Consider the following 144179-nt stretch of genomic DNA (forward strand, 5'->3'; position numbering starts at 1 on the left):
AAACAAATGCAACTGATAATTGCCCCACTAAATTTACAGCTCTGTAACAGTAATTGCTTCTATTAGAGCTTTTCACAGCAACTACGCCAAACATCTTTCAAGGACCACATATTCAGGCCCAATCACAAGGCATTATATATGAACAAGCAAGCATGGACAAAAGAATAGTCTACCACGATTCTTAGATCCCTACTCTTGCTCCACGTGTCATGAGAACCAACAGCCTGATGTGAGTGAGACCTATTATTTCCCAAGCATTCTGGCATCATAAATAATGCCTAAAGCACAAATCCAAGCAACCATCAAACCTAAATATATGACATGAAAGAATGCCATCACGTTCAGAAACAGAAACAAGAATGAAATACCCACTAGTTTATATTTTTCACTCACACGCACAAAATGATCTTGGGCAATCACTTTAACTACAGCTGCTAAAACCAAATTGTTAATTTGCACTGTAATAGCCTTTTTCTGATGAAGGTAACATTGATATGAACAGAAAGATATCAAAACCGTGTATCTTCTTTACAACAAAGTCAACTAGACAACGTAAATGGTGCCCTATTTGTCTTTTATTTTGCCAAGGAATTACCCAACAAGCATCCTTCCACATCCCACATTTCCTTCACTTGATAACAGTCATCATAATGGCTAACTAAGAAAATGTTCAGTTAAAACATGTATCTAGCTACTATCGCATGCCAACTATATTAAGTTGGAACAAAAAGAAACTTTTTCCAAAATTTTACCCTCATTGTGAGTTCCTTGTCCTCTTGGCAGTGAACAGTTGACGAAGGAAAGCAAACTTCCCCTTTGTTCGAGCAGATAACTCAGTCATGGTTCCATTACTTGTTTCTGCTGTCTCGCTGGTGTCAGATTCAGGTATGGATGGTGAAGGTGGTGTGAGTGTGAAGAGAATTGCATTCAGCATACGGATTATCTGGCTGAAGCTGGGCCTCATGTTAGGGTCCTCAACCCAACATGATTGTATGATAAATGCCAGATCAGGGGATATATCCTCTGGAACGCTAGGTCGCTCTTGCTGCACACTCATATGACATCAACCTAGTTAGTTATCTGTTCATTTAAACATTTATCATGCATAGCAAATCAAAGCATTAAAGACTTGCACCTTTACTTAAAAAAAAAAAAAAGACTTGCACCTTAAAAGCAGCAGCATAAGCTGCCTGCAAATTGGACATGCCTTCAAATGGCATGCGATTGGTCAACAATTCCCATAAGACAATTCCAAAGCTGTAGACATCAACCTTGTTATTGTAATGCTTTTTCTCTCCCTGACGCAATGTCACTGTGCTATACAACTACAATGACAGATTGACAGTAAAAGAGTGATAATATGCAAGTAGAATGGTGTACAAAAGTTAATCTACCCATAGAATTACTTTTTGTTACATGAATGGATCATAACCATGACGCCGTGATGACAAAAAGTTCAGCAAGGAGGAGGATGAGTAGAGTATGATGAGAGGGAATTTCACCAACTGCAGAATATAAATGTCCTACTTTATTGTAATTTATTAGTTGCCATCCAAAACTAAAACAGGCTAGAAAGTGGTTCAAGAGTAATTTATGTATATTAATCCAGTCAGCTACTAAATATGACTTTAATAAATGATCAAGGAATACATTAATTTACAAGGTAAAAATATGCCAAACTCATTTGAGCAAAAATCAATAAATCACTGCAGACTAATAAATGAATTACCAATAGATGGATTCCCCTGCAACCTCTTAAGAAAACTGCAGAGATCACAAATAGTTTAAATAGAGTAGGGTTATTCTGTATGCAGCTAAGGTTTCGCCATTAACTATTCAACCAAAAAAAATCCAAATATATATAAACATCTCTGCATACAAATGTCTATCAATATAGAGTAAGTACATCAGAGAAAATGATAAATTTTCCCCTCCTAATTAAAACTTGATGATTTTCATAAACTTACATCATTCAGTAATCTGGTAATCTAGATATTTGAAACTATATTTAAACCTGATGATTTTCATAAACAATAGACTTATTGCCTCCAAAGAACATTAATGACTTACAGAGGGGAGAGGATATTCACCAGTTGACAAGAAATTGGAAAGTAACTTAAATGTTGTAACTAACAAGAAGAGAAAAAAAAAAAGCTTCAATCTTCATTGTAAATAGGATTGTTTGTCCATTCCGCTAAAACAAACTAGCACAAACCTCAGGGGCCATCCAGCGATAAGTCCCAGTCTCTGCAGTCATCATCTCTGTCACAGATTCTTCCCTTGCAAGACCAAAATCTGCAAGTTTAACAGACCTCTGGTTTGCTGTCAGCAACAAGTTATCTGCATTGATAAATTTCCATACAAATTTGCACTTAGTCAAAGTAATCAAGAACTAGATGCTAAACTAGAACAATGGTATTACATCAAACAGGGAACTACAACCCACAATTTCAATGGCACAGATTCAATCAGATACAAGCATCAGCCACTGCAACTCCAGTCGCAAAGTGAGTGCATTTAAAAGCATAGGACAGTTGTGTAATGCATATTCAGGTTCCAATATAAAATTGGGGATAGTATTGATTGAATGTAACATAGAAAACAGTCGCAAATAAAGAGACCAATGCAGCTGCAAATAATTCAAAAAAAAAATTATCTAAACCCACTAGTGCACAGCACAGAGAGAAAGAATTTGGACTTAAAGGAAAAGGGACAAACCGCATCCTAGTTAATATATAAATTTCAGTTTCTGCACAGTTACTAAATAATTTGACAGCTGTGAAGACTTCATGCAAACATGCCCAAGAGACAGAGAAACCGGATTAGAGCACGAAACCATCTCTAAGTGAAAAGATGATTATAAACCAGAATGAAATATCCACATTCCAGATGCTGCTATGAAAGGTATCATTGCGCCCTTTGAATTATTCCAAGCAAGCCTATCCAATTACTAAAAAATTCTTCTATAAAATAGCATTCTCTTATAACTGCTGAAGGATGCTCAAGAAGTACCAGGCTTTAGATCTCTATGTATAATCCCATTGGCATGCAGACATTCCATGGCTCGAGCAATGTCAAGCGCAAAATTCAAAGCCACATGAAAGTCTAAAACTTTCGGACGGATGCTAATTAAATATTTGCGGAGGGACATTCCTGGTAATAGCTCAGTTACTATTGCCATCAGCGGGTCCTTACAAGCTCCAAAGAACTGCCAAGGCAACAAATTCCCTATTGCAGGTGAGAAACAGATAAACCATAGATTCCCTCGATGAAACAGTCGATATTAAAAGCATCAAAGAAAATACTACTGCATACTGCATTTCACGTTTTGAACAGTCACCTTGACAAGATTCTCGTGTTTTACTCGAGACATCATGTTAACCTCACGAGCAAAACGACTCTCAAGTGCAGTTCTTTCCTCCACAGTACTCCCGCGGTGAAGAACTTTAATAGCAACGATCCGATCACCATACCTGGAAAAATATTAGACTCACCCCTATGTAACTAGGACAGCAGCCTTAGTGAACAAACACAATTTTACAATTTATCCCCATCACATGGTTTCACTTAAAACCTTTACAAATTAAAATACTATCTCCATCATTCTTTTTTCTACAACAGAATAAATAAATCATCTGTACAAAAAATCTTCAAGAAATAGTGATACTTAGAAAGGAAAAACAATGTTCTTCATATATTGACTTCTCCTGTTACATCCACACAAGCATCAAAAATGTATTTTCTAATAAAAAAAATTTAAATTTGTTAGTTTGGGGTATAATTAACTACAAAAGCTCGGATTACAATAAGAAGATTAAGAAAAAAAATCCCCACCACTAAAATACTATGGCTCCTTTTGTTTGGCGTCTGACAAAATAATTATGAGTAAATTAGAACTATTGTTATTACAGAGGTGTTTGAGACTGACCTTCCTTCGTAAACTTTGCCATGAGCTCCTTCGCCGATTTTGGAGCCGATAAATAACAATTTCGGGTCAATGAGCAAATTTTGATCGATGGTCAACTCTTGAGCAGCCGTTACCGACCCATTTGAAACGACGACGCTTCTTGTTTCTTCCTCGCTGCAACTCATAGTTGCAACTTTTGCTACCTTTGTTTTCCTTTTTTGGTTTCTAAATTATTCCCGAATTCCTCATTTCATCAATCAAATTAAAATTTTGCATTATCTTAAAAATCAAAGGCTTCTTTCAATTTCCACATCACCTTCAAACCACCGAACCCAAATAATCCTTCCGATTCCTCTTTCCCCTCCCAAACCAACCATCCAATTAAGCTCTTTGAATTCCGGCAACGGATTTTACTGTCTTTTACTTCGTTTCTTTTCTTTGTTTGAAACCTTGTTGAAATTTCGCTTGAGCTCCAAGCCTATTGGAAGATAATAACAAGAATATAATAAAGAAATGAAACCCTAACAAAGGAGAAGAAGATGAGACAAAAGCGACTTACAGTCCACGCAAAAAAAAAAAAAAAGACTGGTAATCACATGGAGCTCAAGCTTTCACTTAAAACAGAGAAGTTTCAATTCATCAAAGGAAGAATAATTTTAGAAAAATAAATCTAAAAAAAAAAAAAGAGAGTGAAGAGATTCAGTTTGAGGTTTGTTTGTCTATCTAGCTAAGTTAGAAGCTCCTCCGATGATGGAGATGATATTCCGAGAAATTTTTTTGTGTCTGTTCCGACGAGGGTTTTGATGAACCACCTTTTTCCCTTAAAAAAGAAAAATAATTTAATACTATAGTAATAGAAATGGGGGAAAAAGCAGAGGAGTAGTGTTTGGAGAGGAGTGAAGGGCCAATGAGAGAAGAGCACGTGGATAGCACAGGACTTTTTATTAGAGGTCATAGCATCAGCGATTTGGACATGGTTGGTCCAGGATGCCTCTGATGGGGCTCTCGTACGGAGATAATCTCTCTCTCTCTCTCTCTCTACTCGGGTCGGCTCGGCTCGGTTCTGTTCGACGGCCGCAATCGGCTGGGTTCTAATCTAAAGCGTTTCCCTCTCCTTTTTCTCATTTTGGCTCGTGCATAAATTTTTCATTTAAAAAATTGTAGTGGTAAACCAACTTCTTGGGAATAAAACGGCCCTGCTACAACAAAAGTCACATACAGTTAGCAGTATTTTCTTTTTCTTACACAAAGATACTCACACAAATGTTGCGTACTTCAATTCTTTTACCTATTTCTTTTACCTGAAAGCGACGCACTTTAACTGATATTTATATATATGTCTACGCTAATGAAATATATAAATAATTTTGTTATTTAAATAATTACTAAAATAAGAACAACAAATAAAAAATATATAATTATGTTAAAAAATGGAAAATAGATTCAAAGTAGGCACAGAAGTGGATTTAGAAACATGAATTGCAACCCTTCTTTCAAGAAAATTTAAATAACTAATATAACTTTAGTATTATATATTTTTTATTTTATATTTTTTTGTCAATTTTTCAATTGAGTTGTAACATCAAACTCAATAACCATTCTATGTATAAGATAGACTTAGATTAAAAATTTATATATATTATAATGTTATTTTCTCAATTTCTTTTAATGACTCAAAATAATCTTCTTTTTTCTGTTTTAATATCTATACTCTTTTTTTATTATATTCCAAGACTATTTTTATCAAAATTTTTACTTTTTTGAGTATACCAACTTTAAAAAAACATTTTAAAATTTTGATATAAAAATTTGCTAAAATAAAAATTTTTCTTTCTTAATCTTTCTTAATCTTCATGAAAATAAAATAAGAATGAAAATTTCAACACGAATATAGTATGTATAAATGAAAAAGAAAATTATCCACAATAATAGTCACAAAATCACAGTTGTTATTTTCATTTAATAAATCATAGCATAGTAAAAAAAAATGTTAGTTGTATATCTTTTATAATATAGAAACATCGTTACCTTATTATGGTGTATACGAACTTATCATAAATTATAAACATAAAATATTATATTATATGTCTTTTATGTCTAAAAAAATATCATTTACTTGCTTTTTTTCTCATACTTTTAGACGTTTACACAATTTGTGAACATTATCGGTAAATCTCAAATTTATATGTTTGTGAATAAAAAATCAGAGAAAATGAAAATATGAAATCAAAGAATTTCTATTAAATGTATACTTATCCTTTGCTTATTTTGATAGTCCCTTTTTTCTTTTGTTGTTGGAAGATGAAAGATTCGTTTTTTAAAGGAAAATAAAAAGACGGGACTACCATTGAAAGTTATCATCCAATTGTTACATTTTTTTAAATTAGTGACAACGGATTTCAAATCTTATTTTTGTATTTGTAACTTTTATAATACAGAAAGGAAATTAAATATTAAATATAAATACATTCATAATTTGTAAAAAGTAATAAAAATTATTTATAAAACAACATTCATATATATATATAGATAATTTTTATTGCTTATGAATATTAACTCAAACAACATTTTTATTGCTTATAATTTTTATTGCACTCATCATAAGTGTACGTATTTAAATAACAATATCTTCCTCCAAATAAAAAAAAAGTTTTATTTGTAAGTTTATATGTTGTAGACAATCGCGCCATTTAAAACAAATTTACGAAAGTTTTCTACTGCTGCTACATATGATATTAAATAATTTTATTGGAAGATCCAAAATCTTAGTTTAGAGGAAATATCTACTTTTTTTTGTAATTTTAAAACTTGTACACTTTTTTCATCGAAAACGTTGACAAATTTATTCCGCTTAAAAATATGAAAGCACTTTGGAGGCTTGAAGGGGGATGCAAGGCTCCTACCACGAAGCCATGGGACACGTACGTGGGGGAGAGGTTCGCCTACACTGTGGTTGTGGGGTCTGTCTGACATCTCCATCAAAAATTGTGGGAAAAGGTAGACCCCACACTTCTCTCTCAGCAATCCGCCATCTGATTAGAGACAAGGTGGCCATGGCTCTGACACTCTCATCTCTTCTTTCGTGTGAACCACCTGCTTACATGTCACACTGCGGGCTCCACCTTAACTTGTTTTCAAGTTGTGAAACACGTGCAAAAAATACAAATATCCTATTTTCCTTAATTTCTACAATTCACGCGAGAAAAACGTGAACATGATTTTCAAATGAGCCGAAGAAAATTAGAAAACAAAAGGATAATGAAAATCTATATTAACAGTAAAGTTCTTAATAAGTTAGTATAGTTAATGAATTGTTAATAAAATTATTTATATTTTAGAATAAGATGAAAATATCAAATATAAGATTAAAGATGTCAAAAAAATATAAGAATTAAAAATATTTATGTCCTTTATTCTTACCGTTTGCGTTTTCCAACTTTATGCACATTGTTTTTTTTTCTTTACTTTTTTCTCTTAATTTGTCCCCTTTTTTTTACATTTAAAAAGAAAAATTCTTTCTCCACTTTTCCAAAAGCTTTCCTTTTGTAATATGGTCCCTTATTTTCTTCCCTTTGCTTCTTTGTTTTTTCTTCTTTCAAGCAATGTCGACAATACATACGACCAAGGGAGATCTGTACCACTGAAATAATGCCAACAAGGCCAGCTTTAGTACATTCATGCCGACAAGGCCAGATCTAGCTTGATTTATGGCCAGATTTATGTTTTATCTCGGCCTTGTTATAAGCTTCAACTTTGATCAAACCGGACATGGATATGTCAACGAGTCATTCAACTCTTGCAAGACATTCTATATATTTATCAAACTCTAAAAACCATGACCAAATCTATGCCGGTAAAACTAAATCTAATTCAATAATAGATCATAATCAAGTCAAATCTATGTATGTCAAAGTCGAATACAATCTTAAAATTTAACCTTAATATGAAAATTAAATGTTTATTTAAAATTTAATATTTATCATTCTTTTATTTTTACATTTAACATATTATTTTATTCAAGTTAAAATGTAATTTTTTTGAATTTATTAATTTTAAAAAAGTTAATTACAAAAGTTAGCAATACAATTAATAAAGTTGATAATTTTTATGTGAAGATAGTTCCTAACAAATACAAATTTAATTTTTTTTATTTTAATAATGATAATTTATTAAATTTTATAATCAATTTTCTTAAATATATAAAAAAATTACATCTTAAGTTGAATAAAATAATAAATTGAACCATAAAATGATAATTTAACAAATAGTAGATTCTAAAATGAACATTCTGACTAAACATGAAATATCCAATAAAACTAATATGATGTAATCAGTGATTACAAACACCAAGTATTTTCATTATTTTTCTTTGCCAATAATACATTTGAACTAATTCTCCCAGATATTTATGTAGTGTGGGAAGGAGAGAGGCTGCAGGCGATGGCTCCTATCTAGCTTTGAAATTTGAAAGTTGATTCATTGGAGGGGAGGCCTCTGACTTCTGACCTTAAAACAGAGCAAAAGAAGAACAAACAAACAAAAAAAACTAAAGGTTTTGAGTGGAGCGTTAATGGTTATCACCTTGGTAGGCGTGCCCAGTTTCCTTAGCTCGGCTTCCGAGCTTCTTCAAGCGGCTCAATTGCTTTGGCAATTAATATATACAAGAAAATCATATTGTCTCCTGTCTCCTCCCCAGAGTCTAAATAGTTATGCATAAAAGGAGAAAGTCTGAAAAAAATATTAAATATGCATCTATTAAAGGAGAAAGCCTAAAAAATAAAAATTTAAATATGTACGTATAAAATGGAAAGCTAATGAGTGTCTACTAATACTTCACACACCAACCAAAATTTATATTAGTAAAAAGAAATTATAATAATTATTTTGTTTTTCTTTAATTTGATGAAATATTGTATTAATTTAATAAATATATATCAAGTGCCTCTGTTAGTGAATCAGATCGTCAATATTTGTGTTATGATCATGATATGTAAATTTTTATTTTTAAGTTTAAGCATCGTTCAATAAATTGGGTTCAAAACTTTTTTTAATAAAAAATATTATTTTTAAAATTTTTTGTGCATAATTTTGTAACATAAACTAATTTTTTAAAATAAATATTACTAACATCGTTTTCTCTCTATTGATAATATAAATAAACTCAATAATAGAAATTGCTATCTTGTTTATCTATTTCCAAATATGTTTTGTTTGATATTATCTTTTAATTTTAAAATTTTAATATGTTTATTAAATATTAGTATTAAGAATCTTGATTCTCTGTATATATATAAAAAAAAGAGAACTTAATATTTGACAAAAGATACATAATTCTGCATCTGGTAGCTTCCTAATTAGGATAAGGTATTCTATAATATTCTCAACATCCAAATTTCTTACATTATTATATATTGTTTCATATTTTATTCGAATCTACTTTATAATCCAACCTTATAGCTTATATGGTTGAAACATAACAAATTAGAGAAGACAGTATTTGAATCTGGTACCTTAAAAGTATTTTTTGTAAGAAACTATAAAGTGCATATCAGCTTTTAATTTACATGTGAGATCATCATTTTATTTTTATTTTATAAATGTTACATATATGTATATAAAATAAATAAAGAGCAAAGATAAACTCATCAAATCTTTGTAGTTGAAAATTAGCTTTCGTTTCATCTGTTACGTGGCAACCGACGAAGGGCTGGATGGTTCCAATGATGGGTCCCTTGACGACTACAAAAAAAGAAGAAAAGGGCCCATGTTAAGGAGCAAAGGTTCTGATAATTTCGTGACACGTGCTGAGACAATAAGGCAGCTGGAATAGTGGAAGGATAAGGTTGTTAATATATCTGGTTGATTGCTTCCTTCCCTAAGTTCCAATGTCCGAACCAACCGGTTAAACACATGGAAAAGGATCCGGTTAGAAGGCGTCGGAGATGGCTGGGCCGGGGCGGTGGAGGACATGTCGGCAAGGACCTTTGAATTCGATGTGACCATCTCAGCTGACAAAAACGTGAGCAGAGAGTGTGGTAGTTGTTGGTAGGCTCCGATCAGTCAAAGCACAAAAAGTATTTTCTTTTAGTGTCTTAAAACGGGGCATTGTGGGTCGCAAAATCATTTGGTCCTTGGAGGATATTGTTGGGTGTTTCATCTCATCATCCTTCATGCTCGTACTCTTTTGTTATTATTGGTCAAGTTTTGCCTTTATACTTTGTATAATATTTATATTCATTCTTTTTTTTTTTAATTTAAACGAGGAATGGAGGATCAAAAAGAAAAATGTTAATCCAATAAAACTATAAAATTTAAAAATAGTAGGAAATTTGGTCATTAAATTACAATTTTTTTTATTTTTCTTTCAAGCAAAGTAAAATTTAAAAAATAAATTCAAGGTTATTTTAGGGTTAAAAAAACAAAAACCAAAAAACAAGAAAAGGGTTATGTGCCCCTCGTCTCCTTTTTTTTTAAAAAAATTGTTTTTATGTTTTTTGAACTTTTACTTTGTTTTAAAATTTTTAAAAATCTTTTTATATTTAATAAAATTAATTACATAATTGATATTATAATTATATTCAAAATGTTAAATCTGATAATTATAATTTAGACATATACAATTAAGTATTTCAACTTTATTTTTATTTAACATATTAAACATTTTCTTAATTTTGTTCAGAAGGAAGTTTGACGTTTCAACTTACCAAACTACGTCAGGTATCATATATCACTTTATTGTCATGAAATTAACTGGATATATAATATTCAAGTACTTAATTATTTACTTTTAAATTAGGTTTTTTAATAATGTTAAACATTGTGACGAATGGATGACATGAAATAATGAAAATTTGAGTATCACATAGAACATTTTTTAGTACTTATATTACATTAGATTTTTTTTTCATCTTGAAGGGCCAAATGTGACATTATTCTAAATGTCAAAAAAGAACCAAAATGGATTTAATTATCAATTAGTTTCAAATATATCAAAATTTCCCTTAATTCCTATGATTAAGATTTGAAAATCACTAGAACCCTACTCAAACTTGAGGTGATTGAAACCCGAAGGCAACAACCTTACTTGACGTGGTGCCATCTTATAAGCATAATTTGGGAAAAAATAATATGTTTAATAATTAATTAATTTACTAATTATTATAAATATATTTAATGGGATAAATGTCGTATTTCTAATTTATTTGTAAAGTTTAAAAATTTATCATTCTAACATTTTTTAAATATAAAAACCTAAATTATTGTATTATTATTATTTTTAATATGTAAGTAGCTTTTCTCAAGGATGAACACGTGGGGGCTGCTTTCAAGTCACCCTACATGGTAGAAAGGAAGAGGAGAAGCGAGAGCCAGTTACACGGGTTGGTTTCGAGTTCCATCATCTAATCTCTCTGCTCTTCTCTTTCTTGAATGTGACTTTTGCAGAAACTTCAATGTTTGCAGCTGTGAAACCAAACCGAAGGTTGCTTGTTTTCTCTGTTTCTACTAGAAAATCCAGTCCTCTTTCTTCACTTTTGGAGCATCAAGCAGATCCAATAGGTCTCTGATAAAAAAAATTAAATAACTACATTTTTCTTGAAAATCCATTTTCCTTACCTTTTTTTTTTATTCAATTCCCAATCAGTTGCAGGCTTGCATTCTGGGTTTTCTTCTCAGATGTCTGTCAAACTACGAGGTAAGAATATCTTTTTTTTTTCAAAAATTTAACTGACGAAGTGGAGACTTAACAGTATTATTTTTAATGTGTTTACAATTTAGACAAGATATTCCAGATCCAGAATATTGAGGTTTTGGTCAGTTTTATGTTTAGTGAACTTTTGGGTCAATAAAGCAATTAAATAGCGGAGTTAGAATTGCTTGAGTTTGTTGTAGTATTCAGAATATTTAGCTGTTTTTTATTTTTATTTTTGATTTTTTCCCCTTTGCCTGGATGAATTTAGTTCAGTACTTACCCAAACAGACGAGTAAACTATTGAATTTGGTTCAGTTTGTAATGGAAAAAGAGATCGTGATATAACTTGATCAAAGGAAACTTTCAAGTTTCCTATTAAAGGAATCTGTACTCAGTTATTGTCATTGGTTGCCAACGAAGAAGGTCTGCTGTTTTGTCTTGTTTCATCTGATGAAGATGGACAAGTTGTGATTTCTTTAGCTTTGGTGTTGCTTGATTTGTGGTTGATGCATTATACCTTCTCAACATTAAAACTAAGGAACTTCTATTTATGTGCTTGGCTACGGATACTTCAAACTAGTCTGGCAAGATGCAATTTTGGGAATGTGGCTTCTGGCGTATGTGGATTCATAGATCTTTTAAAAGTTGGGACTAACAGGATTAGGTTTATTAATGAATCCATTGTTAAATAAGATATATAAATGCTGGTATCAAACAAGAGGATTGTATTGATCCCGATTTTTTATATCACTAACTGAAAGTTGAAATAGCCAAAAAGTTGATTTAAAATTTATATAGTGGTACAAGTGACTAATTGGTAACTACAAGCACCAAAATTCTGATTGAAGTAAGCTTTTTAGGTTGAGATTGACCGAATAGCTATTAGAGATTGAGTGGGCATGCTGTTTACAATAATTCAGTTAGATAAGCAATGTTTAGAATGTAGCACTCAACCTTTTTAGCTCTTTTGTGTTCAGTTTCTTTCCGAAGGTGCTTGTACTTTGTTTAGAATATTGACAATCAAGTGCCTCACATAGATAAACTTTCAGATTTTGTGCTTTCTCTCTCTCTCTCTCTCTCATATAAATGGTAGAATTCCCTAAAACAAAGATGTAGTGTTACACATATAATGAAACTAAGTAGTACAGGTGCATCTCTTTCTTAAGATATAAGAAAGCAGAACCATGATCCCTGAATTACCTTTTATCTAAATTGGAACACATGGTATTAAGTAAAAACTCAAGCAGTCCACAAAAGTCTGGTTAGTAAATAAAATAGAAGTATGATTTTAGCTGTCGTTTTCATTGTTTATTGAGAATTTTTACATTCAACTTGTCTGTATTGGCTTAAGTATTTTTCATCTAGCAATCTTGGATGCAATTGTTCTCCTTCTTATGAAATGGCCACCGATCAATGTTGTTAATTCTGCTCACAGGAAGTTGCCATTCATAGTTTAATTTTTATTTTCCCATTTTTATCACCTGATTCCTTTGATCTTAATAACTTATCTACCACTTCAACCACCCAATCCATATCTCTAGGTTAACACTTAATAGCAATTAACTATTTTACATTATGAAATTTTAATCTTTTGTCATTTGGGTACTGGATTTTCAAGCTTTTATTTACTGCAGTATTTGTTGGAGAGGCAGATGTTGGTTATCCAATCCTGGAGGGTTCTTGATAAGTTTCTGCTTGGTAATTCATTGAAAATTTGAAGAACTTCTTGATAGATGTATGGGTGCATAAGAGGCAGCGTAGTTTAGTTGCAGCCTCTTATGGGCCTATAAAAATCAGGTGAGCTTTGAAAATCAGTAAACATTCTTTGGGTCAACGAAAGTAAAAATTCATACTCCAGTAAGAAGCCTCAAAGAATTACCACATTTAAATTGGCATGGCTCTTGCTGTTTGTCTTCTTTTCTGGTTTTTGTGCTTTGTTGTTGAGTTGGAGAAATTGTATAGAATTGTTCTGAACTTTAGCACTTCCAAACATGCATTACAACGCATTTGGTTAAGATTTGAGAGTGAAGAAATTGAGTTGTCATGCTAAACTCCTTGTATGGTTGCACCCATCTCAATGATGTAACTAACCTCAACCACTTATGTGTAGTTGGTGTATGCATTTTTGCAGAAAGCTAGGAGTAGTCTTTCTAATTTGGTATTGTAGGAATCTACACCAATTAGCTTTTATAAAGCTAGATTGAGATCCTGAGCTACAAAAGCTATTCCTTGCGCTTACAATATTTAAATTTGGATTTCTAAATCAAAGGAAGATTGCTTCTTATACAATCACATTAGTACTTGTTGCTTTTTCTTTTTGGGTATGATAGAGATATTCATCTGCGAGCAGGAGTTTATGTTGTGGATTTCAATTGCCAAATTAATTAATAATTGTGCTTTGTGCCCCTTTATGCATGCAATTATGAAAGCTGCATGATACTTGAGACTGCAGCACAGGTGGGTTGAGAATTAGTTCTTACTATTATTCATTAACTAATATATACAAAAGTTTGAGCCTGTTAGTGTTGTCAAAGTCTTTCAATTTTTTTTGGGTGGCCAATTCTTGACTTATATTATTTAAGTTTACATTTTACAATGTCACATTGTTTTTAATCTCATCTTATTAATTCCATATTACTTTTTTTTTTCAAATTGAAATTGATTATCCCTTTTTAGTTTATAGAGTTATTCTTGATTCATTTTGTTTGAGCCTGTTAGTGTTGTCAAAGTTTTCATTTTTTCTGGTGGCCCATTCTTGAGCTTATATCATTTTTCTTTTTGAGGGTTTTTTTTGTACCAATGTCGCATTGTTTTCAATCTCATCTTCTTAATTCCATGTTACTTTTTTTATTTTCAAATGGGGATTTATTATCACTTTTTAGTTTATTGATTTTATCCTTGATTTATTTTAGTGTGCTTTTAATCTTAAGAGATTAAAATATCAAGCATAAGACTTGATGTTTTGCCAATGTTTCCTACACCATCAAGTTTAAAACATAAGAAAAATCACTCAAGTGAACATTATAAATAACATTACAACTGAACAAAATAATGGAAATTTTGATTGAAAATTATGAATTGCCCCCCTACTAATGTATCAACTAATGTGAAAAGTGTTTATTGATCAAATTTTCACAGTTACTCTTTTTTACTTCTTTTGGGCCGATAAGTTTTTGGTTTTGCTGCTCTCTCTCTCATTGAGGTCTGTGGATTGTTTTTGAGTAGTGTCGTACTCCTTTTTAGTTTCTATACTTGATCCTCAATCAATTCACTATCTGCTTATCTGTTTTTTCCCTGCTGTTTTACTTTCATAACTATTTATATATAAAATTGAAAAAAAAAAATTTTGCCTGCTGTGACCGAGAGGCATTTTAGCTTGTGTCTTACCATCTACAAACACAGATTGATCTTGTATATTAACCAGCACAGTTCTTACCCTGGTTGCTCCTCATATAAAGTAATTTGTCCAAGGTCTATAAAAGGAAAGAAAAAATGGGAAATCTCTGATCCAATAGCTTTATGAACTTGCTGGCTGGGTGTCACAGTCCACATTAACCTTGTGAGGTATTGTTTACTTTGGTCTGCTGGTCTCATGGTTTTATCCCACAAAAGGCATTTCACCAGTTGAAGGTGGTGCGAACTCTTAAATATCCAGTATCACTCTAGTACATAGCTAATGTGAGATTCATGGCTCCCCTGGAAAATCTTCTCTTTGATGTGGGATTTATGGCTCTACCTATCGGGAGTATAGCTCTTCGATGTGAGATTTACATGGTTCCATGCTAAGACGGTGACACTGGGTGTAGTGCACAAAACAGAATTTTGTCCTACATCAGATTATTAACTTTAGTTGCTTTATATGTGCCACTACTTGCTATATTAACCGGGTTGGAAATCTTAAATCTTTCTCCATCTTGGTTCAACAAAATACCTCCTTCAGTCTCTTTCCTGGCATAGGGCATTAGTAGTTGTTTCATTGCTGCTGACTCATTCCTCCTGTTATTTCATGATATTTCTGTTTTAACACTGTCAATCTGCTTGCTTTTGTCTATATTTTTGGAAGATATATTCTTCTAACTGTATGTTGGCCGGCTTTCTTGAATTCGGCACGTTGCATCTTTTAATCCCCTTGTTGGCGATTAGCATGGCGAAATTTTCTGTTAGTGCTGTGCTTATCAGGATGGGTTACTAACTTACTGTAGTGATCAAGACTTAAACAAGGTAATTGTTTCCTTTTTCACATTGTTATTAATACTAAACCCTACGCCCTTTCCCCGGTTTTCTTTGGTAATTTTGCTACTTGTTTATAATATTGAGTGCAATGATGACTGGATTTCTGAGTCAGGTGCTGTTGTGCAAATTAGAAGATAACATATCTTTTATAACATAAAAGAAGGCTTAACGATCCTATATGAGGGCTTAGTGAATCATTTATTTATTTATTTTGGATAATAAAATCAGTAAAATAATTTAAGGATTTATGACATAGAAATTTAGCATTTGTTTTAGTTTTAAGCCGTCAGTGCTCTGCAAATTCTCAATAAAAGGATATCTTCTACTGATTTAAATAATCTTGTCTACCCAAAAAATTCTGTTAAAAAGCTTTGTCACCAATTTTGTATTTGAAAGTCAATGATCTGTGGTAAGTAGGCTGGTTTCTAAATCATCGTTGCCTCCTGCAGCTAGAGTCAGCTCATCAGCCCGCTTAGCCTGGTGCTTCCAATCTGTTCGAATCAATGTGTACACCATCATGCACACACATGACATCTGTGCTGCTAGAAGCCCAAGCCATAGGCCCTCAAAGCCGAAATTGAGTTTGAATGTTGTGAAAATTGCAACAGGCAATCCAATAAGGTAAAACGAACATAAATTTATGCGGACACCATCTTTTGGACGTGCAGTCCCCGTTAAGACGCCACAAGCTGCTGTTTGTGGAGAGTTGCCGACTTCACATAACCCCAAAATTGGAAGCACGGTTGAGATCAAATCAAGAATTTGTGGCTCATCCCGTAAACAACTTTCCCCACCACGATCTCAGGACTGTCATGAAAACAAAGGCTGAGAGGCCGAAAGCAAGGCCATGAGGAGGCCAATTATCGCAGTCCGATGGGCACAGGATGGACGACCAGCACCCAAAGCCTGACTAACTCTTGTTGAAATGCTGGCGCTTATCGAGAATGGAAAATTATATAATAAGCCTGTCGTTTTGGATGAGGATGCCCATTGCTGCAACGCTAGCCTTTGGGTTGCTGAGTAAGCCACAAAGGAACAGCATGATCTCATACCACCACCACTCCAAGCACACTGAAAGGAGGCTAGGCAGTGCTAGTGCTAGCAGTGGCCGCCAACCTTGAAAGATTGAGAGAATTGTAACCCCATGCCAAGGTTTTAAAGGAGCTTCTGACATGACCATATATATTATCAAACCCAGGTTAAGATTGAATGTATTACAAGCAAGAGCTAATGCAATGCCTTTTACCCCTAACTGAAAATATATTGCGAAAATGTAGTTGATCAAGGGTGCAGGAGGACTGCGCATATGGCAGCAATTGTGAGAGGGGTGCTTATGCCCTGGGCTCTCAGAAAAGTCCTCATGGGATGGAGAGAGACTGAGCTATCAGTTCCGGAATGAAGGCAGCCAATGTAACTTTGGCGACTTTTGTGGCTTCTGGATCCTGACCTAAGCGTAGAAAGATGGGTTCCACATTTAACCAAAGGATGGCGATGGGGATGGAAATAAGCAGCAGGAGAGAAAGTGCTCTATGGAAGGTTTGGCTGAGGACTGAATATCTCCTGGCTCCATAGGCTTGACCACAGATGGGATCCATCCCAATGGACAGGCCCTTGATGACTGAGAGCCTGTAATGTCCCGAACCCCATTGCAAGTGACCCTCCGGCTAGCTCTTCTTTGCCAAGATGGCTCAGGAAAAGCATGGAAATAACTGATCTGGAGTGTATCAGCAGTGTCGTCATTATTATCGGGCCTGCAAGCTTTCCAAGTGACAGCACTTCCTCTCCCACTGCATGGAATTCACGTTCACTCATTGGCTTGCTTTTCACAAACTCTATGATGTTCATGTGCATAATTCTCCTAAGCTTCCTTTCAAGCCCCCCCCCCCCACCCCCCTTTTCTTTTTTTTTTTCCTTCTTTGTTTTTAAATTTCACATGGCCAGCTGGGGGAAGGGAGGGAAAGAAAAAGGAAATGAAAAGAAAAAAAATAAAAAAAACCAACTTAAACTTTTGCCTTGTTATTAAAGTGCAAGTGGCCAAAAGTGAAGTGAAAATGAAGTTTTATTATTATACTAGGTATTCTATACAACAAAATTTCAGTACATCACCTTTACTGAAAAGTGAAGTCTTTTAGAAAAAGGATAAATTCCCTAAGATAATTTTATACTGTCATTAGTGGGTTTCACTACATCTTATTTTAATATTAAATTCTCAAAATAAAATTACTCGTACGAATAAAAAGTTGATCTTTTATATTCTTAAAATAATTAAGCTACGAAATTCGACCCCGTGAAACAAGCTATAGGCTGCATACCTCTGGGAAAGAACAAAGAAATGCTTGCGGTGCCAAATTTAGTGTTATTCACAAAGAGAATAATTATGAGAAGAATTACCACTCTCAATCTCAAATTATGCCACCTTTATGTATGTGGAATTGGGAATTAATTGTGGATCCTACGATCTATTCAGCAGCCCAAACGTAAATCAAGATATATTTTTCTAAAAACAGAAAAACACAGTTTAGTGACAATAAATCAATAAATTTGAAGAAAACAAAGTAAGTGGTGGTTTTGAAATGAATTAAAGTAGGAATGTTTAACTAAGTCTAGTGGTTGTTACCTTTTTCTTAAGATGGAATCCTTCTCACCTTAGACCTTCTGATGTGTGTATCAAAGAGAGGAAAAAAAGAAAAAGAAAGGAATACTTGCGAAGCTGTTCTTGTCACTTTCACAGTCCACTTAACATTCAAAAGCCGAAAGACAACCTCCTGAGTATGCTGTTATATATATGCATTGTACGTAAATGGTTTCTATAAACAGGCAAAGCATCTCTTTCATAAGAAACCCAAATAAGGAATTCAAATAGCGTTGGTTTATTCCCAAGAAAAAAAAAAAGCAGAAGTAGAAAGGAAACAACTCAATCTTTCCCTAAGAAGAGAAATAGTAAGAAAACAAGTCCCAGATTTTACTTGACAAAAAGTTTATTTTGGCAACACCAACAACCAATATGTATCCAATGGAATGAGAAAGTGGGAAATGATTCATCTGAAGAAAAGGACACCACATTCCTTCTCCCACTGATAATCTGACTATAAACTCATTTTTGTGCAAGAGGGCTTTTGGGGAGACAGTAACATTAGAGTGATGAACAAAGAAAGAAAAAAACTGAGAGGAAAGGGGGGAAAGGCTTGCCTGGTTCAAAGGCTCTCTTGTCTCGTTCAGTGGTAGCCATCTGAGAAGTTGACTGACTTGAATCTTTCGTAAAAACCCATGAATGAATTTATCCTCAGCACTTCTTGTTCTCATTGTTTCCTCATTGTAGTTCCTGGAATGCAAATGCGGATCACCATTTGCACTACTACTACTTCCTCGAGATTCAATATCACTTGCAGGGCACATGTTTTTTATCGGATAGAGTTTGCCCAAAACAAAACCTACAAATCCTCAAAGACAACCCCCAAAATAATTATTAAGAAACAACTCCAAAACAACAACCGAAAACGTGAAGAAATACACAGAGTTTTGCATATCCAAGTGGCATTTATGTATATATGTATGTATATATATATATATATGTATATTCATTTATTTATATTCAATGGCAGAAATACTTGTTTCACTTCGTGCTGCAATCAGGTATAATAATAATAATGATAAAAAGAAGAAGATGGACAGTAACCTTGATTTTCCCAGAGGCTGAGCGCCGTCCACTGCTCTGCTGTTGTTGGAGTTTGTTCCTGGGTTATGGACAGTTGATATACTGCAGAAAAGAAGCACGACAAATACTAATTAATCCTCCACCTTTAACCTCAATTATATATACATTCTTCCAACTGATCGAGTTGAATGTTGTGTCCACCTCTTTTTTTGCTTGAACCACGACCCACAACTCTAGTTTTATTGTCTTATGCAATGTCAATCAGCTTGTGGAAAAGGAATGATTAAATTAATGAACATAACAAAGTGATTGCTGAAAGTAGGACAATTCTTTTTCTTTCCCCTTCTTTCTTTCCTTGGGTCAATAAAATATACTATAGGCAATTAATAATTTCTTTAACACGTATTTATATATAGGAATAATAACCATAAAATTTGAACTTAATTACATCATTAGTCCATGCTTTTTTTTTTACTATATTTCATTTTCATTTGTCATTTTTAAATTTCGATATTTTCCATTCTTAGCCTTTTGATATTATTCTAAATCCATATATTCATCCGTATATTTTCAGAATACTTTCATAGACATTGATGTAATGTATTTCGTTCAATTTCTAACTGCATATAGATAGATATATAGATATGGATTAATTTGAAATAAATTAAAAAAATAATAAATTAAAAAATTAAAAATTTTCAGTTATGAGTAAAAATGAAACATTAATTGGAAAAACATTTCGATTAATAATGGTGCAATTTACTCGAAAAATTTGGTCTGATAATAAAAAGTAGATTGCACCAACTTTAGTTAAGAGAATGAGCTGCTTATTCAGAAAAAAAGAAAGAAGGAAAAGCTTTTCCATTGCGATTTGATCAGTCCTTTGAAGTTAAGTAAAGGAGCTGAATCTTGCCCATGTTCCATTGTCTTGAGTAAACTTGAGAAACTGGACATTGCTTGGAAACCGTTGTTAATTTATCGAGTCGATCTGTCAGAGAGTAACACAGGCTTATATCAGACTTATTATTAGACTATACAATGAACTCTTCTGTGCTTCCCTTATTCTTTTATATGCGAGTTAGCTTTACATGGCTGAGGCCAAGGCGCGTGTTACAACAAGTGTTGCTCTTCATTTCTGGCTGGTAGAGAAAGTGTATAACTTTTAAATAAAAAAAAGATCAGCCCGTACAATTGTTTGTAGTCTCTGACTAACTGAGCACAATATATATATAATTTATGTTCTCCTGTAGGAAAACTTATTGACTCTTCATGGGAATAATTAATTAGAAATTAAAGCATAATGTAGGTGATGCATGTTTATTGGGTCACATTTTTTCATATATTGGAAAGAAGGGAGTAAGTAAGCTGTTGTTATTGGTGTTAAAATAGGAAACCTCTAATTAATGCACTCATTCATGCATGGACGCATTCTAGCTCCTCCACTTGCAAAACACAATTTGCATTCTTGTATTTATTTTGACAACAAAAGACTGAGGTTACCCGTCAAGATTGCGGCCTTGTACATGATTTTTTAGATTTTGATTAACTTTGAGAAAATTGTTATATTAATAAATACTTTTTTATTTTAAAAATATTAATACTGTTCAAGGATACAAGGTGCATTTTTATTACGTAAGAAGGGGCCAGTACAGAAAAATATAGAAATATTTTTTAATATTTAAATAATAAATATAATTTAAATGATCGTATCAAATTTAAGTTTAAGGTTTAGAGAAGTCAACTGAGATCTTATCTAGTTCATATACACTAGTGCAATAGACATATATTTCCTAATTATTTGTTTCTATTTGATTTCTTTTAATTAAGCTCATTTGTCTTAATTTGATTGATATTTTTTAAATGTAGTATGTAAAAGTACAAGTAAAAAATAATAGCTATTCAATTTCAATAATTGGTTTTTTCAGTAACCCTAGTTAAGTTCACATAGGCATCCAACTATTAAAATATGTAACTCTAACTAGGACGTCTCAAGTTTAAATAACTTAAAAGGTGGGGAGTGTAATTTGTACATAATAGATGACAGAAATTGAGATAGATTATCATTATATGACCTAACATGTAGTAAAGCTTTTACATATAGCGCTAAAAAGCAACCCTTTATTAATATATTATACACACACTTGAAGAACAATTCACATATTTAAATATATGGACTATATATATATATATACATATTTATAAGGTCAAAAAGTGAGGTTTTTAGTTCTTTATTTGTCTCAAACTAATTAAAAAAAAAATTCTTTGGACTATATGGGCAGTAGGAGTATACCACCAAAGTAACTTATAAATGTATCATCTTCTTGAATATTATGAAGTTTGTAGTGGCTAGTGGCTTTAGGTTGGTTTTGATATCATATGGTACCATCATTGCCTATCAATGGAAAGGTGTTACCTAATAAAATTACTTAGTACAATTTTGTACGCAATGAGTGACGTATTACGCATAACATCAATATAAAAGTAATTAGGTCTTTAGGGAATAATTCAATTAGTATAAGAAGAGAAATAAGTATGAAGAAAGTGGAGTGGGGACTCAACTCCGTGGCAATTTGACGCATGTCTTGGGGGATGTTTCATATTCAATTCTTACTTGGAAGGAAGCTGTCGTTGCCTTTGGGGCTTCACGACATACTATTGGTGTCAAACGAGGAAACATGCACACGTACACGCACGTTAATTCATCTTTTCACGAAATTCTTGAACCAAACGCAGTGCGGTGGTGGCCTCCTTTTCAGTATCTCCCCCTCCTACTTTCATCAGAAATAATTTTAACAAACTATTGACAATGGTGTCTAGTGATATAATTCCATCTATTCTAATAATCAATCCTTGTGCTTGACATGATATTCTATTTTATTACTGTATTATCTAATTGTGTGTATATAAAAAAAATAGAGAGACATCTATCACTCACCCAATTAAAATAAAAAACAGAAGGAAATTAAGAAAGAAAGAGAAGAACCCTAAATAATCACGCATATGTACTTGTAACATCAAGTGGTTATTACTCGAAATTGTAGAGTTAAAAAGCTCCATGCGAATCAGTTGGAAATATATACATGCGTATGTCTTTGTAGATTAGTGAAGTTCACTTCAGTGTAGTAGGGTTCTCAAATGACAAGTGTATTTGGAAGCAACAGATAACGAAATAATAAAAAGCATCTCAAATTATGTGAGTCATATGTGTTTATGAGTGTTGGCTTCCTTTCTTCTCGAGTTTTGGCCCGGAGAGGAAGTCATTTCTGCTTTCCCCTGTATAATAGCCAGTTTGCACATTTCAAGTAATACGTTCTGTTTCGACAGTTAAAATATGGGAAATGTACGTGTTCATAAATTGAAACTACAAAGAATACAGGTGGAGTTTATTTTTATTTAGAGGATCTTAACTTATTTACAAATCTCATCTTTATTTCTTTAATGTTTATATTTAAAATCTTTAAACTGGAATCTCAAGTTTCTACTTAATTGACGGGGGTATCCCCCTATATAAGTTATGATTTTTCATATTTAAACATCCTTAAGAATTGGGAACACAGATATAGCTTGAACAAGGGTTAAAATCCAAGGTGCATGCAATATTAGAAACTGAAAGAAAGGATATTCCCTGCTAGAACTTTTAGTATGTGCAAGAGACCACGTGAACACACGTCGACAAGAAGCTCAACTATTGTCTTATCAAACCATGTTATTGAGGTATGTGACACGATTTTTTATTTTTTTTCTTGGGTTTTCTTCATTTGATTATATATATATATATATATTTGTAGATTTTGGCTATATCATTTTTATTTCTACCAACTACTTTTGGAAGTGCTGGAATTTCATTAGTGTACTTGGAAACAGTTCAATATGGGAAAAGCAAAAAAGATGCTTGCTTGCATTTCAATAAGGGAACAAATTAAAGGTTAAGGGTTAAGACATCCATAGATTCGAATAATGAGACAGTCCTCCGTCTACAAGGACAGGCTGACTCTGTGTTAGGTACTCCACGTAATCACAAACAAAACCTAACCCTTCAGTTTTTAGGTACTTCCAAAGGCTTTCTAAGCAAGTCCACATGCTATGCACCTATCGTCACCTTAGTTTCTCTCGTTACATCGACGATAATCATAGGAATGACTGACATAGTACTCTTGAAAAATTTTTTGGAAACATAATTTTTTGAAAAATTTGTATACAAAATTAATTATGTGATTTTTTAAAAATATATATGTGTATGCACACGCATAAATACATAAAAAATAATTAAAAAGGAGAATTGTGATTGATTTATTTTTACTTTTTATATTTTATTTTGGAAGTTGATTATTATTGTATGCAATGTAACATAAAAAGTGATTGAAAATTTTACTAATAAGTTTTCTTAGATGTAGTTTGTATGTTTTTATTACTTGTATTATGCTTTTTATAAGTAAAAAACAAAAAAACAAAACGTGCGTTTATTTTTATAAAACTAAATTAATATCGTTAAAGAATCTAAACAATAAAATTGTACTACATGATTTTAATTTTCGATAAAATAGTCACCGTAACAAAGCAAGGGGGTAGGCATTAGTTAGGGCTATTCACAGAAACCCCACTAAGTAATCAGGGTCTAGAGCACTTTTCATACTAATTGCTGGCATTTATGAATGTTGGGACGTCAGCTACATCTTTAGTAATTTGTTTAATGTTTTTTTTTGTAGTGAGTTATGTTAAATTTTAATTTTAAATTTTAGTAATTTGTTAATTTCTTTTATAATAAATTATGTTGGTTTCCACAATACATCTATATTTGTTAATTTTTAATATAGGCATTGGTTAAGTGATATATATAGAAAAAATTTAATAATTAAAATACTATTCCTGTTTGAATTTATGAGAATAGTGTGCTAATTTTTTTTTTTACAAAAAAGCTAGTAACAAAGAGCATGTAATGAATGCAAAAAAAAAAAACATAATCTGAATCTAATTAGTACCACAGATAAAAAAAAAGCTTTTAATTAAGATAAATGACTTAGTTGCATTTAATTTTAAAACCAAATGTATAGCTAAAACAAGTACTTAAAGAATACATTTAATATCTCCTTCAAACACATGATTTACAGCTTATGGATCAACAAAGAACTCAAGAGTTAAGATTTATGTTTTATAGATTTTGGGAAAAAATACAAAAAAAGAAAAAGAAAAAATTTATTTATATAACTTTTTTTACATGTAAAACCTTCAAATTAGAATCTCAAGTTTTAACTACTAACATATCTAACAAAAATTTTGTGATGTTAAGATTTATGGTTTATACATAGATGTCTGTAAATTTTGGTTGGTTTTCGTTAAGAGTCCTATCATGATGGTGCTCCATAATTACTAACATGTTTGTCACCTACAAATGATAAACATGGTTTTCTTTTTGGCCAATAATTTAAAACATTTTAATATAGTAATCAAACGCTTGTTTGACGTAAAGTTTGTCAAGGGCAATGTAGCCAATGACGGCCATTCCAAATACCCATGGAGACTTTGAATCTACAAAAAAAAAATATTGGCATACTCTGAATAATCAGCATAAAACAGATAGCGAGCCCGAGGTTAAATATTTTTATACAGTTTAATAAATAAATTAAAACCCATTTGGCAACAAAATTTAAATTATTATCTCCAGACATGACAAGACGTGAGTGGGAATAAAAGTTTCTTAGGCAGCCTAAAATATGTTAGCCAGAAATCAAGATAAAATGTTGACAGAAACGTCATGCTATATATATATATATATATATAGTTAAAGTTTTACTAGTATTTACGAAACACTTGCATTATAAATTTTACTTTGCAGTCAAATCATGCATTCCACTTGCCGACTGTACCTAACTCAAGAATGTTTAGCACTTCATGGAAATCATAATTTAAGCAGAAGTGGATGAACAAGTCTAGCCCACCACCAGGGGAAGGGAACACCAAAGACAAACGAAAATAGAAGAATTGTTAAATTAAGTAAAATAATCTACCTTTTTCAGTTTAAGCTTTAGAGACCGTTTCTCCACTGACATAATTCCAATTACAAGAATTAACTCTAATCAGTTTGCTTAATTTAATTTCTTCATTTGTCCCTCATTCTCAATCTGGTCACTGCTGACCTTTTTCCAATGCGGCTTGTCCATTCCACCATGGCTTTCAGTGTTCTTCAGTTCTTTCTTAGCTGTTCTACGTACTATCATTGCTTTTTTCCTCATGTTATATACGTACAAAAAATAGTATATATTAGTTAAGCACGAGAGTAAATTTCAAGCACTTAAATATCTATATACAATTTCTAGGTAAATCTAGGAATTTGAAATCAATGTAAAACTTTATCTACCCTTGAGCAAGAAAAAAAAAGGACGAGAAGCCATAGGTAGAAAGAATTTTTTTTAATTTTTAGATTTTACGTTTAAATTTTATTATGTGTGGATTTAGTTTGGTTTTATATTTATTTAAGTTTTTTGATATAATATTTATGTATATGTTGACAATTACTTAATTTTGATTTCAGGGAAAATTATCAAGAGAAAAAGATAGAGAATAATTTCTATTCTCGTACGTTTCCTTTTTAGTTTAATAATATGCTACATGATGGTCCTGAGTCAGATTTTCTTGTTTTGTGACGAAGGATTGATTTAATTTAAGAAGAAATCAAGATTGTGAGTGGGTGGTTTCTTTAATAATTATGTCATATCAAATCATTTTCTTAGCCGAAGCTTTTGAAGTTGAAGACCTTTCCAGGCTCTAAAATTCAGCTTAAAGGTTATACAGAATCATGCAATTGGTGATCTGACAATTAAAACACCGAGTTCCTAATCACTGACTTTAATTTCTTGATGACTTCTTTCCACCTAGGATGGCAGCTAGAGGCAAAGCATTTTTATATTAAAATGGCTCTTCCATTCTCCAAAACGGTGTGTGTACAGAAAGCATTCTAATTGAAGCTTTGAAAGCCTCTGCAAAGAAAGAAATTTTCGTCATGGGAATTAAGTAACTAATATTATAGAAACTATAAAGGTAAATGTGAAATGCTTGTTTTTGTTGTCATTTTTAATTGTATTTTTGAGAGTAAATGATAATGGGGTTATGCTTCCCCTTTTCATTGGTTGTCCCAGCCTCAATTATTTGTGGGCTTAAGAAACAGAATGATGGGTGATAATGGCCATGTTCCCCTTTCCCCTACACTCACCTAAATTGTTGAGTTTCAAAACTTTCAATCAGGCAAGTGTCTTAGGACTTGGTTGGATGCCATGACACTTTGAAAGAGACAGCTTTAGTTTTAACTCTATTATTATATGGGGATTACTTTCACATAGGAGCCAATGAGAAGTGACACAAATCAAACCAAAAGCAGCTGATGGCGATTGCCCTATAAAACACCCTCATTTAAGATACAATACAGCATAAGTAGAGACCAAGCCATCCCCTTTATTCTTTTTATTCTATTTCCAATGTTAATTTGTTTCTCTTTTTCCCCATCAAAATCTTGGTAACTTTCGGCAACAAGGGGTTCCTTATATATTCCATTGAATAGAGACATTGACAATCATTCATGAACCTTTTGTCCAGCTTGACATCCATTGATTCTCAGCTTAACCTATATACTGAATTTTCAATTGCAACAAAGTGTCTGAAATCTTGCACTCGCTTCTGGACATGGAACTATAAAGAAATTAAAGCGAATTAAGATGAGAGATGGCCGTACTTTTGGCATGCAGGCGTGCCATCTCAAATATTGCACCCCTCCCATCCCCATGTTGGCCTTCTATCGGGACCATCACGTTTTGGAGGGCTTGAGGAACCCCTCCTTTGTACGAAAGATGCCCTATGGGACCAACCAATCTTTCAGCATATGCTCTCAGGGAACTGAAAAACAGTTGCTCCAACTTGTTAGTTGCTGCTATAATTCTTTATTGCCTTTCTTGTCGTAGCAAACGTCCTTAAACTGATATTTTATATAAGATTTTAATTTGAATTTTGAAATAAATAAAGTAAAATTTGTGAGATGAAAAATGCATTTTCTTTTTGTGTAACTCAATACTAATTATTTTTATAATTGTACACATGTCAATCCAACACGTTCAGAGATAATATTTGCATCGATCGTAAGTAAAGCTTGAGGATTCAAAAATAGGTGATTAGTGTGAAGAGGAGGTGATTTCTTGTTGGATGGATGCATGGTATGGGACAAGGCATTTTTTTCCTTCTTTTTCAAAGCTAGGAGATGTGTCTTTAACGGCATGATGATGGCTTTTGCCAATGTATAGCACTATAGCTTCCAACCATTGGCTGCTTAGAATCCATTTATAATTTATCTTATCTCATCATTTGATAAAAGAAACTCATCCTTCCTATGTGTAAGCTCGGCTCAATCATCCTGTCCCTATGCAAATTGAGAAAACTACTTTGCATATGACATGATTAGAACTTTTGAAACTTACGAGGTTATGCTAATTTATTTCGACAATGTTTTAATTTCTCCACGCAATTTGAAGATAATAAAAACTAATTTAAAGTACTTGGCATTTCTTATTTAATTTAAGTAATTAATTAAATAGCTGATTTGTTCAGCAAATGGTCTTCACATGATTAGGCCTTTCACCACTTTTTTTTTTTCTCTCCTCTTGGTGGCCTTTCACGACTTGTAGGATGCATAAGCCCTTTGAAATTTTTTACTAACATTAGAGGTGATAATTATAGATTATACAATTTGCATATTAATCCCCCTTTTTGCTGTCCTTAGATCCATATTTAACCAATTTTACAGGTCAAAGAGTTAATTGTTAGAGGGATAATGAACCTCTCCACTACTTTAAAATAGTGAAGATATGCACTATTTTCATCAGAAAATGATCAATATAAATTAAAATTAATTTATAATTGAAATTTAATAGCTTTAAATTTAATAAGATAGATGAAAATTAATTGAAAAAGAAAAAAATGATGTGAACAAATATTGACCTTAAAACTTGTTTTCAAGAGCATGTATCAATTTATGATTAAAATAGTCAATACAGAGCAGACTATCATGTCTTCTCAAACTTCTAAGGGTCAAAAATTTTCATCTTAGAGTCAATAGTCAATTTTTCATAACAAAAATTGGTCTAAATGTTGTTTTAGCCTTCAAAAATGAGATTGGAAAGATTAAGCTCCAAAAGTATTAAATTGTTTTCCCCAAAACCTGAACGTAAATACCTTGTATAGGATCAAACTACACTATAAATCGATTGTGTATTCTCTTCTATCTCTACTCTCTTTAATTTTTATTCCAATTTATGTTCTCCATTGCTTTAATTTTTTAACCAAATATATCTCCAGCCTTGTCCTCGTAATACAAGAGAGTATGTGTTTGATCCCTGAACCAACATTTTGAACATGTTACTCATGGTGGCAAATTTTGGTCCCAACAAGGACAGACTTTTAACACACGGTGTGCTAACGTGGCAATGATAGAGAGATCAAAGAGAGAAAAAGAGAGCAATGTGGTGAGCTAGTTTGCTCCCTGGTCTAGAGATCAAAGATTGAGAACAAAGTCAACAAAATGGACACAGCCTGAACAATGACTCACTGACTTCAACTCTATCTCAACCCAGGGCAGGATGAATGTCGGTATTCAACATGAAATTTGAAACAGTGTGTACAACCAAAGGAGAAGAAAATTCTGGGGGTATACATCATGTGAATAGTTTATAGTTAAGACTACAAAGTATTAGTTCTTTGTACTCTTTTTTTTTTTTTACTAATTACCATTCAGCTAGCAATTAATTATCTCAGTGCCCAGTCGGATTCCAACTTCACTCAACTGCGTTCTACATAAATATTCCCATACCAAGTAGCCTTCATTTCCTTGGTCCAACTCCTTGCTGTTAAACACCCCGGTTACCTTCATAATTTCGCATCTGCAAACGACCGCATTTTTTTCTCAAAGATGGAGGATTGCAGCATTTTGGAGGTTCCATCACTCAACCTTTGCCACTCCGACTCCAGGTGCACTGCTTTCTGCAACAGTCTCCCTTACAAACCTGGGAAACAAATATATAGTGTTCAGGTGAAATGAGAGAGACAGAGACAGAGATATTAAGCAGCAGACCATCTCAATTGGAAACTACTTGCACCTTGAACGCGGATTTTTTAATTTTAGATAAACAACATATAAGATAAAATGTTACCTTGCTAATTTGTCTCTTGATGACTGCAAGATATATATTGACAGAATAAAAGATAGCATCAGCCCTGTTCACACACAAAAATGAAAATTAGTGGCGGTTGTGCAAATAATTTCTCACATTCTTCAGGCATTTGTTATACATTGTTCAGATCTAAAATTAACATGGCTTGACAAAAAGGACGCTTATCATAGGCTTCCCCTCAGTAAGGTGACATTCTTCAAGCATTAACTGATGACCTGCTATCAGGATCATAATATGCCTCACTTTTTACAGGGAAAAAGAAGAGTCCTCACATACACTAATAAAACAAATATGGGGGAAAACTCTTTTAAATTGAAACATATGTGATGATGAATGCTGCTACTACTTGTGGCTACAACTTACTATGAGAGAGAGGAACCTATTAAGAAAAAGATTATCACAAACGACTATGCTAGCATTTGAGATGATTTCATAATTTTAACAGATCATTTTGTGTTTCAGGAACTAGAATGTACAACCAGCACAGAGCATAATAAACAGATATACTGCCTTAAATTAAGTGTAAAGCTTTTACCTGATCCGAACAGAACGTAAAATCCAGACGCCACATCTATCTCTGATTGCTCCTCCCTGTCATATAACCATCACAACCATGTCACACTTCAAAACAAACAATGGGAGCTTACTTACATCTTATTAAAAATAAGAAAAAATTAAAGTTCAATCTTATTTCCTAATTATTGACTTATTCTAGCAATTCCACGGTATACTAAGTATAATGTTCTAAAGTAAACTCTGAGTAACATTAAAACAACTCCATAGAAAGGCATGCATAGTTGAGCTTCCCATGCACATCATTGAATTATGACATTACAAAATTCGGCAAAAATAACTTAGTGTTCCACCGCATTTAAAGCTTTCAGTTTAGTCATTCAACATGCTCATGGTTTCTGCGGTTAAAGCAGGTACTGTTAAGCATATTAAGCTACAATAGAGATACTCTCTCCTTTGCTTTAAATCATAATATCTTTTTCAAAGTATCACCTCACAAATTTCTGAAACTTAAAAGCAGACTAAATTTCAAATCCAGCCTAACAAAAGAAAAAGTTAGAAAGATTTCAACAAGAAGCATACTGACCAGGTGTATCTGACGAGCACATGTTTAGGCCAATGTTGAGGATCCCAGAATTGTTTACGAATATTTGGATGAATTTCAACATCTGTTGAAGACAAAGATAATTAGAGGTTCAGGTCAACTCACTGTAAAAGAAATATAGGAACTACTATTATATGTTGGGAGCCCTGGATATGTTATTCTGAAACTAATAAATATGAAAAGAATCTTTGTTCGATATTCACAGATAACCAAATTGCACAGTACAACAAGGCTGTGAATCTATTTTCAAAGCAGTTATCCTCCCATCTCTCCTGATCCAAGAACAAATTTGACCACGAGTTCTCTAAAAATGTTGCAACCATTTTAATTTCTGAACAAGCTCTAACTTCCAATAGAGCATATAGAGAAGAGAAAAAAAAGCAACAAATACTACACTGTGCCTTATGTTACTGGGAATGGTCCTGGACAAATGCCTTCTTGTTCTTTTAAAAGGAAAAAATAATGCCACGTGTGATAAGTAAAAATCATCTAAACTATTTTGGACAGGTCATATGAAGTTCCATAGATACCCAAGAGACTCATATCAAATAAATTCAGTAGGGGAAGAAAAGCATATCTTCAAGCATGATTAGATATATATCTCTCTATTTCTTGGCAAACTAGTACTACACTGAAACGTAAATAAAGATAATATTACATACAGTGATGAGGCATATCCACTATTTTAGCAGTGACACCATGCAAATCGCCACCTGAGTACCTCTGCATGACATAGAAGTTCAAAAACTAAGTCAAATCATGCAAAATAGACAGGAACAATCCCCAAAAGAAACATGATGTTCGAGGAAGTCACAATTACCAAAAGCAAGGGGTTAAAACTACAAAGATATCTTACCAAATGCATATCAATCATTGGAACTTCAGAACTCTTACGATTTATCAAAAAAAGCCATGGAACTAGAAACTTCTCCTTCCCAACTTGGAATGATCTACATGTAAGTCAAACATTATAAAGCATGAATCACTCTAACAATTAGAAGAAACTAAACAAAAATGATCCCAAACTTATCCGTTCATGATCTAGAAAAATCATCTTATGCAGAAGCAAAGTACGGTTTTTAGACAACTGTCAACATAAGCTTATGAAAGCATTTTTGGAGTGGAAAGCTGGGGATAAAAATATAACAGAAAAGGGTCTCAAAAGTTCACTCAAGAGTCTAAATTTCAGACTCATTATTCACAGTTTGCAAAAGGCTTATTCCAAAAAAAAAAAAGAATTAAGCAACATTTTCAAAAATATTTCATTCTGAATCCGAGGTATTGAATTCAATAGTTTCATTTCTTGCTAAACTCTAAAAATTGTAAGCAATAACCCCTTCTCCTCTTTCTCTAAATTTTTTATCATTTTACTATCGAAGGAGCGAAACCCTACAAATTACGACAATTAAAAAAAAAAGATTGTAATTATAAACCAAAGTGTCATAATTTGAATAAATTCTCACATTTTGTAGGGATCAGCGCCCGTGTAACCAGTCGGCTTTGCTATAGGAATCAACACCTGCAATTCTTTTATATATGTAAAGCAAAAGTTTTAAAGACCAAAAAAAAATGGACAATGTAGAAAAGGAATAATAATACCTCGCGATTAACGGCAAAGATGGGGCAATGCTTCCCAATCACGTCATGCCAAACAGTTCTCGACTGAAACCGCAAAATTGAAAGATCTCAACTTCAAGTAGAGATTAAGATTTTATAGAAAAAGAAATTAAAAGAGAACTAACAGAGTGGTACTGGCCCATCTTGCTCATGGGAACGATGTCCCCAGGCCTGTAAGCAACGGAGATTAAAGGAAGCGAAAATGACAGAAAAATTAATAGAAGCAGAGACGCCATTTTTGTGCAATTTTCTCGTCAGCTGCTCTTTCTTTTACTGCAATGGAATTCCAAATGCTGCCCGTACGAAACACTTGTTTCCTTTCTTTCTTTTCGATCGAATCCGCTTGGGCCGTGGGGTCTAATGGGGAGCCGGAAGCCCAAAACTGTTCTGCTTTCATCATTTTGTTCGATATTTTTTAGCTGGAGTCTTTTAAAGAGAAGTACCCCTTTTCGACTGAATCTGATAATAGAGTTTACCGACCCTTCAATAATTTGCGATTTCTGGCAACAGATTTTACGTTAAGGAGACCCGAATTAACGTGAGGTATCAAAATCGAAATAGATTCAAATCAAAGTTAATTGTCTTTTAAAAAAGATTTAATAAAAAAATTATTATATAATTATGTAAAATAAAATATTTTAATTATTATATAATTATGTAAAATAAAATATTTTAATTATTATATTAACAAAAAATGAGATAAATATTGTACTTAATGAATTTTTCTCAACTTAATTGGACAAAAAATATTATTTTATATTAATAAGATTGACTCGCTTGACTGACCTTCTGAATAAAAAGAAACATTGAATACTATTCTTTCTTCTCTTAAATAATAAAATATAATTATCTCATATATTACAAATCTCATTTATAATTTAATTTTAAGATCTTAAAATTAAAATTTTAAATTTCATTTTGATAAATATGAGAGGCCAAAGAAGAGTTGCCGTCAAAATATTTAAAATTTTTTCTATATTATATAACATTTTTAAAATTTTTTATATATTTTCTTAATGCTTCTCAAAATAATATTTTATTTAATAATTAATATAAGTAAAGAATAAAAAAATGATCTCACATGTCTCTCTCAATTTTAAATTTTTTTTGTTTTGTTGTTTTAATTTATATATTTGTTTTAATTTATATTTATTTTTTTATTTCTATTATATTTGCTCATATGTTCTAAGTTTCTATAGTTTTTTCTTCAAATTTTTACAACCTATCAGTATATTTTTTCTTTCTTTTTTATAATATCATATGCGAGTTTTATTTTCTAATTGTCATGTTTTTTTTTTCTATTATATAGATTTTATTTTTTTTATTTTATTTTTTAAAAATTAATAAATTATTATACAATTTTCAAATATAAATTATAATGTTACACTGTTATTTAAAATTTCATAAATGTATCATTTTTAATTAATCTTAATTCTGTAAAAGGAAATTATCTTAAGTATATCTTTTTTTATATACTTAACGTTTTATATTTAGTTGAAAAGAAATTATTTAAATATATAGCTTTTAAACAATCTTGATTATATAATAAAAAATTATTAATTTTGTATAGTGTATTTAACTAATTATATTTAATGCATTATAGTTTTACATTTAGTATTATAAGTTAAATATAGATAAAATCAGAATATTAGAAGTTGATTACATTAATTTTTTTTTCAAATTTGATTAAAGTATAAGTAAGTTGAAAATAATTGATAAATTTTTTAAAAATTATATATAAACTATCCAAATGACTCTCCTACACTTGAACTACCAAGTCTCAATACTTCAACTCAAGAACAAGAGTAATGTAAATCAAAATATCGAAAACTCAATTTTAAAGAAATGAATGTTTTTTAATATATAATCAATAATTAATGATACCAAAAAATATGATGAGATGGAAGAAAGGTACCTTCTCCAAAAAATGAGTTTTCAAATGCCACGTTAGGACGTAGCATATAAGGAATATGCAAGCTTACTTTGCATTCAAGAGATGATAGCAAAAATAATTTGTAAAGGTCGGAATCAAACTATGTGGTGTGCATTTAACAACAGCTTTAATATGTGTGGTGGGGTGAATGTGTAGAACTTTTTATAATATTTGAATATAAAAAATACAGTGGAGCATAACTTTTTTAAATAATTATTATAAGTTTTTCTTTTCTTGATTTACATATTAGATAAAATCATTTTATATTATAAATTTTTTAATTATTAGTTAAATTCAACGTGTTAATTTTTTAAATTTTTAACTCTTATTCCTCTATTATTGACACCTATAAAAGTTGGTTAAGTTAGCCCTAATTATTATGATCTAAGATGTTAAATTGACTAATATTTGAGTTTATAATAATTTTAACTAGTAAATAGCACCCATGGCTATCAAAATTTGGATCATATATCATGTTTGGTATTTGTAATTTCAACGGTTATTTATTGATCTCAAAACTCTTAATGTTATTAGTCTGCTGCTTGTGCGAGGGTTCCAGATAGAATTTTGTTTAATTGAATTGACATTATTTTTGTTAAATAGATATGTATTAATAATTATATTATCATATTTAATTGTTAGTGTATATTGACATATATAAAATATTATTTTACAAAATATATAACTGTTATTACTATAGCCATTACGGTGGTATTTATGTTGGTGCTTTCATATAAAACACATCTATAAAAGTCTTTCTGTAAAACAAAATTTTAAATAAAATCTTTAAATTTAAAATAAGTGGGAAAGAGAAATGTAGAAAACGGAAAAGAATCTGAAAGCATGTGACCCTTAATAAATTCAATGGATTTTGTGTCCCACGTATAAAAAGTTAAAAAAAAAAATCTACAACATCAATTGTGAGAGAAAAAAAATATAATCCAAATCTAACTCAATTAGACCTCAAGCCCATGCCTCAGAATCCCAACCACAAACCCAATGTCATCATACCTCAAGCCCACATCTCAAAACCTAACCACATGTCAAGTCAAAAACCATCCAAAGTTAACCCCATCAAACCTCAAGCTTACGTCCCAAAAAATCTAACCACAAACATAACTCCATCAGGCCTCAAGCTTACACTTCAAAAACTTAATCACATGTCAAGCCAAAATCTTATCAAATGTCAAGACAGGAGCTCTTTGCCGTTTCTTTTAAATATAGGTATATAGATGACTAAAAGGTTGTCATATTTATTCATTAATTTTATCGTTAATGATTAAATGTCCAAATATACTAAGATGTCTAGGGGTGCGGTTAAAAATTTTAGATTTGTGGATTGATTTTGATGTTATTTTTGGTATTTTAGAGTTTTTTTTTTACTATTAACCAATTTTAAAAAGCAAAAAGTCACTCCAAAAAATCAATTAACAAATCCAAAACTTTTAAGCACTTCAGTATTTTAAGAATCACATTATCATCCAAGCTAGGATTTAACGGCTAATTTGATGAAAATGCAAACCAAAGGTTCTACTAGTTATAACATTATAAGTTTGGGGATCACAGGGGTTATTTAGTCAATTGAAACAAATATATTTTGAAAATAAGAGGTTTCAAATGGATCTCCACCAACATATTACATCCTTAACACACATTTTCTTAAATTTATTAAAAGAATTAGACAATAAATGATACATATTTAAACATTAAAACTAGGCAAAAAGAATAAAATAATAAATGTATTTGGTAAACATAAGAAAATAAATAAAATTAGAAATGAAGAAAATAAATGTATTATCAAAGCAATCTTCCTCTTTAAAATGTTCAAATTACAGAATTCGAAACTCAAAGCTAACAAATATATATATATATATATATATAAAGGAAGAATAATGTAATAATAAAAAAAAAACCTCAAGAATCCTACTCCAAAACTTTCACCCCATGAAGCACCCTCTCAATTAGTAACGAATTTAGATTTTGTATGAAGATGATTAAAAAAAATTTTAAAAAAATTATATTATATGTAAATAATAATAATAATAAGTAAATATTAAAAAAAGACGACTACAACTTTAACTTCGTCGGCGCTCCCAATAGCCCAATATAATGCACCCATACCCATCAAGGCATTTGATATCCAAAATGGTTTCACTTGTCTCTCAATTATACACTAAAGCTTCCTTTAAATGTATGCTTATATGTTATAATTTTTTTTCAAAATAAATTAAGATCCAATAAATTATTCACATGCGAATTACACCTTAAATAAAAGTGTATTTAAGTTTTATAATTTAAATAAAAGTGTATTTAAGTTTTTGTGTAACATAAATTGTTCTGAGATACTTAAAGTTTGCTTCATGATCAAATAAAAGAATTCTTTTTGATTCATTGTCTAAATATATCATTTAAATGTTAACATTTCAAGTCTTGTAACCTTTTTTATCCTAATAAAATATGTTTGCAATGGTAAAAGCAACTAACTGAGTAGGAAAAGAATTTTATTTAAAAACTAATATAAAGTATTAGTGAGGCCTTTTTAAAAAAATATATAGAATTGTATGAGGCTTAAAGTACTGAGAATCGCTAGATTTGAGTTAACAACTTAACATTGCTTGCAAAATTAAAATTTAATAAATAATTAAATGAGTGAAATTTGACTTTAGACTACTTAATAGGGTCTTTGTCCATTTTATGTTGAAGTTTTGGATAAAACAATTTTATTTATGTGTAAGTCAAAGTTTATTAAGTTTGAGTTATTCAACGAATGGTACTCATCTTTTATTTACTTTCCAAAATAACTTCATATTTAGTGATAAAGTAAAGAAAAATATCTTATGCATTAATGATGGAGTTTGTAAATTTTATAAACATGTTTTTATGATTGACACGTATTTATTTAATTACAAATAAAAAATGTTTATTAACCAGAGTTGTAAGTACAATTTTTAAGATTATCATATTAAATTATATAATATTTTTAATATATTGAATTCGTTATATTACTTATTGATTATTGCTTTTAATATAAATAATATCTTAATTAACTTTAAATACGACTAATATTACAGCATATCTTAGAAAAATATAATAAATAAATCACAAGTTAAGTTGATTTCTTAAACTGATAAATGATTGATAATAATATTTTGTACCAAAATGAAAGGAGAAATAAAAGAAATGTACTTGGCAATTTTTCAAAAAAAAAAAGAGAAATGTACCAGATATACAAAGTAGTAAATATTGTTAACGTTATTAATAACATTCCGAAAAGGTTATTAGGTAAATATTTGAACATTAGGAGTTGAAAGAACAAAAGCCGAATTTTTATCTTAAAGAATATAATGATTTTGATTGTTGTAACGTGAGAAATTAAAAATTTATATGTATTTATATTTAAATATTTAATTTATTGATTGATATATTTTTTTAAAATAAAAAAATAAATTTTATATGTGTGTTTTTATGTTTATACATATTTATATATTATCACAATTATTTTTTTATTTTTTTATTTTCACACTGAAAAGTTGTTACTGTTTATTACTTTATTCTATTTAACCATTATATAGTCTTTTTTATAAATTATTAAACGTTTTACTATAATTTTTTTCTTGAAAAGTTATTTAAAATGTAGAAATTTCAAGAAGCAAAGGTGATTTTAAATATTAAACATATATATCAACATTTTGCAAAAAATAAATGACAATATGTAATTGTTAATTTATAAAACTTTTAAATGATAGTATGAAAAGGAAAAATATTCAACAATCAATTGACAAAGCCCTAAAAATCTTTAATAACTCCGGGGGTCGCACTCGTTGGATTCTCCCTTTTTACCACCACCCAAATTTCCACTCAAAAAAGAATCCACAGTTTTTACCGTCGTTTCGTAGTAATTTCCCTTGCCGTTTTATTCCTTTCTCCCCCTTTTGAAACCCTGATCGTGCAAGACCAAAATATCCAAAATAATAATAATAATAAAAGAAATCGTTTTTAGATCAAGAAGGGCCGTTGGATTGGGGCGGCGGCGAATCGGAGTGCGTGAATGATCGGACGTTCTATTTGGGCTTGACGGGGGAAATTGGTTTCCGATTGGAGGAGAGAGGTTTTTGATGTTTTTGATGGGCGATCTCCGAGATTGGTCGCCTGAACCAAACGGCGTCGCTTCGGAGGAGAGGTCGTCATCGTCATCGTCTTCATCGTCGAATCAAGCGGGGATTGCTGCGGAGTATTGGAAAAAGGCTGAGGAAGCGACGCAGGGGATCATTGCCCAGGTTCAACCAACCGTTGTTTCAGAAGAGAGAAGAAAAGCGGTTATTGATTACGTTCAGAGACTAATTAGGAATTACCTTGGTTGCGAGGTCAGATGATCAAACATAGTTTAAGCTTTTAGTTATCGATTATATTGTGCTATAATTTTATTATTTTTGTGTGACAGAATGTTAACATTGTTGAATTGGTGATTTACTTGGAAATTACTACCGTATTTGCTATATTGACTAGGGCAAGAATTTAGAATGGAGTAGAGCTTAAACTGAACTCTTTGTAATTTGGAGTAATAGGAAAAGAGAAACCTAATTTAAGATAAAATAGGGTTAGTATTTATTGATTAAATTGAAATGAAGAATGGCGGTGGTTTGTTGTTGTTATAAGAAACAGTTTCAATACGCTTAAGGAACCTCTCTTTGGATGTAAGGTAATGTGGTTTCTGACAAAGTGAAGTTCCATTAGTTGATTATGTAGAAAGTGGAGTGTATGTCATTGGTTAATCTTGTTGTAGATATTAACCCAAGTGGAACTTGAGAATTCTATTACACTGATAAGGCTTCTATCATGTTACTGTTCCATTGTTATGACTGTCAAATTTAGCTGACTTCTCATCTATTGGGAGCTGGATGGAATGAAAAGGCTATTGGCGGGGTGCTTTTGGTCAACCTCAGTTCACTTTCCTTGAGTTAGGTTATAAAGGGGGTGTTTATTTTTATTAAACTCACTTCAAGTTGTCAGAGCCCTTAGTTGCAATTACCTAAGATTGTAAAAATCGATTGGGGAAGTTATCATTTAATATTTGCAGCTGAAAGGAACCTAGCTGTTAATAACTGTGTAATATGCACATTTTATTTCAATAATTTCCATGGTGACATATATTTCATATTTAAATTTTTTCCTGTTTTTCTGTTTCTTGTTTCATTGTTATTTATTGATGTGATCATGAACGTAAGAACATTCAATATGAATTAGTGAACAGTTTAGATAGATGTTAATCATTTATCTTGCTTATATTTATTGCAGGTATTTCCATTTGGGTCAGTCCCCTTGAAGACCTATCTTCCTGATGGAGATATTGATTTGACAGCCTTTGGTGGCCTAAACTTTGAGGAGGCTCTGTCCAATGATGTATGTTCTGTCCTTGAAAGAGAAGATCACAACAGAGCTGCTGAGTTTGTGGTGAAGGATGTCCAATTAATTCGGGCAGAGGTTTTTAACTTCAACTAATATGTTTCTACAGATCTTTGCTTAGTCAAATTATTTATTTGCTGCTTGCTTAAGTGACAACTTGTTTGCATTCGTTTTAGTCATCCCTTATTTTTCGTTGACATTTACATCTGTCTGCATTTTGAATTTCCCCGCCGTGACCATTTATTTAGTGTCATTATTACCTGGTCAACTGAGCTGTAAAGTACTTTGATGCATTTACAAGTATTCCCTTTGTCATTTTGATGAATGCTGTTTCTGGAAAAAGACAATGACAAATGATTTCTATGCTCAGATGGACATATATGCTATCCTCATGGAAGATTTTCTCCCAACTAAATGTTATACACGTGAAGACCACATTAACATTTTCCACTTTAGGCTTTGTGCATAATTTGTCTGGTCATCTCTGCTTTTGTTGCTGGTTAGAGTTTTGGAGATTTTAAGTTTACTTTTAAACAGAAATTGTAGTTATATAGGTGGAGTTGGGAGGATGACGACTCAACAATTTCTCCTAACTGCAGCATTTTGTTGATGATTGTTGAGGGTAACAACTATTTCTAGTGCACTTGATGGAGGCTTTAATGATTGATTTGGGTGGGTTGAACCTATGAGGTAATTGATTATTGAGAGCTGGATGTTTTGATTGGTTGATAGGGGCAACTGATGTAACTGATAACTGTTTGTATGGAACACTTACAAACATTGCTTATAATATCTTTCTGCGCTTGTCAAGTCATGCATACTTAAATGGAGCTCCTATGTCAAGTTAATTGACGATCAAGTAAGCTTCTGATGCCTTTGTGTATGTTTTTGAACCTTGTTTAAAAGGCATTCTTGAACAAGGTCCAAAATTTTAAATGTAGAAGGAGCAGTTCAATATCGACAAAGGAAAAACTTAACTTATAGACTGTTGCAGTTGCATTAGCTCATTGCCTGCTTGTTCGCATGGGGTCATTATTCTGGGTTATTTGTAGATGGATAGAGAGGGTGAGGTGTGTTGTAAAGTTCAAAGGACAATCCTTGATTCTTTGCACCTGTAGAGTAGAAAGATAGTTGTTGCAAATCAATTGATTCTAGGCATTTGAAGTACTATTAATACTTTGGCATAGAGATAATTGAGGCAACAATAATCTAAGGCATTATACGTGACTTGTAAATTTGGCTTGGTGAAGGCTGTACTTTGGCTTCCTTGACGATGCACTAGAGGTTCTTTGAGCCAGAGAATATGGTACAAATGGGTCTTTTTAATCATACAAACAAGCTCACCGCTAGAGCATAGTAATGTTTGATTTAACGAATAATGGTATACATACCAATCTCTCTTCCTTGTAAATGATGCCTTGGAACTTGTGCCTCATGTCTTATCATTAATTATAAATACATGTCTCCAAGTTGTATTTTGATTTCCCAAGAGCAGAAGTAAAACCTTTATTAAGTGATGTAGATTGAAGCAAATGTTACTATGCTCTACAGGTACAATTTGGGAGGAACAAGGAATCAGTGGGAGAACATAGGGGATAAAACCACAAAGAATCAATAGAGGGAGAGAATCCCAGTAATCAATATAAAAAAATCTCAAATAATTATTATCCAAAACCTAATCAAAACTAAAATAACATAGGTAATAAACCCAAAATCCTAATAAAATGCAAAATAGCACATATAACCCTAAAACCATAATACTTCAAAAATAAACAAAATATTAATTAATATAAAATAACCTAGATCATCTAAAATGTAGCCTAAATGTATGTAAAGATTACAGCCAAATTCGTGTATAATAATACAAAGTACTAGATAACTCAATCCCTCAACTAGGATAATTGCATCCTCCATCAATAAAGTTTATTTCTTTATTTTTTTTTTTTGCAGCTACTTTCTCTAAGCTTTAGTAAGAGTTCAACCCTTCATCTTTTATGCAATTCTGATATTTGTCACAACCATTCATTTTATAAATATTAGATAGTGGTGTTTGCAGCCAAGAACTTGTTTTTCCCTGAGAGAAATATCCTTTGTTACAGCTTATCAAGTTGATCTTATTTGTCAATTTATGGACTATGGTATATCACACTTTTATCTGCATGAACTGCTCTTGCTGAAGCTTCTATGTGAGCAAACTTTTGAGGGTTGTAAGTTTTTTTTTTCTTCTTTTCTTTTCATTAGTTGATTTGAATTTTCTTTTACTCAGTAAACAAATAAGGTGATTGGAGAGACAGCCCCTGGCATGATTTACTTTTATACTAGTATGGCACATTTAAAGGAAAGCTCTAATTGCATTCACAAGTATATTATTATCTTGTCATCCCTGCCTGGTTTCCCCCTAGTTCAAACATTACTTTGTCGGTTGTCACATGTTTGATTGAGAGATGTCTATACTTTTCTTTTCAAATGGCATAAGCACTTTGTTTTTTTTGAAAAGAAAAAACAATTTTATTACAGAACTAAGAAAACTGGATATTCCCACAAAACCAAACAAAAAAGGCATCAGGGAGCTTAGTCAATCAGCAGCCCAGACCTGCTCATTGTAGCCCAATAGAAATTACCAGACAAGAAGAGTAGCAAAAAGGCAATTGGAAGTCAGAGTACAAAGATGACAACAGAACAACTTGACTCTGGGAGTAATAATCAGCATGTTGAAGAACTAAGGTGTGGTTAACCTAGAGTATTGAAGCAACTAAATAACCTTCTCTGTAAACAACCGGTGTAGCAAGGGTGTTAGTGAAAATTTTGCTTCATGAGGAGTATGAACAGATTTTAGCTTGGTGATGTTAGAGAGTAGGAGATTAATCTCATTAAATAGATTATTAAACATCCATGGCTTTATTAAAATATGTTGGTTTTTTAACTATGCAAGAATTTTACTGTGTGTTCTTTTTTACCATCCCAGATTTGATTGGTATGCATTATGGAAATGATTGCATATCCGTTGCTCCTGCATTATATAAGATCCTCCTCATGTTTATCATTTCAGATAATTTTTTTTTATTAACAATTTTCAATTTAAAAACCATTTGATATCATGTGTAGCTTTTTATCTTAAAATTTTGCTTCTCTGGTGGCAGGTTAAGCTTGTAAAGTGTCTAGTACAGAACATTGTGGTAGATATCTCTTTCAATCAATTAGGGGGGCTATGTACCCTGTGCTTTCTTGAGCAGGTAGGCTGCATTTTAAGAATTTGGGTGTGAATGAAAGCCATTTTCTTGCATGTTAATTGAGTTGATATGCAAATAAAAAAAGAAAAAGAATTGATCTGCAATGTCTAGTCGCTAGTATATGTTGGAAGCTTTGTTGATTCAGACACATCTCTTTAAGTTTCTTGGTTGGGATCCCTTTGGTGCCTTTTGTGGTTTTATTTTTCACATTTGGAAAGGAAAAAGTGCATCGATTGCAATTGAGTGAGAAACTTGAGTGATGAATATAGTCTTCTAGGACTTTGAAACCTTACCAAGTCAAGTAAGGAGAGTTACTAGATAATTACTGCAATTGTTCATATTTTGTTTAGCATTATTGATTAATAGGTTGTGTCTACTTCCCCCAGTTATTATCTCTCTCTCATGAAATAGATGGCAATCAACTCTTCCCCTTCCTGATATTATGTACTAATGTTGCAGATCTATGTTAATATTAATTTACGGAGTACAGACATAAGATTTCTATTATTATATCTTTTTCATATATATTCATGTATTGGGAGAGCTCGCATGCGGGTGGCTATGCTGTATTAGGTATCAAAAGAAATGTGTTTGGTTGTCTTTTTTTTTTTAAAAAAAAAGGAAATCCGTGATAATGTTACAGGTTGATCGTCTTATTGGAAAAGATCATCTATTTAAACGCAGCATTATACTGATTAAGGCTTGGTGCTACTATGAGAGCCGTATTCTTGGGGCTCATCATGGCTTGATATCTACATATGCGTTGGAGACTCTGGTGCTGTACATTTTCCATCTATTTCACTCATCACTAGATGGTCCTTTAGCGGTGAGTGCTGCAGGAGTTTTGGCAGTGTAAACCAATTGATGACATGAATTTAACTGATTGAATATGTTGCAGGTTTTATATAAATTTTTGGATTACTTTAGCAAATTTGATTGGGACAATTACTGCATTAGTTTGAATGGTCCAATCCATATCTCCTCCCTGCCAGAAGTTGTGGGTGAGCAACATCATTTTGCTTTCATGCCAAATTTTATTGTTCTTCTCTATACATGATTAAGATGCTTATGTCATTGATCCTTTCTTTTTGCAGTTGAGACGCCTGAAAATGGTGGGGGAGATTTACTGCTTAGCAATGATTTTCTCAAGGAATGTGTGGAAATGTTCTCAGTTCCGTCAAGGGGATTTGAGACTAATTCACGCACATTCCCTCAAAAGCATCTAAACATAGTAGATCCTTTAAGAGAAAACAATAATCTTGGTCGAAGTGTTAGCAAAGGTAGAATCACTTTTCCATAGGCAAATTTCATTATTCTTTTCATTTGAATTCAAAACATTTAAAGCCTTGAGGATAGCAGAAATTTTTCTTCAGCTATTGTGACAAAAAGGATATTCAGGCTTCATTTAATGGTTGTTTAGTGATTCTAGGACTGATCAAGAGGGTTTAAAGGTCAATCATAATGTAGCTTTTCCTCTGTAGGGAACTTTTATCGTATAAGAAGCGCTTTCACTTATGGGGCTCGGAAGCTGGGAAAGATCCTTTCCCAGGCGGAAGAAAGCATGGCTGATGAACTTCGTAAGTTTTTCTCAAACACTCTGGATAGGCATGGAAGTGGACAGAGGCCTGATGTTCAAGATTCTGTCCCATCCTTGTCTAGATTCAGTGGATTTGGGGCAACATCATCAGTTTCAGGTGCAGAGTCATGTCAAGAAGATCAAACCTTTTATGAAACAGAATCTTCAGATTCAATTACCATGACTGGGAATTATAGATCAGATAATGAGGGATCATTGCACAAGGTCGATAATGGTAACGTCCGTGGGAGGGAAACAAATTTTAGTAGAATCCTTAATGAACCACAAGCTTCTGCAAACGGTATGGGTGTTTCAGAAATCCGTCTCTCTGGGGATGCTAAAGACCTGGCAACCTCCAGAATTCAAGGTCTGGTAATTTCAAATGATGCACATAAATCTTTCGATCCAAATTCAGAGGAGAATGTTTCTCCATCAGATAATGTACGGCATGCACCTCATCTCTATTTCTATAGCTCATCTTTGGATAATGGAGATATAAGGAATGGAAATGCAGAATGCAAACAGCCAGAAAATTCTGGCTTTGCTGAAAAGAAAGTGACTTCTGGCATTCTTCCAGCAACTGGTGATGAGATGGGTACTAATGTACATGGTGATCACTGTGAGAATCAGTTGGTTGTTTGTCAAGGGGTTCAGTCCCCTGTTGGATCAAAGCATCCTCCATTGGTTGTGAATTCAGCTTGGTCATCAGAGGATCTTTATCCTGGATATTCTGGTTATCCAACTTCCAGTAGTGCTGCTGGAAGTCAGGAAGCTTTGAGCTCCTTGTCAGATCTCTGTGGGGATCATGATAGTCACTTACGTAGTTTGTCTTATGGCCGGTGGTGCTATGATTATGCCTTAAATGCATCTGTTTCTCCAATTTCACCTTTGGCTTCTCAGCTCCAGAGCAAGAATTCATGGGATGTAGTACGACAGTCAGTGCAGTTCAGGCGAAATGCAATTTCCCCAATGAATGCTAATAGTGTTGTCCCACGGCAAGTGTACTACCCCATGAACCCATCAATGCTACCTGGTGCAGGCTTTGGAATGGAAGAAATGCCAAAGCCTCGAGGAACGGGAACATACTTTCCCAATCACAACACGGTATACTCATTCTAAGCCTTTGGATTTGGGCTTCTAAAACTTATGCTGAGAATATATAAAGTTTAGTCTCTGGTGCTAACTTGCATCATCATGGTGTCATTTTGCTGCTTCTGTTTTTTAGTTAAAATTTTCTGGTTGGGCCTTGCTGTCTCAATGTGGTTTTATGCTTAAATATTTTTGCAGAACCATTACAGAGATAGGTCTTTGACAGCAAGAGGGAGGAGCCAAGTACCAGCAAGGTCTCCTCGCAACAACAGCCGTGCTATCACATCCCCAGAGACAAATTCACCAGAGAGAAGCAGCCGTGAGCTGACACAGGTGCAGTCACCACATCAAGGTGGTGGAAAATCTGGGTCTTTAGATCTGCGCCACTCTGGTTCTGAAAAAGTGTTATACCCTAATGCCAATGGCTCAGTGCATCATCCAGACAGGGTTGTAGAATTTGGGTCAATTGGGCCTCTACCTTTGGGGCCAGCCTCTCCAGAAAGTAGTATGCAACATAATCCAGGTTCCCCTTATGCTCTGAACTTGAGTGCAAGTCAACCACCATCCGGAATGCAACGGTCAAAATCAACTGTGGGCGTGGATCAGGGCAGGTTAGAGAATTTTGTGTTTCATCTGAACTTGTATGCAGCAGAGTACATATGTACTCAATTCTCTCTGAGCTTTTTGTTCTAACATGCAGGATAGCTGTACGATCATACCATTTAAAAAATGAAGAAGATTTTCCGCCTTTATCTATCTGACAGCAGTGGAAAGGAATGATCTTTATTTATATGGTTGAAAAGTTTGGAAGAATAGAAGAGTTAATGCTAACAAGCCAGCCTGGGCCTCAGCTTGTGTGAATATGGTTCTTCGATAGCCATTCCAAAGCTCTATGTATGGAGTTCGTTATTTTGTGTGTAGTTCAGAGGCATTTGTACATTCTACTAATTTATTTCCCTTTAATCTTTGGTAGCTGTACTTTATAGCGAGTTATTCATGTATAGGATTGTCGAACTATGGCTTCTTTTTTTTTTTTTGTTCCCAGGTTTTGATATCCTTGCCACTGGTAGCAAAAAGTATAGACACAGATATTGTTGTTGCTGATTGCTCATGTAACTTATACTGCAAAATAGTGTTCCTTTAGCAGCTCTAATGGTTTTCACCTTTCTGGTTCTGGCCATCATTGCTTTCAATCAATTTGATTTCCACCTTGCTTCTGCTTATTCCCTCAAAGCAGATGAAGAAGACTATGGCCAAACTCAGCTGTTGGGCGTATTTCTTTTGCAATTCCACTCGTAAGTTTTGTGGGTTATTAGTGGAGAATATCCAGGCAAGTAGGTTATAATATTATCGGTTTGGCCCTTCTAATGCATTTATCATTCATTATTGTCAACATACACATATTACAATACTAACTAACAGATGAGAGGGGATAGGAAGTCTAAATTAATCAAAGTTTATGACTATTTCTAAAAGACTGTACTATCAGAAAATAAATCACTCCTTGCCAATCAAAATAATTGTAATATAATATTATAATACACATTGATTTGAGGTTAACATTAAGTTAATATAATAATAATAATAATAACGATGATATAATGGGAGAGATTGAAACTGAAATATTATTAAATGTGTGAGTTTGGGGTCACACATTTAATGGCAGCATCAAAGCTCTACAAAAAAAAAAGAAAAAGTGGTTTGCGATACGATACCCCACGCCCACGTATGGTCAACGCCTTACACTTGTACAAAGGTGACGAAAATAATTGTGTAAGTTGCATATTATGAATACCAGTGGCAAGGATAAGAATAAAAAAGGTGGTGGGACTCTTTCAAAAGGCCTACAATTTATAATTTTATATAATGAAATGCGAAGAAAACTGAAAGGGAAAGGTTGCAATATTTGTCAACACAACACTCAACTGGAAGGGAGAGTGGGCTGGGATCACCAATCATGTCTCCGTACTGTTTTCCAGATGGGACATCGCACGCTTCTTCTTTCTCTTTCATCTCTCTCTGCTTTAACAATTTTAACAGGAAAGTTGAGGGGGGTTGCCCTTACTGACACCACGTAATAATTCATATAATATATAATTCCTACTGCTAATTGTACCAATTTTGTCTTTCTTATTACATTCGTTTATCAGCTACTTAACTTGAATAATATTCGCATTTATTTATTCCATTTTATCTACATGGCTATGCTGTACTTTGAAGTTGGAACCTGGGACAGATGGTGGCTTCTCCAGACAAATATTTTGGATTTGATCATGATTTATGGTGTCTCTGCCTCTCTGGACCACTATTTTCGTCAACGATTGCCATGGTATCTATAGGCCCATCGACAGCTATTTACATGGTTTTCACCCTCATAATTGGTACTAACACTCTACTTTTGGTTTTTCATAACAGTACCTAAACGAAAGGAAATTACAATTATATTGCATTCCTGATTCAATAATAAGGGTATGAATCTCACTTTTCTAAATAAAACAAAATCGAACAATATATATATAAATCAATAAATAAAAAAAATTAATCATAGACAAAATAAACATGTAATGAGGCTACTGATACTAATTAACTACTGCTGTAATCTTTCTTATATATTTTTTATTTTCTTTTAATTAATATATACGTAAATTGTTTTGTGCAAGTTTATTTTTACGTTTATAGATAGAAAACATAGAGGTTTAAATTCAAGATCGAAAAAGTTGATCCCTGGGGAAAAGAAGGGTATCCATTGAAATCTGCGACGTCTCTCGAAGATTGCAGGCAACATTCTGGTGTAAGAAGTGATAAGCCAAAAAGTGAACAAAGCCGGCAACAATTGATTTTCTTTTGTCACAAGAAAGAAAACGTGTGAAGATCATAACATCTATGCCATAGCTGATGTCCCCTTATCCAATTAAGTTACTGATTTCTGTTGGAAACTGTGATTCCCTTTAATAATTGAGCCCTAAGGACCATGACTTATGTCATTACCATTTTAAAGAAAAAAAATGTACCCAAAAAGAAGAGAGAAAAAAGAAAGGGGGCAATAGCAGGTTGAGTGGACCATTTTTATTAGATGATATGCCATAATTAATATTAAAACCAAACATAATAAATTAACTCTTTCTCTCCATATTATGCATATATATATATATATATATATATATCAAGGTTCAATCATTGATTGCTTGGAAATAAAAGAGCTGGCTTCTGATGTGAGCCTTAATTATCTCTGATAAACTCAGCCAGCCAGGGCCACCTGAATCCTGACCTTGACATTTAATTCTACTCTAATTTAACCCCATTCATTTTGTGTTAATTTAAATCTGTCATTAAGACTCTGTCAAATTGCATCATCTCTGTCATTTGGAGGGGACCGCACCGCATACAAACCAAAACTAAAACACTTCCCATCATCAGCTTCTGATTCTTCTTTGTATATTTCACCCAACCCTGAACCATCAATTCCCTGGACACAGTTTTTCTTGTTAATTTGCAATCCTAAAAACTTTTTCTCTCTCAAATCTTTGATCTTCTGCTCAGCCAAAATCTATCCTTTAGATTGCCCTCTCCTCCACAAATGGTGCTGTCAAAGCGTAGCCATAGGTTCTTCAAGTTTAGAAGTCTAGTTTCTTGCCCAAGTCCCACATATCACAATCTTTTCAATTTGTAGAAAATCTATCTTTTTCCCCAGAAAACGATTCTCCTCCACAAACCAGGTTTGATTTTGCTCTCAACAGAAAGCTTTTGGTTTACCATTGGCTGACACAAAATATTCCCTTTCCCCAACATACCAGCCTCTCAACAGTTTTTCCACAGTTTCCTTCGGGGCTCTCTTAAAATCTTCTTGGACAGTATCTGCATAGCAGCATATATAGATTCTCGACTCTTGTCACTCTCTCTCAAAGACTAGATGATTTCCAAGGATTATTACTACTTCTTACGTGCAGTTGTGGAAATGGCTTGGATTATGCTCAGCGTCGATTACTCAAGGCTCTTTTGGTTATTGCTTGGTGTCTTTTCCTATGAAAATCATGAAGGAAAGCCTCGGATCATCTAGCACATCACCCACCCATCAACTTTCTTTCCCCCATAATTTATAATTCTGCCTGCCTGCCGTACGCCCCTTGTTCTTGAATTATACTAGCAGATAATTAAGTATATTAGTGTTTTGAAGATATTACAATAAGCCAGAAACTGGAACCTAGAAGAGAGGTTTTGAGGGTGCCTTATCTCTCAGACATGTACAAAACACGTCTAGGAGGATGTGTTGATGGAGTTCAATCCCAGCTTGGATACGTTGAAACCGATGCATCTGGTCGGTATGGACGTGTAAGTTTTCTTCATTTGACTCTTAATCTTGGCTTTTTGATTGATGCATGAATGAATATGAATTGAAAACGATTTTCGCTTGCTTAAGGCTCCAACAAAATCGGCTTTTTCAGTGGGACTGAATCCCAATATCTTTTGCAATCATGATGGAAATATTGCATGGTCATATTGATTTGAGTGCACCCACTTTTCACTAACAATAATTCTTTGGCACAGTTCTTCTGGAGATGTGGGGTTTTGATTCTTTGATGTGATATTGACAATTTTTATGAATGCTCATTTATTTTAATTAATGTAAAACGCTAGCCGGCTTTTAAGAAGACAAATTGACCATGTAATTTTCTTGATAAGCATAATTCATAATTATAGACTTGTTTAAGATTATTTACAAAATTTGAACTACTTGTTTTGATCAACGGTATCGTGAGATGCTGTAATATATAAAATAAGTGAATAAATCTACGACAGTGTTACTCTAATCTAGCTAATACTTTGAAGATGTTCTTTCAATTTGTGTAGAAAATTCGGACGACAAATGTTAATGTTAATGTTGGTAGATTTTTTCAGTATAAATGTTGATGAACTCAATTATCAATACGATAGATGCCGAGACATACAATTTATTTTTTGATTCCATAGAATATACTGATATAGGATCCATTAATTTCATGATCATAACAAATTAGTGAAGCAGACATGTAAATGAAGAAATTATGCATTGTTTAAGTTTTAAAATGACTGAATCTGTGATGATGCGTGAGAATTTCTTTGCAGTTCAGAGAGGTTCTTGGTAAAGGAGCCATGAAGACAGTGTATAGGGCATTTGACGAGGTCCTTGGAATGGAGGTGGCATGGAATCAGGTGAAGCTTAACGATGTCTTCCGTTCACCAGAGGAATTGCAACGACTTTACTCTGAGGTTCACCTCCTCAAGAACCTCAACCATGATTCCATCATGCGATTCTACACATCTTGGATCGACATTGATCGTAGAACTTTCAACTTCATCACTGAAATGTTCACCTCTGGCACCCTTAGAGAGTAATCACAACACCTTACTGTCAATTAAACAGATAATTAATTGCTATTGTTGTGTTTATTTTAATATATTGTAAGATATAATACAGGTACAGACAGAGGTACCAACGTGTGGATATGCGAGCAATTAAGAACTGGTCTCGCCAAATTCTACAAGGTCTGGCTTATCTGCATGGCCATGACCCTCCAGTGATCCACAGAGATCTTAAGTGTGATAACATCTTTGTCAATGGTCACCTTGGACAAGTCAAGATCGGTGATCTAGGATTAGCCGCCATTCTTCGTGGGTCACAACATGCCCATAGTGTTATAGGTAAACCTCTCGATTTCCATTGTCTACTAAGCAAGGTTTCTGATTTCTGAGTAGCCGTATACATCTATATTTATAAGTCAAATTCTTCAAACTTGCATAAAATACTAGGAACGCCAGAATTTATGGCACCGGAACTATATGAGGAGGATTACAACGAGCTAGTGGATGTATACTCGTTTGGCATGTGCGTACTAGAAATGCTTACTTCTGAGTATCCATACAGTGAGTGCTCCAATCCGGCACAAATCTATAAGAAAGTGACTTCGGTGAGTGCATCCAAGCTCATTAGTTTCAATACTATAATAATAATATATAAACCACCAAATTAGTCCTCTATATTTATATTAATGTGCTATATTTATATTGCTACTTTATTCTTCCAGGGAAAGTTGCCAGAGGCATTCTACAGGATTCAAGATGAGGAAGCCCGGCGATTTGTTGGAAAGTGCCTGGAGAATGTTTCCAAGAGGTTGCCAGCCCATGAACTCTTGCTGGACCCATTTTTGGCCTCTAATGAAGCGAGTCCGTTGCCAATTCCAAGAGTCTCGAGCCTAAAGCTAACTGCTAAAGGCCCAGTCACAGAGCTGGCGCCTTCTGTGGAGGCTGATCCAACAAGGAGTACCAATATGTCAATAACTGGCACAACGAATCCTGGAGATGACACTATTTTTCTCAAAGTACAGATTACAGACAAGGATGGTACTGCCTTAAAACTTCTTGTGCTGCACACTTCCTTATGGGTTTTATTATGACAAGTTGATAACAGAAGTTTGTGATTGCATCTATTTCTAAGTCGTGCAGGTTAATACCATCAATCAACATCATGTGTATATGAGATAATCTAAGATTTGATATATATCTTTGACTTCTGTAGAAAATTCTTTTAGCACATTGGGAAAAACTCTTTAAGTAGTGGAGAAATTCCTTCTTGGAATCATGTTTTTGTACCATTGTCCACATAGTGAAGAATTTCATCCTAAATGGCTTAAATATCAAAAACTTCTTTCTTCCTCAAAAAAATTTATTGGACTAATATGAATTTTTTTAATTTCGATAGCGGCCTGCAAACTTTTATCCCGTATGCCTTTTATATTCTCAATTAATGATCCTTTCATGCAGGTCATGCTCGGAACATTTATTTTCCCTTTGACATAGTGAATGACACTGCAATTGATGTCGCCTTGGAGATGGTGAAAGAATTGGAAATTAATGACTGGGAGCCATTGGAGATTGCTGAAATGATAGAGGAAGAGATATCTTCCCTTGTTCCAACTTGGAAGGACTTGGGCTCCTCTCAAGTCCATCATCAGCACAGCTTCAAGTACGAAGATGAAGATGATGATGATGATGCTGATGATGACCAAACCGGAATTCACCATCCTTTCTATGCTACCTCCTCCTGTTCTTCCTCCCAAGTTTCCCTCCCAACTTTCCTTTCTTCCTATGAAACACAATTTTGTCATGGCAAAAATGTGACTTCTAGTTGCAGTTGGCCCCAAGGTATGTGATAGCTTGGTCAACACTTGAAAATCTATTATTTTGCTTCTTTGGTTGAAAATATAACACAGATAGCTATCTCAGTCTTCTTTTGCTGTCCTACATTTGACAAGGCATGCTCATTATTGCAGAAGATGTATTTAGCAATGATGATGCAAGTTCCAGTTGCTCCATGAACTCGCTCCGATATTCTAGCATGAATTATGACGATGACTTTGATTGGAGTGTTCAACAGGGAGAGCACCCCTGCATTCCAAAGAACCTCAAAGCTACAAGATTCTGTCCATCAGAGAGCACGAGTGTTTACAGCCACAAAATATGCAATGCACAACTTGATTCATGGAGGTTTTCTCACTCAAATGATCAGCGGAAGCTAACCAAGATTCGTTCACTTGTGGACATACGTAGCCAATTGCTGCACAGATCAGTAATGGCAGAGATAAACAAAAGGCGCTTGTTTAAGACCATCGGAGCCATGGAGAACATTGGATTTCAGGAGCCGAACGGCTGCTTCAGCGGCAGCCTCGCCGGGAGGATTTCAAGATCGTGACGAAAATTATGTGGGATATTTAGGTGGTTAAAATCCCATTAATCTCTCTTTTAATAGTCCACTTACTTTATGCTGTGTTTTAAGTGTTGGTGCTTTGTACAAATTAACTCTAAATCCTCAATCTGGTTCAGTGGAGTAACTAACGCAGATTACAGGATGCATCAGACTATGAAGTTATATTCCATAAAACATCACTATATATATATATTTTGGAATGAGGAAACTTTATTGTTATACATATGCTCTTCCTGCATCTCTAATCTAAACATCAAACATAAATTTAGATGTGCATATGAGATATGTTTGCTGACCCTACAATTTCTGCCTTTATTTTTCCTATCTCTTCTCATCCAAATAATTATCAATAATCAAATAAATGCAATATATAATAGATGAATTAGAAGGTTATATATATATATATATATATATATATATATATATATACTAGCATGGTGTTCGTAACTACGTTACAAAAAAATCATAAAAAATATAAATTTTATTGAAGTGGATTTCAATTTAGTATCTTCAAAAGAGTTTGTAAGGAAAGTTATATTATATTAATCAATCACATGAATGTATAGTTTTTGTTGATAGAGAAAAAGATAAACTAGTATTAATTGAAGATAGCCATTTGCTTTGGTTACAATCATTAAAAGTTGCTCCTAAATTTATGATTTTAAAATAGTATTTAACCAAAGAAGATAATGATCCTATTAAACATTTAGTAATTTTTTTTATTAAAAATATATTATTTAAATACAATAACGTGATTAGGAAGTTTTCATTTTTGTTATATGATGTATATCAACTTTCTAGATGCAAGACTGGTACTTAATTAAATGTTAAGGAACTATACACGGTTACACGACTGTTAGATATTGTTGGAATTCAACCTTATGCTTAAACATTAAATTAATCAAGAAATTAAAAATATAACACAGCAAAAAATAAACTAACATGTAATCAGAAAAATAATCGAATCTTACAAGATTAATGTTTGTGTTTTTCATGTAATTTTTAAATTAATTATAAACACTCATAAGTTTAAAAATTATATACCTTACTCTAGATATTGCAATTAAGAGCTAATTAAATCCAAGAGGCTTGTGATGAATGAATGAATCCAAAAACAGAATAAGACGGTCTAAAATCCTGCAATTGAAATTTTTGCTTCTTCACCTTTAGGATTTGTTAAATTTTCAACCATCAAAATGTTTAGCCTTTAATATTAATCTACACAATGACCAAGTAAGATCTTTTCAAAGGTAAGATTTTACTTGTGCTAGTAAGTTTTAATTCTAAAACAAAAAAACTAAAAATTCTTACCAAATCTTATTTCTATCAGACAAAAAAACTATTTTTTTTATTTTTGTGAAACGACTAAGAAGTGGTAGAAGATTTAGAAGTTTAGTTGGCTAATATATTATATTTATATAGCCAAACTATATTGTAAGCCTAGATACAACAGTTGTATTTTAATGTAATTAAGTCTTTGTGAACTTAATTAATTTCTCACTTTATTTTGATCTATTCTAATTAAGTCTAACTTAATTGATTAACCTTAATTAATCTTAATCATGTCACTTAATGTGTGTAATCTATTACGATTCTAACATGTTGGCAATAAATGTAAATTCTAATCAAATAGCAATTTGATAATTAATTTATATTTATAGATCTTGATCGACATTTAGTAATACATTATAGCCACTCAAATGTTAAAGAGTTAATTAAAGAATTTGACAAAATCTTTTAGTGATAAATCTCTCGATGTAATACGGTCTTTTCATCAAATATCTCGAATATGTTATAAAACATGGCTTAGTGTTTAGTTATAACATTACATATTAGTTCTTATAATTCTTGACTAACCTTATAAATTTAGGAAACTAACTTTTTTCAAATTCATCATGCATTGGCCAAAAACTTTATACAAGTTAATCAAGAATTGAGAACAAGTGAAATACATCATTTCATATAATTTAGGATGATGAATCCTCTCTTGACTATTCATTCACCTTCGCATGCTTCATGGCATACCTAAAAACACTCTGTTTAGGTATCTGATCACCTCCAAACCGTAAAAGTAAAATTAAAGTATGTCATTCCCCATACAAAATAAACTAGTGTCTCAAGTTTGAGGACTAGTTGCACGACTATCACACGAAAACATATTTCATAGACACTTGAGTGAAAAACCAAATAGAGTTTATCATAGTAGGTCATGTTCAGTGAACTCGATGTTTAACAAGCACCTACATATTGTCCTCAAGTATCTCATATACTTCAATCTATGAGAGTGATTACTTACTTTTTAAGTGAAGAGGCTTAACATGTATTAGTCTTTTAGCATTATCAATACCCTGTCTTGATAATACAATGACCGGAAATAATTTTAGTAACATGGCTTTGATGCATAATGATCTCGTAATTATAATAATTTTACAATTCTCTTACAAAGTCTTTATGTTTCGTGAGCTTCATTCAATTAGTATTTAATAATTCCTTATTATTGCAATAACATGAAGGAAAACCTCTATTATTTATAGTTATGCGATTAAATATGCATTAAATGACAATACATATTTCTTGACCAAATCCAATTTACTTAAGGGCATATACCAACAAATATGTTTAATTATGGTAACAATTTACTTTTCTTTTTGCCATATACCTTTGTTTTTTTTTTTGTTATGCTATATTATATTACTGAACTGCATGAATGTATGGTTCTTGTTGGTAAAAAAAAAAATGGTATTAATTGAAGATAGTTATTTACTCTAGTTTTAATTACTAGAAACTTGCACTTACATATATAGTTATAAAGCAGTACTTATATAAAAAAGGTAATAATCCTATCAAAGATTGTTAGACGTATAATAAAATATTAAGAAATTATAGAATATATAACCTGTAATATTGGCAAATTAAGATAAACAGTAGTAAAAAATAAGGTAACAGTATAATGTAAAGATGTTATCGATGTAAAATAGTTACTAATTTTTAATAGTATATGTTTTTTATATATAAAATGAATGACTAAAAGTTATTAAATTTAGTTGATTTGTTTATGAAATGATGATTATGTGTTATGTATATTGAGAAATAAGTAGACTTTATTGACTTTTTTACTTGTTCAATGAATTAAATAGATATTTATTGAAATTTAAACATTCATATACAAAAGATATGTCTAAACACTATGGATTTAAGCTCATGCATAATAAGAGGATATAGATAAAAAATAATATTAAATGAATCTATCCTCTAAGCATTAAAAGTTAGAAATTATTATTTTCAAGTATTTTTTATTGAAATAAATAAAAGTAAAAAAAACCCTTCAAATGTAAAAAACAATGCAATTTTGATATAAAGTATACAAAAAAATTAATTCAATTGAGAATGATAAGTGTTAACCAATTGACCCAATCAGTTATCCTACTTAAAACATTACTTATCCAAAGAAGACAATAATCTTATCAAAGATTATTAGATGTATAATAAAATATTAAGAAATAAGAGAGTATACAAAAAAATTTAATTTAATTCAGAATAACAAATGTTAACCGATTGATCTAATCAGTTATCTTACTTTTATATATATTATAAACATATACATGTTAAATTATTTATACTAAAAATTGGAATGGAAAAGCATCTTTATAATAGTTTAGGCATATATTTTCTTAGTGATATAAAAAAGTATTGTTATGATTAGTTGAAACAATTATAAATCTTAAATCTTGTTTATTGAAACATGATGTTTGCCTTAACCCTTGCACACAAAGCACCTGCACTTCAAAGGATGATTGCCTCTTTCCCCTTGTCTTTGTATTTAATAGAAAGAGAAGCCCAAAGCCCAAGTAAGGCCCAAAAACCTTAGAGAATTACCAAGCATTCAAGAGTAAAAAACGGAAAGAGAGAGTGTTGCTGCAACGATACAAAACGTGGGACAACATATTGTTGACAAAGTCTTGCGTCGGTGCTTTTAGATCTCAAATTCAACTTCCAGCGTCTCTACATTTTATTCAATTTTGTGTTGAATTTTTTCATATATTATATATATTGAAAATTGATTGATTGTGACAAAATCAACTTATACTTTTAGTCTGATAAAAAAGAAATACTATTTTAACAATATCAAGGATTCCCTTTTATTTATATAGAGATACTTCAAAGTTATAATTTACAACTTATAAATAGAGAGGTTTTAAATTATTTGAATCTGTTTAATAAACCATTGAAAATTTTTTTAGCCATTAACAATTAAAATTTTTTAATGACTAATTTAATTTTTTCAATGCTTTTTATAATTTATTTTTAGGAATCACTTGGTGAAGATTTTTAATGAAAAGGTATTGAAAATTGCAAGTAGCTAAAAGTCATTTAATATATTAAGTCCATTTTATTTAAAAATGTATTATTTAATTAAATTAATGATCTTAAATTAATTATCAATAAAAAACACTTATAAAATCATATTTTTTTTAAATAATTCATGAGTTTTTTCAAATATTATACCACTTTTAAATGACATTCCTTTACGATAAAGTAAAGTACTTTCTAGGGAAAGGAATCCCAAAAGATAATGAGGCCGCATTGTCCACAATATATTATTAAACCCTTCAAGTTGGAAAACCATAAATGAATATCTCCGTACCATATTTTGCTTTCGGATTGCTGTGGATGCATGGGCCATGCAGTTTGAAAGCTGCAATACCCAAGAACAGAAAAGCTGAAGCTTTGGTTCTCCGGGTGGGCTCATCCTTCATCATAACTAGTTTAATTAATAGTTTGCTTTATTTGAACCGCAATTAATTTCCGAAAGCGAAATCCCAACCCTTTTGCTTATTATTTTTTTCTTCTAAACCAAAAAAAAACAGTGGCAATAAGCTTTATTTCTCTTCAATATGGACTCCTCATTCTTTCTTCATCTTCTTTCTAATTATAACACTTTCAACTTATTTGACCAAAAGGATTAATGAAAGAGAAATCTCTACTTTTTTTTAATTTTTCTTTTTGAAAAATTAAACAAGAAAATAGATTACTTAAAGCTATGTTTTTAGATGACTTAAATGTATATTATCTGTGAGATATTATTACTTAACTAATAAAGTGTTTTTGGGCAAATAAGGCTTGATAAACATTATTAGAAGAAAAAATTAAAAAACTCCATGTCACGACTCACAACTATGATTTGGGCCCCATGTAAATAAAGTTTGGATCTTTAATGACTTGGCGAAATCTAATGCATCCTCGGTATCCACTCTGGCAGTCAAAACGCTTACACGTGTCAGTAGAATAAAAAAATGTCAAAAGAATTATCATCAAGTGCAATGAACCTCCACTCCACTGCGACAACAACTGACAACGAGGACTCCGCGCCTACTTCTACCTTTCTTCATTTTCACTTTTCCCTATTCCAATTTCTTTCTCTTCTTCTTCTTCTTCTTCTTCTTCTTATCGTACGTTTCTATGGCTATCATACGCTCTTTGAGCCAGCTTAACATCAAGGCGCCACCTCCATCGCCTATCCCAACGGCCAACGGCTCACGCTCCGCTGCCAACGAAACCTTCACCGACTTTCTCGAGAAGTCGTTACAAGTCCCTGACCTCACGCTACCAGAGTCCCAGTCCCAGGCGCTCCACCACCCGGCCTACGCTCCCGATGAGATCGACTTCCAATCCCTCTCCCTAAGAGAGACCAGTTCGGTGGAGCGGTTGCTGCAATCGGCTCGGGAGTTGGGCGTGTTCCGGATCGGGTGCCATGGATTTATTAAAGGGGAGGAGTTGAGGGCGTTGGTGAAAGAGGCGGCGAAAGTGTTCGGGGTGATGGAAGAGAGAGATACGGGATTTAGGAGATATTTGGCGGGAAAAAGGGAGGAGATCGTGTGGGTTCGTCGCAAAGACGAGCGGATGGAGTGGGCACGTCAATACATCGGCGCTCCATTGTATCAGAGTTTCAGGTGAAAATCACGACCCCCTTCCGCCACCTCGTACACAGAAAAAAAATTACTACCGAAAAAGGAAAAGTTGCACATCGCTCTGGGTATTAAATTTGGTTGGGCTTTTCCGGCCCAACGATAGTAAGGGGCTACATAAAGGTGTTGAATAGATCGTTATTTGGGCTACTTGGTAAACCTTGGGCCAAGTTTGGACTGCGGTGTTCTTTTCCATTAGCTTGTGTCAATTCAATTAACCTCATCTCATTATCAAAAAGAAGAAAAAGGAAAAGCAACATATACAGAATCATGGAACAGAATATAACTTTTCTTTGTTAGCTAAAGTGTGGGCTTGTGTTTTGATGTTTTTGGGGACTTATTAATTCTTCTTTTTCTTTTTATAAAGTGAAAAGATGGAGAAAGTAGCGAGCAAACTGGACCAACTTGCGGACGAATTGGGCCAGATTTTGGTAGAAAACGCAAGCGAGCGACAAAGAAAGAGAGTGCAAAGAGGGGAGTCCCTTTTGAGCATATACAAGTATAACCAGCAGGATAAGATCATGGAACAAAAATCACAACTAAATGAAGAAGAAACCGACCACTCTTGTCATAATTATACTTTAAGCCTCCACCTTCCCACCAAGGATTGCGAATTTCGTGTCAAATCTGTGCCATCAGGACTTTTAACTTTTGATGCAGGTCCAGAGACCATTATTGTTACAGTTGGACAACAACTCGAGGTAAGTTATTTCAGTTCAACCCTTTTCAGGTCAAAGCTATTGTTGTTTTTCCTTTTGATACTTGGTTAACTTTAGTGCTTAGTTATTTATTTATATTTCAAATCCCAAAATCATTTTACGTTATGGTAAACGTTTTTGACAATGAACTAGCAAAGGTCTCGAATGAATAATAAACTTTATTATCTTTTAGATAAGTTACTAAAATGTCTCATAATCATTGCATCAATTGAAATCATATGATAAGAAATTTGAATTCAACTCTTTGAATAGAAGATAAATAAATTTATTGATTAAATCAAATGCTCGGGATTTCGATAAATGAGTATACCAAAACATGAAATTTATTTGCATAAAATTAACCTTAAAATGTGGGCGTGGATTAGTATCATGGAATTTTGTATGAGCCAAGGGAAATTGAATAAAAGCCTAAAACATGCACTTGTGTTTGTGGCAATAGGAATGGAGCTTGGGAGAATTCAAAAGTGTTTCGGGGCGAATTGTTAATCAGGCAGAACTGTGTGGATCCCAATCCTTTTTCTCCATGGAGCTCAAGTGGTCTTCTTTAAATATAAATCGTTCGTATAAAACAACTTACCAAAAATTCTCCTTGGCAGATCAATTCTTGATTGCACTAATTATTGTTTTCCTTTATTCTATTTTTATGTTAAAAACTTCTCTATGATTACATTCAATTTCTCATAGGCAAAGGCTATATATCACATGAATTGGCGTGGAACTTTTTTGCTTCTTGTTTTTTTTTTGGTCTACATGGTACGTTTGATGTATAGTGTTTGAGGCTTTGAGCAATGGATTGAAGAGTATTGTTTGAAAGGGGAAACGAAAGGAAAAAATAGTTTGATCATTTACGAAAGTCTTGTGTAAGCAAAAATAAAGACCTTGTACTGTATAGTGCTTGATTTCTTTAATAAAAAGCATATACTATTGTTTGATTTTTGAGAATGGATGCCTCAATAGCTCTTCTTGTTCTTCTTTCCTCTTTGTACATAGGCCTAAATTAATTATTCATTAATTATGTATCTTTAACATTTTTATTACTTTTTAGAATTTTATTCAACAATAATTTTTTGGTTGGTTTCTTCGGTAATTATAAATATTTACTTCTCGTAGAACTCTTTTGTACATAATGCATTGCTTTAGTTTTCCGCACATGCAGTCTTAACTTTTATATAAGCACTCAACTTTTAATTTTAGTTTTTCTAAAGATATTTTCTTGCATGATAATTCCTTATAGTTTTTTCATACCATTAACAAAAAAGAAGTATGGTTTCTAGTTTTTCAATCTATGAAATGCACAAGAAATAAAGATTTACAATAACAATATGTATTAAATAATGTATAAATGTAGTTTAACATGTAACAATAATATACTGCATACATAAATTTCATAACTATCTTTTGTATAATTTGTTATTAATTCATAATGATATAGTTTGTAATAATAACTTTGCTATGAAAAATTAAGAAAACAATTTAAAATTTTGACATTTGTTTATGAAAAATTAAGATTATAATTTTTGTAAAAACAATATTAAAATTGATGTCAACATTTTTATTAAAAGGCTTATTGCCCCCTTAAAGTTGATTCTCTTGACTCTATCCTGAGAGATATGTAATAACTCTCGTCATATATGACACTCTCTGTCCAAGATTCAACCATGAGCTTTCCAAACGAAAATCTCAAATTTTAAACATTGAAGTGTCTATATGTTTTCTTGGTTGAAAGTGCATTATTTAGTTAAGTAATTTGTTAATTTGTATTTACTTAAAGCAGCTCATATATTCATTGAAAACAAGGATGAAGTTAACCAACTTTTTGTTGGAAGGACTAAAAATTTTAAAAACTAATATATTGAATTTAATCAATAATAAAAAGATTCATAATAGATAATAATTTTATATAATATGTAAATGAAAAAAACTTGTAATAGTCTTTTAATGTAATATCAATTATTGATGTTGTACTGAAAAACAAATATTTCTTTAAGATTGAGTGTTGGACGTTTTAATTCACATTACTTTTGTTTATAAATTGAAGCATTGAGACTTAATGGCTCAAGTATAAGAAAATCATTTTAACGATTTATATCTTTTTTAAAAAAAATTATTAATTATTTTTAACTTACTCGTATTTTAATCAAACTTTTAAAAAAATTATTATAGTCAATATGCAATATTTTTATTTTATTTTTTTAAACTTATAATAATAAATATAAGATTATAATGCATAAAATATAAATAGTTAAATACGATATATAAGATTATAATTTTTTTTAAAATACAATATATAAGATTAGTAATTTTCTCTTATATAATTAGGATTATTTAAAGATTAAATACTCAATATAATTTCCTCTTAATCATATACTCAAAATATTTTTTTAACTGAATATAAAACGTAAAGTAAATAAAATATATATACTTAAGCATTTGAAAATTTAACTTATTGATTGGTGTATGATCTCTCTACTTAAAAAGTAAGATTCAAATCCCTCTTCTTCCAATTCAAAATATAAATATATATATATACCCAAGTTAATTTTTTTTATATAATCAAGATTAATTAAAAAAATGATACATTGATGAAAATTTTAAGCAACAATGCAACAGTATAATTTATATTTGAGAATTATATAATAATTTTTTAATTTTTGAAAATTAAAATCATAAAAATAAAATCCTCATAATAAAAAAGAGAAAAACATAATAAGTAAAAAATAAAATTTATATATGACATAACAAAAAAGAAAACAAAAAGAAGACAATTGATATTTCTTTATTAATTATTAAATAAAGAAATTATTTTAAAGGGGGCCCCCATAACAACAAAAGATCTGCCCCTGATTGAAAAGAAAATATGCGAGGGCATAGGTTTAATGCGGCAAAGTTTCATTTTTAGCTAATTTGCATGCAAAAAACATGTTAGTATATGATGGCAATGAGTATTTCATCTTATAGATTACATGTATTGAAACGAATAGCTGTCACTATATGACTCTTTAAGCATTTTTGATTTGAGGTTGAAGGACAATTGATATAGGGTGGTTGGTGAATTGATACAATGAAAGCTTCACCAGTCATGTTAATTTCTTCATATCTTTTTCCCTCTTAAAGAGCAAAGGAATGAGAAAAAGAATCAGAAATTTGTTTTGGTTAGGATGTCAATGTTGGAGGCCCCGCCTAAATCTTATGATTTAACAAATACAGATTGCAAATAGTTTTAGGTTAAAATGCATGCATCACCCATTAACATGTACAAAGGGGAAAAGAGAAAATCCCACCAGATAATCCCCAGAAGATTTTGTTAGTCACATTGCTATCATGTCTAACTGCCACACATTTCTACTTTGCTCAAAAAAGTCTACCTCCATTAATATAATACTTACAATCTATGTAGTGTGCGGTCGGGCCCAACTACTTTCTCATCGCACAATCTCCCATGTTGGTTTTTCTTCCACATTTCGGCTTTGAGAATTAATGCACCCATGCATGAGCATGCTGCTCCTTAATTTTTTCCCACAAAACGGAGCCACTGCTGGAAACCAGAAGTAGTCCCCTTTTATGTTTTATTTTGCTTCCTACGTTTGTTAATTTTTTTTTATTGTTCTAAAGAAATGATGATTTAAATTCAGTTGAATGATATACATATAGAATTCGTGTAATTAGATATTAAACTTTTAATAGGAATAGTTTTGGTTTAGACTTTGTAATGAGTGATAACAAGATCGAGATGAAAAAGGATTATTCTTTAATAAATCTAAGACTTAATAATCAAATTCTATATGAACAAAAAAGAACAAGGTTTTTCATAAAATAAATTTAGGATTTTAAATTTATAAATTGAGTTAAATAGGGAATCAGTTATCGAGTTGAATATGCATTTTATCAAAATAGATTTTTTTTTATATAAAATATGGAATTCTTAATTTCGGTTTATGCAAAACTTTCTAACCACATATGAATTTAAATTTTAAATTATATTTAATCTAGCTTTTGAGATTTATATTTTAAAGAAGTTTATATTTAAATTTTGGAGATATCAATATAACATACTAATAAAGTAAATTGTCACAAGCTCTTGACCAAAAAAAAAAAATGGCCATGTGCTAAGCTTGCTAGGGACAAATGCTGGTAGTTGAAAAAGGTGTTAATCCAAAATTTAATTATTCTTATTTTTTTAAAAAATAAGTTTTTACTGTCATATTTTTTATATCACTATTTTCTAAACTTGTTTGACTTATTTCATCGATCATCGCACCACCATAAAGCCATATTAGATCCTTTAAAACTATGAATAATGCTCTTGTTTCTCCATTGGAAATGGAGGTGCTTATGTGTCCGTTTTTAAGCTTACTTTTAAAAAGTCAAAGTTATATGCATAATATTTTATTTTTACGTTAATATTTTAAAATTTTGAAATTTTTTATTGAGCCAAAAAATTAAATAAAAATATATTACTTATAAGTAAAACAATATATTTTTAAATTCAGTTCTAACCTAAAAATTTAAAGCGAATTTGTCCAACTCAATGAGCACATAACCGCAGTTCAATTCTTATTTCTTAAACACTTAAAATCGAACACCATAACCCAGGTTATCTTAGTGGCCCTTTTCTCTATAGAGAGAAAAAAATGATGAGTTTGGGTGTGTAGTGTAGGGCAAGAATAAGATAATGGGCAAGAAACAGCAAGTAAGATTAGAAATGATAACGGATATGGTATTTTTTTTTTTGAAACATTTGAAATTGTATTTATTTATTTTGAAACTTATGAAATTGAAATCGTTTAACATGAAATATCGGAAATTTAATTGAAATTATTTAAAATTTTATTTTAATTATCTATAATTTAACCAAAACCTATTAGTGATATTCGCTAATTATTCGAAATCATTTAATTGGTGAATACTCAATTCAAAACATTAATTCAACTTGAATCTAAAAATTTAAAATTATAATTTACATTATAATATTGCAAATATTTTTAAAAACTAAGAAAACTCATTAATTTTATAACATAAACTCGACATGGATAACCTAGTTCTAAATCCAAACAAAAAATAACAATTAAATATGAAATAAAATATTAACCATGAAATCATATTAATTATTTTTGTGATGTTTTATAATGCCAATGCTTAGAAATCATATACATTAATTTTTCAAGTTATAATAAAATTATAACTTGGACTCGCTGGCTAAGATGTTATTGCAAAGGTTAAAAATATGACATTAGCAAGAACTTAGATTTTTTTTTTCATTAAACAAGTTTTAAACGGTTTTTTTTTTCAAATATTTATATATGTAAAAAAACGATTAATCTATAAAAAGCTTTCGGATATTAAGTATGTCAACTTTCAAACCTAAATCTTATTCAAAATTGTATCTAGTATTAATTTTACTATTTAAAACTTATATATACATATATAATGGGGTTTAATGGGATGGGTAGCAAATAAATGTGGGGCACAGCCATCCAAGGCAGGGTCCAGATTTTGTACATTCGTCGTTTGCGTTGGCAGGATATGGAGGAGAGGACATACTAGAAATTGTGGAATCGAACAGAGACAAAGGCACATGAGAGTCAGGGAAATACTAACTCTCACCCGTGTGTGTTGATAGTTGAGACAATCAACAATGACTCTCCCCGTCTTAGATTCCCCAAGATTTTTGTCCCCCCACTCGTGCACTTCTTTGTAGTAATTCCATTTTAATATTCTATTTTTTTTTATCTCCTCCCAACAATCACTTCTTTTCTTTAATGTCAACATTAAATGTCATTTTCGTTTTCTATTTCCTATCTCATTCTCGACGATTTAAATGTCATTTTCCTAATTCAATATTTTTTTTTTGCATAAAAGATTAGAACTGATTTCATTATAAAAAGGCTTCAAGCAATAAAAATACTAGAATAAATGTTCTCATATTTTACTCAATGCTTGATCTTTGTATCCTTATTCAAAAGTTAATCTGAAATCTGCACAGAATTCAAATCGATTCTTCTATATAAAATAAATTATAATAATTTCTTAAAAATTCTATGCAAAAGTAATTTTGAAACAAATAATTGCAAATACTTACCATTTTCACCCTGATATGATTTTTTTATAATAATCAATCACTCTATATGCGCATCAATGGTTTTAACAATAATAATAATAATAATAATAATATCAATTAGAATATCTTTTTTAGAGTTAAAAATCCCAAGTCTTATATCTCTTTGAGTGTCTATATAATATGCCTCTGTTTATTATCTTAAGTCCTAACAATAGACAAATGTATCACATTATATTTTTAGGGAGAGAGAGAGAGAGAGAGAACTTAAAGAAAAAAAAAAGGTGCCTTTTAACACTACATGTCTACGCATTGAAAATGAGAGGCTGGTCAAGTGCCCTAATCAAGAGAGAGAGGTCGAATGATGCCTCAGGCACATGAAAAGTAGCTGGATTGGAGATTATCAAAGGAACTAGTCATCCTATGAAGTTGAGGACAGTACTTCGGATTAATTATCTAAAACCTTTTCTACAAATAAGGTCGAGTCAATGTAGTCCTATATTACTTGTCCAAACCTTGCTTTTATTGGGAGCTCACCACGATGATTCAAAACAAAGATTTGTCTACCTTGTCCAGCGTGACCTTGTATCAATTTAATTTTTATCTTGACCTAATTTGAGTCATGTTAAATTTGATCTGGACCTAAACTTGAAACTTAAAATTATGTAAAATATTACTCTTTTTAAATTAATTGTCTATCTCATTATTTTAAGATGTTATAAAATAATATTGATTTTTCCAAAGTATATAAGAAAAACACTTTGCAAATGTTACTTTTCATTAAATACTATCTTTAGACAAGAGTGAGATTCTCTAACTTTTATGTCATTTCAAGAGTAAAAAACTTGTAAAATAAAGAACAGCATACTCCATTCCTAAAACTTTGTGCAATTTGAAAACGTGCATATTCGATTTGAAATAGAGAAAATATTATTTTCTTTTTATTTTAAACTTCAATTTAATTTAAAGATAGTAAATATAAATCTAATTTATTATAAAAATGATTTAAATAGATTTCATTTGAATGAATCATTAATATTTGACGTTTTATCTACATGACCTGAATCAAAATGATCCAATATTTTATGTTTTAAACTCGAAATAATTTAAATAAATAAAAATTAATTTAATGATAAATATATGTATTTTTTTATTACAATATCAAATTCAAATCCCTTCATCTTTTTCAAATTTAAAAAAAAAAACTCAAAATGACTCGTATCTTTATTCCCTAAATAAAAAAGAAAGGATTTTGTTTTATTCGGGATGTGAAGATATGATGAGAAGCTGATGAATAAGACATAACAAAGTCAAATTGGGCGTGCAAGTAATTGGCAAAGTAGTAGTCACACAGGTGCAGAAGTTGGCAGGGGAAGGGCATTGTTCCGAATTGGAATCATAATAATTAATTGGGACCTCATATTCCGGTCATAGGCCTAGGGCACCCTTGGACCCCTACCCTACACTTGAAACTATGTAGGGTAAGTTACCTTCATTTTCTTACGCAGTATAAAATATTTTGTAGGGCAGGAGTAGGAGTAGAATGTAGATAATAGACATAAGAAAGATATGTGATGGCAGACCCCAGAATCTGCGGATTAATGTTGGTGCTCTGGTCTGGTCTAGTCTTTGATTTGCTCTCTCTCCCTCTGTCTCATCTCATGTCTCTCTCCATTGTTTTTATATCTTCCTTGACTCAGTCTCTCCTTGCGGCTCGCCGACACACTCCCGAAATTGCTTCAATCCGGTATTTATGTAATTGAGTCATTATTCTGTCGTGGAATTTGCGTCAACAATGATTTTGAAGTTTCAAATTTAAATTATACGATGGGAAAAGACGAGATTTACACATTATATTCAGTAACTTAAAATTTAATAAATTTTAATAATGTACCAAATAGTACAAAAAGAGTGATGTTGGAATATCGGAAGGTGCGAGTTAGGGATGGTCTGGTTTTGTAATAAAAAACGAAGAGAGCATCAAAGCCTCTGGTACCGAATTGGCGGATCGGAGTAAGGCGTGGCAAGAATCAAGATATGGTTATGTAGAAAAAGTCTCTTTTACCAAATTGCATGTAATATAAATTATTTACCTGTGTTTCAGATGCATGTGCTAGGCGTTAGTATCAAATTAAAATGGTTTCTGTCCTTTTCTCTCTTTTTTTTAAATTACAATTAAATTATATAGAAAAATACACGCCGCTCATACAAAGTGGTTGCATGTTTAATCTATGGTTTCAGCTTTATTCTCTGGAGTTGGTCTTATTTCGGAAGAAGAGACATTTTCATTACAATTTCTTTTTGGAAAAGCTACATTTTCATCACAATTAATCATTTAGATTGTTTTTATACGGCTACTATATCTTTTTATGGGCCAAATGGTTTTATACTGTATATTATTTGTACCTCACCTGCCACCGAAAAGCATTTACTAATTTAAATGACTATGAATATATTGAAAAGCAAATTCCAATTACACTTTAAAAAAAGTGATTTTGTTTCTTTGAATTTCAGTCATTAAATCCCGATCGCAATCGGCAAGTTTGGCACTTTTAGCAATATTTTTGTAGTGATACATTTTTTTTGCTGTTTATAAAGCTAAATTTATAAATAAAAAATCACAATTTTAATTAAATAATTTATTAATAAATCACATTATATATTTATGAACAAACCGATCTTACAAACAAATCAAACCAAAGTAATGTGTAATTATATATATATTTTTTATTATTTGACGTTACAAAGGGCATTGTGTATTAATATTACAAAAATTGAAATTAAAATTTGAAACACATAAAAATTAAAATATTTTAATATATGTGAAAATTAATAAAAAAATGGATAATTAGAGACGAAGGAAGTGTAAGATTACAAAACCTCTTCTTTGTGATGAAGACAAAATCACATCATCTCATTTGGTAATGCTACCTTTCTTCTTAAAAATAGTAAGGTTGTTTGTTGGACAATAAGAGGTTATTAGTATTGAGTAAATTAACGTGTTCCCCACAAAAACATAATTGTGTTCAATAGAAAGATTTAGGTAGACTATAAAATTATTAATGCTGAAAGTCAATGGCAGGTTGCAAGAGATATATAAGTGGAAAAAGTATTAGGAAGCGCAAAGTTAGGGATTAATTAGAATAAACCCCATTAAGAAAATGTAAATTTTCTGATTTTATAGGGTAGGTGAAACCAAGCTCAAAGCTCTTTGTCCCACAAAGAAACAACATCTCAAATCCATGCTTTCTTTTCAACATAACAAAAAAAAAAAAAGGAAAGAAAGAGGAAAGAACGGTAAAAGACTGTTACTGTCACAAGAAAGAAGCATTTAATTGCACAAAGGGGAAGAGATTGTTAGGCAGTCTGTACCCTTCATCATGATGAATGGAATGTGATCATCGCTTCCAAGTCAATGTTTCCATGTTATTAGAAAAGGAAAAACACCCCAAATCCCTTGCTATTTTTGTTTGAAAATGTACATTTTGCTTTCGTAATTATCGAAGTAACTTTTAACTTTTTCAAGCGATTAATTTTCAACTTTAGGTAAAGCCCTATGCCTATGTCGTGCAACAAAGCCTTTGAGCTTTCACACAGTCCAGAAATTTGAATCTCACCCCTTTAAAATGTTTCTTCTCTGTGAAAATTTTGAATTTACAGCTTTTTTTTTGGGTGCAAAGTAAACCCCCTCTCTCTGTCTCTATCTCCCTCTGGATGTGGGAAAGCTGGACATCTTGCCTGGAGGAGATATAGTATAGCTTTAGAATTGTGAAGAAAGATTAAAAACTGAAACTTGTCCTTAAAGAGTATCTTCTTTTAGAGGGGGAAACTTGAAGCTGATGGAAGAAATTGTCAGAAATTGTACGAGATGGACCACTTTATATATATATATATAAACATATTCATATTGAATATCTGTTTTGTTTTTGTATTGTTTTGCGCATTATTCCCAAGTTGGTGTGGGTGCATGCAAAGCACTGATGCTCATACAACCAAAATTTATGTCCTTTTGTTCTCTTTGGGAAGTAAATAAAACAAGCAGGTCAGGCCATTAGGAAAACTGCCATTCAACCCCACTTCCAATTACACCACAAAATTTATCAATTTATTTTCCTTTTGAAAAGAAAACAAGCTCTGCAGAAATTTATGAAATCTAAGCTTTTCTTCTTTTCCTATTTTGGACATGAATGTGCTCATTATTGGATTTGCTTCAGCCTTCAGCCAGTGCATGAAGTGCAGGTATCTGTAGGCTCAAACTTTTCTTTTCCAATTGTCCGACCTGGAAACAAAGAAGCTTGTCCCTGGCTTGAAAGTTGAAACTTACACCATAGATTTTTCATTTGCTTCCTGTTTTCTTTTTCTTTTAGGAATCCAACTGCCTTAGAGGCAAAGTTTAACCGCAAGAGATGTTGATTATAGGAAAAAATTAGAAAAGCTAAATGCTCAAGCACTAAAATAAAAGCACGTCTTCAATGGATTCTGTTGTCATCAGCAGCACCCTACAATGCCCTGCCAAAATTCTATCTCTTGTTCTTGTTCCCTTTTCTCTTTGGGTAAATGACTTTTATTTTCACGAAAGCAGGAAAAGCCTTATTAATAAAACACGATCACAACAGGTCAGAAGCGTAATGACAGAATAAAACAGGGCAACCAATAAAAATACACGGCAAAAATGTTCTACCTCTTGGATTTCCTACGTTTATTCAAGTAAAAAAACGTTCATCATCAAAATGCTCATCTAACGACTAGTGGTATTTACTTTGAAAGAAGAGTGAATGATAGGACAATGATAATAGTAAAGACTTGAAAAAGAAAGAGAAAGAAGAAATATACATCCATATATATATATATATATATATATATATTATAGTATTTCTGAGGAAATTATTTCAACCGGACATCACTCAAATCAAACCAGATTTGCTTGAAGACCTTGATGATAACGTCATGATATTCATCAGCATTCAAAGAAAGATAGCAGGCAAGCAAATCCTCCAAGTCCTTTGATGCCCTGATGTTGTTCTCCATAATCATCTCCACCATCGAGTCCCTGAAGTCTCTCTGAGGATCGAATGACGACTTCACCACCGCAAAACTATCCGACAGACTCCTCCTTGAGCTCGAGCTTGAACTTGATGACACGCTTTTTCTAGCATGACCCTGGATTCTTCTGCTTGCAATTTTTGGAGAATTTATCCTCAGCCTTACACCAGGAGAATTGACAGAAAATTTCCTAACCGGGCTATAGTTCTTTTGCTCCTTCACTGTGATTCTTTCTTCCTTGACAACCTTGACAGAAAGTGAACCATGAGCATTTTTTTCCTCAAACTTAGCTGAACTCCTTCGATACTTGGTCGGTTCACTGTTCTGCTCTTTCCTCTTGATATCCTTCACCGTATCGTTGAATTTAGCTGGCTTGGTTATGATCGGAGGGAGTTCAAGCTCAGACAATTTGTCGAACTCATCTAGCTTGTCGAATTTCTTAACAAAAGACTTGTTATCAACATCGATAACGAGATCGTTAGCATTAGAATTGACTTTGCAGGTACAAGAACGCGACCAGGATACCATGTTATCGAATGATTCAGTAGTGAGAATGCAGTCAGACCTGAATTCTTGCGGGAAAGGCTCACAAAGTTTTTGGTCTGAAGAGTTATCAGAAGAGGAAGAAGCTGAGTATTCTGGGGGAGAATCAGCCTTAGTCCAGAGTGTGGCACGGCAGCTACAACCGGCAGAAACAGAGGAAGTGACAAGCTTGGGAGAGGACCTGTTATTTCTTTTTCTGGATCGTTTTTTGGAAGATTTTCTTGGTGGGTCAGGGAAATGGGCATTTGCTGATTTGGTGTTTGTGGGAGAAGCATAGAATCTATCAGTTGGGATAAGCTCTCTAGTGAAGTAATAAGACTTTCGTGGATAAGAATGGCGCGGTTGCTTTATTTTTGATGGCTGTGCTGTTGTTGAAGCAGGAGATACCGGGTGTTGTAGTTTTTTCTTGGAATGGTTGGTGTTGCTATGGTTTCTGGTTCTGCCCATATCTTTCAGCTTGTAGAACCAGGCATTGGGCATCATATCTGATAACCTGAACCTGTAATTGCCCATCAAGATTCTCTCTGTATGAAAAAGGTTAAGGGTTTGGAAACCACAGATGCCTCTAAAATGTGAAAGAAATGAAAATGTAGTTCTTTGAAGGTAACTCTTGATCAGTCTCCTTGATGCGGGAGAGTAGAAGCTCTATAAAGAGAGAGAAAGTGATTGAAATTGAAGAAAGGATGGGGTCCACGAAGGGAGAAAAAGTTGGCATAAAGGCAAAAATAATGGGGCCAGGTGGCACCTGGCTTTTCCTGGTTATGACGCTTAATCACTAAACCAATGCAGAAATTTGTATTCCTATCATCATTACTATTTTGTTTACTTGTTAACCAAATGTGATTCCCCAACCAACTTAAGCCTGTTTTTTCTTTTCCTACGGCTACAGGGACCAGCGTCTATGTTTTCGTACTACGGCTAAGATCAGCGGCTTTCCATAATTTTACAAATGCTTGTTTCGACGTGGCTCACATGCCGGCCCTTGGATTGACCCCACGACCTCTTTTCTGTTCACCCGCATGTAAACAAGGAAAGGGATTGGGGCTTAGGAAAAAGCCAGCTTCATATTCAGCTTTTTATGTGCTATTGCATTTGCTGCTCTAGTACACACTAATAGATAGCCTATTTTATCAATGCTTTTAGCCCATTACTAGCACTTTGCTTTCAGCTTTAGAAATCGACTGTTAAGAGGGAAATGAAAGCAGCTAAAGCAGCTTTGGGGAGTGCACAGAGAGAGAGAGAGAAAGAGAGAGAGAGAGAGGGAGGGAGATCATTGGAACTCAGCGTTATATGCGTCTAACATACAAAACTCTGTGGCCCATCAATCCAGATTTGCAATAATCCAGTGCACACTCGGCCTTTAATTTTGCTCCTTTCATATCAAAGAGTAATAAACTACTAGATAAATAAGCCCATTTCAGAGCTTTGCAACCTGAATTCTTCTGACTGATTTCAGAGCCCAAATATATATCATTGCAATTGCAACCAATTCCTCTAAATCAGACTAGAACTGGAGTGGGTGATTAAATTATTATTCTCTTTGCATTGCATCATTAATGTATGTGAACTTGTGGTGTGTTTAGGTACATGTAATCTCTTCTCTTTAACCCATGCAAGCAGAGAGTTTTGTCTAAGAATGGAAGGAATAATTTGTAAAGGATCGTTTATCTGGGTGAATGCAGTTATCATCAGTCCTTAAAAAGGACAAAATTGTGAATCGCAACAAACACAAAGGTCGCGATGCACATTAACTCTCTTACGAAAGTAGTGATGGGCCTTGAAAAGCAGTATACGGTGGTACTCCTGGGGCATTATTGTAGTCTGTAGATACCGGTCGAGAAGAAAAGGTGGCATTGGTTTATCAACTGTGTGATGCTGGATGCTTATCCTATCGTTGTCCGAATTCTGGACATCCTTAATTAGTAGCAAAATGAAAGAACTGCAATCTGGAACCCTTTTTCCAGTGCCATGACCACCTCTGAGACTGATGTTTGTGTCCTAATGCATCATGAGAAATTTCTTAAAGCTTTGATGGTACGGTATCTACACATTATGACAAAAGGTTCATCTGTCTTTTATCACTCACACATTTGATTTATTACAAATTTACCGTACAAGACAGCATATAGCAACAACTTGGATTAAGACTAGCCAAGATTGGATAGTAAATGGTATTAACGGACTTAATTGCCACTTAGAGCAGCTTGTATCTGCCATGAAACTTATGAATTCAACAGGTTTACAAGGAAAAATTATATCAGACTACAAAAGCTCATAGCCTATAACTATAGAATTCAGATAGATGGGTTCCTTCTAATGCACGTTGAGATTTGGTCAACTGGTACCCTAGGCATGCATGTTCGCTGGAGGAACATAACGACTGGTCGACGGTACTGTAAGCGTGTCCAACCTCTAATCAATTGGAGTGTGGACCTAGTGATTGATTGCTTTGTCCTGCCTAAAATATGTAGTTAATGGTACATTGTTTGTATCTTGACTCTGGACAAAGAATAAATTCAGGGCGTTTATCCTTTTGTCAAACCGAGGACGTTTGGTTCCTAGATTGGGATTGCGTATGTTGCAGGAATCTTTTTTTGACATGCAGTTAAGCGTACTAGAACAATTATGGATGGGCCTTTTGGCCCATAACAGTGTTCCCCGAGTTAAGGGCTGGCGGAACCCATAGACGTTTGGACGATCTGGCCCAATTGAAGATATTAGGACTTGGGAGGACTGTTTCGTTAATGCAAGGAATGCCTGTATCTGACCATACTCGATCGATATCATAAGAGACCACATTGATTTGAAGTTTGACTTACAATATAAATATGCATAAATTATTAAATCTAAAGATCGACTTATGAAAATATTAATTATCAATAAAATTATAAGAGAGTATAAAACTAATTAATTTTATATCTATGTAATTTGAATTGAATTGAATTGAGCTTAAAAAAACAAGAAAAGTAAGCAGGAGGAATCTTTGAGCAGGGAGCTGCGAAAATTCCATTAGCTACTTTAACTGTTGGTCCGTTTGCTAAGGACCAATGGTTGGTACCTGGGATGCTGTTTCCGTGAGAGTAGTTGGCTAACATTTTGATGGCCGAACTTGGAAATTTGGGTGAGGAAGGTACAGGAACAAGTCCTGGTTTTGAGGTAAGAACACTATCTGAGACAGGAAGCTTGAGAAAACCATCAAAGAGTCTGACCCTGGTGCACAAGGCTTGAGATACGAATATGGCGTCGATGATTAATATGATCATGAAGCAGATAAATTTATATAATCCTCCCATTATTCGACTGTAGAATGGCATTGGTATAGGAGACCCTCTCAAAATCACACTACAAAATGTGGTCAAAACTTCTTTTGGTGGAAGGACTATTACATTTTTGTCTTGTGGATATATATTAATAATAAGTTATCAATTCATTTTTTTATTAATTAATTTCTAAATTTGGTAAAATTATCAATATTAATTTATTAAAGTCTTCAAATTTTGATGTATAACATGTATGATTAGAGATTAAAATAATCTACTTGGATTTTATTTCGGGATAAAAAGTGAAAATAAAACCCATATTTTTTTATACAATGAGGAAAATTGCTTTATTTCATTTTTTTTCATTATATAAGTCACTTGAAATTATTTTATATTTGCTATTGATACAAACTTTGTGCATTATATTATATGTATGTTAAGAAATTAGTTTAGTAATTGTTTGATTGTTGTAGGAATATTTTGTCTTCACTTCATCTAATTGTTATTTTACCCTAAACACTATATAAAATATTATTTCAAAAAATTGCTGAAACTTTGGATTGATGATTCGTTTTCATGAAAGAATATTGTGCACAATTTCGAATAAAGATATATACTTTCCTCCATTTTCAGTAGTGATTTTAAGTTATTTTCATTTATGTATGTTGTCTATATATATAACACTATATGTCAAATAGGATTTTTTATACTTTTCATAAGATAATGTAAAGCATAACATAAATTATGCTAAATAATTTTTTTTGTATGTTACATTCTTTATTTAAGGTTGACCCCCTTTGTTTGAAATCCCGACTACAAAGAGTGATTTTTGAAGCGATGCAAGAGAAATGATTGGGATGAGTTCTTGAAAGTAAATTAAAATTTAAGCAATTGAAGCTTCTTGGTTGCAGCCATTACGTGTCTCTAAGCTGGAATGCAAGGCGCATTGACCTTATTGCAATCTCCTTTTCATGACAATGTTGACTTTGCTAAATATTCTTTCCATGAAATAATTGTCATTACTTAATATGTATATAAGTTGAAGATCTAACATCTTTTGACGTGTCTCTGCTTGCAACATCACCACTGCAGTTTCTCTGCAAGCATTATCACAACCTCTGCCTTCTTTTCTTGCTGTTTTTTCATTGCTCACCTCATTTTACTATGCTCTTGTTTCAGAGATGGGCTGTCCCTGTCCAGTTAACTTTTATAGTCTTTTATCCGTAGGATTGCCTTGTTATGTTGGTGTGTGTGTGTGTGTGTGTTTTCAAATTATTCTACAGGGTTTCGCATTAGAGGTTTGTAGACTTTGATAATATAATATTTTAATTATTTTTAGACATTTGACATTCCATTTATTTTTAGATACCTTTTTGTAATTGATTCATCATGAAAACAGGCCAGATATTCTTCTCTGTTTGTTCCTTTTCTTACCTTTTCCCCACTGAACATCCCTGTCTCTTGTTACATCGGGGTATATAATAACAATTGCACAAGGACAACAACCCCAATTACTTTTAATTGCTGACTGCAACTGCCTAAATCAAGCTAGCTTTTGTCTTCGTTCAACTAGTTAATTATATGCAGAAATCAGTGTCTTCTCTTTTGCCACCATCACGACTTGGTTCAACTAAACAAAAACCAAGTAACTTTGACTTTATATAGGATCAAAATTTGCGAGAGTTTTTGTAACACCAAGATACATAAACTATCAAAGAATGATCTTTCATTTGAGTAATTTACACAATTAACTTGCAATGCAGAATATCAGAAATTTCCATCAATCATTTACAAATTTAAGATGCAAAAAAGATAAAAAGAATGAAATAAATGTTATCCACTTATGCTGGCAACACTATTCTAGATGTACCGACGGTGGTGGTCATCATGCTCGAACTGTCCACAGCATTAATATCCACACCAGCGGCCCATCTCCGAAGAATCCTCAGCAGCGTCGCCGCCTTCCGTCTCGCTCTCACAGTTCCTGTCCCCATCACCTCCCATATAATCCTTTCGATCCCAGGAATTGCCGCCAGCTCTGCAACAATCTCCGACCCCCCTTTTCGACATATAGTAACCAAAGCAGCCGCCGCACTCTCCCTCGCATTATCCGATCCTTCCCTCAGAATAACGCCCAGTTTCCTGATGGCACTGTAAGCCGCCGCAATCGCCAGCATTCCACCTCTCTTCACCACTGCCTCGAGTATTGTCACCGCCTCTTCCGGTAACTCGTTAATGACTCCGCTCACCACCTCTATCACCCCTCCTTCAACTAACCTCCCAGAAGTCTCCCTATCTCCCGCCAAATTCAAAATTGCCACCAGCGCATCCCTTTTCGAGCTACTGGGCCCGTCTTTCGCCAAGTCCATCAGTCCCTTGATGACACGTGTCTTCCTCCCTAGCCTCTTCCTGTACGCGTGCACCCCTGATAAGCTGAATATTGTAGCCGCCGCATTTCCTTTGGCCTCCCAGCTAGCGCCCGAACGTAACACTTCAATGACGCCGTTTAAAGCTCCGTCTGTTTCCATGATCCTCGTTTTGTTTGCTTCCAAGATAGAAAGATTAAGAATGGTGGTAACGGCGTTGACTTGGAGATTCCGGAGCTCGGAGCCTACAGCCGAACCTAGATATCTGACGAGAATGGGAATAGCTCCAGCTTCGGCGATGCAGGCTCGGCTATCCGAGTCAGTTTTGGCAAGGGCACGGAGCTCGTAAATGACGCCGTTGGCCGCCTCCATGGATTGAGAAACCGAAAGTTTGTTGACCAAAAAGGACACCGTCATTTTTGTAGCTTCTAAGGCAGCTTTGGTGGCTTTAACGCCGTTAACTTTTTGGTTACTTCCCGCGGTTTCAAACGGAATTCTTTGCTCACGGCACCACATTGCTATAAGATTCCTTAAAGCGCAGTTTGGGATGAGGCTGATGTGGGCCAGGGTCTGACCTGTCTTAGGACACGTGTTGTGTCCAGATTCAATCCAATGATTGATCGACTCTCGATCGTACGTCTGTCCCGATGCCACGACAACTGGGTCCCGCATCAGCTCGAGGCTTATCGGACACCGAAAATCTGCAGGAATAGAAATATCCGACATCGATTTTTGACGGCGGTGGTCTGACTTCTGCGTCGTTGAAGATCCATATAAAACACATTTAGCGTAACGAACGAGACCGATCAAAGAAACAATATCTGCTTTGGATTTTTCATTTGTTTGGTTCTGAATTTCTTCTTGGAGACTCTCGATTTCTTCTCTGCAACTTGAACTGTCGCGTAATCCTAAATTCTCGACAATCTGTTTGAGCCTTGAATGATCTGGTACGATCTCTTTTTTGATCCGGTCGAGCATGGCTATAACTTCTCGCCTGAGAAAATCGTCTCTTGGATCCATCAAAGGTTTTGATTGCGTGCACTGCTTTCTTACCAAAACGACGAGCTCCTCCACGTCTTGACTCAAATCAACTTCTTTTACAGGGAAAATATCGAGGAGAGTGGATAATTCCAGGGTTAGCTCGTGGAAACTGTTAGCCAAAGGTTGAATTTGCATGAGCAGCCACATCTTGCTTCCATTGGAACAATCTTCCATCAGAGTTTTTATTCTCTGTAAAACAATGTACATTTCTTCGAAGCAGAGGATGGTTGAAGGAGAGAAGAAATTAGAAACAGGATTTCGAAGCAGCTCCTCGAATAAGATGGCGAGAAGCTTCGCTTTGTTTATGGTCGAAAGAGAGTTTCGTTTTAGAAGAAACTGAAGAGGCTTGAGGGAATAGATTTCTTGAGACAAAGAAAGAAGAGACTGTACCAGGCTTAGGTCTGTTAATTTCGGAGATAAGAAGGATCCCGCCGACGGCCGCCGCTTTCTTGGGGGGAAAACCTGAGGAGAAACGGCCATGAAGGACGAAACAATATCAGAAAATTTGGAAGAATCAGAAGAAAATCTTCAGAGGACTTTCGCAAAAGAGATATCTGGGAATGGGAATAGGAATGGAAGGAGAGACGGTTAGCTCTCAAGTCTTTGGATTGAAGAAGAAGGTATAGCAGTAGTTGATTACAGAAAGCACAAGTTGTGCACAAGATAGAGTTTGCCCTTTTACATTCCAATAAAAAAAAAAGGGGGAAATAATAATCCAAATCGTAATTTATATATATTTTAATACAAGAAACATGGAGCGTGATGTGGTCGGCGGTTGGATTGTTGGTTTTTGACTTTATTTTTTTTTCTTTTTGCTTGGTTTTTATTTTGGCGGAAAAGACGATGGTTTTGATAAAGGCAGGCCGTTTACTAGGCAAGAATTAAAAGACTATAAAATTATTGTAAAAGAATGTGATGAACATGCAAAGGTCCACTTTTGCAACATTGCCGGCTGCCCCACAATGATTTTTCACCTCATCCCTTACACGTGCCAAGTGCCAACTACTATTCCACGCGTGTAAGCCTCTAGAATGTGGACGACTAAAATTGCAAAACTGATGAAGGCTCCTATGAAGTTTAATATGTCAAAATATATAATTAGATGAATAAAGTGAAGATGAGAGGCGTTGGATTAAGTCCATGAGCAGCCGGCAGGTGAGCAGAAACATAGAATAGAAAAAAGAAATAATTGAATGAATATAATATTGACTTCGATACAGATAAATATGCGTAAACTATGAACTGGTAAAGCTGCGCACTTATCTAATCCTACGGTGTGACAAACGCGACGGTAGGTAAAGTTTGTTGTGGACTTGTTCTCTACCGTCATTCACATTTCTCAGATTAAAATAATCGTGCATTATTAGTGCTTTTCCTTGTCTTTTAGCCTGTAAATCCAGCTATGGCATTTAGCAATAGCAGACACACTTTTTGCTTTATTGGCCTTTTTCTCTGCACTTTTAGGAATGATGAATGGAGAGCTGCATGGATGATTAATTCAAAGATATGACATGACCCTGGGACTGTGGATGCTGGTTGAGAATGTTAATAGGAGTTGGGAGGAAGGGACCATGAAAACAATTGGCAGTAATTGTCAAACAATAAACACCAAAGAAAAAGAAATGTTCATAAAGAAAGCAAGTTCCAAGATGATGATGATTGCCACTTGTGGTTCCGGTGGGGACGGGGCGGTTGAGAGGCTGCATCACGCCGTCATTGGAATTAATCAAAGTCAAAATCAGAGTTCGTTTTAGTCTATTCATGTTAATCCAATACAGAAAATTACTATGCATAATACCAACTTAATGGTAATTTCCAGCATGATTTGTAACCTAAATCTATGTTGCTTTCACATTTTATATTTCTGTAATATTCGTAAAAATGAAAATATTGACTCTTTAAATATATGACAAAATTTATTAAAAAATATATAATTTATTCATATTGAAGACGTACTCCTCGTATCTAAATTCGAAAACGTAACTATGAAAAAGTTTTAGTTCATCTTCTTGATTTGCTTCTGCAAATTAATGATTACAAACATGAAAAGCTTGAACGTGCTGGTTGTTAATTATCTGTTTATGGATAAGGAATTAGTGGAAGGCGATCGATCAGTTCATTTGCTTTCTGGGGTAGATTGATAAAGAAAAAGGAGCATGAATTGACTACTGTTACTGTACATTTTACTTGCCTAATGGCCTTTGTGAATTGACACTGCAAAATGTGTGGCACATGACTTCTTTGAATAGACAATTTGCCTAATTAGATAACGTTTTCATTTATAATTTAATTCCATAACGCATTAATGACTTGTGTTTCTTCCTTTGCAAACGTCACGACTAGGTTGTTACTATATGCCAAAAACTCATACTAAGTCTAAGAAAGAGGGCTGCTGAAAAATTCGAATGTGCAAGCAACTTGTTTCATGTAGCATGAACCTGGTCCCCAAAGAAGACGATTTAAGTGTGAGGTCGGAAACATTTTAACAAAGGGAAAATTCGTATGTCAAGGAACAGAAGAAACATGTAAAATCAAGACTAGATTGATATTCAAGAGACCAGTAGCAAGAAGACCCTTGCCCCTTGGACTGATTGATTGTCATTGACGAGAACCGATCAAGTTGAGTTAATCTAAGTGTCACAAAACCAGAGACTATGGATTGTTTGATTGCTCTTAGATTGAGGAAGCATTCAACCAGGTGTTGAAAGCTTCTACGATTAGTAACAATTAAAAAGCTGATGGAATGGGTAATCTGAGTTTCGTTTATATAATAAATTTAAGTTTTTTAACGTAAATCTTCGGCAGCTATCTTTTTCAATTTTCAGACTTGCCGTGAATGTTCATATTTATGACACGTGGAGGGAATTGAACCATTAGGAAGCATTCCAAAAAGGAGCTACAACAATTATATTTCATCAATTGCAGCTGATAACGAAGTTAGGCGCAATAGCTTTTCCTAATTTCTTCTTGTAAGTCTATTAACAGAAACTTTTTCTCAAAGAGTAGGGCTTTTTAAATTAGATTCCTTAACTCATCAAAACTCTGTTTGGGTTTTCTGGTTTGCCAGCTTTTTGTTTGGCTGTTGGCAGAAGTCATAATCATGATTAGTTTGGGCCTAGATCACTTCTGCTTTCATTCTTGGCAGCCTCCTAGTGTAGAGTGCCTCCTGCTTCCTTTCGGATTAATGAAAATTTGAGTTACTCAGAGACAAAGAATACAGTAGAAAACAGAACCCATGATCTTCCTAAAGAGAAATGAAGATACAACACTGATAGATGTAACTAAGAAATTGAATTATAAAGCAAAAGTTTGTGGATATCATCACTACTTTGTGAAACTCTACTGTTTACAGGCTGCTGTTAGCAAAAGTTCCTAGTGCATCCAGAGTCGGCTTGTCCAAGTCATGTGCAATATGAGATCAGTTTCTTCAAATGCAAGAATTATACAAGTTTGGTCTTCCAAAAACTAAGCCATTGAGGTCCCTTCAATCTTTTAAAGTTTTGTTACAGATGATGGAGCAAGGGTTCAAGGCAATGTAGAGTGCATGTTCTTAGTTTCAGGTCTCCAGGACACTGGAGATTTTGCCTTTTCACTCACTGTAACCTTACAAGTCACCCTGTTTCTGATAAATTGTTTAATCAGTAATTTCTTTTCAAAAAAGAAAAAAAGATACTGTCTTAGTCTTATCACTTTCAATTAATGAGCTGATAGTTTCCTGTAATCCTGTCTAAAATAGATATGAAAATTTCACTTCTGCCATAACATCTTCAAAAAGATTCACACATCCATGAGCAGGGTCGATAGCGAGTATTAGACTTGGACCATTTAGATGGACATGATGTTATTAGAATTATTGATGCATTGCCAAGCTATATGGTGATAATGCCATTTAAACTGCCTTTGCCTCTTGGTCTCAACCACCATCATGATTAAGCAAGCGACATGCTGACTTTAGCATGAGGGAATATTTTTCCACTTCTCTTGTTTATGCTCTCCCTCTACCAACCAGCCAAAGTAAGGTATAAAATCATTGAACAGATTTAGTTGCTTCTTACTCAAGTCAATTCAACTGAAGCAAGGCTTATGAAGAAAGGCTGATAAATATTGAGGGTTAATGGTCGATTATTTCCACATTTCAAGGAGCACGAGGGTGATCTAAGAATGCTGTAACTCGCTCAAGTGAGGTTTAACTATCACTAGAAAACCCATTCCTTTCTTGTTGAGTTGATCTTCTTGTGCCATTATGGAACATGGTAGGTTTCCTTTGACATTATAAATAGTGGTGAGCCTATTTTTACTCATGATTTGAGTTTTTTTATTTTAAATATTAATATTATCACGTGAGTAAAATGTGAGAGACTCACGTATCGATAAATGTGATTAACTTGCATAAGAAAAAAAAATATGTAAAAATAAAATCATTTTATAAGTATAAGGTTAATTATTATATATATATATATCATTCATATATATATATATATATTATAGGCTCTATTACTAGAGTTTGACTTAATATTGAAAAGAGAATCAAAATTGAAAAACACTTAGTAAATTTGGAAAAATTTTATCCATGATCCGTATAACCCTTTAACATAATTCTATTTTAATTTTTAATCTGTTATTTGGTCAATTTGAAATTTTAACTTTTGAAAATGATTTCATTTTAATCATTATGTTGCATTATTCAACAATTAAGAAAAATATCCACATATCATGCTTACGTAATGTTCACGTTACAATATGGACATTAAACGGAAAATTCCAAAATGAAATCAATTTAAAAAGTTAAGGATGTAAATAGAACAATTTAAAACTTAGAAATCAAAAATAAAAAGCTAGAGATCATAAGTAAAGTTAGAGATCGTGAAAGGAGCAAGGCTGAAGTTTTGAGAAAGTAGTGTCAGTCGGATTTAAAGAATAAAAATGAGGCTTCGGATTGAAACTTGGGCTTGTGCAGAACTGTGTATATTGTGCCCAACACATATAAGGTTGTATTTGTATTTTAAGAAACTATGAAAATGAGCCAGCCCTGGCCCAAGTCAAACATTATTGGATATGCAGTGTGGGCTTATTTTGGGCCTCGATTAGGAAATGTTGCTTATTGGGTTTATAGGAACTCGACTCCCTTTCCTTAGCCCGTCAATTGTAGGTTAAATAGCTTGGCTCATTTCTAATCATTGTTCCAAATTCCAATTATCGGTTAAAGAGAATATAATTTAAAACATCTAAAAGAATATGAATAAAGTGTTGTAAATATATACGTGTGAATGTCTATAATTTTATAAATTAAGAGTTCTGACCAGATAGATCAAATAATCTATTAGATTAAATATAGAAGTGCAATCCGATTTAATTTTGTATATCTAAAATTAAATGTAAATTAGATTAAAATTAAGATTTAATTGAAATATTATCTATATAAATTAAATCTTTTAATGTTATCTTTATCTTATAAATTTTATCTAAATAAAAGATTATTAACTTATAAGTAATCCTCTCATTTATTTTGTAAGTACAAAATTAAAATTTTTTTACTTTGTTAATATGTACACTCATAAATATTTTTTTTAAATTATATTTCGTAATGTAAAAAAAAATCTTTCTTATTCATTTATTATTGTTATTATCTATTTAAAATATCTTTGTATTCATCTTCATATTAATTTCCCTTTGACCTAACATCTGTAAGTGGAAGTTTCACATGTCCTTCGCTTTTAAATTCCCTCTGACAATTTCATTTATTTCGTTCTCGAAATATCTCCCTATCTCTTGCCCTTTCCCTCTGATTATAATAACCAGAGTATGACCCGTGTGCAACACAAGGGCTTGTTTCGCCTTAACGTCCTTTACTTCGACAGTAAAATCTGACCTCTTTGCACTTTTTCATTTTCTCTCTTTGCTTCAATATCCCTTTTCTTTCAGACTCTCTGTCCTTCACGTGGCCAACTTTGGAAGCCACATCGGGGGTTTATTTTTAAATATGTTATAAATAATAATAATAAAAAAGACTGAATAATTGTCCTACATATTAAATACTCTTCAGAGCGGCCCATATACAGAATGGAATAATGAGATTTACAGTAAATAAAAGAAGAGATGGTAATGTAGAATTACATTCAACACCAAGTTCATGACAACACTATTTAGCGGCCCTTGATTTGCATGCTTATTAATTTAGATTAACCTGTGTTCACTCTTCTTATAATTTAATTAAGTGGACCTTTAACACAAACTTTGAGCTCTCTCCTGAGAAGCCAATTACACACCAGATTTTTATTCTCTTTCTCTTTGCTTCTCCATTCAGGAAAAGATACGCAAACCATGCAACAAAATCATTTAGCAATCTGTCAGCTCTCTTACTAAGTCAATTTATTTATTTAAACTCTTCAAGAATGCATATAAAATCATTAACTTCATGTCACCATCTCAACAAGCATGCAAACGCTACCATTGTTGCTTGTGGATGTGCATTCTATTGTTGAATTTTTATGACGGCAAATTAAACTAAGCAAGTAAGGACATTGTTATGATTAATTAATTCTTTTTCTTTCTCTTTGAATGTAGAAACTAATTACGATAGTGAAAGAGAAGGAGCTAGAGGAAACCATTTGGATGATCCGAATGGACAATTGAATCACCAATCCACCACAATCCGGTGTTGTCGGAGTAAAACAACTGCCTTTATGGAGCATTCAACGGACATCAAACACTGCTTAATTTGCCGCATATTCCATTGCTTATGGAGATATTACACATTGCATTTCATAATATTCTACAATAATATTAATTATTTCCTAGCTTAGTTAGGTATGATTAGTTTTTTTTTTTTTAATGAAAAAAAATTTTAAATTTTATTCTGTAAATAAAAAATAATATATCAATTAATAAATTAAATATTTAAATACAACGTATTTAAAGTTAAAGTAATAGGTTAAACCTGAGTACTGAAAGAAAATCAGCCATACAAAGCTCCAACAATTGCCTATTTTGATAAATGTTAAAGTTATAGGTTTTTCATTATTTTTAAGCTAAATCACTAGCCAATTATATTTGCTCAAGATCTGGAATGTCCTTATAAAGTCAGTCGGAAAGCAGACTCAAGCTAAATATCCAATCTTCTATCTTCTCATTTTCTCTCTTTTACTTTCTGTTTTTTTTAAAAAAAAAAAATTGGATAGGGTTGGCCTTAGATCCAAATCGGTTAAATAATGCAGTTAGTTCGTATATTTTATAAAAAAAAAATCTAGATTTAACTTTTATATAATAATTTGTGCAAAATGTATCATTATATGTTTTTAATTTATTAATTTTAATCATTAATTCTAATATTGTTAAATTTTTACAATTAAGTATTTTGACATGACATTTTTATCAAGTTGATGTGATATTTTTTATTAAAATGACATTGATTGTGTGTTAATATGATGAAAATATTAACATGACACATGTTGACTTGGTAACAATGTCAATATGGCAATTACTGATATTTTTTTTAAAAAAATTAAAATTTTAATTATTTCTAAATAAAAAATTAATGTTACAAATAGATTGACGAAGTAGTTCAAAGATTAACAAACATATGCTTTTGTTTTTTTTTTTTTTTGAAGTAGAGTAATTTCATTGCAAATATAGGAATCTATACAAAAGTCTCCCAACTAGAGGAGACACAGCCCAATGGTTGCAACAGCAAAAAAACCAGGATGGCTGCAAAAGACCTTCACTCAGAACCGATTGCCTATGAGAACCATATTCACACCTTCTGTTGGCAACAAGAAATCAGAGCCATACCCACAGGCTTGAAGTTTGGAGCATCTTTACCTTCAACCTAACATAATCCTTCCACCAATTTTTTTTTTTAAACGCATGACCATTCCACCAATCTTTAGCTGAAGGTACTGTCAAAATAGAATTAATTGCTGGCTCAAAAGGCAAAACTAGCACGCACATTGGACATATTGCCAAACAACTGGATAATTTGGTTGATAGATTTATCAAACCCTTTATTGCCTCCAGTGTCTTTCGGGCGATTCTTTGCTCTATTTTTCTTACCTGTTGGAATGGCTTTACAAGGATAACAGATACGCTTCCCTTTCATGATTTTCGAAGTAATATGGAGAAAGGAAACTTTTTTCTGACAAAGATAATACAAAAATAGAAAAAATCTCTTCTTTTTCTTTGTCCTTCTCTAAAATCCCAATCCCAATTCATGTTTCAAGTCTTTTTAAATAAAACAGTTTCAAGCCACTTCAAATAAAATAGAGCAGCGACTCTGATTAGATATACTCACTTTCTTTTTCGTTAATTTGATTTAAATTTTGTAGTTTTTCTTATTTTGGAACTGAAAAAAAAATTTATTTTTTTTCAATTATATTTTTAAAAAATTATATATTTTTGTATATGTTTGAGATTTCCTGTATCCAAATAGTCAGAATAGGTTAAATTGCGAAGATATATTTACTTTGGGGCTGGTGGTGACCTAAGGGCGGAAACATGAACCGCATGCTTCACTTTCATGATGTTGAGTTAGACTTGGAATTATTTTTTATGCATGTAAACGTAGACCACATTGTTCATTTTCGTAAAATTAGGGAAGCGGGAAAGGGGCAGGCACATACTATGACGTTATGATAAAAGAGGGTTTGGAGTATTATGGACAAGGAGACAAAAACCGAATGAGAGGTTGGGTCCGTTTATGACAAAATGTAGAAGCATCTGTCTCTCCACGTGACATGTCATACTTTGATATAAAACCTTAATGCTTGCCCATTGAATCATCCCGTCGGACCAATACAAATAGGTATATACATACCTTTAGTTCTTAATCTGTCTTCAATTTGCTTATTTTGGATGAAAAATGTTAGTTTAAAATGGCAAGCGTAGAAGACGAGGAATATTTTAGTTTGATTACTGTGCTAGAAAACAATAAAAGATGTTGTCTAATTAATTTGATTAAAATTTATTACTCTTTCCTTGTTTTCAAGTTCCTATTATCAATTTAAGTCTAGATATAATAAATATAAGACTCTTACTCGCAAGACAATCAACATTTGGATACATAACCTAGTCTTATAATAAGGGAACGTTTCATTGTATTACGACAAGGATTCTATAGAAAGGATTCAATTGTTTTTCAATATGACGTCACATTATTAATTATGATTTTTACATTAATATCTTGATACTAGTTATGACCAAATTCGTGGCGAGATTCCGCTAAAATTCAGATATCTTTTGAATGATATTCTACAAAAATAGATAGATGTTTTTAGAGCGTAATAAATTGAACTTTTCAATTGAAAACCATTAGATATATAATAATTCAATTGAAACCATTAGATAATAATTAAAATTGAAAACTAAAAGAATTAAATTGATAAATATCAATAAGTAGATATATAATCAGTATAATATCTAAAAAGATTAAATTCTTAAATTATTCAAAAAAATTAAATAAATTTTTATTTTTTTATTACATTCAATCAAAATTTTATATTTTTATTTTAAATTAATATGATTAATGGTTTATCAATTATCATTAATTAAAATATTATTTATTATTTTATGTTAGGTACATAATGTAATGGAAAAAATAATTAACAATGAATAAAATAGAGAAAAAGGAGGACAAAAGGAAAGAAAGGGGAGGGACAAACCCTTGTTAACAAAATTACAAAATGGATATGAACATTCAGAAAGGAGCATGAACGTTTGTGGAGAGCGACCATCATGGTAAAGCAAAGCGAAATGCTCAAGGGTTGATGCCATCTTTTGTTGAAAGAGGAAAATCTTCTGAAGTGTGGAGAAGCATCACCCTCCCCTTTCTCTCTTTAATGAATTATTCTCACAACACTCCACTAGGTTCGATTTCCTTCTTGGAAATAGGAAAGATAATTCTTTCTACAACGAGGGATGGATTGATGTTCTCATCCTCAAATCTTTTCCCTTGCAATAAACAAATAAGGATGTGTTCCAGAGTTCGATTCCTGGTGTTAGAATGATTGGAATTGACAAGTCCACCTTAGAAGACAGATCTTTGATTGGAGAGTGCAGTACTAGCATGATATGCTCACCCTTTTAAATGAGACATATATACTTGAGTAAAAATGTCCTTGATAGGCTTGTATGGAATGGCTCGACTAGTGGCTTATTCTCGGTGAAATTATTTTACAATCCTCCTTCCCCTTGTAAACCCGAAATGGACTGGCGTTTAGGTTGGCTTTGGTTGGCATCTCCTTAAGAGGAAAAATTGCACTGAGAGAGGAGTTGGTTAAAAGAGGGTTGCTGGAGGCTAACAGTGCTATTTGTTGCCTTCTAATGAGAAACAGAGACAATTAGCGGTATCTTCTTCAGGTGCAAAGTCATGTTAAGTATCTGGTCTTGGCACTCTCGTCATTAGGGTGTCACTTGGTTCGGCCCTGGTGGTCCTGGTCCATTCTTCTTGTCGTGGAAACACTTACTTCCAGGTGATAAATGCAAAATAGTATGGACCATGTTTTTTAAAAAAAATCCAGTCACCTTAAACTGCCATGTCAGTTGCTGCGTTAGTCTAAAAATAGCCACGTCAACTAAAAATGTCATGTACCTTGCCACGTTAGCAGAAAAATAGTCATTTGATTATCTAACGGTCCACATCATCCGTTTATGTTCATATTTTTTTTGGAGTTCACATAACATAATGTTATATAATTAAGCAAGAAAATAAAAGAGTATGTCTACTATAATCATAGTGAAACCCACTTTTTCTGGAGTATAAATTTCATGATATTACGAATATTATATATATATATATATAAATATTACTTATATGGGAAGAAAGATGGATTAATACTACTGCAACTGATCAATCTGATCCATTCGTGGATTCTTATCTCCAAACCCAAGTTTCAACAGTGACAATAATCGATATGTCCCACACCCATATCCATGCCACGTGCTACTGAATCAAACTATGGAATGGTGACAACTAATTAAAGGAAATAGATAATAGTCACCACAAAAATTTATTCTTGCGTGTGGACGTGAGGCTGTGAAATTTAACCAATCATTATCGTCCCAGAAACAGTTGAAGTATTCATTTCCCATGTCCTGTCACAGCATCACGAAATTAACAAGAGGGAGAGCCAGAAGCAGATACTCGGAATCAGCACTCCCAACTGTCCAATATTCCATTGGAGATTCGCAGGCAGATTTGTGGTATTTGTGAATGCATATGCATTCAAAGCAGAGCGAAAGAACGAATAAATTATACCCGCACACTCATTCTTGAATGTCATGTTCGCAAAGTCAGGACCACCTTTTTTTTTCCTTTCCCATTTCGTCCTCCCTTGACCAGTGGATAGAATGCATGCTTCCTCGCAATTCCTGGTTTTAACCTGATTATTCTATTCACTGAGAAATCCCTTTGTTAGATAACAATTTTGCAATCTAAGAAACTGAATAAGTATTTTAAAGCGTAAGAGATAATTACTATTAATTTATCTGTACATTATCGGTGATGTTATTAATCCCACCATAAAAAAAAATCAGATAGTAACAACTTTTTTTGAAATAGAGAAAGTAACATATATACTTTTCGAAGTTTAATCAATTATAATTCAATAGATTTGATTTTACTCAATATAAGCATTCCCAAAGTTTCCAACCTTAGATGCTTAGATACACTGCTTACCAAAAGGAAGATGCAACGCAATGCGTGATTGATTAAGCATTAATGCAATGCTTGAAAGCATAAAGGTATCAGAATTAACAATATATATTATATATACAATTTAATCCAATAGCTAGGGTTGTAAAATGTTAACCTTGAAGTTTTCAATAAAAAGCATTCCAAAAGTTTGTAGTCGATAACATCTCCAATCTAATCAGTTAGAAAAGAAAATGATAAACTGAAAATTTTTAAAAGTCAAGTTCAGCCAGTTAATTTATCTAACCCATTATTCTTGAAGGATTACTTAATATAATTATTTGTCACCTAAGAGTACTAATCACAGTGTAGAAGGGGAACAAACAAATGAGTATCAATTCACAAGAATTCCAAGTGTTTAATGATATCTTTTAGAATTTTCAGTACAAATGAGTGCGGCTTAATTAAGGGAATTTTCATCTTAACTATAATCCACTCAAATAGTAAGAATTTTCCCGCTTTTCATGTGATAGTCATATCCTTTTTTTTTCATTTTAAAATATTTTTTTAGTCTTTTTAGGCACAGTGACTTCTCTTTCAAATTAGGTCATTGTTCGGAAAGTGAAGTGTAAAATGAGGACTACTTTCATGGGATAACTTATTTGTCAGACAAATTTAATAAAAAAAAATAATGTTCCATTTAGTCTATATTGTAAAAAATAAAAAATTTAACATGATACCTATACTATGAAAATATTTAATGTGATATCTAACTTTCATTTTGTCAAATAATGTAACCCAACCTCCAACACTGTTGAAAAAATGGGACAACATATCAATGGGTTAACTACAGCGCATCATTTGATGAAAAAATGTCGCACCACTTCTTGAGTTAATAAGACAGTTGTCATGAGGAAAGTGTCTATATCTCACATCGGACAGGAACGGGAGGTCTTGGGCTCTTTATAAGCGAGTGTGCTGCACACCCTCATAAGTGCGTTTATCAAGAAGAGAGTAATAACTCAGTGACAAGTGGTATCAGAGCGAACCGGACCTCATCTGACTCACGCCAAAGCGCCCGGACCCAAGGAGACTCAAGGTAGGCAGGGTGGCCTACGGCAACGAAGACGTTGCCGAAATCGGGTGGGAAAAAGTGTCACAAGGAAAGTGTCTCTATCCATCCAACATCGAATAAGAACGGGAGGTCTTGGGCTCTTTATAAGCAGGTGTACTGCACATCCCCATAAGCACGTTTATGGGAGAGAGAGTAATGATCCCGTGACACGGTCACATGGTATGACCCCATTCATTAAAAAATTTAAATTTTTTATTTTTAAAATAAAAAAGTAAAAATTTTTAAAAATAATTTTTTGTATTTTGAAAAATAAAACTAAACGGTTTTATATAATAAAATTTTTTCTAAAACATAATAGATAGAAAAAATTTAAAAATATTTTTTATTTTTTAAAAACAAAAAACTAAACTCTTAAGGTTTTATCATTTTCTTTTTCTCAAAATTTGAAATATTATTTGAACAATTAAATTTTCTAGTTTCTAAAAAAATATAAATAAAAAAGACATTTTTTACTTTTTTCAAAATAAAAATAAAAATTTTCTTTAAAAAATTCTTTTTCTTTCTTCTTTTTTCTTTTAACTTTCTTCCCTTTTATCTCCTATTGTCCCCCTTCCCTCTCCTAATAACCGGATTCGACCAAACACCCATGAAATCTAGTCAGACTAGGCTACGTTTGTTGCCGGTAAGTGCCAGGAAAGATCTAATAGTAGGTTGAATCTGTCACAAACACATGACATATTTGGCTTGATTTAAATCAATTTTGGCTAGTTTTTAGGTTATTTTCTACTTATTCCTTGTTTTGAAAATATAAAAAAATTATTTTTAATATTTTTATTTTTTTTAATTCTAACACGTGATTGTCATTTATAATTTATGTGTGCAAATTAAAATGATCCCATTAAGTGAGATGGTATTTTTTTTTATCACGTCACATTTTGATTAATTAGACATTACATTAATAATTTCTATTACTGAACTTTATGAATTGAGATAAATGAATACATGTACTCAAAATTCGGATACAACCATAAATATTTTTCCATATAGATAAGGCATTAGATTTTTTTTCTAAAATATAAAAACTAAATAGGATAATATCCCAAAAAAAAATCAATTTGGTTGAAAACGTGCGGGAGAAAAGAATTATTACAGTACAAGAGTTGTAATCTCTGTCATCTATAACTCTCTTATCAACTAATTTAGATATCTAGTCCAGAAAGTTAAGGGACGACATAACAATAATAACACATGGAACTAAAATCTTAAAAACTTTACTCTCAAGGACAAATTCTGGTTAAATAAAAAGCAATGGTAACAATACAATTTCACATTTCTATGTCAAACTAAATTAATATTTTTTAAAATATATATTTGAGGACGAAAGTGTAAAAATAAATCCATTATGTTTGAATTCATTATTAGCGAATTGAGTTATTCTTGCGAATGGGACCGCGAACGTGTTATGCTAGAGATGTTAGAAAAGCGCTGTCCCAAAGCGATTCGGTATCTTGCTCTGATTACCATCAAGATTCAATATATATATTTTTCCAACTCGCTAATATTAAAAAAACACAGAGATGAATAAGACAAAGAAGATTCTTGATTTGTTTATAATCTTTCATGCACACCAAAAATACTACTATAATCAATTTTCTAATAGTGACTTATCTTGTAATTAAATGTATATATACATACTTACATATATATATATATATATATCCTTCATAAAAATATTCAATTTTTAGAATATAAATTCTAATAAATTTTTAAAATAAGAACGATGAATTTTATGAGATGTTATAAATAAAATAATTATTGAATTTTTATTCAACATTTTTTGGTTGAGTAGGAGAAGATGATATGTCTATATTTTAGATTTATGTAAGAAGAAATAAAAATAGAAAATAATAATAATAATAATAATAATAATAAGCAATTTTATAGATTGGATGCTTATTTCACCCATGAGGCTGGTGATGTAAACCATTGACACATGATGTTCCATTTGCGATTCATGCATGTTTATAAATTAATTAAATAATGGGATCATGACATGGCAGATGCATTATTCAATATAGTGTTAGTGCACGTCCAAACATTGAAATAATTTTAATACAACAATAATTGGCCCTAGACCAGTTTATTCCAACAAAGGGTACTTTTATTGAATTTTCTTTGTTTGCGATTAGTGGTATGAGCAAAAAAATATAGTTTTAATTCGACAGAATTAAAGCTTGTATTTTGTATAGATCTTTTAACAAGGAGTGTATTCTTTGCGAGTAAAGTTCCTAAATACAAATACGACTTGACTTCACACCGTTACGTGTGGACCATGCAAGGTCTACTGACTTTTTAAGCTATAAATTGTAGTACAAAAAAACAACATTGACCAAATGCAAAATTTCTAAATCATATTATGATTTAGTTTCTTAATTTCCCAGTTTTAAAGTGCAAGAGTTTGGAGTTTTTAAGTTGGGTTTTATTAATTTCTGGAAGAATTTAAAGCTACATACTAGCTAGATAGCTGCCTATACGGCATTTAAACGAATGAAAAGAAAAGAGAAAGAAATAATACCTATTTAACCTATGTCTTGATTAATATTTTTGTTACTAGCAAAAAAAAAACAAATAGAAAAAACATCAATAAAAATTTTTTATGAGTATATATTACATATATTCTATTGATCTGACGAATCCATTTGATTTAATCAATAAAAAAAATTTTCAAAACATTTTTGAGGAAATTCTTAATGATTAAAATTATATATTACATGTTGAAAGTTTCGGATTCCATTTAATAGGCAGATGATACATATGAAAAAAAAAATAATTACTTCCCAACGAGTGTTCAAATCTGTGAAGAAGCTTCGTTAGAAGTAGGCTATTAATTCAACAACTTCACGAACCCATACCAGCGACGACCGGCCATCATTTATGACTTGAGATTTTTCATTGCCTTTAAAAAGGAGTTAAAATGTTTCTGAATTGCCCAAGTGTAGCAAAGAGAAAGCTTTTCATTTTCAATTACATTCCAATTTACGCGTGGAATGGAATTCACATGACAACCTAACGAAACGTGACATGGGAAGGATAGATTAGAGACTTTCTCGTCCATCATTCAATCCACAAGCCAATGCTGGTGTTGACAGTTTGGTGAAGCCATCGATTGATTGTAAGCAAAAACAATAACAATTGTAATAATAATAAAGCAATACATGATTTTCCTTTCTAATTTTATGTGAATGTACATATTCATACTCATTTGAGTGCATGATTTTGTGTCACCATAACGTCCTATTAAACTTTTAGAAGCATATGAAATTAAGTTGGAGTTTCATCCAATTTCATAACAAATCCCTTACTATTTTTTTAATTTTTTTTTATATTTGAGAGAAAAAAGATTTGAACTTTATCTTTTTTGAAAGAGAGGTTATATACCAACTAATTAACTAAACACTCGGATGTAACCTTCATCATTTTTATTTTGCTTTGTCATCATTTATTTAATCATTTAAACTAATATGTAATGCTAAAAGATGAATATCTATCACAAATGTCAATTTACGTTATATGATATTAACGTAACATTTTAACATATTATAAAAAATAATAACATAAAATGTTAATATAATACGATGAGATAGATATATCGCACTTTTTACTTTTTATATTAACGTCATTTTTTACCATTAACATCAACATTATATGGGGGTTACATGAATATAAAATGACAATGAATATTTTTATTAATAACAAGTAATCAACTATTAATTATAAAAATTTATTTAATCTAAAATAAAAATATAAAAACTTTATTAAATGAAATAAAAATAAAAATTTATTTAAACTTTTTTAATAATTTTAATTTTTTTAAAATGTAATGTTATGTTATTAATAGTAAAAAATAAAGTAAAAGAATAATCGGAGTGTTTTGACGGTTTGCTTATAAAATATAATGCATCATAGGCTCAAAAATGTCAATTTCTTTTGTAGCGGGAAGTTGGAATCTTAGGTAAACAAATTTTGTCATTCATTTTAAAAGAAAAATGGAACTAGGGCCTTTCCTTTTTTTTTTTAATTTATAAAACTGAAAAAGAAAAAGTATAAGCAAAAAACCAAAAGGAACGACGACTAATGTTATATTCCCAAAAGGACCGTGACACGTGGGTGGCTACGATTTATGTGCACGTCATCCCTATTTTCCTCTGAAAAACGCTTCTTATAATTATTAAAAATGATAAATTTATATAATTATTTGAGAAAATTGATAACAGTATTTTAAAAATAACATCAAAATAAATTTAACTGTTTTTAGTCATATTTAGTCATGACTTGACAAAAATACCTTTAAAATTATTTTAAATAAATTAAACCATTTATTACAATTTTTTCTCATTTGTACTTACGCTTTCTCACTCTCAACATCCCACTCTCTCTAATTTTATCGATTTTTTTCTTCGGTATCAGTCTTCTATGCTCTCGATTTCTCTCTTTTGCACTTTCAGATTTCTCTTTTTAGCACTTTGAAGATACAAAAACGATGATTTTGATGTACTTAAGTGAATGACTATTTGGATAATTTGATTTTTAGGTATTTCGGATAAAACCAAACAGTAGAAATAATCACAGATATTAAAATAGCTTTTAATCGGATCAATTCAAGATTTAGACATCAATAAACTCAAAATTTTAAAATTTATAAACTTAGGTTTTTAATGAATTTTTTTTTTATTTTTACTCAAAATAGGTGCTTTAGATAAAAAAATTTGTGTTTTGATTTATAAAAACATGTTAGAAACACTTTAATCGGTGTCAAATTATCAAAAAAATATAAAACACAAAAAAATAAAGAGAGTTGAGAAGATTTAAAGTTTTGGTTTGTAAGTAACAACAATAATTTATGCATTAAAGTGTAACAAAATGTTTTTGAATATGATATGTAACAACAATATTTTTCAATATGACGTGTAATAATAATTTTTTTTTTTTAACATGGCGTGTAATAACAATATTTTTTTTTAACATGACGTGTAACAACTTTTTTTTAACTATGACTTGTAACATGTTTTTGTATATAACGTGTAACAACTTTTTTTAACCATGACTTGTAACATGTTTTTGTATATGACGTGTAACAACAGTATTTTTTTTAACATGGCATGTAACAACCTAATCATGACGTGTAACATGTTTGTACATAGCGTGTAACAACTTAACCATGACGTATCATGCGTTTTTGTATATGGCGTGTAATAACCTAATCATAACGTGTAACATGTTTTTGCACATGACGTGTAACACCCTAATCATGATGTGTCACACGTTTTTGTACATTATGTGTAATAACCTAACCACGACGTGTAACAACCTAACCACGATGTGTCACATATTTCTTATACGGTAATTTTGTCAAACTTGATTAAAAATAGTTAAAATTATAAAAAAAGTTATTTTAAAAAATATCTTATTTTTAAAAATTAAAATACCTCTAATTATTTATCATAATTAAATAAAAAAAAATTATTAAGTAAAATGCTCCCCGTCTTATGAGATTAAAGTAAAACCAAAAACAAAAACCTAGCCAGTTCAAAAAAACTTCAAAACACCACGTGTCCATTTTCGAAATGACAAAAATGCCCTGAAGCACCTTCGTTAAATTGCTTGCAAAAGGCCGTTCTGTTGAGAATTCAGTCCCAATTATCCATCGAGTCGTAAATAAATTTTCTGTTCAAACTTCCCTCGTTGCTTTTCTGCTCTTATCTTTTCCGTTTCGAAAGCCGTTAACAGTTTTCTTGAAGATAAGGTTTAGGCAAAACCAAACAAAAAAAAAAAAAGAAAATTCAAAGTTGTAACTCGTCCGGATTAAAACTCTTTTTTTTTGTTGTTGTTGTTGTGATTGGTAAGAATCTCAGTTGTTGAGTTAAACGTAGTTTTATACTCAATAATCTTCTCCATCCCATCTTCTTCATGAGGTTTTGCTAATATTTGGGAAAAAGTGTCGATTTCTGGATTCAACAACAATGCCAGAGATCGAAGACACCGCCAGTTCTAGCACAGCCATCGACTCGTTGGAAATCTCATCGGAGATCACGCTGTTTGGAAAGTACGAGATTGGCAAGCTGCTGGGATGCGGTGCCTTTGCTAAAGTTTACCACGCGCGCAACGTGAGGACGGGGCAGAGCGTCGCCATCAAAGCCGTGAGCAAGCAGAAAGTTGTCAAGGGAGGCTTCATGGCGCAGGTTAAGAGAGAAATTGCTATCATGCGCCGGCTTCACCACCCTAATATCGTCAAGCTCATCGAGGTGTTGGCTACCAAAACTAAGATTTATTTTGTCATGGAATTCGCTAAAGGCGGGGAGTTGTTCACCAGAATTGCCAGGGGACGCTTCAGCGAAGATCTCAGCCGTTGGTATTTCCAGCAGTTGATTTCAGCCGTCGCATTTTGTCACTCGAGAGGCGTGTTCCATCGTGATTTGAAACCGGAGAATCTCCTCCTTGATGAAAACTGGAATTTAAAAGTATCGGATTTTGGACTCAGCGCCGTGACGGATCAGGTCCGAGCCGACGGCCTCCTCCATACGTTATGCGGAACCCCAGCTTACGTGGCGCCTGAGATTTTGGCAAAGAAAGGATACGACGGCTCCAAAGTCGATGTGTGGTCCTGCGGCATCGTTTTGTACGTTCTTCACGCTGGATATCTACCGTTCAACGACCCCAATCTGATGGTAATGTACCGTAGGATTTACAAAGGCGAATTCCGGTTCCCGAAATGGACGTCTCCTGACCTCCGTCGATTTTTAGGTCGTCTTCTTGATACCAATCCTGAAACAAGGATCACCCTTGATGAAATCATCAACGACCCTTGGTTCAAGAAAGGTTACAAAGAAATCAAATTCAACTCCGAAGACTTTGAAATGAAAGAAGAAAACCAGAGTAACAAGTGCTTGAACGCCTTTGATATAATCTCGTTTTCGTCCGGTTTCGACCTATCCAATTTGTTTAATGAGGCCGATTTTTGGGTCCGGAGAGATCGATTTATATCGGGAGAGAAACCGGAGAGAATATTAGGGAGAATCGAGGAGGTTGGAAGGACGGAGGACGTGAAGGTGAGGAAGAGAAAAGAGAGGGGGATACGGTTGGAAGGGCAGAATAGTAATTTCGTTCTCGCTGTAGATATTCATCAGTTAACGGAAAAGCTGGTAGTGGTGGAGGTGAGACGGCGGCAGATTAATGTCGGGTCGAGTGGTGAAATTTGGAAAGATAAGTTAAGGCCAAAACTTTCCGATTTGATATACAAAGGGGAAGCAGGGCAGGTTTTCGATAATTTGTAATTAATAGAGGATTTATCGGTAAAGCTGAGAACCGGTGGGAAACAGTGGCTTCTCGACCGCTGTAATATATTCAACAAAAATGTAAAAAAGAAAGGAAAAACGCTTTGTATGTTTATCTCGATTCTCGAATAATGTCCTGCATAGCTTTTTCCGGCAAATCGGAACAAAGCCAATTCAACTTACCGGGTTTCCTGTATTTCCGTTTTTGCCCGGCTCTACCCTTTATTTCAATTATATCACTAGTTTTTCGGAATATTTCAACTCTGCTTTTACTTCACTTCCCAGGGATTTCTTTTTCTCCGTCATCCCTTCAGAACAAGTTAAAACACCATCGCTTTCACGGGAAACCCCCATTTCTTATTCAAAAAGTTCTTTCGGGAGACTGGAAGAAGCTATAATGATGTAAAAGGACATGCAATGCCTGAGGGAAAAAAAAACAAATTAAAAGGACGCACATAGGGAAGTGTTTTACCTCATTTTATGAAGGTTAAGCAGTTCTAATCTCCCTAATTGGAATCTAATTTATTGGTCTAAGCAGTTCAAAGTAAATGAAAGTTACTTTTAGTTACTGTTTTAGAGTTTGCATTTAATAATCTTTCGTGTCCTTTTAATTAACTTGAATGGACAACGCCTCACGTTTCTGGTGTTCATAATGAGGAAATTTTTGTCCACGCCAGCACATTCCTTCTGCCTACACGTAGATCCACAACTGGCTTAGGAGGTTGATAAGGGGAAGAAATGACAACATCTGGGATAACTAACAAAAATTCCTCAAAATGACAAGAAGAGCAATATTTGGGGATGTGAATGAGACAAACCAACTGACTGTTAATTGTTCTCTTTTCCTTCTAATACGCAAATATTATTCCCACTTTTTGTTTACGGCATCTCTAATTAAGGTATATGGAGATTGGAGTGAAGAATTGGCCGAAAGTGTTTTCCTTCACACCATTTTATTGCGTTTTTATTAATAATAAATAGTGTTACTTTGTATATGAGTCTTTGATTCAATTCTAAATGTATGTATATTTCTATTTTACAAATTAGATTTAATTGACATGAGATTTTATTGATTTAAATCTAAGCACTACTTATTCAATTCTCACTAATTTAGCAACTTTTTATACTTAAACTATGTGACCATGCGACGCTTAAAAGCTTAAAGCTTAATTTGTTAATAATGAATGACTTATATTGGTGTTAATAATCTCATTCATATTTAACGTGAGATGAGGTATTACAATCTCATTAACTCAAAAATCATATGGTCTTGAAAAACTTAAGTTCAAATTGTTAATAGTGAAAAACTTATATTGATCTTAACAATCTCATTTATATTTGATATGAAGATAAGTATCATAAACAACATATGTTCTAATACCAATTATAACGATTCAAGTTCATACTCTAATATCAATTGTACCGACTCAAATCCAAGCACAACTGATCTAATAATTTTTTAAGTCTAAACAATGTGACATTCAAAAACTTAAATTTAAATTGTTAAAAATAAATGACTTGAACTCTTATATTGATATTAATAATCTTATTCACATCTAATGTTAGATGGGTATTAGAATCCCAAAAAAAAAATGTTAGATGGGTATCACAATTAGTGTCATTCACTCACTATCTTGCTAAACTATCAAGTACTTTCTAAGAGTTAGGAATATATATATATATAAAAGAGAGAGAGAGCTCTTTCCTTGCCACAATAAATTATAAAATAATTGTGATTTCTTATTGAAACAAGGAAAATTCACGTATTATTTCAACCTTGTAGCCCTATTGGTTCAACAATGGAGGAAACAAGACGTCCGCAAGGAACGAAAAACCGTGTGTGGTCCCAAATTTTTATTTTCTTGATTTTCCTAATAAGAAATCACTTGTTTTTGCTCATCTAAGAAAATAATAAAAAGGCCAAAGTGGGGGGGTTGCGTTGTGGAGGAGGAATGTCTATGGCCACGGAAACATTTGGTAAAGCCATTCAGCTCCCTAATCATTAGCAATTCCTTACTGCTTGCCCAAGGAATTATCCGTAAGAAAAGATAGAGCACAGCCACATATATTTTTACGGCCGTTTTCATGCGACAAATTATAAATTATTGAAGTGGTTAAATTTGACTTTAAAAAGATAGCAGACACACTTGGCTTAACTTTAGGGGGTCTGGTCAAATATTGAAAACTCATTCACTAATGTTTGCTTACTTTAATTGTTGTCTTCATTTGTTGTTAAGTTAAAAGTTGAAGTACAGGTAGGACAGGCAGGGCAATGCCCAAATGACAATTGTATGATCCAGGATATAGGGTTAAGAATTAACGTCTATTGAAAACTGCCATTTTGGTCTATTAATTAACCTTTGGTCCTCTTCTATTTTGATCTCAAAACTCACAAAGCAGTTAAACTCGAGTAACTTTATAGTAACTTTTAAAGAATTAAAAAGCAAACACATGATAAATGGTAAAATTAACAGTTAAACTAAGTCTAAAAAATAGACCGTAATGGATCTGCAACTCCCAAAGAATAATCAAAGGATAACTCCATGTTTTATATGGTATGAATAGTTTGTGAAAAATTGGATTTCAATTTCAATTGAGCACGGGGCATGGAAATGGAATACTGAGTACGTCATTGCCAATAATGGAATCAGAAACATTGAGTTGTAGGAAACAGTTCGTTTGAAGATGGAAGACTCAAACCTAATTTTTCTTTTATCTTTTTCTTTTTTGGCTTATTTTTTTAAGCATCAAAGCGGCGTTTGTAAATGCATTAATAATTGCTAGGTAAGTGAATGTCTGTATCATGTACATGGCACTCACTCATTGCAAGGATAAAGCTAATGTTTGCTTAATTTAGATAACGACAAATATGGAGGTCCACAAGCACATGAAGATTCATGCTCATCTTTTATATTTTTTTCCCGATTATTTATTTCATTTTAATATTGATATTGGATTATTTATAAAATTATTAATATCAGATGGAAATGGTTGTTGAACTGCATGAATATTTGTAAAAATAAATAAGTGTGGTGTCATCCGTAGGCGGAGTCATGTTGAAAGGAGTGATGTTACATCACACTTCTTTAAAATATTTTAATTTTTATATAATTTATTTAAAATTTAGGATAATTAATATAGTAATGAACTTATTAGTTTTTTATAATTTTATAGGAAGTGTGGTCAAAGACTTCAAGTAAAAGTGATTTATTAAAAGTTAATTTATGTATTAATATTTAAATACTAGAAGGAAAGATAAAAAAGTTTTTTTTACCATTTAAAATTTTATTAAAAAAGTTAAAACTTAAATTACTCTCTTTGTTTAAAAATTCAAATCCTTCCCCTTCTTGGTCCTTAAATGTGTTTTTCATTTTCTCAAAACAACTCATTTAGATTTCAATTTTAAGGTAATTTATAATTCAAATTGAGTTTTTAAATACTTCATGTCTAAATATTTTTTTAATTAGTTTGATAATTTGGATTCATAATTATAATCTACCTAATAAAAAATATAGTATTACATGTTAAATAATTTCTTGAAATTGTGAGTCTTTCTATTTTTTATTTATTTTGTAGATATGTTATTTGATTATTTGATTTTGTATATAACTTTATATGGTTTGTGGATGCTTATATTTAGTTTTGATCAATGAATAAAAAATTGTCATATTGTTAGTTACTAAACTTGATAATTTGTTATATAAAATTATTTTTTATTTAATGCTCATATTTTAATTTATATTAATGAATAGTAGGTTTTAACCAATTTTATATTTTTAGACAAATAAGTCATGTAAAGATATTTTAAAAGAAAATAAATTATGTTACAAGACTCAAATCTCGAATAATCACAATAAAATTCTACTAACGATGATACTCAATAATATTCTTTTAAACTAAATCATGTTGAATTTGATCTAAGTATTCTCTCAACAAATCTTAAATTGAAAAAAAATTTTTAAATATGACATCATTCAGAAAAATTTTTGGATCCGTCTCCGATGTCATCCATCCTACACCTACAAAATCTGCTTTAATTCTTAGTTTCGTACCTTCCTCACATTTATATATATCGGTGGCTTTACAAATGAAATGTACTGAAAAAAGAAAAAACTAACAATCAAAATGTGCAAAAAGAAATTAAATAAAAGAATATAAACTCATTCTTAATTAGTTATCATAAACTATATATTATATACATATAGGATATTGTAATATTTTAAAAATTCAAACAAATCATACTATTTTATTTCAATTTTGTTTAATAAAATTTAGAATAAACTCCACTTTACTTTTTGTGGTTTCAGCTTTTCTATTATCACACTTTGTAATTTCTTTTCATTTTATTTAGGATAAAATACCCCCACACCTCTAAGTTTTAATCGAAATTTTAGACGAATATATTAGTTTTCGAAATAGACATTCTGCTCCAAAAGTGTAAAGCATAGTTGACAGACATTATGAAAGGACTGAAATGTCTTTTTTTGTTAATTTAAAAATTATTATTATATTTTTTTGAAAAAAATAAAAAAAATAAGGACCATTTTTTTTAAAATTAATAAAAAAAGTTAATAAAAATTATATAATAATAATTTTTAAAATTAATAAAAGGTAAAATTATCATTTTAATATTATCACGTCAACAAACTAACGAAAATACTAATAGTTGAACCTATGTCTAGCCAAAGATATTATTTTGAGACAGAATGTTTATTTTGAAAATTAATAAACTCGCTTAAAATTTTGATTAAAACTTTAGGGGTGGTGATATTTTACCCTTTTATTTAATGAAATTTAGAGTAATCTCCACTTATATTTTTTATGATTTCAATTATTCTATTATGACACGTTGTTATTTCTTTTCCTAATTAATACTTTGTAGATTTTTTTTTTCCAAGTAACATTCTATGAATAACTTTTGTTTTTAGATTATTAACTTTGGCTAATAAAATTATCAAAATACCCTTAATTCAAAATTAACCTATTTATTTACATTTCAAAAGACCCTTAAATCAAGATATTCACATAGTATTAATTAAAAAAATCATAAAGTGCTATATGAGAAAAGTTGACACTATAAAAAATGTAAATAAAGTTTATTCACTCAAATTTCAAAAATTCATATTATGCTTATCCACGTTTATTAAAGTTTTGTTTTGATCAATTAAACAAGTAAAGGTTAACGGTTGTCAATTTGATGAAACTATTTCATGTTACTTGACCTTGGTCATATTTGTATTAATCCATCTGTCACGTAACATTGTTCATGTGATCAAAATCAACTAATATGAAAAATTATGTTTGACAGTTATTAATTTGTAATAATTAAGTAGCATCCAAGCATTTGAATCATTAGTTAGTATATTATTTTTTCTCTAAAGAGCAGGGTTTAAATCTCATATTCTCTAATTATAAAAAAATTAAATTATTAAATTATTAACTTTTATAAACATTGATACCTAAATTATATATATATATTATATATATCCACCGAACAAAAGATTCCTACCCTACTCTTGAGTTGGAAAATGTGAAACTCCAGCCATAGACCTGCCTTGTCAGCTTCCACTAAGCGAAGAAAAGGTAGATTTCATAGATTTTAGCCTCAATAAAATCTAATGAATAATATCCTCTTTTTGATTCCATTTGTCTCGAAGCATTTATACATTCAAGTCCAATGGAATTGAATCCTTTTCAGCAATGAAATTATTTCTTGTAGATTCATGTTTGATAATGAAAAATTGAAAAGTTAAGTATCCTTCTCACTCCATGTATGGTACTAGTGACTCTCATTTCTCTCGATCCATATTTTTCCCTCAAAATTCTTTGGTTTGTGTTTGTGACATTTTGTCTTTACATGCGGCATTTTCGATCTCAAAACTTTTTAAAAGTTATTGAAAATTTTGTTTCATGAATCAGGATATCTATCATAATAAATTATATCAATTTATTGATTTTATTTTTATTTAATCAATTTCAGTGAGAAACTTTATTTAAAGAACTCAACATAAATTAATTTTACTCTTTCGAAATCATCTTAATATAATTTAAATTTTAAAATTATTCTATTAAGCAAGTTTCGGATGAGTTACCAAAAAAATCATTGCACACGCAAAATTTCAATAAACAGGTTTCAATGATTCAAGTAATCCCAGTAATGTAACTTCTTTTAGCAAAAATAATCTTCACATGCATGGTTAGGTTTAACTTTTTTGAGATGACATGCTTATTGTATTGCAATGGTAGTCGCATTTTTACATGAACAATATCCAAATTCGGATCCCCTATAAGATATAAGGGAAGAAATAAGTCTCATCAATGTTTACAAAACGTTGATAGTGATTCTCTCCTTCCACTGGAAGCATAATAATTAGTGTTACCCACATCACTTGCAAAAAATGGCACACTCGCTTCAGGTTTCAAGCTTCTTCTTCTTTTTTTTTTTTGTTAAAAAGTGTCATCTGCTTTCTTGCCAGCCACTAATGTCTCTCTCGTACTGTATGTACAACAAAGCAAGACAATATTGGTGCGTTCTTATATAAATCACGGAACAAAAAATCAAATAGTATCGAAGCTGATCATTTATTATAAGTTAACTGATATGTCTACCTTATAGAAAGTAAGTGAAAAATTAAGCTCCATTTGGTATACAAAAATATGTAATGTTAATATATGAAAAAATGCATGATATTGCATTTGAATTGTTATCAATTTCTAACCAATCATAATATTAAGTTTTTACTTTCTGCCTCTGTTTTATTTCAGCTTTTCAATAAGTCAGAAGGAAATAGTAAAAAGTAGAGAAAGCATCACTCATACTATTAAAGAAATCAAGTGTTGGTCTTTTTTCAGAGCGACACTATTCTAAGAGAATTATGTCTTAAATAATATGCTTAGGATGATATGTGCCTAATTTTCAAATTATGAAAATTAAAAAAATGGATTAATGTCGAGAAAAGTTTATTATCCCAGTCGACAGATCGGTCACAAGACAAAAATCAGTGTCTAATAATGTGTGTTTTGTCCCATGCATCAAGCCACGATCCGTACGTGCCGAACATTTTCTCTAGTGGCTATTCTCTTTTCATCACATGTGCATTCTGTTTTGTTTTTTAAAAAATGTGTAAGTTTAGTTTAAGTGCTTACAGATTGGGTGCAGCATTTTCAGACTTGGATTGCTAAGTCCAACTCTGCCCATAAACTTAGAAATATTTACATTAATATGTTATATTATAAATATAGATAAAACTATATAACTTATTTAATAAAAATAATAGCTTCAAATCTGATTAGGGCAAGCTCAGGCCCAAATCTTAATCCGAGTTTGGTCTCAAGCGAGCTAAGCTTGCGGACCTATAATCTGGGCCATAAGATATTGAAAAGGCCCAAAAGTTGTGTTCCATGGGCCATTAGGCTTGTCAAGGGCAAAATTGGCCTACTCTAAGAAAACCATTCAAGCTGACATGGATAAAAATGCTTTTCTGTTTCACAATTTCTTTACTTTTGAGAATATATAATAACAATTCTTTTACTACATTTATTTTTGAAAACTTTTATTCTTCTTTTATTTTGATTTCTTATGTTTTGCCTAAGGAAGAAAAAAAAGGGCATTTGACTAACGCGTCTTGGAAAAGAAAAGAAAAGAAAAAGGGCAATGTATGAGCAGCTAGACGTAAGACAAATGGCAAACTCCGTATTGCGTTTACTCAGCTGCAGCCAGCAGACTTTACTGGCTAACCTATATTTGAGGGAAAAAAATAAATTCAGTCACCTTTTCCTCATGAAGCCCTTTTTCAAATTCCCTTCTCCGTACGCAATTTCATGTATTCCACTTCCTCCTCTGGATTGCCCGCCTATTCTTTTCAGTAATAGCTTCAGCATTCTGAAACCGACCATTATTACTATGGCCGGGAATTTTATCTGATTCCAAGTTGAGTAGATATCATATCATAATCATATTAATTGTCTGTAAATTTAATTTCTGCACTCTATTGAATTTCTGCTCCTGGGTGGTCTTTTTGTATGAAATCTAATTGTTATATAGTATAATTTACATTCTCACAACATCAAATAAAGACACCTTGTAACAGAGGAATATCCTTTGATGAAGAGAAGCAAATCATGCAAGGGAAAACAGGATCATGGTTTTTCCCGTCATTTTTATTAATCGTTTCATTGTTTAAGAACAACACAACTATGTGTGGATGCAGTTAGGAAAGACCCAGTCGTAGGAACTTTTATCCTCTCCGTTTTTTAACAAGAAGATTAAACTTAGGTTGGTGCAAATTTTCTTTTCTTTTTTTTTTTAAGGTAAAAGTTATCGAATTCGTTACATATTTGACAGATATAATTGTGGAAGACCTATCTGTGTATATCACATTTGACAGGCACATTTGAGTTGAGAGTAACATAGGACATAACTCCAATTAATTGAAAGCAAAAATTAATTACCTTTGCATTCAACAAGGAAAAAAGGAAAAAAAAAAACCCTCCTCTAAAGTCTAAAGATCAGGCATCTTGTCGTCCCCTTGAGAAGCATTAGGAATTCCATTAGTTGTTTCATCCAGCAAATTGCTGGCCTTCACTTCTTTCCTAATTCCAAATCTTACCAATAAGTCCTCTGCCCAATCCCAAAGATGCAGAACAATGAAAGTCCCAATCCCTCCGATCAAACCATAGGCTATGGAATATGTCAAGGGCATCAATATCAACGTGACAAATGCAGGAATGGCCTGCCTCATGTCGTCCCACTCAACCTCCACAACCGATCTCATCATCAAAACCCCTACCAAGATCAGCGGCGGCCCTACTGCCCATGCTGGGATGGACGCCAGTAATGGCGTAAAGAAAAATGCCAGAAAGAAATACCCTGCAACTGTCAACGCCGTTAGGCCTGTCTTTCCACCTTCTCTAATCCCCGTCGACGATTCGATGAACGCAGTCACCGGTGATGTTCCGAGAAGTGATCCTACCACAATTGCTGCTGCGTCAGACATGAAAGCAAAGTATTGGCCTTCGAAATCGCCATTTTCATCTGTGAAACCGGCGAAGCGAGCCATTGAATACAATGTGCCCGTGGTATCTAATATGTCCACGTACAAAAATGTTACCAATGCCTCCCAAAAGTACCCTTTGTTCATTCCCTTAAAATTCAATGCCCCTGCCGTGCTCTTAATCACATGCACATCAACGACCTTCTTGAAATACTGGTAAGCTGAGTTTCCAGCTTCTGTGTTAGGAAACGCTGTTACAGCAGTGTTACGGAACCATGAAATCACCGTAACAAAAATTATACCATAGATCATGGCACCTTTAATATTTTTCACTAGGCAATAGGCAATAATCACAAAACCAACAATTCCAAGCCAAAACGTGGGACTTTCCATGCGATGATTCATGCAAAAAATTTCGCCTGACACGGTCCCGCCGGGGATCAAACTGATTGTGCCGTTAGCTGCGGTGACGACCGGAGCTAAGGTTTTCCTGGAGGATCTTGGACAGGCTGCAAGTGTAACTAAAGTTGAAGAGCTGTAACCAACAAGGCCAATACCCTGATTATTTTGTAAGCCAATGAAAGCAAGAAACAACCCAATTCCAGCGGAGGAAGAAATTCTGACGGGTTTGGGGACGAGTTTTGCGAGTTTTGCACGTAACCCAACAGCTGAAATGACGAGAAAGAGGAGGCCCTCAATGAAGATAGCTGTTAGGGCACTTTTGTAGGGTACGTTGCCAGTGCCGTGGAACCCCACAACTGTGTATGCAAAGTAAGCGTTTGTGCCCATCCCTGGAGCTAAAGCTAAAGGAAGGTTGGCGAATATACCCATGATAAGACAGCCAATAAGAGAAGATGCTACGGTAGCTACAATCAGGTCTTTACGGGTCCTTTCAAGACAAGCTGCGTACCCTGGATCCATTGGGGGGAATTTGCAGGACTCGCTTGGGTTGTTGCAGTCAGCAATGGTACAAGGGCCGCCTGAGTCCGTAAGGATGCTGGCGTTCACGGCTAAGATGTATGCCATGGTGAGGAACGTTGCGGTGCCGGCTCTTAGCTCGGTGGTGAAGGTGGTTTTTCTCTCGGTGAGTTTGAATCTTTTCCCGACTTTGCTGCTGCCTACAAATGAATTTAATCGACTTGCGATTGAACGTTTCTTGGGTTCGGATGGAGCCTCCATTGAAAGGCAGGAAGCCAAATTCTTTGTTTTTACTTCCTTGATATGGAATTTTGGAACCTTTTTTTTCTTAATTTCACTGTATTTTAGAGGGATCTGGTGAAAGATAAAGGCCAGAGAGAGACAGAGAGAGCTTGTGTATGGGGCAGGAGCTATGGGTTTTGATTCCGTTTAGGAATCGGTTTCTTTTGAAGGCTGTCATATCTAATCTACTACTGGTAGTAGTAGTTGTAGTTGGGTTTGGCGAGATACCCCAAAGCTCCTTGCTTTAACATAGGCTAATGATGATGAAATTGGGCAGGCGATGAGAAAGAGATGCAGGCAGAAACTTTGAATCATAGCATAAAAGTGGGCCAAAGGGAGCGGGTCGCAGACTCGGAGTCTCTTCCCTCATTATGTTGTGTCATGAAACCAGGACAACTGTAGTTCGTAGTTTGATAGCAAATTGGAGGATATGAAAAAGCGGACGTCAAAGTCGTCGAATTGAAGGGTGGAATTGTACTTTTCTTTTTAATTTTCTTATTTTGATTGTTGTGGGACCATTGTAAAGATGGATCGTATTGGAAACTACAAGTAAAATTGTAAATATAATGGAATTACCTAAAATAGAAAGGAATTGAAAGAGAGCTTTCTCTGTATTTTGGAAGGATTAGATTTGGAAAGAAGGGAAATTTGCAAACCAATCCATTTTCCTTCCCTCTTCTTATTCTGATCAGAATCCTCTGTTTCATTAAGAAAATTACATGTCATATACAACGATGCATGCATGTAATTATATAATTATGTTGATTGTGTACCGTAAATCCAAACATTTTGATGTGGTACCAAGACAGGGTTTACATGCACCAACTTAAAAGGAGAAGAATCAATAATGAACTGTAAATGTCAAAGGCGAGGGACAAAAGAGACAAATTTGCGGAATTGATTTGAGGGTCCACTTTGAAAGGTGTTGAAGGACTCTAGGCTCCATTGAAGTCTTACTTGGTAGTGCAACCAAAAGCCTTGCAATGGGCTCCATATCCTTCCTTTCCTCTATCGTACACCTCTTAAAACTGTGTATTTTCAAGTTCTTTTAATGTTTTTAACATTACAAATAATTAAATTTAGATACAAAGGAATGTTTACGTGTTGGAAAAATAGAAAATGGAATTTTAGTAAATATTCATAAACTGTGGGTGTAAATTCGCTATTCTCTAGCTACTGCTACCCTCCCTTTTTCCATAAGCAAGAAGGAATTTTGGGGCTTAGTTCAGCCAATGGCTAATGCCAAGTCGTCCCATAAATAGTGACCTAAAGAAGGGTATCCTTGCTACTATATGACATTGACAGACCACCAAGGGAAGGCTTCTCTTTTAGCTAAATTTATTACTAAAAGTCTTTAGGGTTCAAACTTTTCTAATTGGTTTCCCTATCGGTTAGTATCTAACAAGCAAGAAAGGCTATGATCTTACTGGAAAAAGGAAATTGCTAAAGCTAATAACATGCCTCCTGTATAATAATGAAAAATTGTCCTCCACCGTACACACATCATCACTAATGGAGTTTTTAAATTTCATAAATAAATTTAGAGAATTATTACATACCCATTAATTAGATTATATTTACGAAGATTAATCAATTAATATATTTACTGATCAATATATCAATAGATATTTTATGATAGAATATATTGTATTATTCAATTCGATTAAATAAAATTAAAATACTCTATACTCAAATTTGAAATGAATTTGAATAGTAAACTACTATCTACGAGAAAAATTTGAATTAGGGTTTTTATTACCTTAATAATTAAATTTTTTTAAAAAAACAATACTTTAATTTTATATATATTTTAATAAATAATAATCAAAATTAAATTTATGTGAAAAAAAAACAAAATGAGAAAAAAAAAAGTATTCAAACACAAAGTCTCACCCCGAATGGCTATCCATAGATTGCACATAGAGTTTTATAACAGTATGATGCAGTGCATGAGCTTCCTCATGTCAAATCAAATGTCTGCAATTTGGCATTATGAAATGCATAGCTAAAGATACTTTTTGGTAGGACCCTTTACTTATGGGTGACAGAAAATATGCAACATAATAATTCCTTTTGCCACTTCCTTCATGAACCAGAGACTCCATTATCTTGTTATCGGCTCATTTCATAACAGGGAACTCCACTCATTTTTTTTTTTGGACAACTATATCCCATCTTTCATTGGGATCAGCAATGGAATGAGCTTAGATTGATTCTTAGAATGTCATCATTAGTTCATGCAGTTGAAGGCAGCGAGATTGTATTTATTTGCAATTCAACTTCATCTGTTTCATGAGAAAGTGTCTTCTATTCAAATGGAGAACTTGATAAAGGACATTCAATGCACCTACGTTGAGTTGTAAGATCATCATCAAAGACTAATTAAATGATTTTTAAATATTAATTTGGAAATGCATCATTAATTTATCTATCTTTTATCTTATGTCAAACGTGGTTGGTTCTATATGAGCAAATAAAGAGGTGTGAAAGAGAATTTGGTCCGACGTGAAAGAAAAATATTGAATAAATAGATAAACGAAGGTTCAAAATTAGTATTAATTAAAGAGAAAACAATAGAAATTAAGCAAATTCCAGAGCTTAAACAGTACTGTTGATTTAAGGCGTGTTTCACGAGTGGTGAGGGACAATTAAAGGGACCGAGGAGTAAATCTGTTGGGTGAAGTGTCAAAATCTATCATTGCAGACTTGAAGTCAAAACTCCATCCAATAAAGTTGTTTGGAATTTAGTATTAAAAAGAAGAAAAAACACAATGTGAAAAATGGCTCTTTCCTGAGGGATTCACCATCAGTGGGAGGTGAAATTTGCATATCATGATGAAAAGTTTAAACAAAAGTCAATATTCATTTTTTATACTTATATATAATATAAAAAAAAAGCATTGTTTGAAGTAGGCAGAAAGTGTTTTTACTCGCTGAATGTGCCTAATTTTCTTTCTGGTTTAATTAATTGGACTAAACTCCAAAGGAATGGCACCATTTATATTCCCTAGTTTGGTTGATTAGCGACCTACTCTGCCCTTTATAGACAAGCAAAATGGCCGACAAAGTTGTGGATTTGTGCTACAAATAAGACAATTACATAAATAGATAAAAAATTCACGGCAGCCATAAGGCATTGCTCTCAATCCATATTCTCTACTTTTGTCATTTACTCTTGGGTTCTTGTTAATTACACATGCTATGAAAAACGTGATAATTTTTATCATTTCAAATGTTTTTGGGAAGATCATAAATAAATACATGTAAATATATGTACAGTGAGTACGTGCAGAAATGGATTGAATTTATAATTATTTATCTATACTCGTAGTATAAGTAGTATTAATTACACATCACATATTTTTTCAGTTTTAATTTTTGAAATTTTAAATCTAAAAAAATAGATTTAAAAAATGTATAAAAAATGTATTTTTAGTTTTAAAAATAAAATTTCTGTTCGAAATCATAGAGATTTTATGTTGGATCATAGGGCTCTTTCTTTGTTCAGGAAGAAAATTGTAGGCAATGAAATATAGTTTAGATATGTTATTTCCTTCTAATTGTTTTGCTGGGGGGGAGCACCACAAGTTGCCAATAAAATCCAATGGGACTAAAAGCCCATGTTTAGATATGTTGGGCCTAAATAACATTAAGCTTTCCAAACCATGATCTGCTTCATTTAAGGACTTTTTCATTAATTTCCAATAAAAATCATTCAATACAATTGGAATTTAGATAAATCCTACTAATGATATTATTAATAATATTTAAAATGATAATTTACAAATATAATCACTTTCATTAATCAAAAACTTTTTCAACATCCACACTTTGATTACATATTATAGATTATAGATATATGTGTGCATAGTTTTCTTATTTGAGTAAAAAGATATTTTGAAATTAAATAAATTATTTTACAATTTATATCGATTTGATAATGTGTTTTCTCAACATTAATACGTCTAGATATTAGTATTTAGACAATTCCGATTCTATTTTGAGCCTAATTTTATATGATTGATGTGTGTGCACTTTTAGATACACTAGTTTTACATACCGGGCAAGATACACATGAACTATAATATATTATTTTAATAAAATATATAAGCTATTCTAACTAAATAAAGATTTTGTAAAATGAGCTTTAGTAATTACTATTTCAACTAAATAATTTTAGATAATATATTTATCCAACTTACTACTTTGTTCAGTTAATTATATTTTTTTACCCTTCTTTTTTACTAATTTTTTAAGATTTATCTGTTTATTAGATATTGTATTATTCTGATAGGATAAAGACTACTAATTGACATAAAAACTTATTTTAAATAATAGTAATAAATTAACATAATTGAAAGGTGGTTAGAAACCAAAAGATAATATAGTATTCACAAAATTTTCACACTCCTCAACTAGCATTTATATATGAATTAATATTTATTATCAAGTGATTTTTTTATAATTTTTGAATAAAATTTATATATAAATATAAATATAAATATTTTCAAAGTATAAATTTATCAAATAAATAATTAAAACTTTGTAATATTAATTTATATATTATCATGTGATTTGCACATTTGGCTTAATAAAGATCTATTTTATCTATTAAGTTTTAGCAAGTACATATTGATGTTAACTTATAAGATAAATGTCATTGAATGAAAATGCCGTGCAAAAGGATCATAAAGAGCTGTTATAATGAAATTCTAACTACATTAAAGTATCAATGGGATGTAAACGGGTAGAATACCCATTAATTTTGAGGTATTCAAATTCAAATCCTATTAAGTTGTATAATACTTGAACCATATAAATACTCGAATATTTTTTAAATTTACTACTCTAATCCAAACTTTAATATATATTCACTACTTGACAATTACCCGAATCAGTTTAAAAACTCCATTATGTTAAAAAATTTTATTTGACTCTTAATGTGTACTTAATTATCAGAACTTGAATTCAAACCAATATCCATATATAATTGAATAAATATTTCACAATTCACATCCATATTTCATACAATTCACTAATAATTAAATTTATAAAATCAAACAAACAATAAAATTACAAATTTACAACAATTATTGTTTAATTTAAATTTATGAAAACAAACAAATAATAATTATATTCTAATCTCACAACCTCTCTTTAGATATATATATTTATAATTAATAATTTTATAAATTATAATATTTATAACCTTAACACAAAATAAAAAGTAAATATGTTTATATTAGAAGTATATATATAATAGTAATTATATTTCTTATAAATTAACACAATATATAAAATATATATATATATATTAAAAGACATTACAAGTTAATCAATAATCATACTTTCATGGATTAATTTAATTAACTCTATAGATTTATTCTTAATTATATGAAATTAAAAACAAAAATAAGTTGCAAAACTATTTTAATCTCATAGTCTCTTTTTAAATATATATATATATATATATATATATTATAAGTTTACATAAACAAAAGTATAAATATTAGAACTAATAATTTTATAAGTTATAATTTTTGTAAAATATAAAATAAAAAGTAAATATACTTATATTAAAAGTACATATATAATAGTAATTATTTTCTTTCTGATATGATATGATATTCATATTATCTATACATAACTAATAATATAGTAGTTTTTTAATTTAAATGTATTAATGACATCATATTAATAATTTGACTAACAAACATATATTATTAATATACTTATCAATTTCTATCAAAATAATTAAATTATTTGTAAAGTTGGTAAAAATGTGAAGTATTTTTCATCTATACACAAGTTCAAATCCAAAAATCGACAAACTTTTACATATTTAATTTAATTATCTATTATATATTATATAAAAAATAATAAAATATTATATAAGTGGATATAGGGTACAAGTTTGGGGCAAATACCCACCTAAGCCCGAATATCAATATAATTGGGTTTGGATAATAGGTACTCAAAGGGTGGTACCCGATCCCATCCTAGACCCGATTATAAGATACTTTAACATTATGTAGTAGGTACTCAAATTGTTCTTAGTCAGTACTCTACCAATATTGGATATTGATAGAAACTAAAAGACTAACACATGTTATGCTTTTTACTTGTGAAGTAAGCAATTGAATTCACAACTTGAATTATAAAGATACTTGAAACCAACATGTGGATATTTGTTATAAGAACAAATTCATTGAACATGATGCCTCATAAGAATTCTATTTAGTAGTTTACTTAAATGTCTATGAAAATTTTCTCATGTAATAGTCCTGTAAATAATTTTTAAACTTGAGATCATTAGGTTATTTTATGTGAAGATTGTTATACTTTAATAACTCCTTAAATACATTACCCTAAAGATCTTAAAGGAGATACCCATTGTTTCTTGGTATGTCTTAACTAAAAGAAATCCTTGCCCAAGGTAGAGTGAAGATCTAAAAAATGAGTTTTTCCAACTTTTTCAAGGAGTTAATAATAAGCTCCTAGGACTAAAATGATATAAACAAATATAGAGTAAAATTGCATTATACTCTATGTCTTATTAAGCTGTTGGATGATGAAGGACACAATTCCGGTGATGGATTGAAGATTGAAAGGTTAAGTCAAACCACTTTGATTCTTCTAAATATTTGAATTGTAATGATATATTGCTAGAGGTCAATTTTGACTTAAATATGAATTAATCAATTTGAGAATTGATGATAAATGTAAAATAGTTTGAATCATTTAAATCCTTCTAGATTTTGGATTTTAAATATATTTATAACCAACATATTAAAAATTTAATGGATCATACACATAGAAGATGGCAAATTAAAATGTAAAATGAAATAATTAAATTGGCTTTGATTAACAAAATTTGAATTTAAAAAATTTAATTAAATGCGTTCAATTAAATTGGTACAATTCACACAATAGTTATGTTAAACGTAATTTTTCATGAATTTTGCTTTGCCTTATAAGAATTTTACTTGTATGCAATACAATCCAAATCGGTGCTTACAACTATTTTACTTGTACCCATGGTTAGATTATATTGTTAAAATCATTTTTATTTTTCTTCATGTAGAGTACAATTTTGACGAATCTATTATAGGAACAGTTAATTTATTCATTTCAAAAAATCTTAAAAAGATAATTATCAAAATGCATATTTGATTTGTTTCGAATTGAGAGGACTAAAATGAAGAATCTTCTTCACAATGCATAATCGTTCGAGGTGAGTTTAGGATTACTAATCTGTAATGATCAGAATGATGTAAGAATAATGGTGAATGGGGATCCTCAAGAGGAAGAACAATCGATTTTTAATTTGAGCAATATGCCATTAAACCGAGAACAGAAATAAAACGTAATCAATTTTAGGGAAGAATGGTCAAGTTTGGAAATAAATTTGTGAGGGAAAATGTAGTAAAAACCCTAACCCGCTTTGATACCATCTTAATGAGAGAGAATCGAAATGACAGATTGTTTTTATTGATTAACAACTTGTCCTTTGCGAAGAATTTATATTAGCTGTTACAATGAAGAAGCGAAGGAAAAATATCTGCTCTGGCACTTAGTTTACAGAGTCAACAAAACTAGAAAATTCAAAACAAAAATTATTACAATCATTGGTTTTACAAACACTATACAATTAACTTAATTAATTAGCTAGCACACGTGAGGAACATGTGCACTACTGCAATCAGCTGCACCTCTGCTAACTTTGGAATACCAAAAAATAAAAAAAGTTTGAAAACAAAGGTAGAAAAAGGAAAATGAAGGCAGCAAACAAAAGAAGAAAGCCAAAAACTTTGCCGGTGGGACACCCTCAGACTGATTGTTTCCACTCTATCTCGTCCATTATTTCCACTCGCTGTGTTTCCTAGCCGAATTACTTCGTGATCATCATCATCAACCTTATGATCATCATCCTAAAAATACTTGACGGCTAAAATTTCAATGTTAAAAGACAGAAGGCAATCGCAAAAGAAGACAGAAGAAGACCAAAATATGCTTTAACTCCTCTAAAATTTCAGTGGAGTCCCTGCATAAAACTCTAAAACTCAGAATTCAATGTATAATCTACCTATTGATTGATGAAAATGCATTTTTTTACTCTTTATATTTCTAAATTACCATTTTAATTAATTATTTAAATATCAAGTAATATAATTATCCAATTTATAAATAAATTTTTTAATTCTATACAACAACTTTCAATTAAATTATATCTATCATGACAAATAATTTAATTATATCTAAAAAAATTCTATCATTTTACGATCATTCTTAAAACTTACAATCCAAAAATTCTTTTTTACTTCGAACTTAATAACTTTACTATTATAAATAATACTTCATTTGAAACTTCGAAACAATATGTATCCATTAGCATTTTGTTGTTATAATTTCTTATCATGTGTATTTATTTTTTCATAATGATGATTGCGTTTCTCTTATTTTATTATGCAAGTAGATTATTAGTTTCAAATTTAAAATTATTATTCCTTGTACTTTATAGATTCATCTTGTTATTATTCAGGAAAAAATTAATTTATCTTGCCACAAGTTTATAATTTATATATTTAATAACTAATATTTGTGTTCTTTTTTCTTCTTTTTAATTTTAAATATTTTTTATACACAATGGTAAAATTTTTTTAATTCTCAATGTAATTTTTTGTGCATGTCAATGTAGTTAACATATCTACTCACATGCAAAACATGTGACACAAAAGCTATTTTATATATATATATATATATATATATATATAAAAGTATGGATATTGAAGTTTTTTTTCTTTTAATTAACGAAGATAAATATTTTTACTCATTATGTGTTTAAATTGTCATTCATTCATTTAAATATTTTTAATAAATAGCACAATTATTGCTAAATGATATAAAGTCCAATATTTTGCGACGAATCTTAAAAGATTTAAATTTATTTAAATACAAGAGGTTTTTAAAATATAATAAAATCAATATTTTAATGGAATTTATTAAATGGTAGGTAACAAGTAAAGCACATGCACTCGACATATAATTACGTAATAATACTAAACAATTAATGTTCCATAAGACAGTTAAATTTGTAATTAAGCTGTACAAGCATGACAATCTGACTTTAAAAACTTAAATAAAATGAATAAAGCTTTAGAATCATCTATTGTTTGCTTGATCCTGGCAATAGAAAGAAAAGAAGGATGCCTTAGCATTTAATTAACATTTATTGGTACCATTTATGTCTCGTGGGGAGGGGAGTAGGAGCGAGTGAGATACTCCAAAATTTAGCCATATCTCGAGATTTTATGTTTGAAATAAATAAATAATAATAATAAAACTACTTCCATTTAGCAAAAGATTCATGATTTGATTTTGATATCTTTATTTGCGTTTGATCTATTTAATTTCTTGCATAATTATTTAATAAATTATAATTATAAACTCTGTTATTTTAATTTTAATATATATATATATATACATAAAATTTTGATTAGTAATAAATTCACAATTATTTTAAATTTCATCCCATGATTATCACGTTAATATTTAACCCTCTGTTAAATAAGCCGTTTTTATATTTTTGAAAAATAAATCAACACGGCAAAGGTCAAAATAAATCATAGTACATCATGCCATGTCTTTAAGATAAGATCAAAAATGAAAGTTTAAAAAAGTTGGTATAAATATTAAAATAAACCGACCGTTTCAACGAACCGGTCTAATAAAAAGTCGGTCCCAAAAAACTGGTTCAGAGGGATTGCTTATAAAATTGATTTACCTCACGTTCCCTCATTTTCTTCTCCATCTCTCTTATCTTTTTTCACAAAATTTTCCTCTCTGGAAAAAAAAGGTTTTTCCTCACAGTTTCTTCGCTGGTAAGAATAAACAGAAAAGAAAAGAGGCTCAACCACCGCTCGGACCCGATTCGTTTCTGGAATGGACTCTGAATCTGTAAGTTTCCCGAATTCCTCACTGATTCGATTGAGCATTTGGAAAGAAACCTTTGGAAAAAAACAGAAAAAACCCTAAATCGACCCATTTCTAGGACTTTAGTTGTATTCTTGAATTTATTTAATTGATTGAAAATTGAAATGTTAATGCGGTGTTAGGTTTTGTTTTGTTTTCGATTTTTTAAGGATTCGCGATTTTAAATGCTGCTTAGGGTTCTTGAAGCTCGAAGGAATTACCGCCCTGAAATATATATATTTCGATTTGGGACAAGAAGTTGGGGTTAGGGTTTTCGATTTTTGGACATTGTTTTTTTCTGAAGGAGGAAATTGCGGGATTTGCGGTTTGATTTTAGGGTTTGTTTTGGTTTTGATTTTCGAAACGGGGAAGATAGGTGTGGGTTAGAGGATAATGTGTATACTGTGTGTGATTCAGAAGTGGTCTCGCCGGGTTGCCACCATGCTGCCTTGGTTAGTTATACCTCTCATAGGTTTATGGGCTCTTTCTCAGCTTTTGCCACCTGATTTTCGATTTGAGATCACGTCCCCACGGCTGGCTTGTGTTTTTGTGCTTCTGGTTACTCTGTTTTGGTATGAGATTTTGATGCCCCAGCTATCTGCTTGGCGGGTTAGAAGGAATGCGCGTCTCAGGGAGAGAAGAGATCTGAGGCTATAGAATTGCAGAAGCTCGTAAGACTGCGACACGAAGGTGCCGGAACTGCCTGACTCCGTATAGGGATCAGAACCCTGGTGTGGTCGGTTTATGTGCTCTTATTGTGGCCATATATCAAAGAGACCTGTTTTGGACTTGCCTGTGCCACCTGGTTTGGGTATTTCAAATTCTGGGATTATTAAGGATCTTGTTGGAAAAGGTGGGAAAATCTTGAATGGAAAGGGATGGTCTGACAATGGGTGGATGTGTGGGCAGGATTGGTTGGAGAATGGCAACTGGGTTGCGGGGTCTGTTGCAGGGAAGTCTAGCTATTGGCGGAAGAATGGCAGTGGAGTTTTTGGAGATGAGGATTGTTTGGCAGAGAATCTACTTATCAGGAGTTGTTATTTTTGTATGCAGCTGTTGACGTCCTTCTTCTTGAGCATTAGTGGCTTTGAGAAAGATTTTTAGGGTTGGTTCATAAGGGATGATGCTTCTTCTGATGCAGATAGGGGGATGTTGACTAAGAGGGGTGAGAATGGAACAAGCTTTCATGAGAGCAGAGGAGAGAAAGCACGCAGAAAAGCGGAAGAAAAGAGACAGGCTAGGTTAGAGAAAGAGCTTTTGGAAGAAGAAGAGAGAAAGCAGAGAGAGGAGGTTGCAAGATTGGTGGAGGAACGAAGGACTGAGGGATGAAAAACTGGAGGCTGAAAAAGATCGCAGCAAATTGTCACCACCTGCCAGGGAGAAAGAGATAAAAAGGGAAGCAGAAAAGAAGCGCCAAGAAAGAAGGAAAGAGAAAGATAAGGCATCTAGTAAGAGCAACTCTGATGCAGAAGAGATTGAGAAGAGAGCCGTTAAGGAAACTGAACGGAAGCGTGACATTGATAAGAAGAGTGAGATTGATCGCCGGGAACATCAGAAGTCTGGTACAGATAATGTCAAGAGCAATACCGTTGAAGCAGGATATGGAATGAAAAATACTCTTGCAAATAATTTTACCCGGGGAAATGCTGGAACTAGATACTTGGATCGTATGAGGGGTACATTTTTGTCATCGTCTAAGGCTTTTAGTGGAAGTAGTTTCTTTGGAAAGAGTACTAATAGTCCTGCTACTGTTACAAAAGAAAACAAACCTAACAATTCTGTAGATCATGTCCATACTTCTGCGCAAAGGAGAGACTTCTGTACAGCTGAGCGTGTAGCCGGAAAGTTGAGCATGAATGGAGATGATAAGAATGTTAACACCAACCACTCTGTAAGTTCTTGCACTCTGTTATTTGAGATCATTGTTTTAGTAAATTAGTAGAATCCTTACCTTTTTTATAATATCAAATAAGTATTTTGGGCATTTCCTTCTGAATTTATTTCTTGTGCAAAGTTACTGCATTTACTAAGGCTATTATAAGCAATCATCAGCCAGGTTCAGTACCAATGAAAAATTTTCTTGCTTCCCTTGTTAGTCAAATATTTTAATTGGATTCCTGCATTCATTTTGTTTTGTTTTGCTTTCTTTATTTTTTTTCACTGGAATTAGCATGTTCTGATGCTGTAGACAAATTTGATGGTTTCTTGAAAATTATGCACTTTGGTGCATTATAACAATTTATTTAGAAGGAAAACAGTGTTACAACATTGAGCTGTTCATTGCAGGTGCTTTCAGAACCCCAACCGAGGGCAGCACCTAAAAAAACTTGGCAACAATTATTCACTCGTTCATCTTCTGTTCCTCCAGCCTCAAATACAAATGTTATTAGCAGACCAAATTCAAAAGTTCAAGCCGAAGCTCAGAGCCCGCCATTACCTGGTCATTCATCAACAATACAAACGTATGATAATCCTATCAATTTTGGACTGCCATCACCATTTATATCTACCTACCCGAATGGAGCTCCAGCAGTAGTTTAGGTTTCTCACCTGCTATTGAACCCATTTTTCCTCGTCCTGGTGAAGGGCTTCGTGAACTTATACCAGAAGAGCCAGAGCTTTTTGAAGACCCCTGTTATGTTCCTGATCCAGTATCCTTGCTTGGGCCTGTTTCAGAGTCGCTTGATAATTTTCAGTTGGACTTGGGTGCTGGCTTTGGAATGGACATGGGGATGGAAAGGCCTCATACTTTGAAGAATATATCCGCTTCTTCTGAAATTAGCAAGCCCTCACCTATTGAGTCTCCATTGTCAAGATTACGATCTGCTGATGAAAGGCATAACAATTCTAATCGGTTGCCAACTACCCCAAAGGCCCAAGATCTTCATTCTTTTCCTGTGGATGGTACAAATGGAAATGAGAAAGGGACATGGCAAATGTGGAACAGTTCTCCCCTTGGTCAGGATGGTCTAGGTTTGGTGGGTGGTCCAGCAAGCTGGCTTTTCCCCCTGGAACATAATAGATCAAACAAGGAAGACTTTGTGCACCCGTCTACTCAGAAAACTATGGCATCATTGTTCACAAAAGAGGACCCTATTCTTGCTGGCGCCCAATCTCCTCAGAAAGTTTTTCTTGGTAGTGGCCAGAATGGTGGAACATTCAGTCCTGTAACTGGTCCAACTGATCAGGATCCATGGTTACAGAATGCTTTCTTTCCGCCATTGTCTGGTAGCGATGACCATTTTCCTATCAAGCCTCAGGAGGAAATGAGTGAAATGACTTATGGAAGTCCCAGTGGATCTGCATGTACCCATCCATTTGAGCTGTCTCCTGTGAATTGTTGGCCCAAGTGAGTGCATCAAACTTATATCCTATAATTTAAATGCTAAGATTAAACTCAGTTGTAGATGGTAAAGCAAAAACCTTGAATGTTATCCATTTTTATTTGTTGAATAATTCAATTATTGATTCGAATGAGAGATCTCTAATCTTGGCATTTTAAGTTAGCTGTATTGATTGGAAGAATTATAACAGCTGTACTTATTAGTGTTTTAGGAATAGGATTTTTTTTTGTCTTTAGGCTATATCTTTACTCTTGGAATTGAAGTAAGCCATAAGTGATGGAAACAGTTATGCTTATGGAAATTATTATTCTAGGAATAGACATTCCTGCATCTTTGGCTTAATTGAGTTGTTAACACTTAAGTAATGAAATGCTAAATGAAAAACAGCAGAAGATATGAGAAATGAGGCGAACATTTGTTTGATGCTTGAGATTCTATATATATATATTTGAAATGTTTCATGATTTGCTTTTAAGTGAAAAGGAATTTGTCAATTTGTAGTCATCTTTGTGTACTCTCAACTGCACTTTCTTCCCCTCGTCCTTAAGAGAATCTTTGAATCTTGGGTAATTGTAAAATTCTTTCACACGTATTTGTAATCCTGCTTGAGATTGAATACATACCTGCAGTTGCACCAACTAGCTTAAAAAGTATTTGTAACGTAGATATTGATCGCAGCTTCTGGTTGTTGGGCACTTGTGTACTTTCTGTTGATTACCTAACCCACTTATCTGCAATCTTATATGGAGCTGACAATAACCCTTATACTTCCATGGGTTTATTTTATTCATGCCCTTGGTATAATAATCCTTAAAATAGTTCAATAAAAAATTCATCATCCTGAATTGAATTACCATCTTTCTTTTTGGGGATGTCTCAAAGGCCACAACTAAACCTATTATCTTTTCTGAACAGCCATAACTGTTACTATTTCTATGTTTCATCTTAATTTTTAATAATCTTATTACTTTTTGGCATTAAATACAATTAAGCTTTAGTGTTAGAAAACATTTAAAATGTGACATAAAAATGCCAAAGTTAAAACATTTTCTTGGTATTTTTGCCAACTTAACGGAAGACATGCACTTTGAGGCAGAGTATAGTAGACAGAATTGTCTATTTCAAGATTTAGAGCTGATATCTCAGTTGCGTTTTCCAAGGAAAATTGTCATGATATTTTTTTTCCAAGTATTCATATAAGGTGAGAGTGGATATTTGACCAGTTAAGGAAGAGCATTCCATAACCTACAGCAAATCAGTGTGCAGAAAAATTGAGAATGAGGGAAATTTTGAAAGCTTATAGAGCACATTTGTGTTGAGTTTACTTTTCTAGGATATGTTAATGCTCTTGTAATGGGTAAAAAATTATTGTCCAACATATTCTTGGAGAACAATCATGGACAAATATGTTTTAATAATATATAAGGTAACTTCAAAATGTATGCATAGTTAATATCAGTGAGGGAGTAAAGATTATTCTCATGGATGTTGGCAAGGTAAAGGATAAAAAGTGGTTTTGTGAATTGTGCTCTGTGACAAACAGCTTATGAGTTTTTGCCATGTTGGAAATTTATGGCTAAAGAACAAAAATATCAAACTGGAAAGGACTTTGGGTTTTGCATGAGGAATATAAAATTGCATGATAGCGTCTTGTCAAAGTTGTTTTAAAAAATGGGAATATTCTTGAATTGTAACAGTAGAAAGCAGCTGCTCAAAGACTTCCAGGTTTGTTTCCTATGGCTATTTGTTTATATTGCATGAATCCTTTCATCGCTGGGTATTGCTACCTTAATTCTTAGGAGTATTATAGACCAATAGAGGTTTCCGTGAACTATGTAAAAATTCTACATGTTGCTCTATGCTCTGTGGTAGATATTTGATTGTAATAAAAGCTGATGTTGAAGGTGTGTTTGGAGTTGTTCCCACCTGAATTGTTTCGTCTTTTATCATTGCCAAACTTTTGAAGGAAAACTCTAGTGCGGAATGTCATCTTGTTGGATAAAACTGTAATTTGAAATGGTAGTCTGATACTGGTTGGGCAATGTTGTGTTTGGCAGGAAGGAGTGGGCTGTGCAGGGTCCAGGAGAAGCTGTTGGAAAGTCCTCAGTTGCAAGGCCCCATGTTGGGGGTTTATTTCCCACCCCAGATGTACAGTCACTTTGGTGATTTGGTTGAAATAGGATAAAGTGACATATTGGAGGGACTTAAAAATACATCTCCTGTTCTCGAGAGGGAAACATCCTCTTTTTGAGGGAGATTTAGAATACTTCATGATGCATTGTATCTTCCTTGTCTTTCTTTTATGAGGGAGATTAACGTTTACATACATCAGCTTGGATAGGGAATACACGTGGCATGCATTCACTCGTGCGTAAGGTAACAGCTAGGTGTCATACGTTGCTTAAATCTTTTTAGCTTCTGCTAGCTGGGGGAAAAGGGGGTGTCCCCGTTTTGAGGTTAGATTTGGTCATTGGCATTAGCAGTGGCAGTGGCAGTGGCAGTGGCAGATGAAAGCTATGCCTCGTCTTTTAAAAATCTTCAGATGAATGGATGTCCAGCAAGATTGATAAACAACGTGGGCATCGGCTGCATCTGCTCATAAACAAGAACTTGCTTTTACTCTCACCTTCACCTTAGCCCTTTCCTTGGTTTCATAATAATTCGTAACAGATCCTTCCCCCCCCCCCCTCTAACCCTAATCAGGATGATAATGATGTCTAGTATAATGCACGATACAAATTGCCGATGAATCCATGCACAAGGAAGAATTGGTCTGATCTACTCCACACTTGACTAAACGCTGTCGTATTAATTTGAAAAGAAGAGTCAATGACTCCAACGTGAATTCTATTGACTTAAATCTCAATCCGAAGTAAGTTAAAGATTAGATTCTCCCTGATTGTATTGTTCCAAAAGAGAAACAGAACGTTCCAAGTAAATTTTTAGTAGAAAGTGGGGTTCATCTAAATCTGTGTTCCCCACATCGTCCGCTCCCTCTCACCTGTTTTCCATGCTTTCTTTGCCTTATAAGTACTAACATTTTGGGTTCATTTTTCTTTTGAAATTTTCTGTCTGTTGCAATCGCATCAAAAGACACAAGTGGCTAGCCCGTACAAGATGCTGGGTATATGTTGCGAATCTTATTTTTTGTATGATTTGTGGTGCGCGGCCATTGGTGTTCAATATCAAACACTGCTCCTTTGAAAAGCCAACAAAGGAAGAAACAGTAAGAGGTTTTAACTCATCTAAGCGATAAGGTAGCTGGTTAATTCATCTCGGTGGAGAAAATCGAATCTGTAACTCGTCTGTTGCTAGTCAATGCAGCCATGGGAACCAGGACTCTGGATCTTACTTCGTCTGTCATGGATAACATGGTTTTAATCATGATCTTTTAGTCTTGACCAATTGTTTATTATCTGCTCTTTGTTCGAAGCGAAGACCAATAGATAACCAGAGATGAATCAATTGTGCATTTACTAATCCTTTCTAATCTTAGGTGGTTCAAGGACATGCACACAAGCATCAAGAAAACATAAAAAAACACAGCGAAGTTGAACTAATTACACTACTTATATCCGTATTAAGAAAGAGAGTTTCTCAACTTGAAAGCAATTGAACAAGGTGATCATTAGGAACTCTGCGTTGAAACAACATGCATTTGTTGAAGGACAGGAGAGTCCTGTACCTCTTGATGCTCTGGTGGCGGTTATTGCAGCTGCTGCGCACCTTGCCAAGTCCAAACAATGTCACTCAGAGCTGGTCTTATGTCTTGCTTTATTACATTTTGATACTCCCATGTATCTCCACTGCTCTTCTTGACCTCAACCAGATGGAAGAACGGGGTAATTTCAAAGATTTCGGCATCAATGCCAAGAACACCTTTCCTGCCTTCTCTGGAGCCTTCCATTTTCAACAACCCTCCATCTTTCTTCTTTATCTTCAGCTTTAGACGCTTAGCAATGTCTTCCAGTTTGGAAATGATGGTTGACGCAGCTTTGTTTGATGTAAACCGCACTTCTTTCATTTTTTCTTTTTCCTCAAATAAACTTTAAATACTGTATCAGCATTTAAAGGAGCTGGTTCTTTGACTTCAGCATCAACAAGTTCAGGTTTGGGGCCCAACCCCTTCCGAACCCAGGGATTATCCATTATTTTGGCCATGGATATCCTAGTACATGTGTCACGGGGTCATTACCCTCTCCATGAAAATCGGTTGTCACAGGTGTGCAGCACCCCGCTTCTTATAGCCCAGGACCTACCCGTTCCTGCCCGATGTGGGAGGAGTGGACCTTTCCTCGTCACACCCTCACCCACCCGATTCGACAACGTCCCGTTGTCGGGCGCACCGCTGCCCGCGCCGGCCACCCTGCCTACCCCTCTCCGGCCTTTCCCGGACCCGGGCGCTTGGTGTGAGTCGGGACGAGGCAACAGGTCCCGCTCTGATACCACTTTGTCACGGGGTCATTACCCTCTCCCATGAAAATCGGTTGTCACAGGTGTGCAGCACCCGCTTCTTATAGCCCAGGACCTACCCGTTCCTGCCCGATGTGGGAGAGTGGACCTTTCCTCGTCACACCCTAACTGTCACGGGGCGATACTTAAGACCACCTTTCGTGCGGCCTTGGGCTCAACCCTTATCTCGGCACTTAGAACCCAAGTCAGCCTTAGCGCTTCAGCACTCGCCCAACAAGCACTCAACACCCACACAATGGCTTTAAGCCGGCAAGCAGCTTGCATAAACGAGGAAGGAAAAATGGGAAGAGAATGCTAGAGAGAAAAACTAAGCTTGTATCGCACTTTGGGTTCTAAGTGCCGAGATAAGGGTTGAGCCCAAGGCCGCACGGAAGGTGGTCTTAAGTATCGCCCCGTGACAGTTGGTATCAGAGCCGTTGCAATCCAGGTGTTCGACAGAATTCCCAGATTGTTGCGATCCAGGTGTTCGACAGAATTCCCAAACCAGAGGGAAGTGTTTGCGACCCAGGTGCTCGACGAAATTCCCCAAAGCAAGTAGGAGGTGATTGAAAGGAAGGAATGGCCACCAGCGGATCAAACATGCCCGAGGAAACTCTCGAGGTTAGAGAGACGCGTGCTGGCCGAAAGGCGAAGTCTGCCTCACGAGACCTAATCCCTGAGCTGGATGCGAGGCTATCCCGGGTGGAAGTGACTGTGGGCGAGACACGTGATCGCCTTGATGTGCAGGAGGAGCACATGGAAGAGCTTCATGCTCGAGATGAAGAACTTCGAGGGGAAGTTCAAGAGATGGTGAGGGAGACCTTTGAGTCGGCCATCGAAAGAAACGCCCAGCTTTCGAGGGAGATGGAAGCATTAAGGCGTGAGCTGAATGAATTGAAGGAGGAAGTGCGGACAGCAAGGGCCAATAGTGGCCGAGAGGCTGCCGCACACACAGAAGTAAGGCTTGATGTACCTAAGCCGAGAGAATTCCGAGGCCGGAGGGATGCCAAGGAAATCGACAACTTTCTCTGGGGGCTTGAGCAATACTTCAAAGCCACTGGGATCGTGATGGATGACCGTCGAATCATCGCGGCATCCATGTATTTGGGAGATTGAGCAATACTTCAATACCATTATCTCGGCCTTGGGCGATACAAGCTTAGTTTTTCTCTCTAGCATTCTCTTCCCATTTTTCCTTCCTCGTTTATGCAAGCTTGCTTGCCGGCTTAAAGCCATTGTGTGGGTGTTGAGTGCTTGTTGGGCGAGTGCTGAAGCACTAAGGCTGACTTGAGTTCTAAGTGCCGAGATAAGGGTTGAGCCCAAGGTCGCACGGAAGGTGGTCTTAAGTATCGCCCCGTGACACATGGATTTGGATTGAGAATTTTTGACAGCAACTTGCACACTTCAGGGGAGAACCATTTAGGAAACTTGAACTCCCCCTTGCCAATCTTTGTCTTGCTGGCCATTACCTCATAAAGCTCAACCACATTTGGATGTCTTACAAGTTTCATGACAGAAATTTCTCGCTTAATCTGATCAATCATTCCAACTTTCAATACCTTCTCTTTGTCAATTATCTTGATGGCGACACTCATGCCAGTCTTAAGATTCCTACCATAGTGCACCTTGGCAAAGGTTCCCTGGCCTTATAATCTCCCCAGTTCATACCGTTGCATCAAGACAGACCCTTTTCTCTCCATAATGAGCAAAGTTCCTTGTTAAAAACAATAGAATCTACCTTAACAGCTAGTGCTATATATGAAGTAGGTTAACTATATATGCAACCGTAACGGACCTGAAAGTATTAAAAGCTCAACCATCTTCACAAACATCATGCTTTGACATGACATGTTCCCTTAAATATCTAGCCAAACTAGGCATCAGAGCATTAAACCAAACCTGACTATAAGTTAAATGTTGATTATCATTAAGTACAAATAAGGGCAGCTCAAACGGAGCCACAACTTCATTAATATCAGACAGATGGTTCTCAACTTTCAAGCACATCTTTCAGCATTCCCTGCTCTCTTTGTGAACAAGAAAATACAATAAACGAGATTTAAATAGTTTAACGTTAACAGATTAGTAGAGAGAGACCAGGTTAGACCAAATTTTCAAATTGCCCACAAAGAGATGATACTTTCACCTGAAAATGGATTTTAAACAAACTCATAGTCAATAACAATACAATTATGAAGGAAATCTAAGGAACCAAAAAAAAAAAAATCTATCAAAATTGGTATCTATAGACTCATACTCAAACGGAAGAACAAATGTCATAATGAAACTGATACAAAATAAAGGAATAACGTTTGAAAATTCTAGGGAGGTGACTAATGTCAACTATAAACCAAAAAGAAAAAAAGGCTACAAGAACACAGGTTTAGCCTAATGGTTGGTTGTTTCTTTTTCTTAGGATGGTTAAGATCAAAGGGTGATTTCCCCTTTCGCCTTGATTCCCCTCAAATCTTACCAAAAAAATAAAAACACTATTGAAAAATGGAAGAAAAATGAAAATTAAGGGGGAAAAAGAAATTGAAACGTGTATGTGAAACTGAGAGGCAAAATGAAGCATACCCTTCAACGGAAAGCTAAAGAAAACGTAGTTAATAAACCCCTACGCTTGTTTACCATAATAAAAATCAAATAAAATAAAGAAACCGACAACCTATTTACTTTTCCCATATAATTAATTGATTGAATCACAGCTATTCATTCCTGAAACAACCAACCTCTAGTTTCTTATCCTCAAAATCTCCACAGCTTTCAGAAAGAAAAAGACATCAAACTCATAAGTATCATTAAAAGAAAAAACAAAAAAGGGTATTAAAGATTGCAAGCCAAACTATGAGCCGAAAGCAATGAAGTTATCAAATCAAGCCATCAAAATGAAGGTTGAAAAACTTGTACCTTCAAACGGGCAACAGTTTCTCCTCCTTTCTTTCTTCTTTCTTTTTTTTTTTTTTTTTTTTTTTTTCTAAGGAAGCAAACAGAAGTAAAAGAAGCAATAAGAAAGTAGGAAACGGCTATGAGCAAAGGAAATTTGAAAGCTTTGAGAGATTATGTGAATCATTTTTATACACCAAAAGCAAAGGAGGCAGCCATACCAAACGTGAACTATTTTATTGTTTACAGTTATAATTACCAAAATGCCACTAGTTGTTGTGCAGCTCATATGAGGACAATGGCCGCCCCGTTCAATATCTGTTTATAATAATCATCGTTGTTGAAGCTAGTTAGTTAAAGCGATATTCCATTCTATTCGGTTGCGGCGCCTTTCTTTTAATTTTAAAGGATATTTGTGAAATATTCAAACCATTTGCAAGATTTTGTATTATTTGTTTCTGTTTTTCTCATTATCGTGTCATACAGTCGATTTACTTTGAAATTTAAATTTTATATTTTTTTTGGGTAATTGATTAATATTTTTTATACTATGATTTTTAAGTTCTTTTTTTAAAATCCTGCTTTATGTCATTTGTCTAAGCATGAAAAAAAATAAAAAAAAAAACTACAAAATGCAGTAATATGTTTTCGGTGGTTTAAAACAAATAAAACATTTTGGGATCAGCCATGTGATTGTGAAGCTTCGTGCGGCAATGACCAACCAGCAGACGACACGTCGAAAGGGAAAATATCTCGGTGGGTACATGGAGTCTAGGTGTGACCTTCCTAGGTCATTACCCAATTTTAAGACAGGCGTGAAACGCCATTCGAAAGCATACACGTGTCCCTCAAAGACACGAAACCGGACATTTTGTCGGTTATTTTAGGTGGTCGGAAATTAGTTTTGTCGGTCCCACGGCTTCAAGACTTCTCCTCGGCCTTTTTGCTAGGGTACATCAGCTGTCCTAACGCCTATGGATATGATCACTCGTATCATTTAAGAATGTTTTGAATTTTCGCTTTAATATTTCTTAGACACTTCAATTTGTCACTGACAACCGCACGAATAATACAAAAAGGTATTACTATTGCTGTTTAGAGATGATAAAACTCGATTCGTTTTATGGGTCAGTTAATCTGTCCCAATCGAGTATTGGTATTTTGAAAGCGAAGGCGAAGTGGGGGTGGGATGGGTTTTTCATAAAAATTTTAAATTTGAATTATAATATTCTCTTTTATAAGTAAAAGGTAACCATTGATTTAAATTTTAAAATCATTTTCAAAATATATAAGTATCAGTTTAAAAATATATGTTACTTTTTAATAAATTTCATAAAATTGTATGTGAGCTAAAAATAATGAGCACTTATAAATTAAAAAACTTTTATATATTTATATTTCATATTATCACGATTTATTGATTACTATAATTGAAATGTACCTTGAGAAAATCTTGACCTAATCGAGAATAGATATAATTAATACTAATTTTTATTCCTTTGGGGATAGGCATGTGGTCAAGTTTTAGGCAAAAACAAATAGGTGATAACAAAGAAAATGAAATCAAATCATAAAGAATAAAGAGAGATGGAAAATGCACAATTTTGGTACAAGAAAGAGAGAGTTTGAGATTCCTTTGTACTAGAATTTGTCTTCCATGTGATGCATTTGGTGCAACCATTTATGCATTTATTTTTTCTTACAAGGAAATTTTTAATTTCAAATCATTTGTGAAAAATAAATTTTTAATGAGTCATTGAATAAAATAAAACTAACTTCTCTAAATGGCACATCATACAAATGGAAGCTATCATCTAAATTAAAGCTTACGTTGACCATGCCATCAGCTAACATATTATTTTTTCTATAAATGTGAGAAATCTTCATCTCACAATCAAATTATTAAATCGAAATTTGCACATGGATGCAATAATTACTTTATGAACCGCAATCTTGTTATCCATTTGCAGTCATAACTTACGGAGTCCTTTATCCCTTGTTATATAAAAGTTATGCAAAACTCCCCATAATTTGACTCTTTAGGATGAACATCACCCCAGCTTATACAAACATTATAAATATGGACATATCTTGCTCACTTGTTGTTCAACACTAACTAAATACCTAACCTTCTATGTGTATCATTTTTTTTAACTTTTTTTTATTGAATTTTACATATGTAATTATTCCATGCCATATGTTATACTAAACAAAAAAACAAAGGAAGAGGGATATTGTAAGGTATGAGTTTAATTAGTTAATGTGTAACTGTAACAGCAGGTGATGAAGAGATGTAAAATGAGGATCATAGTGAGTCATATTACAGGAGGAAACTTAATAGAATGAGAGCTGATGTTTATATATCCACGGTCAGGAAGTTTCATTGGAGGTATTAGCTTGTGTATATTGTTAAACCAGCTTGATATATACGGTGGAAGGAAGCAATACCTTTATGGGTGTCAGTCAAGTGGAAGCCAACTCAAGTATTATATTTGTTCAAACTTTTTTTTTTTTTTTTGGAAAATCAAGAGTAAGCTTCCATTAATAAATGGGGAATTAAAGGATTCCCCAGAAAAGAACAAAAGTAACTCCAGAAGGCTGGAGGAGAATGATATGCCCTTAAACAAAGAGTAGCATATCTTCCAGAAACATCATGAAGGCAACAAAAAAGCCCTTCAAGGCATCAAAGCAAAAAAAAAGACTTGGGATAGCACCTTTGCAAACGGCACACAAAATGATCCCGGCAAGCAAAAACAATAGACAAGTTTATGACCATACAAACAAAAGAGTCCAAAGGAGTTAACCACCAGCCAAAAAGGTACACTACAAACAGAAAGGGGCCATAGTCCACTTGAGGCAGCGACAGGAACCAGCGATACATAGCCATTCACAAAATCAGCACTCCAGGCAGAAGTCATAGGAGCTGACAGAACCAACAGCCAAGAGATAAGAAACAGACGCCTAAGGAAAAGGGCAAAGGAGATCCTTACTCAAAAACACGAGGGATATCATGTGACAAACATACAAACACGTGCACCATTTTCTCTGACTGGGCCTGCCTCTTTACTCAACCCCCAGCGCCAGCCCCAGGGATACAAGCCTATGAAAATAAAAAACACACAGGAAAAAGAATATGGGTTGTAGTATCCGTATGAATGAACAACTCAGATACTGTTAGTGTTGTGTTGTAGTTGTAAAATTGGAGGATTGTAAACGTGTAGTCCGCCAGACAAAAAGCGTACCATGAAAATCTGTAAAACGGAAAAGGTTGGAATGGGGGCTGCTGAGTGCTGTGGTCAAGCAACAACTACTGTGTGTCGGTTTGCTTTTGCCACCCATTCGTCAGCCAACTGCCCCTATCTTTCAATGGATAATCCTTTGGGCTATGGCACATATGGATGCCTGGGTTAGATTCAGGGCCCCTGGATTCATCTTTGGTGTCGAATGGATCCAACATGTCCATGTGACCTTCTCGTACATGCTCATCACAACCATACCATTTTCCTTTCATATGGACACGTATTACGCTCATCACAACTAACTCTCATTGATCCTTTTTCGGGATTACTTTTACCCAAGGGTGTCTTTTGTTCCAGATACCGAGATTTAGTTCGTCATTAATTAAGTTGCAAGATTTAACTAATTTCAAAATTAATTTATTTTAACCTTTGTTTTTCAATGAAAATGGGATTGCATGATAAAAGAAATTTATTAAAGCCCAAGCATTTGGAATTAAAAAGAAGGGAAAACAATAACATATTCCCAAGAAATACATTCTCACAGTCCAAAGCAGTTCTTTGTCAACCTGATTTTTACTTTAGCAAGTTATCTCAAGAATGATTTAAACAGCAACAGCAATATATCATATTCTGATTCTGAAAACTATGCGTTCCACGTTTCTGGTTTGAACAACTTCAATAAGCAATCGAATTTAAAACATATACTTATTATACATGCACACCAGGGAGTAAAGTTCTTATACTATATTTTACAACAGATCCTTGTGGTTTCATAAATAATTTAGGCAACCATTATGAATCTGCCAGTGATGCTTGCTTAGCACCATTACAGGCATGGAGTATGGTGCACACATCAGTTGTTTCCAGAAACTGCTCCGCATTTGTAAGGATCAGAGGCCCATACTCGAAAACAATCCTCTTACACTATCAAGAGAAACACACGACAGATAAGAGTTCAAAGACAACCATGCCAAGGGAAAAAAAAACCAATAAACGGGCAGGAGAGCAATAAGGCAAATTCCAAACATGGAGATTTCTTTTTCACATATGCTAATCTGACCCTTAAACACATTGACTTGTATAAAAACCACAGTTATCCTCAACATGCATATCCATGGAGATTCCGTTTTATTTGTTGATCTGACCCTTGAACACAACAAATTTGGTTTTATTTTAAACTCTCTAAACATGACTATTCATTTCTCAAACATGTATTAAAGAAAAAAAATGGCAAATGACACATCGATGATCCAACTACTAAAACCTCACAGCTTACTAATAATGTAAATAGATCTACAATCCAATGAAGTGTTTCCTTTAATTAATAAACTCATTTCATGGATGCATAACAAAAATTAAGGTTAAAAGTAAAAGTAAGTTCTTTAATTACACTCACCTTTTTAACATAGTTCTGCATTGAATCACATCCCTTCAAAAGGAGCTCAATTATATCCAGCTGGCAACAAGGCAGAAAAAGAATCTCCAATAAGCAATATATCTGTTATATTTCCAGAAGGCATATGCCTTTCACATTCCACATGATCCTTCTTTACCAAGAGGCATATTATATCATATTACCGGAAATACCACAGTATGCTTCAAATACGCCAACATCTTAACTCGCCAATTACAAACCAGTATTTCCAACCCTCATGTTGTTGGCACATACAATACATCATATATGTCAATGACACTGGCTAAATTTTAGAAAAGCAACCTAAAAGTACATGGATGTTAACCCAACATAACATCTACATTCTAGGAACATTTTAGTAACTTAGAACACAGCTAATATGAAAGAAAGCGAAAGAAACATCAACAATGCCACCCTGGTGCCCTCCTACCCTCCCCCTCCATCAATTCCAACAAAAGAAGCAAAGAAAAGGTTGTGTGTGTGTGGCAGAAATTATGTTCAGGTATGAGGACATCCAATTAATCATAAGATCAATCCTTGTAGACACATATTGAGTTTTAAAAAAAGGATGGAGCAATGCAAACCTGTGTATCAGGATCCTTCAACTTAATTAGTACTTCTGCAATGGCACGGTGGCAGATGCCACAGCTATCTTCACGGATTTGTGAAGAAATAAGTGCAACTTTCTGACATAGATTGACCTTTCGACAGAAGTCTTCAGGCTGTATTGAAGAGACTTCCATGAAGAAGAGTGGAACATAATAGTCCACAAGTGTAATGCACTGTGCAGAACAAGATCAGATAGTCATTTAGAATTTTTGGACTTAGGAAGAGGACAAAATAATTTAAAAATATCCATGAACATCAAGTGGATAAAATAATTTTCAATATTTCAAGCTTTTAGTTTTCTGTGATGAGTTGGAATTTTACCATCCCCTTCTGCCCCATAAAGTATAATTTAAAAATACCCATCTAAAATATGTTTGATATTATAGCATGAGACTTGATGCTTATCATGCCTGTAACCTATTAATTGATAAAGATGGAGGCAGTTTTATCATTAAACTCATATACCATGCTTCTGTAGTCAAAGAATTAAACATCATGATGAAGCAATTGATCTATACAGGAATTTATCCTGCTGGACACTTAATGCATGAGAAAAAGATATATAGATATCAGTCTGATCATCTAAACAGGGCTTGCTTTTGGCTAGGCAACCTCAAAAGTGGACCGTCAAGCAGGTTCCGATGAATGGAACTCTACCAACACCACTTCATAACTACCCAAATTGCAAGACTTTTTTCACTTACATAAAAAACAATAGATGAAGAACAAGAAATGCCAATACTCAAAGAAAAAGGTAAACAAAGGAGAGGGGACAAGGTTTGCTTCTCTGTTTTTACTTTCTAACTTACAATAGGGGTTTGCGGGATGTACCATGGACAGAAACGATCTATTTCTAACTTATGCTAAAAAAATTTCATAAGCCACCTCCATGCAATTAAGCTAGATGACTACCTGCTGCTTAAAAGATGGTACACGGGAGCAGCTCTTGTGAAGCATCTCAACTATCTCAGTCTGGGTCTTATTTTGGGAAAGGTAATCAATTGCCTCATTAGCAAATTCCTCACACAAGGTGCACACATTGTCATTCCGAGCAACCTTCTTTACTACTCCCTCACCTTGCCCCTGGTTTATCTGCACAACTGAACCAGGAATTACAATGTCATTATACTCTATTATTTTCTCTGTATCCGGCAATTTCATTGCAAAATCTTAAATTTAAAAAGCTAAACAAATGCAAATCAATTTTCTCAATTGAGAAAAGAATGTCTATGGGCATCTTAATCTCAGCACAATCTTCAAGGAGCAATCATTTAAAAAGCTCACTTATAAATGAACACTTTTTGCCAAATGTGCCAAATTTTCCATAGTCTGCCAAATATGGAAATTAATTCATGCTGCAATATGCATCAAACATATGAACAGTCAAAGCTAACAGCCTAGATAATTGAAATTGATGAAGTAGCCTATATATATTTTGAGGTAACAATCAGATATCACCCTTGAGGATACATATTTTTCATACAGTTGATCTTGTTATGCTAAGATTCTCTTATTCTAACCGCCAAAAATGTAACAAGAGAGGATATTGGAGATAGTGCTTCGTTGCTATACTTGAATGTTAACCAGAAGACAGCAGTGATGTAGCACGGGAAAATACCACATCAGGCACCTCATACAACTTATCATTATTTTGAGGTGAAAACCAGACCAACCCCGTTGACCTGCACAACCAGCCTGAACACAAGTCTTTTTGACCCAACTAAAAACAACCTAAACCCCAAAAGGCCCACAAAACCCTCCCGAAACCCAACCCAAATTAATTCTGAAAGTGACCTAAAGGTAAATCCAAAATTATCTTAAATGGCCAAAAACAAAAAATGTTCAGAACCTAGAAAATCTAACCCAAACTTCTCCCAAGCAGTCCAATTGCAAGCTCTATTTCAAATCCCCAACCAAGTTCCATATTCAGCTGCAAATTATTAATCAATAATTTAATGCAGACATTTTCACAAGCAAGTAATTTAAGAGAGTAGGCAGTAACTTCATCTGAATATGGATGTTTCTCACTAACAGAATAGTTTTGTGCATCATCTTTCTTGTCTTACCAATAAACATACAAATCCCACAGCACAAAAAGCTAAACACGCTCCCCCACTCCCAGGAAAAGAATATGAGAATTTCTTTTAAAAACAGAATAGAGAAGATAACATTACAAATTTTACTAAAACTGCGGCAGAATTACCTGATGCATCAGAAATTACCACCTCAACTGCTTCTAGTTGTCTAGCATCAGATGCCCAGCTAGCACCCAACACAAAGAGGAACAAGAGCCCAACTCTCACATCCATAATGCCTGCAGTTATTCCTTAAATAGCATGAAATGCCCACAATGCGAATTTAAAACAACACTAAAAGGAAAAGATCAATGACTTTTAGTTGAACATAACCATAGGGAAACAATTCTATAATAACAACAGATAAAAAATTAAACCATTCTGAGTCATTTTTAAGTGGTACATACATGAATTTAAGATGTGTGGCCATAGATAAAAAGAGATGAATGCAGATACACAACACAAACCAATGATCGCTATGCAGTGCTATTAAGTTGTTATCCTAAAAACTGATGTTGGCTGTGAGCCAGATACTATCAACATCTACTTTTCACCATCTTTTTCGAACCAGCAGTGAGTCCATGAATGCATGCCACATATATCTGTCATCTTAGACTAGAACACGCTTGCAAAATTCCTATAATTAGGGGCTAATTACATGATAAGACTTCCAATACTATCCTCAATCACTAGTTCTATTTTCTTTGTCAGTTAACTGTTTGATAGGGCTTCAAACAACTGAGATAGCAAGAGACCGGTAGTAACTCCAGAAAAAGCAAAGTATACTCGAGACAGCAGCCTCAATTAATCTTACCTTAATGGAGAAGGGCTTAAAAAAAACGCCGAAACTATTTAAAAGCATATTATTCCAACACTTGAACTTACGTAATACTTATTTCATATTCTTCAATCAATCAATGATTAAATAAAACCATAACATGGTGAAGAAAAAACCAAAGTATGGAACAAAGAAATAGAAGAAAACCCATCAACGATTTTACATAAAACTAAACAACCGTAAGAAATTACTTGTAAAACCCATCAAAGACAACATGCCAACAACACACTAAAGTTGGAATACGAGAGCGAGGGTTCAGATAAGATCTATGAAAATTGAAACAAAAACAAAGAAATTGAATGGAAGAGGAGAGGAGAGTTATTAGAATTACCTTTGGAAAGAATAGTCAGCGCAGAGAGATAATTGTATGGAAGGAAACTTGTTCCCTTTGAGTGTTGGGCTGGGCAAGGCGTGGAATTGTCGTTGGCTCTCCCCATTTTAAACTAATCCGTCCGGGAGGTTTGCAACTCTGCGGTCGATAACAATCTTTCGTAGTTACTCCCACTGTTACATTTTATCTTATCTTTTTACGCAACTCGTTTTATCCTTTAAATATTTCAATTAATTAAATTTTGCAAAATATATATAAATATAAATAGTTACTTCATTTTTTTATAAAATATTTGTTCATATTTTAAGTGATAATAAATATAAAATAAAAAAGTCAACAAAAAATTTTTACCAATAAAAGTCAAAATGTGATAATTTGAGTGGATGGAAAAAATAATAGTATTTTTCTTCTTCAAGCCATGTTTTATGATATTAAAAAAATGAGAGATATCAACTTGAATTTTTTAAATCTTTGACTTAAAATAAATTCTGTTAAATAAATTAGAATCTACATATGTAATATTATTTTATATCGAAATTGATATATCTTGTGCTGTATTCATTTATTTTTGTTGCATTTAATTTATGATTTTATTTGCCTCTGCATCCTCCTATCCTATTCCAATATTCGTTTTTCACAGTATATATCGGCACTTTTAGATTGGAAATGGAAACAGTGATTCTTATAACAAGTTGTGCAATGAGCATGTATTTTTCATTTTAACTGTCAGTTAAGCAATAGGCAGCAAATTAAAAGTTAGAAAACTGACCAAGATGATTGCTTTAATGTTGTCAACACACAGAGGAAACTCCAGCTCGCCATTATCCAGAAGAACTAAGTGTATATCAACCAGATCTTTCACTTCGTGGGCGCCATTGCCACCCTCCGATATTTTCCTCCTCTCCTTGTGCTCGGCAATGATGCCCTCAAGTTCCTATCGGTTTCTTTATGTAGCATCTCAAATTTGGGCCTTCCACTTATTAATTCAAGCAGTCTAAAAGAAGGGTACGTATCTGCAACGGTAAAGCTTCCTGACAGCTTACTGGCTTGAGTGATGATGGATATGAATGCTTCTTGCTCTTTGCATTTTTCGCTAAGGGCTGCTCTTGATGTTATGTCATAAGCCAATGAGAAAATCTTTTTGCTAAGATTGATTGGTAAACCCTCAGATAAAGAAATTGTCTTGATGAGATTTGAAACCTCCTCTGCTCTAGCTTTTCTGAATGATTCGACGCGCTTTGCACTTAAAAAGTTCTGTTACACAAATTTTGCGTACCTGTCTCCAGTAACTACCGTAGGGGGAGAAAACAATATTTGTAGAATCATACGACGTGACCTTGGAAACAAGTAGACAGGACCTAGAAGCAAAGATGATGTCATTGGTTTTCAAAGCTTGTTTAGCCAATTCTGGTGAAGATATTACAATATTTGAAACTGCTCCAGTCTTCAGATGGATCAGGGAGCCATGCTTCTTTGCCAAGTTTGTCAACGAGTGATGGGGTAGTGAACCGATAAGTTGGTGCATGTTTCCTATGAGAGATAGTTTCCGCGGCCCTGGAGGCAGCCTTAAGGCAGGATTCTCAGATTTAGATCTCTGAACTATTCTCACAAAGATGAACAAGATTATGAGGATGTTGAGCAGGATGGACAAAGAAGAAAATTCCAGATCCATATGAATGAAGCAATGAAGGCCAAAAATTCAAATATGCAAGAAGGATTACGTTCGATTGGATTTTTGTTCCACTAGATGGGTGATTATTAGTATTAGTTATAATTTTGAGAGGCTACACAAAGACTTAATATGATAAATAGGTTGAAACAGATAGGAATAGCCAAAGAGAACATTGACGACAACCACCGAACAAGATAACTAAAACACAAACCCCACCATATATATGAAAGAAGTTCATCGCATCAACTCCACGAAAGCTGCCATACGCTTAAAACCACAGCACAACATTACAAAAGGACAGACCCACCCTCAGCACCGGCAGCAGGACAGACAAAATTCCTTTCAAAGGGTTAGAAGAATGAACCCCCCATCCTCATCTCTCTTGGCAATTGTGAGTTCCACCTGCCCTGCCTCATCTCTCTTTTATACTATTACTATTTTATTTGTGTAGATCTTTATTGTATATTAGAATAGGTAAAACCATCATCAGCATGCCAGGCATCCACAGGAAACAGGCTGCAGCAATAGCGAGGCCATGGGGGGGAGAGCAGGAAAAATATACAAAAATTGAAAAAAAAAAAAAACTACAAAAAGGCATCCTGACAGCACTAGCTAGCAATTCAGAAAGCAGACAAAAAACCTGCCCACTATTATCAAACCATACACAAAAGAAAAACAAACCCCGACCAGTCACATCCAAGTATTCCACAAGAAAGCTTTGCAAACAGTGTAAAGTTGCCACAACCAGGTGCGGAGCCTCCTTCTGCGATGGGGGCAACGGCCTCCAAAAATGTTTAAAAAAAATTTTCATAACATATAAAATGTTTAAATTTTTTTGTATATTCTACTAATAGTTTTCTCAAAATAATTTTTTATTTAATAATTAATATAAATAAATAATAATAAAATAATTTCATATATTTCACTTAATTTTAAATTTTTTTATTATTATTTTTATTCTATTTATTCTTATATTCTACGTTTCTAAAAATTTTCTTTTTCAAATTTCTACAAATTATTAACCATATTATTTTTTTTCTTCTACTTGTTATATTTTTCTTTTTTATGTTATGTAGATTTTATTTTTTTATTTAATTTTTAAAAATTAATAAATTATTATATAGTTTTTAAATATAAATTATAGTATTACATTATTATTTAAAATTTTATCAATGTATCATTTTTTTAATTAATCTTAATTATGTAAGAGATAATTAACTTGAGTATATTTTTTTATATGATTTACGTTTATATTTAGCTAAAATGAAATAATCTTAAATATATAATTTTTAAATAATTTTGATTACATAAAAAGAAATTATTAATCTTATATATAGTTTTTAATTATTTATATTTTACACATTATAATTTTATATTTAGTTTTATATTTCTATTATCAATATTTTTATTATTAATTAAATTCAATATATTAATTTTTTAAAATTTTTAATTCTTATTTTTTTGTGTTTGACCCCTCAACAAACTTTGGGTAGCTCCGCCTTAGGCACAACCATGCTACCGTTACATATTTTCAAATGCAAACAAAGTTCAGATGTGAAAGGTATGCGTTTGGACTACTCGGTTTCTTCAGACCTCCGCTCTCATGCTTAAAATTAATCTTCTTTTACGGAAGGTACTGGTTCTTTAGGTTACATCAGATTGGAACGACGATTCCAACGGCCCTCAATGGAATGATCTATGGAAGGACGTTTTGCAAGTTGCTTTTGCCCCTCTAATAGTTTGGTATAAAAACGTAGTCCCTGCTTCAATCGTTGTGTTAGTTGTAACAGCGTTGGGATACTTCGAAATGCCGGCTGAGTTATAAGTACAGGGATGGGGAAAGATTTCCTCTTGCTTTGCAAGAATACCCAACCAACACATAATATAATGGCACAGCATCCAGTCAAATTTCATGCAAGCTAAAAAACAACAGGATTTTTTAACATGGTCTTACATAACATCAGATATAGGCATCTTTACAAGCACCATAGAGATAAACAGCTCAGACCAAGGATGAATACAATCTAGCGAACACAATATAAAACAGGGAACGTGAAGGGAAACGAGGTCAACAATAGACATTAAGAGTTAGTGCTTCACTTAGAACAAAGGAACCCCATCACCGCACTACCTTAAGTTAAGAGTTGGCTTCTTCTTTTTCTTACTCTGTTTGGCTAAAAGCAGTGAAAACCGAGCAAATCCGAACTTCTTCCTCTTTCCAGAGAACTGCTTGTGACCACTTTCTCTCTCTGTCTTCTGAAAGGAGGGGAAATCACCATTTTGTTTACTAAGCATTTGACCTAATGACACCTTTCTCTTCACAGTGCCTTTCTCTGCCAGCATCTCAGTCTCAAAGTCTTCAGGCAGAAGCAACTTCCGACTTAGTATTTGCCCTATTGATAGGGTTGGCTTCAAAACAGGAGTTGGACCATCACTAACCATATTGAGTCCATTCACATCCAATAAACGAGAATCCTTTCGATTGTGAGATGGGTAAGAATTCTTGAACTTGGTAGAGTTGTGTACAGAACGTCTTTTCTGACCATGCTCAGATCTCCACTTGCGAAGAGCTTCCTCAACTGCCAGCTTGCCCTTATTCGCAGCTTCTACCCTGCTCAATGCTTCTTCCAAGGCCTTCTTACTAGTTTTGACTTCTTCCGTGGCTTCCTCTACTCTCTTCAAGATTTCCATCTTTGAACCATTTGCTTCATCAACTTGGAGCATAGCATCTACCACTCTCCCGTTAGAAAGTTCCTCAGCTTTTAGAGCCTTGCTCTTTAAGGAAGAGTACTCTTCAAATGAAATAGTCACCCCTTCGGCCTTTTGAATAGGAATGCCAGACGAGCTCTCCCCGCTTGAAAGAGTCTTGATCTCTGCCAAAGCCACAGCTTCTGCAGCTCTAGCAGCTTCCTTCATTTTTTTTGCTGCAAGTAGCCTCATCTCAGCTGTTTTTATTCTTGTTCTAGTCTGTTCAATCTCAGATATTGCTCTTGAAACCTCTGATCTCGCGGCTTCTCCAACATTCTTGAATTGCTCAGCCTCAGAACTCAAACGTTGGAGCTCCCTTGATATATCCAAATGATTATCAGCACTGCTTTTGGTTTCAGCCTCTTTTGCTACTTGCAGTTTAAGTCTTGTTTGATTTAACTCTTCTTCGAGGGATGATACCTTTGAGGAATTCTGAGTTAGCCTCTCTCGAGTCTTCTCAAGAGAAATTCTTTCCTTCTCTAATTTCTTGTTTAGTGATTCCACAGAACCTCGAATGTCAGCAAGATCATTAGTTGTCCTGGAAAGGTTCAGTTTGGCCTGCTTTAACTCCATCAAGATTAAGCCTGGAGATGATGATGGGTGGGGGCTCAAACTTCCTGCCAAGTTTGGATGACCACCTTGATGATTTTCTTTCTCTGCTTCTTTCACTTCGGAGGTCACAGTCTTGACATCTGTGTTCATATTTAGGGTCCCATTTACTTCTGATGCTTCTTTCTGCAGCTTTAATTTTAGTTCTTCGACAATTGTTTTGGTTGTTTCAAGCTCTTTCAACACATCCAATGTTTCTCTTTCCTTAACAATGAGATCTTTCCCCAATTCTGCTGCTTGCTCCTCCAATTTTGCAATGTCAACTTCTTCCATGTCATGCTGCAAATATTAAGAATTTGTCAGAAGACAACCAAATCTCAAAAAATTCATAGGCAGACAAACAAAAACTTAGGTAGTACCTGAGCTATTCATTTTAGTAATATCAATTAGCGGTGTCAAAGACAAAAAAAAAGCTCTATCTCCTTCCTACAAGCAGAAGCAACTAAATTTTCTAAAACATTCATGGAACATGAAGAAAACTAAAACCCAAACCACACAAAAAAGCCCAAAGAGTACAACCAATTGATTGACATGAGAGACCTCCAAAATAATTAATAACAAAGTTGATTGTACAGAGAGCACAATAATAGAAGAAGCTTCAAAGTTAAAGTAAAGCTGTGAAACTTCTGAATATATTAAATGCTTCAAATTCATTTTCATGAGTGCATGGAATGTGCTAAATGATACATGAAGCCTCGTAAACAATTTTCATCTCTTGTTCCCAACTAAGCTATAGAAAGCACATTTATTAGTACTACATACAAGCATTGCAGTTTGAATGTCTCAGCTATAACTCGCACCACTTTCTCTTGCAACAAATATAAAAGTTATCACAAGGTACCATGTGGTAAAATCTATGCATAATCAACTTTGAAACCATCCTAGGGAGCATCCTACTTTAGATTTGCCAGGCTTTGTCTATTCTCTCACACTTACTCTCTTCAATACACATTCTTTCCTTCTACCAGCTACAGCAACCTTGAGGGGAAAGTTCAACTACAATTTACTTGTTACTTTTGCTACTTGTTTTGTGCTTCTGGAATCAAAAGCAAAAAATGCTCATGCATAGAAAAGCAAACAATATTTTTGAAAAAAGAAATTTAATATTGAAAATTTTAAATTCTCGCTGAATTAAGCAAAAATGCATGATTTTACATTCCTATAGAAGAATCATGTTAAAATTGATGCTACATTTTACTGATTTATTCATCTTTAAACCCTTATAATTTTGGTTTCTGCCATTCCTTTTACATCATAGCAAGACTTAAAGCAGCAAAATAGAAATAGGAAAAAACAACTAGCAAAAGTGACAACCAAACAGAGCCTTAAAATTTTCGATGTAAATCCTAAGCTAAAAACATCTAAAACTTTGTGAA

The 144179-nt window shown here is 33.0% G+C and overlaps 12 protein-coding genes and 2 pseudogenes across 16 annotated transcripts in view; 5 read left to right on the forward strand and 9 right to left on the reverse strand.

The window, feature by feature from the left end:
- Nucleotides 1–356: 356 nt before the first annotated feature.
- LOC110421247 (Protein kinase superfamily protein) lies at nucleotides 357–4746 on the reverse strand. The gene is made up of 7 exons (XM_021434785.2): nucleotides 4467–4746; nucleotides 3929–4385; nucleotides 3341–3473; nucleotides 3013–3208; nucleotides 2216–2340; nucleotides 1167–1325; nucleotides 357–1045 (listed from the first exon to the last, which is right to left on the reverse strand). The coding sequence occupies exons 2-7, from the start codon at nucleotides 4090–4092 to the stop codon at nucleotides 755–757; spliced, it is 1068 nt and encodes a 355-aa protein (XP_021290460.1). The 5' UTR covers nucleotides 4093–4385; nucleotides 4467–4746; the 3' UTR covers nucleotides 357–754.
- Nucleotides 4747–11292: 6546 nt separating this feature from the next.
- Nucleotides 11293–17706, reverse strand: LOC110421201 (MATE efflux family protein). Its single transcript, XM_021434716.1, is given in 7 exon segments — nucleotides 11293–16604; nucleotides 16606–16673; nucleotides 16676–16802; nucleotides 16804–17114; nucleotides 17117–17203; nucleotides 17206–17456; nucleotides 17458–17706. Coding segments are annotated over 7 exon segments (1446 nt in total). The 5' UTR covers nucleotides 17682–17706; the 3' UTR covers nucleotides 11293–16226.
- Nucleotides 17707–28981: 11275 nt separating this feature from the next.
- On the reverse strand, nucleotides 28982–32768 carry NPU (ATP-dependent helicase/deoxyribonuclease subunit B). Its single transcript, XM_021435530.2, has 9 exons — nucleotides 32553–32768; nucleotides 32410–32472; nucleotides 32274–32329; nucleotides 31667–31760; nucleotides 31473–31533; nucleotides 30793–30874; nucleotides 30229–30284; nucleotides 29673–29736; nucleotides 28982–29525 (listed from the first exon to the last, which is right to left on the reverse strand). The coding sequence occupies exons 1-9, from the start codon at nucleotides 32661–32663 to the stop codon at nucleotides 29462–29464; spliced, it is 651 nt and encodes a 216-aa protein (XP_021291205.1). The 5' UTR covers nucleotides 32664–32768; the 3' UTR covers nucleotides 28982–29461.
- Nucleotides 32769–38195: 5427 nt separating this feature from the next.
- LOC110421242 (PAP/OAS1 substrate-binding domain superfamily) lies at nucleotides 38196–46820 on the forward strand. 2 transcript variants are annotated; one of them, XM_021434778.2, is made up of 9 exons: nucleotides 38197–38724; nucleotides 39656–39841; nucleotides 42904–42996; nucleotides 43637–43819; nucleotides 43892–43994; nucleotides 44088–44273; nucleotides 44475–45673; nucleotides 45857–46269; nucleotides 46359–46820. In XM_021434778.2, the coding sequence occupies exons 1-9, from the start codon at nucleotides 38476–38478 to the stop codon at nucleotides 46417–46419; spliced, it is 2673 nt and encodes an 890-aa protein (XP_021290453.1). In that variant the 5' UTR covers nucleotides 38197–38475; the 3' UTR covers nucleotides 46420–46820. The 2 variants fall into 2 exon arrangements, with proteins under 2 accessions (XP_089640676.1, XP_021290453.1); XM_089784550.1 differs by lacking the exon at nucleotides 42904–42996 and having other exon boundaries at nucleotides 38196–38724.
- Nucleotides 46821–48906: 2086 nt separating this feature from the next.
- On the forward strand, nucleotides 48907–53620 carry WNK5 (WNK family serine/threonine-protein kinase 5). Its single transcript, XM_021435108.2, has 7 exons — nucleotides 48907–49987; nucleotides 50762–51027; nucleotides 51114–51337; nucleotides 51446–51603; nucleotides 51721–52036; nucleotides 52457–52837; nucleotides 52966–53620. Exons 1-7 carry the CDS (start codon nucleotides 49898–49900, stop codon nucleotides 53382–53384), a joined length of 1854 nt encoding a protein of 617 aa, XP_021290783.1. The 5' UTR covers nucleotides 48907–49897; the 3' UTR covers nucleotides 53385–53620.
- A 5141-nt stretch (nucleotides 53621–58761) lies between these two features.
- On the forward strand, nucleotides 58762–61015 carry LOC110421508 (2-oxoglutarate (2OG) and Fe(II)-dependent oxygenase superfamily protein). Its single transcript, XM_021435109.1, has 3 exons — nucleotides 58762–59350; nucleotides 59733–60066; nucleotides 60524–61015. Exons 1-3 carry the CDS (start codon nucleotides 58860–58862, stop codon nucleotides 60746–60748), a joined length of 1050 nt encoding a protein of 349 aa, XP_021290784.1. The 5' UTR covers nucleotides 58762–58859; the 3' UTR covers nucleotides 60749–61015.
- A 9863-nt stretch (nucleotides 61016–70878) lies between these two features.
- Nucleotides 70879–72342, reverse strand: OFP1 (ovate family protein 1). The gene has a single exon (XM_021435613.2). The coding sequence runs from the start codon at nucleotides 72236–72238 to the stop codon at nucleotides 71024–71026; it is 1215 nt and encodes a 404-aa protein (XP_021291288.2). The 5' UTR covers nucleotides 72239–72342; the 3' UTR covers nucleotides 70879–71023.
- Nucleotides 72343–76616: 4274 nt separating this feature from the next.
- Nucleotides 76617–79253, reverse strand: SAUR21 (ARM repeat superfamily protein). 2 transcript variants are annotated; one of them, XM_021436056.2, is made up of 2 exons: nucleotides 78783–79252; nucleotides 76617–78601 (listed from the first exon to the last, which is right to left on the reverse strand). In XM_021436056.2, exon 2 carries the CDS (start codon nucleotides 78597–78599, stop codon nucleotides 76827–76829), a length of 1773 nt encoding a protein of 590 aa, XP_021291731.1. In that variant the 5' UTR covers nucleotides 78600–78601; nucleotides 78783–79252; the 3' UTR covers nucleotides 76617–76826. The 2 variants fall into 2 exon arrangements, with proteins under 2 accessions (XP_021291731.1, XP_021291730.1); XM_021436055.2 differs by having other exon boundaries at nucleotides 76617–79253.
- A 17512-nt stretch (nucleotides 79254–96765) lies between these two features.
- Nucleotides 96766–98816, forward strand: LOC110421266 (serine/threonine protein kinase 1). The gene has a single exon (XM_021434815.2). It carries the CDS (start codon nucleotides 97111–97113, stop codon nucleotides 98419–98421), a length of 1311 nt encoding a protein of 436 aa, XP_021290490.1. The 5' UTR covers nucleotides 96766–97110; the 3' UTR covers nucleotides 98422–98816.
- Nucleotides 98817–106813: 7997 nt separating this feature from the next.
- LOC110421493 (adenine/guanine permease AZG1 pseudogene) lies at nucleotides 106814–109221 on the reverse strand (annotated as a pseudogene).
- A 9201-nt stretch (nucleotides 109222–118422) lies between these two features.
- LOC110422344 (uncharacterized) lies at nucleotides 118423–124711 on the forward strand. Its single transcript, XM_021436214.2, is given in 9 exon segments — nucleotides 118423–118571; nucleotides 118757–119220; nucleotides 119223–119252; nucleotides 119255–119317; nucleotides 119320–119902; nucleotides 119904–120477; nucleotides 120873–121116; nucleotides 121119–121935; nucleotides 123988–124711. Coding segments are annotated over 8 exon segments (2661 nt in total). The 5' UTR covers nucleotides 118423–118571; nucleotides 118757–118979; the 3' UTR covers nucleotides 124097–124711.
- A 666-nt stretch (nucleotides 124712–125377) lies between these two features.
- LOC110421318 (CBL-interacting protein kinase 2-like) lies at nucleotides 125378–129429 on the reverse strand (annotated as a pseudogene).
- A 3679-nt stretch (nucleotides 129430–133108) lies between these two features.
- On the reverse strand, nucleotides 133109–137912 carry LOC110421989 (saposin B domain-containing protein). 3 transcript variants are annotated; one of them, XM_021435731.1, is made up of 6 exons: nucleotides 137775–137912; nucleotides 136734–136844; nucleotides 135443–135630; nucleotides 134506–134703; nucleotides 133904–133963; nucleotides 133109–133431 (listed from the first exon to the last, which is right to left on the reverse strand). In XM_021435731.1, exons 1-6 carry the CDS (start codon nucleotides 137878–137880, stop codon nucleotides 133300–133302), a joined length of 795 nt encoding a protein of 264 aa, XP_021291406.1. In that variant the 5' UTR covers nucleotides 137881–137912; the 3' UTR covers nucleotides 133109–133299. The 3 variants fall into 3 exon arrangements, with proteins under 3 accessions (XP_021291406.1, XP_021291407.1, XP_021291405.2); XM_021435732.2 differs by having other exon boundaries at nucleotides 136734–136899; nucleotides 137775–137860; XM_021435730.2 differs by having other exon boundaries at nucleotides 136734–136856; nucleotides 137775–137859.
- A 3402-nt stretch (nucleotides 137913–141314) lies between these two features.
- LOC110422197 (WEB family protein At2g38370-like) overlaps nucleotides 141315–144179 on the reverse strand; it is a 3410-nt gene continuing 545 nt past the window's right edge. Inside the window, exon 2 of the mRNA XM_021436013.2 lies at nucleotides 141315–143082. Within this exon, the coding sequence (XP_021291688.1) occupies nucleotides 141574–143082 (1509 nt within the window). The 3' untranslated portion in view covers nucleotides 141315–141573. The remainder of the gene's footprint in view (nucleotides 143083–144179) is intronic.

Source organism: Theobroma umbraticum, unplaced genomic scaffold, assembly GCF_002168275.2.
Source record: "Theobroma umbraticum cultivar Fairchild unplaced genomic scaffold, ASM216827v3 scaffold_130.0, whole genome shotgun sequence".
NCBI lineage: Eukaryota > Viridiplantae > Streptophyta > Magnoliopsida > Malvales > Malvaceae > Theobroma > Theobroma umbraticum.

Coding starts and splice junctions, on each gene's coding strand:
- LOC110421266 (XM_021434815.2), top strand. CDS start 97,111: ATGCCAGAGATCGAAGACACCGCCAGTTCTAGCACAGCCATCGACTCG.
- LOC110421242 (XM_021434778.2), top strand. CDS start 38,476: ATGTTTTTGATGGGCGATCTCCGAGATTGGTCGCCTGAACCAAACGGC. Junction 42,997..43,636: donor CCCTGTGCTTTCTTGAGCAG/GTAGGCTGCATT, acceptor ATAATGTTACAG/GTTGATCGTCTTATTGGAAA. Junction 46,270..46,358: donor GTGGGCGTGGATCAGGGCAG/GTTAGAGAATTT, acceptor TCTAACATGCAG/GATAGCTGTACGATCATACC.
- LOC110421247 (XM_021434785.2), bottom strand. CDS start 4,092: ATGAGTTGCAGCGAGGAAGAAACAAGAAGCGTCGTCGTTTCAAATGGG. Junction 2,341..3,012: donor ACATAGAGATCTAAAGCCTG/GTACTTCTTGAG, acceptor TTATCAATGCAG/ATAACTTGTTGCTGACAGCA. Junction 1,326..2,215: donor ATCGCTGGATGGCCCCTGAG/GTTTGTGCTAGT, acceptor CTGTCATTGTAG/TTGTATAGCACAGTGACATT.
- SAUR21 (XM_021436055.2), bottom strand. CDS start 78,872: ATGGCCGTTTCTCCTCAGGTTTTCCCCCCAAGAAAGCGGCGGCCGTCG.
- OFP1 (XM_021435613.2), bottom strand. CDS start 72,238: ATGGGCAATTACAGGTTCAGGTTATCAGATATGATGCCCAATGCCTGG.
- NPU (XM_021435530.2), bottom strand. CDS start 32,663: ATGGCGTCTCTGCTTCTATTAATTTTTCTGTCATTTTCGCTTCCTTTA. Junction 32,473..32,552: donor AGATGGGCCAGTACCACTCT/GTTAGTTCTCTT, acceptor TTGCGGTTTCAG/TCGAGAACTGTTTGGCATGA. Junction 30,875..31,472: donor AGTGGATATGCCTCATCACT/GTATGTAATATT, acceptor TGTCTTCAACAG/ATGTTGAAATTCATCCAAAT.
- LOC110421508 (XM_021435109.1), top strand. CDS start 58,860: ATGGCTATCATACGCTCTTTGAGCCAGCTTAACATCAAGGCGCCACCT. Junction 59,351..59,732: donor CCATTGTATCAGAGTTTCAG/GTGAAAATCACG, acceptor CTTTTTATAAAG/TGAAAAGATGGAGAAAGTAG. Junction 60,067..60,523: donor CAGTTGGACAACAACTCGAG/GTAAGTTATTTC, acceptor TTGTGGCAATAG/GAATGGAGCTTGGGAGAATT.
- WNK5 (XM_021435108.2), top strand. CDS start 49,898: ATGTACAAAACACGTCTAGGAGGATGTGTTGATGGAGTTCAATCCCAG. Junction 52,037..52,456: donor ACAGATTACAGACAAGGATG/GTACTGCCTTAA, acceptor CCTTTCATGCAG/GTCATGCTCGGAACATTTAT. Junction 52,838..52,965: donor TAGTTGCAGTTGGCCCCAAG/GTATGTGATAGC, acceptor TCATTATTGCAG/AAGATGTATTTAGCAATGAT.
- LOC110421989 (XM_021435731.1), bottom strand. CDS start 137,880: ATGGGGAGAGCCAACGACAATTCCACGCCTTGCCCAGCCCAACACTCA. Junction 134,704..135,442: donor TACCATCTTTTAAGCAGCAG/GTAGTCATCTAG, acceptor TGTTCTGCACAG/TGCATTACACTTGTGGACTA. Junction 133,432..133,903: donor TGCAGAACTATGTTAAAAAG/GTGAGTGTAATT, acceptor TTCTCTTGATAG/TGTAAGAGGATTGTTTTCGA.